The sequence below is a fragment of the Musa acuminata genome, chromosome BXJ2-3 (genome assembly GCF_036884655.1).
Source record: "Musa acuminata AAA Group cultivar baxijiao chromosome BXJ2-3, Cavendish_Baxijiao_AAA, whole genome shotgun sequence".
In the NCBI taxonomy this organism is placed as follows: Eukaryota; Viridiplantae; Streptophyta; class Magnoliopsida; order Zingiberales; family Musaceae; genus Musa; species Musa acuminata.
Window position 1 is genome coordinate 37,824,691 of NC_088340.1, and position 139,543 is coordinate 37,964,233.

Here is a 139,543-nt window from a genome sequence, read left to right on the forward strand (position 1 = left end):
GAAGTCATGGTTTTGAAATTCTCCACCGTGATCACTTCTAATTGACGAAATCATAGATTCCTTCTCATTTTGAACAAGTTTACAAAACTTGGTAAAATGTCTAAAGCATTCATTTTTTTGTTTTAAGAAGTAGGTCCATGTATATCTGCTGTAGTCATCAATAATGACAAAGGCGTATTTGCTACCTCCTAGACTCGATGTAGAGATTGGTCCGAACAAGTCCATATGGATCAATTGTAAGGGCCTAGAGGTGCTTATTTGATTCTTAGCTTTGAAGCTACCCCTAATTTGCTTACCTAATTGGCAAGCATCACATACATTATCTTTGATGAACTTGATATGAGGAATTCCTCTTACAAGTTCTCTAGATGATACTTGATTGATTAGTTTCATGCTAGCATGACCTAATCTTCTATGCCATAGCCAAGCATCCTCATTCATAACGGCAAAGCAAATTTCATCACATAAGTCATTGATGTCAATAGTGTATACGTTGTTTTGTTTTAATGCAATCATAGATACATTTTTGTGTGGTTTTTTAATGATGCAGGCATTAGATTCAAATCTTATAATATATCCTTTATCACATAATTGACTAATGCTCAAGAGGTTATGTTTTAAACCATCAACTAGTAAAACATCTTCAATAGAGAGGTTGGATTTGTTACCTATGGTTCCTTTGCCAATGATTTTACCCTTGTTGTTGTCTCCGAAGGTGACATATCCTTCGTCTATGCTAGAGAGCTTAGAGAATTGAGATGGATCTCCGGTCATATGCCTTGAGCATCCACTATCAAGGTACCATTTCTTGCTCCTAGCTTGCGATTGTTTAGTTTTCTCCTCTTCGATGGCCATAAAGGCGTAATGAGCAACTTGCTCGGTGTTGGACTCCTCTTCCTCAGATGCGCTCGAGTCATCCCATGTTGCTTGGAGCGCCTTCTTCTTTGTTCTTTTCTTGACTTGGGGACAATCACTTTTGTAGTGTCCCGGCTTTTTACATTCGTAGCAGATTACTTGGTCCTTCTTGGGTTCAAGTTTATTTTTCACATCGTTTTTAAACTTGTTTCTTTTGAAGAATTTCTTAAACTTTCTTGTCAAAAGTGCCAAGTCATCGTCACAATCCTCATCACTTGAGTTTTCTCTCAAGTGGCATTCAGAAGTTTTAAGTGCCATATCCTTCCTGTTCTTTGGAAGGATGTCTTCTTGCTCTTCATGAGCTTTGCAGGTCATTTCGTAGGTCATTAATGACCCGATTAGTTCTTCAAGAGGGAAATTTCGCAGATCTTTTGCCTCTTGAATGGCGGTGACTTTAGGATCCCAACTCTTAGGAAGGGATCTTAGTATCTTATTAACAAGCTCAAAATCCGAAAAGCTCTTTCCGAGTCCTTTTAGACCGTTGACGACATCCGTGAAACGGGTAAACATGTCGCCAATGGTTTCACTCGGTTTCATTCGGAAAAGTTCAAAAGAATGCAGCAACAGATTGATTTTTGACTCTTTCACTCTACTTGTGCCCTCGTGGGTCACTTCAAGTGTGTGCCAAATATCAAAAGCAGTTTCGCAAGTTGAAACACGATTAAACTCGTTTTTATCAAGTGCGCAAAATAAGGCATTCATAGCCTTTGCATTAAGAGCGAAAGCCTTCTTCTCCAAATCGTTCCAATCGATCATTGGAAGAGAAGATTTTGAAAATCCATTTTCAACAAGGTTCCACAGTTCAAAATCCATAGAAATAAGAAAGATCCTCATTCGGGTCTTCCAGTAAGTGTAGTCCGTTCCACTGAACATGGGTGGACGTGTAATCGAATGCCCCTCTTGGTTTCCGGCGTATGCCATCTCTCTTGGGTTTTAATCCTTTAGAGAGTTAACCTTGCTCTGATACCAATTGTTAGGATCAAGAGCACTAAGAGGGGGGGGGTGAATTAGTGCAGCGGAAATCTTATAATAATTTAAAAACCAAAAGCTGCGTTCGTTCAAAAACTATTATGATGCAAAAGCAAATTCTCAGTTTGTATCTAAGTGCAGTTTGCGTCTAAGCGCAGATTGCGTTTAAGCGCAGTTTTGCGTCTAAGCGCAGTTTTGCATCTAAGCGCAGTTTTGCGTCTAAACTCAGATTTACGTCTAAATGCAGATTTACGTCTAAACGCAGATTTACGTCTAAACGCAGTTTTACGTCTAAACGCAGTTTTACGTCTAAACGCAGATTTACGTCTAAACGCAGTTTTACGTCTAAACGCAGTTTTACGTCTAAACGCAGATTTACGTCTAAACGCAGTTTTACGTCTAGACGCAGATTTACGTCTAAACTTTGAAACTCGTTTGTATACTCGCAGAAGGCAGTATGCAGTTGAAATCAAGACGTAAACGTGAACTGAAATCTGATGATTGAGCGAGGAAAGCCGATTTACGTCTGAATGCAGTTTTACGTCTAAATGTTGAAACTCGTTCGTAAAATCGTAGAGGACAGATTGCAGTTATTAATAGGATTAAAATGTAAGCGTAAACTGCAAGGAAGCTCGTTCGTAAAAGCGCGGAAAACAATTCTGCAGAATCAAACGTAAACGTAAACTGTAATGTATGAAAATACGAGTTTACGTCTGAATACAGATTTGGAAGAACAGCACTTAGAACTTGTTCGTGAAAGCGCAGAGAGCAGTAGTGATGAGGGAGGTTTGCAGTAATGATAAAGTGCTCGAAAATAAACGCAAACCAGAGATTTAGAGTGGTTCGGTCAGCCTTGACCTACTCCACTTTTGGCTTCCTCCACCGATGAGGTTGCCGACGTCAACTAGGTGCCTTCCTTCAATGGGCGAAGGCCAAACTTCCCTCTTACAATTTCTCTCCTTTTGATAGGCTTAGGAGACAACCTTTACAGACCTTTCTCTCCTCACTTTACAATTGAAAACTTGAAGAACAGAAGGAGGAGGCTTAAAGGCTTTACAACACTTTTGAGCTCTTTAGAATCACAGAAAAGATCACGATTTCGGTATAGGTCTGTGTCTTTTCAGTGCTGAATGGGTGGGGTATTTATAGGCCCCAACCCAATTCAAAATTCGAGCTCAAAACGATCAAATCGATCAAATCCCAGAATTCTGGGATCAGGCGGTTGCACCTCTCGACTGGAGAGGTGGCACCGCCTGGCAGAGCTCGAAGACTGAGCTCTGCCGATTGCTTCTCTCTGCCAGAGCTCGAAGACTGAGCTCGATGGTTGCATCACCTGGCAGAGCTCGAAGACTGAGCTTGGTGATTGCATCACCTGGCAGAGCTCGAAACTGAGCTCGGTGGTTGCATCACCTGGCAGAGCTCCAAGCTGAGCTCAGGCTGATCCACCTCTCTGCCAGAGCTCGAAGACTGAGCTTGGTGAATGCATCACCTGGCAGAGCTCGAGACTGAGCTCAGGCTGATGCACCTCTCTGCCAGAGCTCGAAGACTGAGCTCGGTGGTTGCATCGCCTGGCAGAGCTCGGAACTTGAGCTCTGGCGGTGCAACCTCTTGGCTGGGGCGGTTGCACCTCCCAGCCTCGCAGCCCTGGCGGTTGCACCTCCTGGCTGGGGCGGTTGCACCTCCCAACCCCACAGCCCAGGCGGTTGCACCTCCTGGCTGGGGCGGTTGCACCTCCCAACCCCACAGCCCAGGCGGTTGCACCTCCTGGCTGGGGCGGTTGCACCTCCTGGTGCAATCAGGGTCCGAATGGTTCACTCCATTCGGCCCACTTTGAATCTTTTCAGGGGCCCAATTGCCCCAAGATTAAGCTAATGGGATCACCTCCCATTTTCATGCTTAATCATCATGCTAACTACGATTAACTCTAAGACAACTTCTGCAGCTTGCTCCGATGCGTCAATCGCTTCTTCCGGGGAGTTTCCTGCCAACTTCCGTCGATCAACCGATAACCCTCGGTGATCCTTCTGCGGACATCCGGCATACTCCTGGACTTTGCGACGATCCACTTGGCGAGTTCCGACGAGCTTCGCTTGGCAAGCTTCTGGACTTCTCGGATCTGTTCTCTCTGAACCTCCGACGACCGTCCGAACTTCCGTCGAACTCTCGAACTCCCAACGTGATCATGATCTTGACTCCGGCGCAACTCCTGCTGCTTGTCTTACTCTCATCGTAGTTAATCCTGCACACTTATCTCAACACATAGATTAGATAACAAATGACAATTGACTTCATCATCAAAATCCGAGATTCAACACAAGCAAATTGGAATAGTTTTATATGTTCTCCTATTTTTATCAGCATTTTGCCCAAAACCTGCAACATTCACGAGGGAGGGTACAAATAATAGAGCTATGATGCCACTTGGAAACAGCAAGTTGTCTGTCTGCCAGAAAATAAAAAGGATCTTGAGCCATTTTTTGCTCATAAATATGCATTATTAATCCACTGGTTTATTTATTTTTGAGATTTCTCAGCACCATCATAGATGGCTTCAAGGTGTAGACCAGTCCTCAATGATCTGCTATGTATGCTCTCTTCAAATCAGAGATGGGAGGCAGACTGGGCTACTTTTCATGCAGTTGTTCAGTCTATTTTTCTAGCAGAAATGATCTCTTAAAGAATGAAACCATGAATTTAGCAGCCTTTTTTAACCTTCATAGATGACAATGAAATGGTTAAGACATGTAAAACTGACTAGCAAAATAGTTTCTCTTAGAACCTGAGAAGTAGTATCCTAAATCTGTCATTACTTCCAAGTAAATCTGTGATTTAGAATATTCTTTTTATCTCAATCTGTGGTCTGCAAAGCTTTGGACTTGCCTCATGACTCAACTCATAAGATCAAACATTTAATCCAAAACATGAAGAAGGATGATGTAGCTTCCCATTGACATCTTTCTTTACCATTCAGCTTAGGAATGCAAGTGGAAGCCTGTTGGTCTCCATCCAGCTCATGATTTCTGGGCTATGTGGGGATTCACAGCAATAATGGCTGCTGCTCAAGGTCACATTGACACTGAAGAATGACCCTCCTTTCTGTGTCACTCAATTCCTTGCATCCTTGTAACCCAAGTGGCCTACATATCCACTGTCAGGATGTAAAGGTAATGACCTTTCATGTGACTGTAGGACCTTTATATGTTCATCTGTACTTTTTTGTGAAGTCTAGGCTACCAGGGCAGAGGACTCCAGTTTAGATGGCCTCAAGAGTGCTAGAACTCCTGCCATTCCTCTAGCTCTTGTTACATTCTGAACAATGTGAACTCATCATTATAAGATGCAGAATGAAACATTCTCCCTTTGTTTTATGTAACTCACAATTATAGGTGACTATTGATCCAAAATATTTAAGTATAAATTAATATAATATATCTATCATATTTTTATAAATTAATTTAAATTTTTATCCACTTTATTATGAAACTAAACATGGGGATATTATAATTTCCTCTATTAAGAGTTTGAAAATCAAATTATATGGTTTGACATCCTTAGGTTAGAATATGACTCAGAATCAAATAGATATGTTCCACTCAATAATTATGTTTTGGGATCCTTTCATAGTTAATCATTTTCTACTTGAATCTTTACTATGCTTAGTTTTATGTTGACTTTAATGTCATATTTGATTTGATGAAATAAGTAACTATCATGTTCAGTAGGCTCAGATGTGAACTATTGGTTCAAGATATTTAAATCTAATGATAAATCAATTTAAATCTTTATCCACACTAAGCTTCAGGTGTTACACATAATTTAGTTAAACAAGTAAAATGCCACAACAACAAATACCAGTAACTGTGCATAAGATGCAATCAAACATGCTGCTGTGCAGGAACAGGAGGGTTGATATCATGCAAGTTGCATCACAGAGGTTGTTGAAGCATGACAAAAAAGTAAGCAACATCAACATGGATTACTTAAAATCAGATGGTACTCATAGAAGACAGCATTTTGACTATACATAATACATCATAGAAGATGGCACCAAAACATCTATTTCAGGCCAAGAGGCAGTAGGGTTGTCATGGTCCTCTTATCTTGTGGAGGACAGCTTTTTATTGTGTCAAATTGTTTTGAGAGAGACATATGCCCAAACTATCTCACAAAAGAAGTTACATATAAGGATTAAATATTCCCAATCATTAAGATTCTTTGTTTGGCCTATCCTCTCTCTCTCTCTCTCTCTCTCTCTCTCTCTCTCACACACACACACACACACACACACATACTATGAAGCTTGCAGCCACATTATATACATTGATAGCAGCTAATTCAAAATTAATCAAGATTGGTTAGGCAAACTGAGGTGCTAAGATGTTCTAATTTATATAGTTTGATAGGATTAGGTTTTCCCATGATTTAGGAGACAGGTTAATTAGCTGAGATTAGATTAGTAACATCATGATTTTTTAGTCAATTCCTGCATAATTTCTTTCATTAAGCAAACTAAATGACACCTGTTAGGGATCATAACTTTGATTTCTAAGTTTTTTTTTTTTTCTTCTCCTCTCCACGGGTTGAGTTTTATTTTTCTTTAAGTTGTTATAGAGTTGCTATATGTACTTTGTAGAATTGCTACATGCCTTTTATAACTTAATATTCATTAATTTTCGCCTCTTACTTGGTCATAATTTAACTAAATTTATCTAATAATTTAATCATCAAATTTTACAATTGAGATCATATACATAATTCTTGATTTCTAGGGCATTTTATCGTCGATAATTTATTGGGCCTTACTATTTTTTATACAACATATATATCCCTTTTAATATAAAAATTTCTTACATGCATCCCTACCATTAACATTTATCCAAAAATAATTTAGATTAACCATGACTTAATAGCTAGTTTAAGTTTTAAAAATATTTAAGCCGCTAACCTATCCTTAATATTCTTAAAATCATAATGAGTTTCTATAAATACTAGTATCATTTAGGGGTTCAATTAATTTAAATAATAATTATCTGATGAAGATTAATTACAATATATATTATAATATTGTGTTCAAATGTTGGCTGTGGTTTGTCATTGCATTTGTTATGCTTCACAAATCACAGTAAGAGGTTTCTCTCCCACTGTGAGCATTAGCATTATAATATGTTGGCTTATCATGAACAGTTGGATAAAGATGTCAATGTTTTTGCATTATATCTTGAAAGCATAACATGTTCAAATGTCCTAATCATCATATCTTGAGATGTAACTTGTGCAAAGCAACTTTATCTTCAATCTCATTACATAATGATCAGTTGTACTTCATGGTATTTAACAACTATAATGACATGAGTTATAAGTTTTTACTCATTTAAATACAAATATAATTTTGTACTTAGAGGAATGGAAATATTTAACTTGTCTAATTGAATTTAATTGCCCAGTAAACAATACCAGCAATGACAATAACAATAATAATGAGTTATTAGTTCAGAATGTTTCACTGAAAATAATAAATGATCTTTGATTTGGCTAAGGATATTATGGTTCGTTCAACTCATTAGTAAGAATAATTCATATATTTGATCGTAGATAGTTGGGATATTATCTCTTATCATCTTAATTCAGCATCAATCATGCATGAAACTAAAGAACAATGAGGTCAAAATGGAGAATGTTTCTTATGTTTCAATTTGCTCATTGACCCATAAAGATTAAGCATCAGAGGAGTTAGCATTTAGCATTTCTACTTGATGATGTATATTACGCAACCAAAAGTAAATGGCCTTATCGATGATATCATTACAAACTTGCATTCTTTTGTGATGGCATTTCTCCCAAAGAGAACACTTTTCTTGTGTGATGTTTTCATGACTCAAATTTTAGCTTATTAATCATCTCAAAAGTTGAAATCCATGTTATCCAAAGGACACAAGTCTGTAGAGATACATATTTACTCTAATAATAAATATAGTTTGAGGGAAAAAAAGGATTTCAAACACTGGAGTTATATGAAGTTAGGCATATGTCACATTCCAAAGGAAAAGAGAACAAAAAATGAACATGTCATATTCTGTTCATATTCTATTAAGTATGGAAAGGAAGGCTTAAATAAGTGATGCCAAGAAGAATGTTAAACATCATATCATGTCTGCAAGTCAATTCAATTTCACATATAAGTAGGAAACTTTGGGGAATATTTTAACTTTTTTTCTTTTAGCAATATTGATTTATAAAAAAAACACTTCAACTTGATAAGTTTGCAAGTTTAATAATAGAAAGGAATTAAAATAAATAAATATTTTTACACATACATATTTTAAGCTTGTAAAAACCATCAACTTATATACTCAAAAGATAAGATGCACTCCTTTTGATAATATTTCCTCTTTTTGAAATTGAGGGTTTCTAGTTAATTCAAGCTTCAAAGTTTTTTTTTCTTTTTTGTTTTACATGAACATGAGATGTCTCTTTGAATTTGACATAAATTATTCTTTCCAAAAATAAAAGAAAAAACATATCTTAACATTATAAGAATCTAATTCAAATGATTTTTAAGGTCCCACATCCCAATGATTGATTAGAATTCAAATGATTAAAACTCGTGTGTTTAAAGGATAAGATTGTGTATCAATCTTTTTCAGACTTATATTGATTATAAAATCACAATCGATGCTTAAGATTTTTATCAGCTCAATATAGTTTGATAAAAAATATAAATAAATATCAAAATAAGTATATGATAGATATATGATAAAAGAGAGGAATAATTTATCAACATGAGAAAAAGTGTGAACTTTAAGAAGGAACTTATATATATAATAATTACAAAATCATAATATTTTATTTATTTGGTGTCAACTATATAGATTTTTTATTGTTATTAAATTATATAAACAGTCACTTCTTTAGTAAACTTAAGAGTATTTAATTTTTTTATGTCCTCTAATAAAATCTTTTTAGGAGTCCTTCAAATATTAGCTCTTCAAACTATAATATCTATATATTTAATTATTATTATAAATATTAATATAACATATATATCACTTCAAATATTATGATTCTCCAAAAAAAAAAGCCACTAAAATTTATCAAGAATACTTACTTTAGTCATTTATAATGGCAATTAATAATAATTTCATTTTTTAAAAGAAGCATGAAAGTGAAGAATATTTAATATACCCATAGATTTTCTATAATAATGATAAATTTTCAAGAAAAATAAAATAATTTAGAGTGTTTTTATTTTTTTGTAAAAATAATTGGTGAAGATGGAATTGAAGACTTGGTATGAAATGAATAATTAAAATCCTTATTGATTAGACTAGTTGACATCTTCAATAAATTTATCAAATGAAAAATATGCTAGCCAAAATTAAATTTAGAGTAATATACAAAAATTACCAAATTTGGAAGTGTAAATGTTTAATTATGCCTTTCTTTTACAATAAAAATTAATTGAATTGTGGAAAGTTAGTGAGAGATTGCTGTGTTCAATAGTTTCCAATACATTGTGAGGGAGTTATTTAAGTGATGGTTTCTTCATCGGAAGCACAAAGATCAATCTCCCATAATACCTCTGCGCGGGAATTCTGCCGACTCCTGTCCTCGGAGACCAGCAACCAGCGTTCGCCCACTTCCTCCAAGAAGGAAACGCACCCTTTGAATCGCCACCCCAGCGACGTACTTCAATTCGATCTCCGCCTCCCTTCCCCCCACCTTGTCTTCTCTCATCCAGGTAAAAGAAAGCCTTTCTTTTTACTACCTTTATAGTTCGTAATGTGCACGTTAGATCATTGGATCAATCGATTACTATAGGAAAAATGCAATCTTGAGGTCGAAATGCCTTCCACCAGTCTGGCTGCTAGCTGACTACCCGATGAACTCTTACTTTGTCTCTCTGTTTCGATGCTTCCCCTCTTTTTTTGTTATTTTGATCTTTTACCTCATCCGGTCTTCCCAAGGTGAGATTTTGGGCCCTCGATTGCTCCCTTTTTAGTTTTCTGATCATTGTTTCTTTGCTTTTGGCAATTCGGCTTGTTTGAAGGCGTTTAATCGCTTGGGAGCTTGGTGGTGATGATCTGCGAGGTAAACTGGAGGCTTGAGGTTGCCAGATGGACCGCCGGAGTTGGCTCTGGAGGCGGAAGTCTTCAGACAAGAGCCCTGGTGAGACCGAGAGCTCGGGGTCCGTTTCTTCCGAGAAGCACTCTGGTGAACCGGTTTGTTCCTCACCTTGTCCGCTAGTTGAGTACAAATCTTTCATATGCGCGTAAGATATTATTTGTGGCCACGTTGGAAGAGCTTCAGATTAGGAAAACATGAGGGAAGCATGCATCAAAGTACTTTTTTTTTTTTTTTGGAGAAAAGACCAGATGTATCACCCCGTTGGATTCTTGTGTCATCTACTTCCAGTGGTTAGCATCAACCAGACTCTTTACTCCTTTTCTTTGATTACCTTCAGGAAAGAAATTTTGCACATTGGCTGAGATGATCCATAAAAACAGTGTTTGTAAACTTCTTTCTTTTCTCCATCATGATGTCATTCTTAGATGGATTTTTCTGCCTGTTGACAAAGCTGCTTGTCGTTTTGTTTTAATGCTCAGAAAGCATCCTTATATTTTTTGTGTTCTCTATGTTCATGGTCAAATTTTCCAACAAACAAGCAACCTTCTTTAGTATTCCCCTGCCACTATATGCTCTAAAGATTTTTCATTACTTTTCTTCTTTCTGTTTATGAGTTTTCTCTCCTTAACGATGATGATTTGCTGTCTTCATATGGTGATAATTATATGAAAGTTTATTTTTCTAGACTAAATAATAAATTTCCATGACTAAGTTGTATATTCCATGATAATTCATTTACCTGCAAATTTTTGGACTTGGATAACTGTAAAACCTGTATTCTTAGAATGTAATCTAAGTTTTCAAGTATGTTAGGAGTGGAAGATATCTAACTCAGGAATGATGTGGTCAATTAAGTGACTTTGATCAAGCCATAAATGAGATGCATTCCATCGTTTTAATTTATAGTCATCTCCTGTTGCTGCTTAAGAAAGGTTTCCTTCTGGCCCACTATTTCAGGAGGTTGAAATTGCTCTCTGTATGAGCATTTTTCAAGAATTATTAACACCTTGTCTGAATAACTGAATTCATTTATCATTTACTAGGAGGCACTGAGGACTTCTTCAATTAACTCTTCTCCGAACCATGCTCAGTCACCAGAGGTTTCATCAAAGGATGTTAGTCATGAGGTCAATGAAACAATAAAAAATTTGAATGAGAAACTATCAGCTGCTCTTCTGAACATTAGTGCTAAAGAAGATTTGGTGAAGCAGCATGTGAAACTTGCAGAAGAAGCTCTTTTGGGTAACATCCAAACACCTTTTCTTTTCTTTTTTTTGACAGAAGCAAATACATGATATTTTGATGCATCAACGCAAACATGCTCCACATGTTTGAAGGCTAAGCTTCAAGCAGGATTGAGCTCTCAGGAAGTAATTGCCCATCTCAACAGAGATTATTTTTTAGGCTCAATCCAACTAAAATTATGTGTTTTTTACCTTGGTTTTGAACTGTTGAATGCACATCACATACACAGTCTAAATGAATGCCAAAACCATGGTTTCTTATGCTAAAGTGGATGTTGAGTGGTTTAATTGCTTTGGTGATAATAATTACCTTCAAGATTAGTATGGTTCTTGATGAGAACTCTACCCAGGTTTGCTACATGATTGAACACCATTTATGCCGATCTAGTGGATTTTTCAGTACTTAAATATTCCGCATGTGATACAAAAGAGACGACTGCTAAATTGTAGCCTCTGTATAGCACACTTACATCATTACGCTAATCTTTTGCTATTTTATTTTTGCTCTACATAACTATATAGTCACTAAAATCCAATTACCAGTGTCTACTTTGAACAGTAAAATTTTGAATTACTTAAGTGTTTGCTTCGATGCCATTATTGTATCTGGTGGTGAGTAGATTACAATTCAAAATTCTTTTATACATGAATATGGATATGATAACAGAATGTGGCACAACTTGAAGAAAATGATTTGGAAAAGAACACGATATTAACTGTAGAAACTAGACCTAAGTGGATATGTTTCACCAATAGATAGATAAATTATCTACAGAATGCATTTGAATGTGATAAAATGAAATTAACTTCTTTGTTTTCTTCTCTGCACGATCACCTGTAAACTTTACAACTTGCCTTATGTTCATTGTTATGTTTTACATGTTCATTAGCTTAAAGGCACCTCAAAGTTACTTTCAAATTATCAAGAACACATCTCTGGTAATTTTCTAAAAGCTATGCTGCTGTGGGTACACCAAAACAAGGTACACATTTATTGTGGAAAAATAGTTAGATAGGAATACCAGGCATGTAGAGTTGTTTGCTGCATGAGAACTAGATAGAATGTTTATTGGTTTATTTCATGTCATCGGTTTGTTGCTTACATGGTGAAATTCTATGACTTTCTTGCCAGTGTGGGAAAATGCAGAAAAGAAAGTGCTGTTTCTGAAGAAGCAGCTTAAAGATTCATCAGAAAAGAACTCATCCCTTGAAGATAGGGTTGTTCATCTTGACGCTGCCCTGAAGGAATGTATCAGGCAGCTCCGGCTAACAAGAGAAGAGCAAGAGCAGAAAGTCCATGATGCTATCATCAAGAAAACCAATGATTGGGAATCTGAAAAAACTGATCTTGAGATACGGCTTAATGAGCTACAAGCCCAACTGCAAGTTAAAGCAGAGATCACCACCTCCTTTGACCATGAGCTTCACTCAACAATTAAAGCTCTCAAGGAAGAAAATTTTTCTCTTAAAGCTGAAATTGCTACACTTGCTCAGGATCTCCAAATCAGAGCATCAGAATTGGAGTTCAGCACTAGAACAGCAGAAACAGCTAGTAAGCAACATTTGAGCAGCATAAAGAAAGTGACTAAGCTTGAATCTGAGTGTCGTAGGTTGCAAGCTGCAGCACATAAGTCATTGTTAGCTAATGATCACAGTCTCATTTCTTACTCTCATTATGTTGAGTCTGTCACTGATAGCCAGTCAGGTGCAGGGAAACAGTTGTTAAATCTGGATATTGAACAAAGTTGTTCAGATTCATGGGCATCAGCTCTGATCATGGACCTCGATCAATTCAGAAAGGAAAAGGCTAATGTGAGAAATCTCACCAATTCTGTAGAAATTGACCTAATGGATGACTTCCTTGAGATGGAAAGACTTGTTGCCTTGCCTGAGGGTGACCATGTAAGTGATAACATTGAGCGTGATGCTGATTTGGAACATAGTGTGAGCAGAAACAGGTCTTCAAGAAAAGAAGTTCAGACTATCCGTCTGCATATTGCTGAGTTAGAAGAGATGATTGAAAAGATGAATTCTGAGAAAGTTGAAATGGAAAAGTCTTTTACTGTAATGAACAATCAGCTGAAGAATACATGTGATCAGCTGGCAGCAGCTGAAGGTCAGTTGGTTGAGTTGCAAAGGCAGCTCAAATTGGTTAATGAGGAAAAGCATGTTCTTGAGATAGAAGTAGAAGCAGCAGAGGGAAAGAAAACTAGACTGGGATTTCAGCTTGAATCAGCACATGTAGAAAGTGGAAAGTTGCATGAGAGAGTGAACTTATTAGATAGGAAATTTGAGGAAGAGAAGAAGTTGTCTTCTAAATTGAAATTAAGGTGCCAAGATATGGAAGCAACAGAAGCTAAGAGGAACAAGAAGGAACTGGAGCTTGAATCAGCATATGGTCAAATTGCAGAGTTTAAGGGCAAAATTAGTTTGCTAGAAGAAAAACTTGGAGAAGAGAAAACTTTGTCCACAGAACTGGCATCTAGGTGTTGGAAGATGGATGCGCTGAAGCGAAAGAAAGAAGAATTAGAGTGTCAGCTTGAGTCAGCAAATTTGGAACTTCACAAGCTACATGAGAAGGTTAATTCATTTGAAAGGAAGCTGGAGGGGGAAAAGGCATTTTCAACAGAACTTTTATCCAAATGTCAAAATATGGAAGCTATCGATGCACAAAAAATCGAACTGGAGTGTCAACTTACTGCTGAACATTTGGAAGTAGGAAATTTACAGGAGAAGGTTAATATACTGGAAGGGAAACTTGAGGAAGAGAGAGCATTGTCCTCAGCAATTGCGGCAAATATAGAGGCCACAGAGGCAAAGAGAAAGGAATTGTTGGTGCAACTTGAGTTGGCACATGTAGAAAATGGGAGCCTCCAGGAGAAGTTGGCCACATTAGGAAAACAAATTGAAGAGGAGAGGGCAATATCCGCAGACTTTTCTGCAAAGTGTCATAGCTTGGAGCATGAACTTTCTAGCAAGCAGAAAGCAGCTGAATTCCATTTATCTGCAAGCTCAAACAGAGTGTTGCTGATTCGACAGGTACCCATAGTTGCATTTATTTTAATTTTCTCCTTTTTTGCTTGAAATGAATGCCTAGATGCCCAGACTTCACATAATTATTACCTGGAGATTTTTTTCACCGCAAACTGTGCATTGTTAAAGCATAAAAATTGCTCTTACTTCTTGATTGTTTGATGAACATTCTTGATTTGTTCACAGGAGAAAGAGATGGAGCTGGCTGCTGGGAAGCTTGTGGCGTGCCAAAAAACGATACTCTCTCTTAACCAACAGTTAAAAATATTAGCAAATTTTGACAATTTCATGCTTGAAACAGCAAAACCAGAGTTAAATGGAGATCTAATGGCTTTCAGAGGCGAATCTCAGATGCCAAGTCCTCGCTTTTCTCCAGAAAGCTTGGAAATCTCTTCAACTCTGTGCAATTGTAAAAAAAGTGATCCCCCATAGTCATCAAGCTCCTCAGCTGGACATCCAGAATTTTCATGCCCAAGTAGAGACTTAGTCTCATAGAATCGAAGTAAAGTGTACATTATAGAGTAAGTGCAAAAAAAAAAAAAAAAAATTCTTGTGCTGTATGTGTCAATCATGTATGCTATAGAAGTTGCCTAGTGAACTTGAACAACTCGTGTCACTGTTATACAGTATCTTTGTTAAGCAGCAAATAGAGGAAATTGTATGAAGATTATAATGCCACTACTGTTGTTTTGCATGATTCTGAATTGAACTAATGATGTTAATTACCACCGAAGAAACTCATTTGTCCTTTCCGCGATTCAATACTCAGCAACTCCTTAAGTTCAATCAAATTTATAGTAAATTGATGAAATAAAAATACGAGACGTTGTAATGGTTAATGAATTATTCAGCTTTCATGAGTTTCATCGCCCTTTTTTTTTGTGAAGAAAGGTATAAAAACTCATGAGATATATATTTGATACAAATAAAGATAAGAGGAAAAGCAAAATAAATTATATGATATAAATAGGTAGCATGTGTGGTATAAACACTTCCAAGGTGGGAGACCTTAATATCGAACCCACTCAAATCTTTAAGATTGGTGCAAGGTCAAGGGCAGGCCGTCCGTTTACTGGCCAGCTCGGCGGGAATTCAAGTGTACGCCGTGATCTGTTCCATCGAGCTTTGAGAGTCGTGCAGAAATTTGATTGGTGATTTAGTGATCACGGCCGCCCAAGTAATTAGAATGATTTGCTCGCAACGCCATTTCGAATTCGAACCCCTCTCCGTCTTTCTCCGGTCTTGAGACCGCAGCTTGGCGAGAGGCTCTCCTTGGTGTTGTCGATAGCGAGATGGCGTCGAGGCAGATGGAGGAGATCCAGAGGAAACTGGAGCTGATTAGTTGCCCGCGACCCAACGCCCCCGCCCAATCCCTCCTCTTCGCCGGTGTCGAGCGATACGCCCTCCTGGAATGGCTCTTCTTCAGGTGCCCGTCGAACCTTTTCCGCTCGCCTTCCTCTTCGATTCTGCCGCCCCGTTTCCAAGTTCCGGACTTCTTTAGCTTTTATAATTGGATGCGAATCCCGGCATTGGTCCGTATTCTGACTTATTTTTTTATAGGTTTGTGGAATTAAATTTCAAATTTGATGAACCTTGACATAATTCTGTAATTCGTTCTTGATTTCCTTCCTCGTCGTTTGGACATCTGTTCGAGGTTCTCAAATGAAAAATATTTATTAGGCCTAAATTGCTCTTCTTGTTTAAACAAACTACTGTCTTGCGATTGAAACACTTTTTTTCCCAAAATATCACTCTTTTTTCTTCAAATTGATTTTTTTTTTGCCTTTTTGAAATCTACCTACATTGGTGCCATCAAATGAGAGCCTGTTTCTTGGTAGGCTTTTGGGTGACAGGTCGCCGTTTACTCAACAGAACTGGCAAGGAAATAGCATGGACAGGGATGAGGAGAATACTCGAATTCAACGTGAGTATTACTATTTTATTATGTTGATGAATTATTCTTCTTCATAAATTCAAGTTCCTCCCTTTCTTTTGTAGAATGATGGTCATTCGTAACATAGCCATCTATCACCATGGAAGCATGACTTCAAATTTGTTCCAGTTGTGAAAGCAAATTTTCACAAAATAACTAGGTTTCAATATTCTGTCTTTATGCATTTTTCCTTGGCACCTTATCTGATGATTGTGAAGCATTACACTGCAAGTTATATAATGGTGCTGTTAATACAGAAGACTGTCTCATGTTGCAAAGCAAAAAAATGAAAAGTTCTATTTAACACCCAAATACCATTTTCTAGCTACCACTTCTACTCTCTCTTGTTATTCATCTCTTCTGGTTCCTTTATCTTACAATTTGATTGAGTGTACATAACATTATAATGTGAAGTAATCTCTTAAGTGTCTGAATACTATTTTTAAGAAGTTTGACATATTAAATGTCTGGTCTGCCAACTACGTCATCATTCTTGAGTAGACATATCTTTCAAGGTTTAGTATAATGGTTCTAATCCAGTAACGAATTGAAAAAGGAAGAAAGGGATTTAAAACCTTACTTAGATACTATATCAAAGAATGTGAGGGGTGAGAGAATTATAGCTATCACTATTTGCCAGAGATAATCATAATAGGTAAAAGAATTTGATATTCCAAAATTTGGTGACCAACACTTTAGCTGCCAAACAGAATTAACTGGGATTGTAGATGAAAGAAAAGAAGATTGATTTGAGTAGTAGATTAAAAGGGCATTACCATGGTGAAAAGCATGTTTGTCCAAGTAATAACAATCAGTAGACTTATAAATCTGAGAAAACATCACTTGGAAACAGTGCCAAGCACATTGTTACATCCAAACCCACAAGATGCATTGGACACTTCTCGGACCTTTAACTAGACTGTTCCAATATCAACTGACATAACAGTATAAGAAGCGGATTCTTCTATAATTCTCTCTTATGAGTGTAGAGTTCAATAGTTTACATCTTCACATCTATGCAAGGTATCATTTTTTTTCTTTAATTATTATTATTATAGGCACTTTTTGTATCTTCATCAGTTCACCTCACCTAAATTGGAGACTGTCCTTTTTTGGTGTCTTTGTCCATACAACATTTCTTTAAATAGAAAAGAAACCATGTAAATATCTTCTGATGGCTTCAGCACATTGAGGTAGTTGATGACAAAGATAGTCACAGGAAAAATGTTAGGTGAATTACATTACAATATATGGAACATTTAACAGCATTCTTCTCTGTTTGCTTCATACTCTCTGGGCTGCTTTACAGCTGACAGCTCATAATAGGTTTCATTGTTGTGCTTTGTTGCCAGAGATTTTGCTAACAAGAGTATATAATTTTTTTATTATAGAACTGTCTCAAGGAGCACACTGCTTTTTCTTTGCTTGCAATTAATGTGGTTGCTAGTCTTTGCACATGCATGGCCATGCAATTGACTCTGTTAAAGACTCATGTGAATCGGAATTTACTATTTCCAGACTTGGCTGAGATAGCAAGCTTCTTGGGCATTACATCCTCAGTTGACACTGAAGCAATCCAAGTGAGTGAATTTATAAATTAAAATCTTTTTGTATAATGTTAGCTGCTTGAGAATTGACTGGTACAAATAGGTTGCTCTTTTTTTGTGCTCCCACAACGCTGGCCAATCACGTATATAGAAGGTACCATGTAATATTTCAGTCAGGCTCCTGCTGGCACCAAGAATCTTGATGCTTTTAAGTAGATATGAATGAAAATACGTGTGATTGAAGCCTGACAACTTTCTTTAATGCAAAAGGCACAACAGAATAAAGTCAGGAACCTGTACTGGGACAGTTGATGTATGACACATAGCCATGTTAGAATCATAGAGCATCTCTTGTGTTACCAACTTAATGGATCCCTTGCATAATTGTCACATGACAGCTTATTTACTTGTTGCAAATAAATTATTGTCATGTTCATACGATGTTAATCTGAATTGCTATTAGAGGTTTTTGTTTTAATTCTGATTTAAGACATTCTTGAGTTATTAATTTTTGCTGGTTTCAGGGGAAAGGCAGCTATGAGGATCGTGTTGAAATGCTTCATCTAATCATACATCTTGTTGAAGCAAGCCAGTATGCTGATAATCCAGAGTGGAGGTTCGGATAGTATTTTGATTTTCAAATAGATTTATCCTTGTATCCGCACACGTATTATATTTTAGCTTTTCACTTAATAGGAACCTTAGCATGCTATTAGAACTTGATATGCCAATATATTCCACTCCCTAATTTTGGATGCACTTTTTCTTTTTGGAAGTGTTGATGAGCAACTGGCAAAGGATGTGCAGTTGGTAGATTCAATTGCAGAGAAACAAGCTCAAATATTTTCAGAAGAGTTGAAACTTTTTCCAGCTGATGTGCAGATTCAGTCTGTTTATCCCTTGTAAGTATTATACAAGATTTTGATCCATTGAAATCCACAATACCGGAGTTGATATACTGCCATTAACATTAATAAGAAAGCCAAGAAAAAATGAGTATGATGTTCTGTGAGTATATCCTGAATAATTTCATTTCTTTCACGCATATGGTTATTTATATTGTTTGTTCATTGTTAAGCATTGATGGTTCTTCTGTACTGAAGCCTGAAACCATGTGAAATCTGATTGTTAGACAAACTTGCTATAAGTATCTGAATTATAGATGACGATCACATTTGTAATATTGATTTATACATCTGTGCTTATGATAAACTTTGCAAATTCAGTTTGCCTCAGAAAAACAAGCTTTGTCAATTCTGTTGGCAGATTTGCATATCAAAATTAGTTATTAGCAACTTGCAGTAGATGTCACCTTGTTTTTTATCATCCAAAAATTGTTGAATACTTTTTAACTTATAAGTATATGTTTCATTACTTCACTTCAGTGCTGTTTCTTGATATCGAGACTCATTTATCTACTTCATTTTCATTGTTTGTATGTCCTGTCTTACTCAGGTATGTATTGGTTTTTTATCTCAATGATTTATTGTATGATTTGTATCAATGGTTTGCTGCTTGGAGACATACATTGTCTCAAACGTTGTTTTTTATCGAGCTCCTAGAAATGAAAATTTCTTGGTTAATTTGGTCAACATGTGGCTTTGAAATTTGGGGTGGCTGACCCAGTGCATGCTGAACAAACTGCAGATAGAAGTTTGTAGTTCAATTATCTTATCTGGAAAGAGATTATTTTTTGGTATTCGTGTATATGTTACCAATATCACACATTTCTTCTTTCTTTATCTGTCTGTGTTTATAAATTAAATGGCTACTTGAGGTGATAATTTTTTCTATTTTTATTTTTTCCTGCTTCGGCTTATACATGTGAAAAGGAAAGTGTCTCCTGTGTGATGAAACTTTTCGCTACCCTTAATAATTCTCATAGAGAACACACTCATTTTGCAGACCAGACATATCTGAACTGGAGCTAAAACTCTCTGAACATTCAAAGAAACTATCAAATTTGCAACAGATGGTCCAGGATTTAGCATCTAAGGTATGCTAAAAGCATATACCATTACAATTTTACTTATTTTTAACAGAATACATATTATAGAGAAATGTGCAATGTTTCTTTCTCCTTTTCTTATATGTGTTATCTTCTTTTTATGTGTTTATTTTCTTTTTTATTGGTTGGGGAAGATGGGGAACTTTCAAATTTTCTTCTGCTAGAAACAACGTGATACAACAATGTAAACTCTGATATTCAATATTTGAAATTGCTACACTTATTTTGAACTCTGGTACATAAGTATTCCAGATAAATTTGCAATTGATGCCTAAGGATGTGTTTTTGGATGAAACATCAGATTTCTATAAGTAAATTTTTTTGACAAAATAATACAGTACTGTTTGTACTTGTATTTTTCTTGGTGAAACCTAAACTTGTTTGTTTAATTAGTCTCTTCAGCTTGTTCCTGTTTACTAAAATTGGTTCTTATTGCTGTTACACAGTATGATTACAATCCTAATGAAGACTATACAGAGGTAGAACTGAAGCTGAGGTCACATTTGGAGTCTTTTCTTGAAACCGTGAAGTCCTTCAGTTTGATTTATACGAAGGTAATAGCAAGCTCTTCTCTGACATTTTTCTCTTGAAGAGTTTTCATTACTTTCTTTTTTTGGTGAAACTTGTCTTGTTGGTTTCAAGAACAGCTAACTCAAGGGTAAAAACAAAAGAAGGCAATGTTGAGCATATTGGAAATAACCTTTTATCTTAAAACTTTAACTCACCAAGGAAAGCTTGTGTGACATTGAGACCCATTTGTCTTTGGTTTCTTTGACATGTTTGTTGTATGTCTATCAAAGCACTTCATCATATAACTGTTATCTGCTATAAAATGTTATCAATATAAATGCCAGAATATCAATATCTTCATAATTTGTTTACTTATTAGATCAGAATATTACAGGAGATCCATCCTTGGACACACATGATGGAAGTGCCACAGTTACATGGGTTTGGCCCTGCTGCTAACCGCCTTTTGGAGGCCTATAACACACTTCTGAAGGTATATTAAATTTTTTTCTGCCTACCAAAATCCAAATTTTGATAGTTTAACCATCTTATTTGGTTGATTTCATGCAAAAGGCTATCTTTTTTTGAACTATTCCCAGTTAAGTCCCTTTTTATCCCCTCTAAATGCATGCACACATTTTGCCTAGTGTTACAAATTCAGCACAGAGTTTATCTGAGGTGTGTAATACAAGCAAAAGGTGTATTAGGGGAGTTTTAAGTGAAAGAAAATAGAAAAAAATAGTGTTTATTAATATGATAAATATGACGACACTAAATGTATTAATGTGATGACCTGGATACTTGTTTTAATGTACTTTATTCCAATTCAGAGAATTATCACCGGTGAATCAACTTTGATAAGTGCATGTTCTTTTCTTTTTCTTTCTTTTCTTTCTTGGCATTGTACGGATAATGGTTGCATACTTGCACTTAGCCCAGCACTTAATAAAGAATTTTAATTTTCTGGTTGCATCCTTTGATGAATATGTTCACTCTTTCCAATTTTCAGAAAATAATTCTGATTCTAAAATATCTTTAAATTGTCTTTCATTTTACATCTCAAATATGTTCCCTTACCGGTTCGCTTTCACACGTCGCAATGCAGTTTTTGGGAAACTTGAGAAGCGTTCGGGATTCATATGCAGCCATGTCCCTTGGATCTCTACCAACAACCGAGGAGCCTTCATCTATCATGAAATTAATTTTGGACTGCGAATCTGCGCTGACATTTTTAAACCGCAGCCTTTCCGTCCTTTCAACTTCAGTGGCTAGGGAGCAAGAAAAGGCCCTGTGAATTTGGATACAAAGAGGAGGTACAGGAGCATGGAATTGATCCTGTGGCTGGTCCAGTTTCTTGTCTTGCTCCTTTGTTTTCAAGCGGAGAGAAGAAATGCCAGTGAAAACTACTGAATTGAGAGCTTCCAGCGACTGAAAGCTCTTAGTTAATATGTCGGTCTCAAGACTGTTCCTGGAGATCAAACTCTTTAGTTCTGAGGATTTGACGAGTTTATACTCTAATGTTTAGGACAAGAGATTGAACAAAGTTCATGTCCACTTTAATCACTCCAGTCGGTGTAGCTGAATCCAAACATCTCATTAGCATGATTAATACAATGCTCATCTGTTCAATCCCTTGCAGCAACGGGGAACTCATTGAATCAGATGCAACCATACTGGTGTAGCTGAATCTCATAACGATGCAAGCAAATTTATTTCTTTGACAATTTGTCTATGCAATTAACCAATGTTTTGCCCTTCGATCTACGAGTCTTTTTTAGGATAAATAATTCCTTTTATTTTGGAAAGAAAAATAACATGAGTGGGCCACGAGAAAATAAAACGATATTAGAAGATAAATCGATCGATCTCAAGACCGCCTGCCACGATCGACCGTAATCCCCCACGGACGTGTCTGCACATCTAGAAGAGGAACCGGCAAAAGTTTTCTTTCCGAAAATATTCCAATAATGTCAGCAAACCCTCTTCCCTTCAGATGGTAAATCATGTAAATTATACTAAAGCAAAGGCTATTATTATATGATAAGAATCTACCAAAGTTCTTCCGATCCCGAAAAGGGAACAATTTGTTGCCGACTCCCGCATCCTCTCACTCGATCATCTTCTTTCCGAAGGTCTAGGACAATCAAATCGGCGCGACGATGTCGACATTCAGCGGCGATGAGACTGCCCCCTTCTTCGGGTTCCTCGGAGCCGCCGCTGCGCTCGTATTCTCGTGTAATCTCTCAAGATCCATGCTTTTCTAGGGCTTATGTTGTTTTGTTGCCGTTCTTTGATCCGAAAGGTTTGACTCTGATTCGGGGGTTTTGTTGCATGGAGGCATGGGGGCGGCGTACGGGACGGCGAAGAGTGGAGTCGGGGTGGCGTCGATGGGAGTGATGCGGCCGGAGCTTGTGATGAAGTCCATCGTGCCCGTTGTTATGGCGGGAGTGCTCGGGATCTACGGCTTGATCATCGCGGTGATTATTAGCACAGGCATTAATCCCAAGGCCAAGTCGTATTACCTCTTCGATGGGTATGCACACCTCTCCTCGGGGCTTGCTTGTGGCCTCGCTGGCCTTTCTGCCGGGATGGCCATTGGGATCGTTGGGGATGCTGGAGTCAGGTAACGCTTTGCTGATTTGGTTTGGTCTTCTTATATTTGGATTGGTTGTATAGACTGATATCAAGTAGATGGTACTTATTTCCTATTTGGGAACTGAATTGTTTGGGGGTTTGCTTTTAGGGATCAAAGTGCTCCTTTATCCTGCTAGCTTGGCTTCGCATTGATTTGTTTTGCTGTTCCATTAAATGTCTTCCAAATTAGATGAAGATGTTACACTGTCATCATTAGTTGGACTATTAATTTTAACTGCAAATAAATCTATGCTCTCGTTCTTTTACTCTTTTCTGCTCTTCTAAAAGAGCTACATAATATTTTCATGAAATTTTAACCATGATGGTCAACTTGGCTCATAGACATCTCATGACCCACTTGAGGTTGTCATTGCATATGCTGCACCAGATCCCAGTCCTCCTTGTCTCTTATTTATTAGACCATCTGTTGCGCCTTGATCTGACCTAGTTCAGATCTCAAGAATATCATATCATACGTGAACCATAGTTCTTTCTATGTTTTTTATACATTTCTTGAAACATTTCGTGTATATACTACAACAAGGACCAATTTCCAAATATATCATAGCCTTCAATCATCTTAAACCCTCACTCCAAATATCACATTAGCCACCAACAATAATTGTACCTTGTTCTTTTTTTCAGCACAAATGCTCAATAGAGAATAAGGAGAGTTCAAAGGAAAACATATAATAATATGTTGAATCATTAAGTATTGTTTACCAAATAAAATGTCCATATCATGTAAGAATATGATATCAATGAAAAAAGAACAGAGTAATAAGGGTAACTTTTATATTAAAAAAATGTTTAACTATAAATTATTCATTTTTACTACATGGTGATCATAGATGCAATACAAGACTAACATATTAATTCATATCAATCAAGAATAAAACTTGTTTGTAACACCTTGATCAGTCTCACATCAGAAGTTGACAAGATTAAGATTGACTTATAAGAGTCTAATGAGTGTACTACTATCAGCTTCAACTTAATTATTTTGACCAATGGTTTAAGTCAAACGAAATTAACAGACCAATTAATCCATCATACTCCGGTCGTGACATTTCGTATCAGAGCCAACCTAGTATTTGGGCATGGTGAGATTGCTTGAGTAGAAAAAAGCTACCTGTGGGACTTGTCATGGCGTGAAACTTCATATGCACCATGCTAGGGTTTGATTTGAATTATGCTGGGTCTTGACGAGGACGTTAAGCCCTTGAGTAGGGGAGATTGTAACACCCCTGATTAATCCTACGTCGAAGATGGACAAGATTAAGATTGACTTATAAGGGTATGATGAGTGTACCGTTATCAACTTTCGTCTAAGTATTTTGGTTAGTGGTTTAGGCCAAACGAAGTTAATAGACCAGTTAGCTTATCAAGCCCGAGTCATGACACGCATACCATTCAAATTGTTCTGAAATTTGTGTGTAGGTGGTGCATGTATCTTTGTTCAACTTTTTGGCACCCTCTAAGTCAAAAGTTTGGGTATCTACTATTGTTTACCATGCAGATACTCTGTGATGCTCCGATATTTCCTGTTTATTTTGGTTTCTCCTTTTGTGTCATCATGCAAAATACAGAGCTGTGGACCTTCTGAAAACCACTGCCTAAGTTATTGTTCAATTAATACATACCCTTCTATTCACAATTTAACAGTTCTAAGACTTGAATCCCTCTATACACATGCTGCCAAGTAATATCTACCATCTTCATGTGAAATCAGCTCAAACATGACAAAATGAACTGTAAGTAGGCTTGGGCATCCACAAGATTTTGACTTGGTAATATTTTACATCAAAAAGCGTTGCAGGTATTATTTTTTTAGAATGACCAGAAATTTATTTTTTTTGTTTACTTTTATCTCGCTTCAACTGGTGGCATCAGTGCAGTGTCGGTATATTAAGTGGTTATCAACTTTTACCATCTGGTTTCATCGGAAAAAATTAAATAGAAACAATTGGTACCAGCCTCTATGGTTTGGTATTGACCCTTGGTAAAAAACCAGCTGATGCATATCAGGCCAAACGTTATTTTATTGTTTACTTAGAAATAAGATGACACAAATAAATGTTAAATTTGGGTCCATCTATTAACGAATTGATGTAGTAATTAATTTTCAGTTAGCTGCTCCAGTTTTGAATGTCTGTTTTTGATAGTTAAATATCATGACAAGTATAGGAAATAATGTGCATTTATTAATGGGTTTAGAATATATTTTAACGTTCACTTTATATCTTATTTATTAATCAAGAAATCAACAAATAAATGCAAACTATCATGGGAGATAAGAAGTAAGACCTGATCTAGCATGAGTTAATTATATATTTTTGGGAATCTTCATGTCCAAGTTGTGTCAAAGCCAGGATGAGCAGTGAAAGTGGTAGATATGAGGAGTGGGGATAGGATGAGAAGAGGTGAGAAAAACACATGCTCACACTTGTTTGCTCATAGTCACAAAGGTTGGGAAACTCCTGTGTCCAGTACGAGTGGCACTGGCAAATTATGGCTGCATAGATACAACGTCAAGTTTGAAACTAATCATTCCGAATGTTGCACATCAATTTGGTTATATATTATGTAAAACTAGATTTATCTTGTGCCATATGACATTATGAGCATATGTCTACCGCAGGGCAAATGCTCAGCAGCCAAAGCTTTTTGTGGGCATGATTCTTATTCTCATTTTCGCGGAAGCTCTTGCACTGTATGGTCTCATTGTTGGTATCATTCTGTCTTCTCGAGCTGGTCAATCTCGGGCAGACTAAGATCCGGTTGGTGCCATGTTCCATGTGATCCTTCATGTTAGTTTTAAATTTTTGTGATCATACTGTTATTTGTCTGACACGTTTTGATGTCAAGTCCTTATTTTTAATAATGTGTTATGTTCTACTAAGATGACCTAGGGATTTTGCTGGAAATAACTGGGTCGTCCTCCTTCAGGAACAACTGTGAACCACATGAATTTGTATGATTATTCAATAAATCTGGGTCTAATAAAATTGTATCTGTTCTTCCGTTGTGCTTTCATTTAATCTTAGTCTTAGCTAAATTTTGATAATTACTTGACAGAAGGCATGAAAATCTTAATTGCTTTGTCAATGTCAGCCACCAGCATTGGAGAAAGCTGTGAAATGTGTTGATAATGGTGAAGTGGCTGATGTTCTTTATTATTTCTGGCTGTTTGACAAATTCTTTTAATATGACTGCAAAGTTGTGACCTTTATCAAGAATGGCAGTGGGTTCAAGTTTAACACAGATGGATTCAATATTCACTATTAGTTATGGATCCAGCCTTCCTCTTTGTGCAAGAACTGCCAAAAAGCTCATGGGATTCGCCATTGTCAACCATTTTGATTGGCCATGTCATGCTTCTGGCTATCACCCAGGTTAGATAAGCTTTTGCTATTTTCATTTTGCAAGAATGACTTTATGTTGTTAAGAGATCCAACTATACATGTTGCACTCTGTTTTCTCCTCTAACCAGGATCTAGTAGTACTTGGTGAATTCATGACAACATGAAGCTAACATTTAGCTCCTACCGAACTTTCCTAAACTATCTGGGATCATGATCACACATATGAGAAGAATAGGATAATTTCCCTTCCAAATATCAAAGGTTCTAAATGCATTATTCAAGCATTATTACCTCATAAATTAGATCTCATGTGTTATTTTCTACCATACCTATATTTCTCTCGATCATCAAACTTGGTGAAGTACTATTTTCTAGCATTTGTCTTATAACCATGTGGTTGGCGAAAGTTTTAAGTGTCTTGATAAGAGAATGTGCTTTTAAATATCATATTTAATTAGGATGTCATCATTTTTATATTGATTAGATTTCATTTGTCCATTTTCCTTATGAATCGTTATCATTATAAAGACTTGCATGTTTGAGTGGATGCATCAAAATCGATGCATGGGTGGCCACTGGGATTCATCCCAATCGAGCCATTGAGGTATATGAGCTTGAGAACATCCCTCCTCTAAATATCTGAATTCATCAGCCATGAAATTTATGTGACCAGAAATTAATGTCCTTGACAGCTCAACGACAATCGAGTGATCTTGGTTGGCTCATCTGTCTATTGCTAATTAATGTGTCATCCCATAGCATTTAAAGATCATCTATTAGAATCCCGGAAATCCAAACGCCTTGCCAATCTCTTTTCTTCTTATCTAATACGGTCAATGTAGGCAGCATTATATTTAAATATAAATTAGAGAGATTATTTTCATGATTCTAATATGATCTCTCATGTCGCCAGGACCAACGTACCCAAGCTTGCCTTTTCCAAGAAGTATATATTTGCTCTGAAGCAAATCAACTTGAAATAATAGAGATATAATACATCTTTAATTTTTATTAGCATGCTTAAATCTATAGGCTTATTATTAGTTACCAAATATTATTGCAGTAGCTAAATCGTCAGTTTTAAAGCAATCAAATAACCTTATCGTAACACTGAAGAAACAATACCATAACTCTTGACAGCAACAGTGGAGAACCTAATAAACTATGTATTTTGAAACAAATTAGTTTTGATCACATCATCAACAGTGAACTCTGCTATAAAAACTTGCTTAGGATTGAAGTGAAACAACAACAAAAATAATAAAAAATATCAGAGTATTTAAACTATTTATGATCCACGACATGAATATTTCATCATCACAGTTATTTAAAAAATAAATAATTAAATTGAGTATATATATATATATATGAGATCCATGATTGCTTGCATGATGTCCAAGCTTTATCTTCCAAAAGATGGTGCAGAGACTTTGTGCAGTCGGGCCACGTAGTACCTGGACTCACTGTGTCAGAGACCGGACACATGCATGCATGAAGTGATGGAGTGGGACGAGCAGAAACAGAGGAGGACGGCGTCTCCTTGCTCACCGTTATGTGGCCATGGCCTCACGCACTCTCGTTTGGTCGAACGCATTGCGGTCGTTCAAGAAAACACAGCCAACGCAATTACTCACATCCACACACACACACACACACACACACGCTGACACGCTCTCTCGAGCTGGAGAACACAACAAGCCGAGAGGGAAACAGAGAGTCTCTGCTCCCACTCTTCACACGCTGAATCAGTGGGCGTTGGTGGACCTCCTCCTCGTCAGGCTCCTCATCCAAACCCTCCTCCCCTGCGCTCCTCCCTGCAAATCGGCGTCCGGCGTTCTCCACCGCGCCACGCGAAGGAGTTGCCCGATCCGCTTCTTCCACTTGAGAGCGTTGTCGTGCTCGATCTGCTCCTCCATTCCTCTGCTCTCATCGATCTCCTCTGTGTTGTCGGCGCCCTCGCTGTCCCATGACGCATGCCCATCATCATCAAACTTCACTGTTATGAACGAATCTAACAAGGCATGAAACCATGATCAATTTGGGTGATCATAAGTTCTTGCAAGATCGATCATCACCTACTGATGAGCTTCACATGAACTGGAGAACAGTAGAGAGGAGTACCTTCGTGGCTGGCAATGGATCCTTCATCATCAGAATCATCCTTAGTTCCCTGATATCGCAGCTCGAGGAGATTAAGGAATGGGCCGAGAGCAAAGACTTTAGGAAGCCTTATGATGCGTTTCCTCCTCAGGACTCTTAAGGACCTGTTTGTCTTCCTGGGGAGGGGATGGTGGCGTTGCTCCGAGGCCAACACAAGAAGCCTCTCCTTCAAACAAAGAGCACATATCCCTACCACCGACTCCATGGGGTGGAAATCGCAGTATGCCTTCTCTTCTCCATGATCATTCATGGCCATCAAGGTAGGAGGAGCAGCTGCAGGTAGCGGCTAAGAAGTAGAAAGTTGGTGCTTGTGGAGGAAATGAAACCATACACGACAAGGGAAGACAGCAAGGCTTTGTAGGCACACAACCTCTATCAAGTGTTAAAGATAATGCTAATATAAGTTTTATTTGCTTAGGAGATATGTAGATAAGAGTTTAATTGATTTAGGATATCTATTTTATATAAATTTATGATGAGTCCTAATATGTGTAATTATCATGAATCTAGACTATAAACATGGGTGTAGTCTCTCCCTATGAGGCACAAATCAGATTAAGAGGAACAACAGATGTAATGATTGAGGGGTTATGATCAAGTTTTTTTTAGTGAAGCTTTGTATATTTTGATTTTTCTATTGGTGTTTGACTTTTTATCTCTACCCTTTTTGTTTGATATGGAGTACAAAGATAAAAACTTGATTTAGATAGCAAGATTTATAGAAGATTATTGAAGTAGGTTATGATGTAATCAAGATCACAGATGAAGATCAAATAAAGTATCAACATGCTCTTTATTCTCTTCAACAGGTAGTTGATGAGCTTATATTTCCTCAAATTTTTTACTATAATAAATTTTAAGAAAGCTTGAGAGATGTTGGAGCAAGAGTTTTAGGGGAACTTTAAGTTATTGGTAATTAAACTTTAATTTTTTTGAAGATATTTTAAGAATTTATTTATGGATGAAAGTGGAATAATGTAAACTTATTTTTCAAGAGTTATGAGATAATAAATCAGATGAAAACATATGATGAATTAATTTCTCATCAAAAAATTATTAAAAAATTAAAAAAAATATATCAGATTAGATATGATTATATGGTCAAAATATTTATCTAAGTTACATGTTAGTGAATTACTTGGTTATTGACAATCACATGAGTACAGAGTAAATAAATCTTGAAATACTAATATTGAGCATGTCTTGTAAAGTAAATTAAATATTTTCTAGGAGGAAGAAAAGAAATTTAATAGTGTAAGAGACAGATCAAACAATAAACCTTCTTATGATTGGAAACAAAAAAAAGGATAATAATCAAGGTTATTATAAAAGAAATATTCAATATTATTATTAAAAAGTATTATCATATTAGAAGATTTTGTTATTTAAAAAGACAGCATCAACAAGCTAATTTTGTAGAGGGAGATAATATATCTAAAAATTTATTTTTTGCATGTCAATCTATTTATTATGCATCAAACAAATGAGATTTTGTGATCAAAGTGAAGTATGATGATAAACTTAAACGATTCAATACTTATAGAGATATAGATTATGATATGACTAGACTGAGAAATAAGATTTCTGATATTTTTAAATTCAATTCAAAAGTTTATATTAGTCTTACTTATATTGATGAAGATGGCCATATTATTGAACTGGATGATAATAATGTCGTGTATTGTAATTATTAATTAGTGTTTGAATCCTCTTAGAATTAATGCTCAATTGAAATTTAATATTGGTGTTGAGTCAAATTTAATCCTCTTAGATGTGCTCTACAACTTCAGTATCAAATCTTAATGTTTGTGAGGAAAGTTCTATAAGCATTGGGAGTAGCAGTTCTTTGATGTCTTAGGATTCACTCAAAACTATACAAGTTTATTGAAGTTGAAGAACTTATAAATTTAAAATAAAAGTAAGACACAAAATTGATTAAAAAAAAATCAAAGATGATGAATTCATATTTTCAGAAAAGATGTATTGATAGATCCAATCAATACTCAGCAGATTCAGTAAGTTTTCTGATAAGCCTATAAATCCAAAGAACTCGGTCTATGAAAGATGTTCAAAAGCATGACAAATTCTTACATTGCAACATAAGATATTAACCTACAAATACTTTTATGATAGAGAATTTTTTTATTTTGAAAGGATAACCTTATAATTAAATATATTAGTATTATGGGATAGTGTTAAGATGATGCTAATATAAGTTCTATTTATTTAGAAGAAGTCAAGATGAGAGTTTGATTGATTGATAATACTTATTTTAGATAAATTTATGATGAGTCCTAATATGTTTTAAGTGTCATACAGCTATGTGATCTCTCCTATGAGACACCAAATCAAATTAAGAGGAGCAGTAGTGCACTGTAAAGTATTAATTGAGGGGTTGTAATTAAGTTTTCTTAGTAAAGTTTTATATGTTTTGGATTATTCTAATTTTTCTATTGATGTTTGGCCTTTTATCACTACACTTTTTCGATATGGTTCCCAACATAAAGAAGAAAGGACCACTGGATCAACATCTTCTCCTCATTAACATGATCGAATACTAATGAAAGAGTACCTCCTCATTAACAATTAGCAGACAAACTCGAGACAGCAGTCCGACACACTGCATTTAACTCGTAAACTGAAGCTGAATCCATGGCGTCTAAGAATGTTCATCCAAGAAATAGAAGTCCTAACCAAGCATACGTACGTCGCTCGGGGAGACATGTAGGCGACAACTGGCAGCTCAGTGTGAGTCCCATGGCGGTGCTGAGTGGGACTGAGACAGACTGCGATGGCGCAGCTTCCGTGGCTGCAGCGAAGGGGGAAATGTAGTTGGGAGCAGTGCAAACCTCTCTTGGGGACCTTCGGCACATGGCGGCTGTGGAGGCCACTTCCTGGTGAGGAGCTCCAATCATCACCGGAACGTGGCTGCGTGCTGTCTTCCACCTTCCGCTGCATACATGGTTCATCTTGTATCACCACCCCACCTTGGTATCCGTAGACTAAACCAAAGGGAATGCTTGCGAAACAAGGTTCATACATCATCCTTGTTCTAGTTGGTTCATCTCAAACACACTTGATCCACTTGCATTTCAATTACTGTGAAATAGTTTGATAGGAGATCCGTGTGAGATACCCCATACTAACTTGATAAGATAAAACTTGTTCTAAGTATAATGTTAGTGAACCTTTACGTCATGATCGAGATGTTAGCACGACTCAGTCCAATCCCTAATGTACAAGATTTCTCATATGAATGCTCGGGTGGTGAGGGTGAGTGTCGGGTTGAGTCAAGTTCGAGCCTCATCTCCTGAGCGTGGTTTCTCTCTTGACGAGTGGTTTGCTTCTTCATCGCTGGGCTCCTATACACAGGTCGAGGTCGGGAGGGAGACTTCTCGACTCGACCCCTCCAAAGCTTAAGTTAGCTTTTGGTGGAATGAGAGAGAGTTGAGTGTTCAAAGTACCTCCTATTTGATTAAGGAGAGTTAGCTTTTATACCTATGAGGATGAGTTCATTGTTCGAGATCAATTAACTGCAATTGGCTTCTCGGGCCATCGACTTAAGCTTCTGTGCCAGCACGATCGATCTGCACGGATCGACATCGCGCAGTGCCACCCTGAGCTTTTTGGGACGACTGTATCATCATGATGTCGTTTGTACAGAGGGGGTGGCAAGTAGCTACTCGCCACATGTGTGCTGCACATCATATCGTACTTGAAGTTCCACATTTGCATCGTCGTGTCTGTTTATCTGGGTCCACGTAGACGACACCAAAATATGTCCTATCATATAATATATCGATTTGTCTTTATTTCATACATAAGACTAAATTTATGATCATTATTCTTATTTACAGTCAGCATAGCATAAATCTCATTTATATGAACAATTATTTTTTATTCGGATCCCTCTGAGATAACTGATTCAATAGCTCGTTGAGTTTAAAGTAATGATCCAAGATATAGAAAGTTAAATTAAGTTATTATAAGTAATTCAAGACTTTCAAGAATTGCATAAGTTGATTGGCATAGGACATTACTGCTTTCAGAATCTGTATCCTCGACAATCCCTCGTGGGAATCAACTCTCTCTATAAACTGGGCACTGATATCAGCATCAAATCGGTGGCAATGGAAGATAGTACTGTATGATGAGAGTACGCTTTTGGAAGTCGTAGGTATTAGTAACTTCTTAGTTTATTGGCAACACATGAGCTCCCCTCAGGTGTTCACTGCTGTAACTCACTGATTAAAGTGCAGACCAAGAACAGCCAGCCATTCATATACATCCATGCATGACAACCAATTTCTATGTACTAACAACCAATGGAGAGGATTAGATATTCCCACTCAATACATGGAGTGTAGTTAGGTTGAATATGATAAAGCATTGACACACATATCATATCAGTTTATGAACTAAATGCCAATTCAAAAGCAATAGATTTTTTTTTTTTTTTGTGTTAGTTTTAGATCGATTTTGGTTGACATCACACCTATTAAGCAAAAATATGTTTGAGTGATAAGGAATGATTAGAATGACACTTAATTGAAGTCCTAAATAAGTTCCAAAGGATCACCCAACTTAGTCAAACTCGAGTCATAGCTTCAATGCCTAATTCGACTAGATCAAGCTAGTTCATACTCAGTACCATATCAACCCAAATCCCAATCTTAGTAAGACTCAAATTAGGACATTATATGATCAACTTAGGACAACTATAAGAGAAATCGATCCTAATTGTAACATCCTATTAGTCTCACATCGGAAGTGGACAATATGTCTGATTAGCTTATAAGGGCCTGATGAGTGTAACATCTATATTATCTTTCACTTAAGCATTTTGGTCCGTGATTACAACGATCAAAATAGAATTATTGGCCAGTTGACTCATCAGACTCGGGTCGTAACACTAGTCCTAAAGGATCATAGTAAGTTCTAAAGTCATTAGAACTCACCAAATTATAAAAGGAGTGGAACTCTTGAACACCTTCTATCTATAAGAATAAGAGGTGCCTAAGACTTTGGTGACTAACCCAACATTTAGCTCTTGTAGTTTGGACACTCCTCTCCAAATTACTGAAATTTTATTTTATTATTTAGCCTTTATAATTTGATACTTTAATTATAAGCAATAGATGTTATTTTCCTTGCTTGTTCTTAGTAATTTTTTTCTCCTTCATCAAAACTTTCATGTGAGAAATGATATCAAATTGATGGATCATCAAATCTAAATCTCATACAGATCAAATAGTAATAAAACAACGATGTTATAAAGATGATTACAAGACAAAAAAAAACTACATATTAAGTTGAGGTATTCAAAACAATGATTTGTAAATGTGACCACCTCATCTAGCAGTCGGAGGATATTTCTTAAAGTTGAGGCATATGTATTAAGTTGCAAAACTATTCTAGTGTCTAAGGGCCCTCATTGAGAGATATGATTGCGTGGGCCTGACTCGAACAGGACCAGTTCAAGCTTAATGTTGTTAGATCACATCAGCTATCAAGAAGGGACATGTTTTCTTCCTCTGGATTCTAATGATATATTAGATTTACAGGCATTTTCAATAATTTTATATATTTAAAATATATTTATATAAATATGCAACCAATTGATCTATTGACTCGACTACGGCTCCATATTTCATCCCACATTGATGTTCACATGTAATACTGTTTAGATAGTGGTTTGGATTCTCCGTCACTGTTTCAATTTAAGATTCGATCGTGAACTAATGCATGAACGACACACGAAGGGACCAATTAGTAAGCTATTGTAGTGGCCCCTCCCCCGCAAGAAATTAATTTAGTATTAACATTCAATTCATGTATCCCCACATAATTAACTACTTTTTAACATTTTGATCTTTATATTTTTAAAAGTTAGATTATGATTCGTAGTGAAATATTTATACATATCACATACAAAAAATAATGTTAAAATAAAGTTGAAAGAATAATTTCGTAAGCTATTCTCATCGATATTAATTTCTTTAACTTCTATGAAAATATTTTCTTTCGAAACATTTTCTTTCTCAAACTTTGTACACTCCTGGGACTTCGACATCCTTCCAGAAAAAGCTTCTCTTCGACTTGAGTCAAGCTTGCTATCAACATCCTCTAACGATCTCAGCCAGGCTTACGGTCAACATCTTCTAACGATCAACGCTTCTGTTCTTCCCAAAATAAAAAATAAAATTATCTTTTTAATCTTATTTTAATGTCATTTTTCGCACATCATAATAAACATAGTATTCAAATGATGATGTGAAAAAATAAAATAAAATAAAATATTTTTATTTCATAAATATAAAAATGCTAATGTAACTTTTCAAAACATAAAAACAATAACTAACCAAGTCCAAAAAGGTATAATTTGCTAGGTTGGCCTTCACCTTATTTGGTTGCTCTTGACAAACCTAAAGCCCTAAAAATCAATTCTTAGATAATAAATACCTCGTACTTCAAAGAAACAACATATATTATAAAGTCAGCGGGACCAAATGTCTCGGCTACCAACGTAGCTGTTCCTTCAACTCTTCCCTACACATCTGCTGCAAAACGATAATAATAATATAATTCACGTGATAGACAAGTTCTATGAAACCTAAGAATCCTTCCCCAAACAAAAACGCTGAGTTTTGTGTTCATCAAAATAAATTGATGCCACGTTTAAACTTCGAAGCCTTTAATACCTGAAATCCTGCTTCTAATGCTAGAATACATGTTGCACAATCTCGAACCCATGGGCTGTCCCCGCATCCACAGTGCATAGGTATCGAGCATAGCATGCATGCATGCAAACCAATACACTCATAGAGGAAAATGACGTACACATGTCGAATGACACTGGATAATTTTGGCATCTCACGAGGCTTAGTCCACCACAAACTTGGAATGTGACTTGTCCAACAATAAGGCCCCAAAAAATCATAAAATTTTGGGGTGCAAATGTTAATTTAGCCGTAGATAATTTTGGCATCTCAAAATATAAAAAGGCATAGTCCACCGCAAATTAAAAGATGTAACTTGTCCTACGCTTCAAGCAACACAAATCATAAGAGAGAGAACTGGGCGATGCAAATGCTGATTTTGTGGGGATAGACAAAAAGGAGGAGCCACAGAACTACTCGAATGATGCAGATGGTGCACCTGATCCATATCCGCCACCTCCACGGCCAAACCCAGGTCTGCCACCAGTACCCTGCACAATTTTGTTAACAGGAAGTCATGATAGAGAATCAAGGCATTCGTCGTGATCGGCACAAGCTTCTATCTTATTCAGGTAACTTATTAAATCATAAAAACATTCAGCAACTCATGATCCCTACAAGTAGTACATGTGCAGCTTCCCCAGGTAGTATTTCATTTTGCTCAAGCTTGTCGTGATGCAAAAGATAGTTGATAAATACTAAAACTCATCATTTGGAGATGTATAGACTTTAAACAAACAGAAGGCAACTTGACTGTCTCTTATAGAAGTTTGAAAAACAACAAAGGGAGGGCAACTTAACTATCTATTAGTACCATGGAACTATCTAGGTGAAATACTGATACTCATCAAATATAAGCCAAAAAAGAAATCTAGACAATACACCATAAAAAATGAGGTTTTATCAACCCAGACAACACAGCCTCCCAGATGACACTGCCGTGAGCGAAAAATATTCGACATTGTCATTTGCACACGAAGTAAGCATGAAAAAAATTATCAGCTTTACAAAGTGCCAATAGAATGATGTCTAAGCAATATCTGACCAATGAGACGATGTCAAAACAACACAATAAATGGAAATAAATATTACAATCTAGCTAAAATGAAAGATAAAGCGAAAAAAGACATGATTGACAGAAAATGTCAAGAAGAAAATATTGAGACACACTAAACAGGATGAAATCTGGCTATCAGAAATATAGACATAGGAGTATTCAAGAATTTCATAGTTATTTTATCACTGTCAGGTAAGCACTTTTGTTATTTCCCTTGAACTCTATGGCACATTTGTTTCGACTATAAAAAGGTTCTTCCTCCCTACAATTATTCTGCCCATAAAATCATCCAGTGCAGAAGAACAGTGAAAACTTCATATTTAGATTAATTATTCATCGATGATAAAGTCTGAACAATCCCATGAATAGAGCATAGCTACAGACTAAGGTAATTAATAAAAACATTGATTCTAGTAATGACTGCAAAGCAATAATCAAGTATAGACAATCTAGATGAAAATTGAAAATTAAATATTGTGCCTCTCCTGTCTACAACAAAAAAAACAAGCCGTAGGTCCCAACTTCTAATTTAGATTTGATGGAGATAATTTTATAGAACTTTCAATCTCTCCTCTATCTACAAGAACAACAAGCCATAAGGGCCCAACACTGGATGCATGGAACTTCTCCGGTCACTCAGAGATATCGATGGCAACAACACTAGACAAGACAAAAGCTATCAAATCATTTGTAACATTTTTTCATATTCTTTGATACCTCTTCTAGACCTATTAGTCCTATCTGACACCTTTTTCTAAAAAAACATCAAAATTTTCCTATCTAACACTTTAAATGCAATACTCTGTACCGCCAATCCTAATTCCTATACTCACATTTCAGAGCAGTTAGGTTAGTTCTGATTAAGGATAAACACTCGGCTGAGTCTGAACATTACAAATTGTTCTCTTCTAGATTGCAAAGAAAATTTTGACGCAACATGCAAGGAAATCATGGGCATGTCGATTTTTACACGAAAAGATGGCTGGAATTCAGGAGGTGCTCCACCCTTGTCCCCAAAATCACCCGGAGGGCCAGCACGAGGGCCTCCACGATACCCATCCCTGTCTCCAAACCTTGGTCTATCTCCTTCGAACCGGGGAGGTCCTCTGCAGAATCATAAAATCAACACAAAGTACCAGAGAACAAGAAAACACAAACCTACATTGAATAAGCAATTATAGTACCTGGGACGATCACCAGGAGGACCAGAGCCAAATGGGCGGGTCGGCGGCGGCCTAGCGGACTTCTTCAGTGTCGCAGGAACAATCTCTGAGGGTAGGTTAAGGAAAGTTCTGAGGTACTCGATGCCATCATTGGTGAGGTACCAGTAGTAGTGCTGCCAGGCAAATGTCTCCCTCACATACTCCCTCGACTTGAAGCTCTGCATCAGCTTGATCACCTGTAGGTTCGGCACATCGATATCCGGGTGCTTTGCAAGGTTATAGTCCTTCTTCGCGTACAGCACCCCCTCTATCATCAGAAGACCACGAAATAGCAACAAATCCAAATAGATAAAAAAAAAGGAATTTTTTTAACTGCGAATGCAAATCCTACACCAAAGACGTTACCTTGGAAGAGGTACTTGCAGATCTCATGGCGATTCTTCTTCGGAATGATCTGGGAGAGACAAACAGGTACAAACCAGGTGAAGAAAGAAAGAAAATCGAGACGAGAAACGAAGGGAGATTAGGATTCTCACCATGGTTTCTTGGGGCAAGAACGGAAGCCTACGCAAGCGAGAGGACGAAGAGCCCAGCGCCGAGGAGCCGCAGAGACCAAACGAGCAAAACCCTACGCCAGGTTTCGTTATAGTGGTCACAATGGGCTGGATTAGGCCTAAATGGCCATTACTTAGCTGAGCCACAATGAAAGAGGCCCAATTAAGTAATACTGTGAGGTAATCAATAGTTATTTTAACATTTTATATTGAAATCTGTATAGTTAAATCTTAGCGTTTCGATTTCTATATAAAAATATATAATGATGAATAAAAAGATAATTTCAATAATAATAATGAATGATGATATTGTGGATGACTGTTATGATGATGATCGGTGAGAATGACGCGAAGATCGATTTTGTCGAAATCACGAATGACGTAAAAATAATATATTTCTATCTATTACTCGATATATATCTTTTATTGATAAAATTGATGATATCAAGATAAATAAAATTAAATGTTTCACTTTCATAATTATAAAGATTTTAATATAATTTTTTTAAGTCTATAAACTTCTAAAAAAATTTAACTATAAGAATTTCAATATAATTTTTTTAAGTTTAAAGATAAAAAGATATATCTACATAAATAATTTATAATTAGTCCATTATTATGTGATATACGCCATAAGATGATATTTCATATATGCCATAAGAGGATATTTTAGGTATGATTTTACCAAATTATATTTGAAACTCATATCTTTGTGATAAGAAAGTAAAAAAAAATCACTATATAATAATATATTAGATATAAAATTTATCATATAAAAATTTTAAAATACTCATGTTAAGCTAAGTAAATCCGGTACATAATCATCCGTGTGAAATAGTATTTTATATGTAATTTTATTGAACAAAGTCTCAAAATTTAATTTTTCAACCAATGAATAGTTTTTTTTAAAGACTAATATTTTAAATATTAAATAAAAAATAAAAATAAATAATATATTTTTATTTTAATAATACTTCACTTAAAAGTCCAAAAGATTATTATCTAATCATGTATCGTCTCTTATCTCGAAGACTGCCGGCCTTTAACCGTGCCATGAAGAAATCTTTTCATGCAATTGGACCCCCCAAAAGTCAATGTAAATAGAAGTGCATGTCCTCCTATGTCGAGACATCCACTGCATCAAAGGGGCAGTGCTGTAACACCAAGTGGACTTCATGTCCTCAGCAAAGCACTTGCCGACACCATTGCTCGCTGTGTCTCGGAACAGTAAATTAACAATGGAGTATAGTCGATTAGAAATTAACAAGAATTATTGTGCCAGCATAAGTCCCAATAAAATTAGACTCAAACGGATAGAGGAGGAAGATGATGGGAAAATGGAAGATATCAGCCTAACTCAGCTGGTATTCTATGATTGGATTGAATCTCATCTTTACCAAAATCACAAGCAGGTGAGAGGGTCGATGCTCCCATTTCCAGCTGCAGCTTCTCTGAAGGTGCAGCGAGCCGACGCCATGGGGACTCCCTTTTCATAAATCCCCATGTGATCATCACATTCTCATCTACCTGGATAGGGATGCTTTCACTCAATCAAACGATTCATGGCATCTACCATTCAGATTTTGATGTCCTTCTCCATTGCATCTGGCCATTGTCCTTCACCCCCCAACATGCTCCCACCACCAGCAGTAGCTTCATGATCCTCCCATGGCAGCAAAGCTCGTGCTCTGCAAGCTCTGTCCATGGCATGTTGATCTTTGTCATCACTACAATGTTTGTAGTGAAACTGATGAAGTGATGCTTGCTTTTGGGTCACAATAATGTTAAATTGTGAACTTTATCATAAATATTCACATGTATCCATGATAATTAGCAGAATAATGTTAAATTGGTATTGCTTCTTTGAAAGTAGTGGTAAACATAAGGGGTCCTATAATTGGTGAACAGTAATTAAAAGCATTTTAATGCTTAATATAATGATAATCATGATTAGCCGTAATCGACTCGAGTTTATTAGAACACTATTGATGGGATTGATATTTGGAGTATATTTATATGTTTACATATACAAACTCAGAAGAAAGAAAATTTTCTTCCTAGTTGGCACAGGTCCAGTTGGAGTAGCTGAATTAAATTCAGAAGATCAGTGATGAGAAAAGACGGATTCTCAAACCTTGTAAGTCACAATCCAACCCAAGCCACATCTACACCAAGAAGATGTTCATGAAAAGAGAGACAAAGAAGAACATGGCACACTAGCAAAGTCAGCATGGAGAAACCATATGAAACTTGTTGTCTTATATAAGTAAAGCTTATCTGGATCCATACTTTGGAGTGCTGCTTAAACATCTAAATATAACATGTCCTAAGATTACAAGCTAATTTTCTTGCTTCCTCCACCTAGTGGTCCTGTTGACAGTTGAGTTGCTCTCGTAGCCGCTACTATCACCAGATTCGACCGCAGGCCTCTCTAACAATCTTGCTTTCTCCTGCGGACTATCTCGGTATGTTCTCACAGCTCGTCGGTCCTGAAAGAAAAAAATATTTTCAATTTAGAAATAATACTCATTTTAAAGAATCTCAGTTGTGGTATGGTAATAGATGAACATGATGTGGGATTTGAGAGACAAGAAACATATTAATTGTGCCTTTCTCGCATGTTTGTATCTATCACTTTTATATAGTAGAATACAAAAATACATTGACACAAGTTATGTGATTTGATGTGCTTTTACACGAGGCACAGAGCACATCTATATGGAAGACGAGAACAAAGAGGCATGCAAGAACATACAGAAACCATAGGCCAAAAGTCACATTTCTCAGAGGATCGAGGGTTGGTTAGGAGATTCACTAGTCTGACAATTATGTTACAGTGGACTTCAAATGTTGATCTAGCAGTTTAATCATAGACATAAACAACAAATCAAATGGTATATGCCAATTATACTTTGATATAGATTCATCTCACGAGAGCTAAGACTTGATATATGAGAAAGCAAAGGACTCAATAAGATGTGAAACAAAGATAAGTGAACCATGGAGCACAAGGAAAAAAAAATCTCAGGATTTTGCAGTCAGCAACAGTTCTATGACTATTCAGACAGAAAATACGGGATTCGACTTACATCTCTGTAAGGAAAATCGTCAACTTCGAGCATGTGTATCACATGCCCCATCTTTGGCCTCTTCTGTGCATCAGGATCCACACATCGCAGTGCTACCAACAAAGCTTTCTTCAGGGCCCTTGAAGAAGGTTTCTCAGGCAACTTGGGATCCAACACGCCTTCGGAGTTCCGGTTGGTGACCATTGTTTTGATCCATTCAACTAGGTTTACCTGAATTGCTTGGAGTTTAGTTCACATATACCAGTCATGCTCGATAAATCGATAAACTAACCTCTCCCGGCGGCCTGTTGTAATCTACTGGACTTCGGCCAGAAATAATCTCCATTATAAGAATTCCAAAACTATAAACATCACTCCTCTCATTCAACATGCCAGTACTGGCATATTCAGGAGCTACATATCTGAAGAAAAGAAAATATCGACAACTCAGTCAATAGAAAGGCATCCTTTAGCTAGAACCCTGCACGAATGAATGTAAAACCAACCCAAATGTTCCCATGACACGTGTTGTGACATAGCTCCTCTCTGATCCCAGGAGCTTGGCCAGCCCAAAATCTGAAACTTTAGGATTCCACTGCTTATCAAGCAAAATGTTGCTTGATTTAATGTCCCGGTGAACTACCTTTGGTTCTAGTCCCTCATGCAAGTACATTATCCTGCATGAACATCTGGTCTCAAGATATGCTCCCGGAGGAGTCCAAACAATTTAACTATGATTAAACAACACTTAAATTAGCATCATATTGGCCCTCAAAGTGTACCCTTTTGCCATTCCAAGCACAATGTTCATGCGAATTTCCCATGTGAGAGGGCTGCTTGGTCTGACATCCCCATGAAGCCATTGTTCCAAGTTCCCATTGTCAACGTACTCATAGACAAGCATCCTAAGAGGCAAAACATTTGGCTGAATAACTAAATGAATGTTGTATCTTGCATTGTGATGAACTAAGAAGAATATGGGCAGAAAAATATGTAATACCTATGAGCACCTTCTGCACAATAACCCAGTAGCCTCACTAAATTCTTGTGGCGAACACGGCCGATTGCTTCGACTTCCACCTTGAACTCCCTCTCAGCTTGGCCCCTGTGCACAATGGCACATCATATCAATGAACATATCAAAGCAACCAAGGATTAATTCCCACATACAATCATATGAACATTTCAGAGTAATGGGGAATCCAGGCCAAGCCAAAAATTTGATACTAGCAAAGTGAAAGGAGAAGATATTAGTAGAAAGAAAAGGTGGCGTTTTGCAGATTGCTACCGGTTGTTGAGTAAGTTCTTCACTGCAACCTGAGTGTTGTCCTCCAAAGTACCATGGTAGACGATCCCATACCCGCCTTCTCCGATCACTTTCTCGTCGGCAAACATGTTGGTTGCCACCTCGAGCTCCCGGAGGGTGTACCAGTGCCCCCAACCCAAGTGCGACACCTCAGGGGCCGCGATGGAGACCTGCTCCACAGACCGGCTCTCGCCGCTGGCGTGGGACGATCCGCCGACGCCGACAGCTGGGCGCTCCGGATAGGTGATCCGGTGGTCCTTCCCGATCTCAATGTGGATTCTCTGCTGCGCCGCTGGCCCCTCCTCCTCCGACGGCACAAGCAGGGCCTGCCGCTCCACCGACGCCCGCGGGGGCTCGGTATCGGGGAGCGGCGGTTTCTGGAGCGCCTGGCCCAGCAGCTTCGCGTCCGGCAGCCGGGACGGGTCGACGTGGATCTCCTGGATTTCCTTGGACATATTGGGGATGGCGGCCGGCGCGGTGCTGCGCCTGGAGGCGAGCCACAGGGAGATGAGGAAGAGGAGGAGCACGAAGGCGGCGCCGACGCCGATGCCGATAATGACCCACATGTGGAGGCCGAAGATGACGGTGCGCTTCGACAGCTCGTCGTTGAGGAACGGCGAGCTGTAGCCCGCCATCGCTTCGCTTCTCCTCCGAAGCAGGGGATGGCGATAAAAATGAGGCCTTTGCTGAAAGAAGCAAGTAGCAAATGACAGCAGGATAGGAGGATAAATACAATTAGAGATGCAATAAAAATGTGATCTTTAAGAGAAACAATGTAAGATAAGTTAATCTAGCTAGTGGATTGTTGGAAAAGATGCTCTTTTGACGAGATTAAAGGAGCCTGATGGATTGGAATCAATAAAGAGCAGAAAAGAGAGGCATTTGGACGACACACGGGACGAAGATGATGAGGGAAGACTCCACTGAAGCAAGGCAGGAGAACAGAGAGCAGTGTCTGCTGCTGATAACAGAGACAAAGAAGAAATCACAGTGAGCTATTAAATTAGTGAAGATTTGAGGGGATCTTGAGCTGGAGAGTACTATAAGAGACAGATTTGCACGTTTTGTGCTGATCATAGTGTGCAATGTTGATTTCTTTGTGGGCGTCCAAAGCACCGCTCACTGTAAATACACCAAAGATGGGCACTAACAACCAAAGCGGCTGAACACAGAGTGGAAATACGAGAGAGCGTATGAGCAGCAATGGCAATGGAGGAAGGAAAAAAGATGACCAGGTTGCAGCTGTCATGTGGGACACACTAAATAATTGAAATCCTCCAAGATGACAGTTTTCTCATATGATATACTGCCTACTATTAGCTCATCATCCTCATTCTTAGTCTAGGGTAGCCTCATTGCTATCATACAAAAAACAAGATTTGTCTGATGGATTCTTAATTGCTGTGGAAGGATGTCATCGTCACCAAGTGTTTCTTCAATAAACCTACCTCACTTTGTCAACTTTGCAGACTGGGGTGGTGTTCTAGGTGGTGACATTCGACAATGATGACCATGGAAGTTTTGCTCCCCAAGGTCCTGGCCATGGCTGCTCGATCATAGGTTGATGACAATTGTTTATGAGGAAATGTTATAGCTAGATGTGGGATGGGTCTTGATTTCAGACAATTCTGAATAGCCACTTAGCTTTAGGTATCAATGATATTGGTGTTTTGCCATCATTTGTTCTCCTAAAGGACCAAAAAAAGCTGCCATATTTCTCTTACCTCTGGGGTGGGGATTGTTGGAAAGGAAGATTCCACGGATGATGCAGTAGCCTTGCAGTCAATACAGTATAGATTCGTCTGGCATTCAAGGAAAGCAAAATGAACTAAAAAGATGATATTTTTCTTTGTTTAATTCTACTTCTCGATCTGTGCGTGTCGTTGTTGCGCAGGGCAGGGCATGCTCTATCTATGAAGAAACTTTCTTTGTTTGATTCCACTAAAAATAGTGTGCAAGGAAAGTGTCACATATGGAGACTTTTGAGCAAGGTGTAAATAATAATAATAATAATAATAATTTTATTTTTATTTTTATTGGATAATATCTCATGCTTTTACATTTCATATTGAGAATTCTTACTTTTTTTTTTCCTTCAAATGACTTAAAAATGTTGTTAATACTTTTGGTATTTAGGTTTATTCGATCAGCGCCATAATTTTATTTTAAAAAATAATAAAAATCAATTAATTTAAATATTCATCAATATTGATTATTAATTTTATATTTTTATATTTTATAAAATCAATACATCTAATGATATCAGCTGATTTTAATGTAAGTTAATTTAGAAATTATTTCCATATAGTGAGATCAGGTTAGTTAGCTTCTGCTAATGGTTAAGATTAGAAGCATATAGAATTACAAAGAGCTTTAGATATTATTAATATTTATATTAATTCAATAAAAAATTTAAAGCATGTTAATATTAATTAGAATTTCAACTTCCAGTAATAGGTTTTTAAGTTTGGAAGGGATAATTAGATTGCATATCTGTCCTTCCAAGTTTGAAAATATTATGTTTGCTCCTGTAAATTTTAACAAATCATATACCCATTCAAAAATCAATTATCGATATATAATATAACTTTAAAAATATATCAAAAATCAATTATCTAAAATGACAATTTTAGAAGTGTAAATATTATATATTGATTGTCATTAAAAAAAGAAAGTAAGTGTAGTATTGTATATAAGAAATTTAATCGACTAAAGATTTAGATAATTATATTATATATAGTTCTTTATAAAATATCCACTATAATATTTTTAATACAATTACAGTGTTATTGTTTTATATTAACTTTAGATAGAGTTGCAATGTTTCTTATTTATAATATTTTTGAATAGAGTTACAAGATTTTTTTATTATTAAACAAAAAACACTATAACTCTATTGAAAAATAATATAACTAAATACGTTTTTTATTATCATTCAGTCATAATAAATTACTATAAATATTATAAGCTTTTTAAAAATATTTATACCTAAACTTAAAACAAAATAGAAAACATTTGAATTTTTATCATGATTTATTTTGAAACATATCATGATGTTCGTAATTTTCATCCAAAATCATTTAAATTATGATATTAATAATTTTATAATACTCCCAAATATATATCACTATATATTTGTCAAATTTTCAATTAATTGAAACTGAGTTATAATCTTTTTTATTAGAGTCATAAAATTTGGATTTGATTATAAAAACACGGTAAGTCAATTCAAAAGTATTATAATTGATAATATTTTTTATTATCATTTATAAAAAATATAATATTATAAAAAAAATCAAAAATTATATTAATAAATTTAATGTGACGTAAAAAAAAAAGACTTGTCATCCTTCATTTTGAAATATGTCAAAAAAGATTCTTAATTTTCAATTCAAAATTACATAAAAACCCACAAATAAAATATTTTATAAAACCTTAATGTATATAATAAGGTTAACAATTAATGAATATAATAAGGTTAATCAACTGTGTTATAGTGTTTTTGAATATGATTATATTATTTTTAGTTCAAAATCAAAATACATTATAATCCATTTAAAAACATTCCAATCGAACATTGAATCATTTTGATTGATTCGATTTAGATAGTTTCGACAATAAACTCAAAATAAAATAAAAGTTGTTGATTGCCATTGAGATCATTTTTATTTATTACAAGTAGTAGAGACATTTTGGAAACGGGGGAAAAAATCGTCCAATATAATAATACCATTAACGGAGGATGCAACGGTTAATAGTCTTTGTTCATTGTCTTTATCCACGTGGTAGAGAATTACAGGTGCTTTAAGTTGTTGCTCTATTTGCATCCTAACATTGAATCCGAACCGGCCACGGGGAAACCCTAGTCGTCTTGTATTCTTTTGGCGCCAAACCTCGATCCTCTTCCCGCCAAATTAGTCGATTCTTTTCCTATCGCTTGTCGCTCGATCCGCTGCACCATGGAGCAGAGCGAGCGAGAGAACATGGAGGAGCCCACCGTCTCCGGTCGCCGGGCTCGTAGCCGTGGCTCCGACTCCGCCGTCCGTTCTGCCGCCCTCGAGCGCCTCAAAGCCCTACGCAGCTCCGGTGGCCGACGTACTGATGCCGGTGGTCTCCAGATCAAGATGGAGGCTCCCATCTATGACACGGTCGCCGAGGAGGACTACGCCGCCCTCGTCGCGCGCCGTCGGGAGGAGGCCCGCGGCTTTATCGTCGACGACGACGGCCTCGGCTACACCGACGAGGGACAGGAGGAGGATTGGTCCAACCCCAACCTCCCCTACTTCTCCGGTGACGAGGAGGACCTGTCGGGCGGCGAGGAGGAGCGGCCCAAGAAGCGGAAGGCGCCCAGGAAGGACCCTGCGCCTAAAAAGCCCCCGCCTTCCTCTCTCTCGGCGGCTGCGGCGATGATGGGCAAGCAACGCCTCTCTTCCATGTTCACATCCTCGGTCTTCAAGAAGAACGATCGGACGAAGGGATCCTCCTTGTCTTCTGACAGCATCGTGGATGATGTAATTGCCGAATTTGCACCCGACGAGACCGACCGGGAGGAGAGGAGGCGGCGGAGCTTGGCAAGCGGAATCCTTAACATGCCTCGAACTGCTATCTTGACACCACCGGTGGTCCAAATTAAGGCTGAGCTGCCGCAGCCTGTCGTCAATGATCGTGTAGTCGAATCTGGTAAGGCCAAGGATGAGGAGGTATTGGCTGAATCAGAGTCGGGGCTTCAAGAAGATGATTATATGGGACATGAAAATCATGTGGATATGGAAGCAAGAGAAGAGAAGGATTTGGATCACAGTGTTGAACCTGCTATTGATGGTGGTTTCAATGAGGTAAAATCTGATGCTAAGATGGAGGAGCCACAGAATGAAAAGAGGCTTTCTCTTAATGCAAAAATTAAAGTGGAAAATGATGCTTCTGTGATGAGTGCGACTGCTGGCTGGAGGGCTGTATGTGGGGAAGAGGCACATGCTGGGCCTGAAGCAGGGGTTAATGAGTCAAAGGTCAATGTTGACGCTGATGAGAAGTCTGAGTTTACCCTGGATACTGATGGATCTCTTCCTTTCTACATAATTGATGCGCATGAGGAGATGTTTGGTGGCAATTCTGGTACCCTGTACTTGTTTGGAAAGGTAAGTTACTCCATTCTACTCAGTTATAGTGATCTGTTAATGGTTTGTATTGAATTATCAAAAGATATATATTTTGCGCATCGAAAACATTACTCACACTATTGAAATGAATCAATGTATTCAGTACCCCTTTCACTATGAAAATTCTTTATGTGACAATAACTAGTCTGGGTTTCTAGGGATTGACAGACACAACATGTGTGAAGATATTGCAATATAGTTATACCTATAAATTATGGATGACTAGCCATGCAATTTCTCAGAAAGATAGCATGGCACACACTCAATGTAAGGTCCCACAAGTGCTTTTTGCCCTAAGATGGTTCTCGTTGGTTGTAATCATTCTCATGTTTTAGTGTATGGAATCAATCGTTTGTGTTTGATACATACACATGATCTTGTCTCTTCTTTGCTTGTCTAATGGTTAGTGTTTGTAACCGAGATGCCTTTCTGACTGTGGAGGGTGTCAAGTATGAATTATTGTAGGATTTGATGTCAGGAAATGATAGCAATGCAAGAAGTTAGCAGTATATCAAAGAGGGTTTAAAATATGTCTCTGATTGTTCAAGCCTTCAAGGCATGTTCCCACACAGTCTTTTGGAGATAGATGCTTTCATCATACGCACACACACTTCATGGTTCTCTCCCGACTTGCAACAATCACACACCTTGACCTATGCATACAGGAGGGTCCTGAAGCCTTAATGGAGCATAACAGTCACCTAGGATCCAGGATGAAGAAAGATCACAAAGGAATCCCTTAGGGCTCTTTTGAAGAAAATGTTGGAGGGAATGGACTGTAGCACCAGAATAACAGGTCACCAAATGTCTCTCCAAGTGTATCGACGTGGTAACATCACCAATTAGATAGCAACACCAACTAATTAATTAGCATCAATAGTGGGTATGATATGATTATTTAATGAGGATAGACTTGTGGAAAGTTCAATAATATCAGTAAAAAGTTTCAAATTGTAAAAAACATGTGCAAATTGTAAAAATCAATTAATAGTGGGTATGATATTGCTTGCATGTTGTGGTTGCACAAGCACTAGAAACTTAACCAAGAAAGCAAAAGAGTGGTTCACCTATAAGCACATGCAGGCTTGGGCTTAGCAATATGGGACTGAGCCCTTACACGTCACACGTTCCCTACATCCCCTCTTGTGAGTAAAAAGGTTGTTTTTGTGACTCAGATTGTGGTCATGTAGGTTGCAAAGGAGTAACTTTATATTTGCCAAGAGACACGTTCCATGGAGACAAACTATTAAGTATATAAACGTTTCCGACAGAATATAATAGAAAACAAAATTATTCTATGTACAGATTAGCAAGAAAATCCATTAAGAAATTAACCTTTTCTATTGAAATTAAAGGCTGGAAAGTCATATTTGCTAACCTGTTATGTTGTAAAAGTTTTGTATTGGTTTTAACATTTATTTGTATAGCTATAATTTTTTGCAATCATGTATTTTTGGATATTATTATTTCAACTTTGTCTTCTTCTGCTAGCAGTTTTGTTGTTTTGGATTTTGATTGGGTGCACTCTTTCTATGTGCTCAAGGTCAAAGCAGGCAGCGCATATCATAGTTGTTGTGTCATCGTGAAAAACATGCAAAGATGTGTTTATGCTATCCCAAAAGATTCTGTTTTTGACAGCAAAACCATAGCTGAGTTTGAGACGGATACTCCTGATTCTCGAAACTCAGAAGCAGCTCTCCGAACAACTCTGCAAGTAAGTCTACACATTTGCATGGCATTATAACATGAACATGATAGCACCTTCTTTTCTTTTGCAATTGAGATATATGGAATGATCCAACTTTTGATATTCATACACTTTTCACAGGAGATGGCATCTGGAATAAAGAGTGAAATTGCAAAACGATTGCTGGATCTGAATGTATCAACTTTTAGCATGGCACCGGTTAAGGTTTGTGGAAGTCCATGCTTGTTTTCTTTATAGATGAACACAACGTCTATGGGCTTCCATCTTATAACTCTATAATGACTGATCATAAACTGGAAATTTTCAGCGGAGCTATGCCTTTGAGCGGTCTGATATTCCTACTGGTGAACAGTATGTTGTCAAGATCAACTACCCATTTAAGGTATCTCAGTTGAAATGCTTTTTTTTTTTTCATGAATCTCATTCTCTTGCTTCTAAATGTTATGGTACTGCTCATTGGCTAATGTATCTGTGAGAATAAGAATATCATAAGCTGATCAAATTCCTCAGAATAACGTGATATGGAATTTTCCTTGATTTTGCTGATTTTGGATTTTTGTCCAGCAGTGGTGGAATTTGCTTATCAGGAAATCTGAATTAAGAACTCATGACTTGCCTTTTATGTCCAGAGTTTCCTGATACATGATCATAAATGAATTATGTGCTAGTTCCCGAATCCAATTGCTCTGTTGTGCAACAAACATAACTAGATCCTTCCCAAGTAAGCATCACCTTATGGTTGGGTTCCTACTGATCCAGATACATGCAGAGATCATCACTATATGTTTGGGTTCACATCTGGTCCAGTTTTTAATTCAAACTTCTTCCAGTCATATTTCTTTTCTGGGGCTAGTATATTGAATTTTCACATTTTAAGTAAACACCTATTCTAATTTAGTTGGATGTATATTTTCTCAGTTGAGATGGGTCTTTATGTTATGAATCTTATGTTGCTCTTCACTTTTAAGATTGTTTGATATTAATCTCATACTACAATTGTGCAATTTGGAGCACGTATCTTCTTTCATATTTTGTTTCAAAAACTGATGCTACAAGATTTGGTGCACAATCATTTGACTGCAGAGAGAATGTGCCTCGATTTACTGTTTGGAAGCTGCTGTTTGGATGTGGTCTAATATCTGATCATTTTTATAATAATCAAAAGGCTTCCTTCTATCTTAAAATCAAAAAGCTTCCTTCTGTCAAAAGGCTTCCTTCTGTGCACATCATTGAAGTGCTTATATTAGTATTTCAAATTGTTCACAGGATCCCCCACTTCCAGCTGATCTTAGAGGAGAGTATTTCCTTGCGTTGCTTGGAACATACAGCAGGTAAAGTGCCAAATATAATTCCATGCATGACATTAAAAGAATCATGTATGTGAAGGAATTAACACAATTTGGTGCACATTTCCTATGTTCTTAAAGTTGAAAATTATAGACATCACAAAATCTCTGAAGAAAGAAATGTTTTTAGTGCTATAAACTTCTCAATGTTTTGCATTTTATTTACTGTATGCATGTGAAGTTAGGTGTTGAAGGTCAACACAAATTAGTTTTAGTAATGTTCATAGTAACAGACAAGCGCCACTTGAAATGAAAAAGAATTACATGGTCAATGATTTACATGGTGGTCTTTAGTGTAATAAAATCCATGGGGAACATGATGGATCTCATTTAACTGACAGCTAACTGTTGACTTGTTGGAACTTAAACTTGGCGTCCATTGTTGAAAATGTTTATAAATTACTGATCATAATATTTTCCTTTGTTAGTGTCAGATATGGTTTGTACCAAGGTTGCAAATACTGTCCAGTATGACACCGGACCAGTGTAAACTGGGTGGTACACTTGGTATCGGATTTATGTCAGGTGGTACACCCTATGTACAGGTCTGACAGGTTAGTGGTATAGGGACCAATGTAAACTGGGTGGTACACCCTATACTGGGTTGGTATTGCCCGCTATAGGGTGGGACAGGCTTTTTATTGAACAATTTTTATCTTTTGTTTTTTATTTGGTTTTAGGCTTCTTTTAGACTTGGTGTGCACTGCCATACTGACAACACTGGGTACATTGGTATGGACCAGTACTGTACTGGTCCATGCTCTTACTGATACAATACCTACATGAAACTGTGAACCCTGGTTTGGGCTTTATGAATATCTGTATGTTCTTGCGAAGAAGTAATAAAGATGTTGTTTTCCAGTTCTTTGGAGTTGTTTCTGATCAAAAGGAAGATCAAGGGACCATCATGGTTATCAATTTCAAAATTTATGAGCTGCCCAACTGCTCAGAGGGTATGTTCTTCATCTATCTTTTCGGTACTATCAAGTTTTAGTGCAATTTTTCTAGATAAATCTTAAACTCTTGCTTTTTATTTACTATTGAGAAATGCCTGTTTAATATCACCTAGTAATAGTTAGTTTTTGTCATAAAACAGGTCAGCTGGTGCAAGTTTGAAATACTAGTTGACTGCCCCAAAGATATATGTGTCACTTCTTCAAAGACCTTGCTTGAGATTCCTCCAGTGATTGTTACGGCTATAAATTTGAAAACTGTTATAAATGAGAAGAGTAATGCTAATGAGATAGTGACAGCTTCTGTCATCTGCTGTCATAAGGCAAAGGTATGCACAAGTTTTGATAGAAGAGAGATCTGTAAAGACTAAAGTTTTTTCTTTTATCAGGCACTTGAATTTCTAGAAACTTAGTCATGTTGTTTACTTGAAACTTGGTCATGTCTTACACTTTGCAGCTTTTGTTTGTGTTCTACATATTTGATTTCTGCACTCATGGACATTTTCTTGAAAACTTGTTTTCAGATTGACGGGCCTATGGTTCCATCTGAGTGGAAAAAACGGGGAACACTTACTCATTTTTCTGTTGTCCGTAAGCTTGAAGGAGGCATATTTCCAATGGGTCTTACAAAGGAAGTTTCTGATCGAAATTTAAGGGCTGGGGTGAACACTGTGTCATTGGAGAGCAGGTAAGCAGTTCTTGCTTTTTCACTTAAAGTGCACCTTCTTTAGTCATTTTTATTGCATCATTCACTGATAATTTCTTTTTTGCACCACCTGTAGTGAACGGGCATTGCTGAATCGCTTGATGATTGAACTGAACAAATTGGATAGTGATATACTTGTTGGACATAATATATCAGGATTTGACCTTGATGTTCTTCTTCATCGGGCTCAGGTTTGGTTCAGTTTCCATATTTTGCATAAAATTGTTTGCATCCAGAAACAAGCACAACTTAGATCTATCAGAAACTTGTTTCAATTACATTGGTCTTCAACTCACATTTTCTATGTTTATTTTTTGTTCCTATCTACAACTCGTATTCTAATCTTTACAACAAAAACAAAGTTGTATGTCCCAACTATTTAGAGTCAATCACATGTATTTTTTGTCGCTATTGAGATCAGTAAAAAATCATATGTCTAGTTAAGTTTAGAATACCTAAATCTTTATTTATAGTTTCTATAAAGTGTTTTTAGATCTTCCTCTACTTCTAATATTTAGGTCTTTCTCTACCTCTCCTCATATCACTAATATTAATTATTTGACCTCTTCTAGTTACTGCATCTATAGGTCTTCTAAGCACATGTCCATATCATCTTAAGCAATTCTCTCTCATTTTATTTTCTACCGAAGCGATACATAATTGTTCATGAATAAAAAATATTTTTTCCTATCTTTTCTCATAACTCTATACATCCATCTTAGCAGTACAATTTTTTTTTGTATATGTTGCTTCTTTACTGTCCAATACTCAAATTCATAAAACATTATTGGTTTCACAACTATCTTATAAAATTGTTCTTTTAATCTCAAAGGTTTTCAATGATCACACTAAGACTTCTGATGCCCCTTGTCATTTTAACCATCCTATTTTTATTTTATAAATAATATTTTCAATGACCTCTCCATATTGTTGAGTTAATTCAAGATACCTAAAGTTTTTACTTAAGGGAATTTCTTGTCCATCCAACTTTATTATATTATGCTATTTATTCTTAGTATTACTAAAATTGCATCTCATATATTTAGTATCAATCATACTAAATCTAAAACTTTTACTTTATAAGGATTGTCTTCATAATTCAAGTTTATAATTAATTTCACTTTAGTTCTCATTATCTAAGATAATATCATTAGCAAATAACATACATCAGGGGATCTATTATGTAAATGACTAGTTAATTCATCCATTATCAATGTGAAAAGGTAGGGACTTAATATGGATCTTTAATACAATCTTATGCTAATAAGAAACTCATTATACACATTGCTTATAATTCTAACACTAATAACTACATTATCGTACATATCCTTACTAATGCCAATATAATTAGTGGATATATATATTTTTTCTAAAATCAATCATAATAACTCTCCTGGAACTCTATCATTTGCTTTCTCTAAATTAATAAAAATTATATGCAAATCTTTATTTTTCTACCTATATTTTTTCATTAACTGTCTTAATAAATAAATGACATTCTAATCTTTACAGGAGAATGTAAGTTTTAGATATTTTTTCCTAAAAACTAGGAGTTCCATTCTTGTGTGGTTATGCTTGTACAGATTCAACCTTTTTTTCCACATTCAGTTATATTTCTGATATATATACTAATCTAAGAATAAACATAGTGTGTTTATGACCTCTTATTGTTGCAGGCTTGCAAGGTGCCAAGTAGCATGTGGTCCAAAATTGGTCGCCTAAAGCGCTCTGTGATGCCTAAACTCACCAAGGGAGGTGGTCTTTATGGGTCTGGAGCTAGTCCAGGAATTATGTCTTGCATTGCAGGTCGTCTCCTATGTGATACTTATTTGTGTTCAAGAGACCTCTTGAAAGAGGTATGCTGAATTTCCTATGAGGTTCTACTCATTTGAGACTGAGACATGCTGTATGTCTGATATAAATGGAATTTTAGGTAAGCTACTCCTTGACTCAACTTGCAAAGACACAACTAAATAGAGACGCAAAGGAGATTTCTCCACATGATATTCCTTCTATGTTCCAATCATCAAAGACGCTTCTTGAACTGGCAAGTACTCTAGAACTGGAATATTTCGTATTGGACCTTAGCTTCACTTGTTTCTTTTTTTGAACATTAAGTATGGAAATAGGTTGAGTATGGTGAGATCAATGCCTGGCTATCTCTGGAACTCATGTTTCATTTAAGTGTTCTCCCCCTCACTCGACAACTAACTAATATCAGCGGCAATCTTTGGGGAAAAACACTGCAGGTATGCCCTCTTTATAATTTTTTGTTCTTCGTAACTCTTTGGGAGGCTTAATTAAAAATATTTAATTAATAAGATTATATATCTTTCTAGGGTGCTAGAGCACAAAGAGTGGAATACCTGTTATTGCATGCATTTCATGCAAAAAAATACATTGTGCCAGATAAAATTCCTGCACGTGCTAAAGAACATAGTACAATGAAGAGAAAATTAACTAATGGTGAAGAGGGGGGTGATGATGATGTTGATCATGTCTCTCCAGACAATGATGCTTATCATGTTGATCAAGGAAAAGGTAGAAAAGGTCCTGCCTATGCTGGTGGCTTAGTTTTAGAGCCCAAAAAGGGCCTATATGACAAGTATATACTACTACTTGACTTCAACAGCCTTTATCCTTCAATAATACAGGTATTCTTTTCGTTATGGGTCTGTTTTCTAAAAATATCTTTTGATGTTATTCTATGTTTTCAGCTTTCTCAAATATGACGTTCAATTTGCAAACAGGAGTATAATATATGCTTCACTACAGTTGAGCGATCTCCTGAAGGTCTGGTTCCTAGTCTGCCATCTTTGAGAACTACTGGGGTGTTGCCTGAGGTGAATGACAAGTTATTTAGTGCTTCTGGTTACTTTGTTTTACATGTAGTGATCATGACATTGATATTTAATTATCTGAGCCTGCATTGAGAGAAAATTTGTATCATTTAATTCTGACCTTTTTTTCTTAAAACGTCATTTTTGTTCTTTCCATTTAAAATTGACTAACAGGTCTCCAGATTCTTTCTTATTGGGTCTATCCCATGTGCACTATCCTGTATTATATGGTTTGAATAGGAGATTTTTCTTCGCCTAAAATCAATTTGTAAGTTGAGTTTATCAGTTCTGTTGCAGTCTTAGTGTGTGGAAGTCTGGACGAGTCATGCCATCCGAAACGGGTCATAGAGCAACATGCTTGTTATACATTAATCTTTGTTTCTGATGAACAATTGTGATAACAAGACCTGATGCCTAGATTTTAATCACTGATTTTGGTAGACACTCCTTTTAGATTGTTTTGGATACTAATGAGTTTAGTCTTGCATTTCCATAGCCAACTAAGCCCTATGCAAAACTTTTATGGTGCCCTAGGCATGCCAGAGAATAAACTCATCTGGACTGAGCTTCTTGAGCTTGGTTAAAGTTTCTCACACCCTGGGTGATGCTTCACAATTTTAACTACTTCAGTCTTTTTTCTTGAGTGGCTGTTAGAGTCAGTCTATAGGCAGATCTTGATTTTCAAATTGGCTGGTGTTGGACCTATTTTCCTGCTTTAGACAGCAGTAGCTTTATTATCTGATCTGCTGACCATAATTGTAGTTAATTTGTTTCTATATAATCTTGTACAAATTATTTGTATATTCAAATTTCTTCAATTTATTGTTTTCCTCAGCTTTAATTGTTTGATTTACATGCTGCACAAAATTCTGACTTCTCAGTTGTTGAGAAATTTGGTCGAGAGAAGAAGAATGGTTAAATCATGGCTTAAGACTGCTTCTGGTCTGAAAGTGCAGCAGCTTGATATTCAGCAGCAAGCATTGAAGCTTACTGCAAACAGGTAAATGGTTTTTGGGTTTCCAAGTTCTACAGACCTTGGGTGCTCATGCTTGCACTTTTTTAATTTCTGACGCTATTTTTTCTCAATGGTTTACTTCAGCATGTATGGTTGCTTGGGGTTTTCCAATTCCAGATTTTATGCAAAACCACTCGCCGAACTGATAACATTGCAAGTAAGAAATTTTGCATTGTTTGAAGTTTGAACAGTTTCACTTTCTTGGAGGTTCTAGACACATATGAACCTGGAAAGTGTGATCTCCCTTTTATACTCGCTCATTCTTACACATGCAGGGGAGGGAAATCTTGCAAAGTACTGTTGATCTAGTTCAGAACAACTTGAACTTGGAGGTACTGTTGTTTTTTTAATCTCAAACATTATGCTACTTGTGAATTTTTGATGCGAATTTGGTAAGCTTCATTACATAAAGATGGCTACAATTTTGCTTCAAATCATTTAAAAGCAACTGGTGGTCTTCAGGGTCTTTCCTTCTTAATACTACCAATCAAGCCTTCTCTTGACGAGGCTCCAATTCTCTGGTCGTCTTGATCTTAAGCAAATAGTTTTCCTTTGCATTGAAAACGACCATCCACATCCACCCTCTTTGCAACAGATCAATTCTTGCTTGTTGCTTTTCATTGTGGTCTTCACTCCTTTTCTTTTTCTAAAGAATAATATGCAACATCAGTTTCTTGTGTGGTCTAAAGGATTTGTGTTTGATTTCAGTAAAGAAACTTATTTCAATTAGTAGCCTATTTCTTGGGTATTGGCAGGTAATTTATGGGGATACAGATTCAATCATGATTTACAGTGGGCTAGATGACATTGCTAAGGCAAAAGCAATTGCGGGGAAAGTCATCCAAGAGGTGAAACTTGCCAAGTGCACAATGTTTAATCCTTAATATTGTTTTGTTACTGGAAGGAGTCTATATAAGGTAGTTAATTCATCATGACTACTAACTGAAATGTTGGAACATATCAATGGTTTTTGTCCTCTTTCAGGTCAACAAAAAATATCGTTGTCTGGAGATTGATCTTGATGGCTTGTACAAGAGAATGCTTCTTTTGAAAAAGAAGAAATATGCGGCTGTGAAAGTGCTCTTTAAAGATGGAATGCCATATGAGGTTCTACGTTTTTCTTATTTCTTATGCCATTAACAAGCCCATTGCATTGGAATTCTATTCTAAAAGGCATACATAAGGCAGGTAATTGAACGCAAAGGTCTTGATATGGTTCGGCGTGATTGGAGTTTGCTAGCAAAAGAAATAGGAGATTTTTGCCTCAGCCAGATATTATCTGGAAGGTAAGGGTTACTTGTTTGTTTAATCTTAAAAAAACAACTTTGATGTCAATAAACATTCACTGATGTCTCTTTTTATTCCCTATGGCTTCTTATCACTACAGCACCTGTGAAGAAGTTGTGGAGTCCATTCACAGTTGTCTTATGAAGGTAATGATGCATGAGAAGGAACATTGTTGAGCATGTTTTTTCTGTGACTTCATTTTACTGAAAATGAACTTTATTTAGTCTTTGATCTGACCTTCAGCATTCTTGCCTATATAAACAGGTGCAAGAGGACATGAGGAATGGTGAAATAGCACTTGAAAAGTATGTCATTACAAAGACACTGACAAAAGCACCAAAAGACTATCCAGATGCCAAAAACCAACCTCATGTGCAGGTCAGACTTCACTTAATTATTTGATATGTATTTATGTACAATAGTTTATTTGTTATTATTTGTTTCGTGTCAAAATTCTTTTAGGTTGCTCTAAGATTGAAGAAAAATGGCTACTCAGGCTGCTCTGCTGGTGATACGGTTCCTTATATCATTTGCTGCCAGCAGGTACTGTCAGAATATCACTTTGATATGTGTCTTTATAATATATTGATGCCATAATCTACATGGGAGAGAGAGGCAATACTTAGTAATCATTCTAATGGTAGGGAATCGGAAGATTCAATATTATTGCTTTAAAACCCTGGTTTTGTCCCATATTTGAAGTGGGAGATGACTTGAATGAACTTATATAAGGTCTATATCAGTCTACTACTATACTTTACCTGAGCTTAGGCATTATTCTATTGGGCAGGACAATTGCTGATGCTAAACTCTAGCTTGAAGTGATAAAATGTGTTGTATTTCAGTATTTTATCTAAATCCATCTGATCTTATTGCTGTTGCTCTGTTTTAATTCTGCAGGATAGCTTGTCTGGTTCTTCTACTGGAATAGCTCAAAGAGCTAGACATCCTGAGGAGATAAAAAAAGACTACAGCAATTGGATGATTGACATTGACTACTACTTGTCACAACAGGTTTGTTACTTTTGATAACCAAGATTGAGAGACCTTTTATTCTCAGGAACTCCATCTTTTGGGATTAACTATTTGTTTCTTTGGCAGATTCATCCTGTAGTATCACGTCTGTGTGCTTCGATTCAGGGCACTAGTCCAGCACGTTTAGCTGAGTGTTTAGGGCTTGATTCATCTAAGGTGCACCTCTTAAACCAACTGGTTCATCGAGAGCATTCTTATGCTCTAATCTAAAGCATGGGGTTCATTCAGATCATTCTGTTGATGCAATTGTGATTTCTTTTTGGACAGTTCCAATTTAAATCATCTGAATCTGTTGGCCAAGATCCTTCCAGTGTGCTTTCAGCCATAATAGATGATGAAGAAAGGTACAAATTTTTAGCTATAAGTTGTTCGGTCTGAGGTAAGCATTAGAAAACTTTTAAATAAATCTGCAAGAACAATTACTTTTCAGGTATCGTGGCTGTGAGCCTCTGAGGTTGTCGTGTCCCAGCTGCTCCAGTACCTTTGACTGCCCTCCTGTTTCGAGTTTACTTTCGACCATGCACAAAGAAAGCCAATCTGATTCACAAGCAGAAGACCTAACAGGTGCTAACTTCTGGAAAAGAATGCGTTGCCCAAGGTGCCCAGATAGTATTGATGGATGCGAGATTTCTTCAGCTATGTTAGCTAACCAGGTTCAGAAATTTTGCATATACATCGACTTATCTTTTTATATTGAAGTATTTTGTAGTTAGACTTGTTTTCTTTGGTCGGTGAAATTACAGTGAAAATATAAGTCTCTTTTGCTAAAAATGCTTGGCAATGATAATAATTGGTTTCCGATGATCATTTCTGCAGGTGAAAAGGCAAGCTGAGAGTTTCATCTGTACGTACTACAAAGGATTGATGATGGTAAGCTACAAACTTTATTAGTCTTGTGCTTAAATTTTTTTGTTAATGCCTTAATGCCTATAGCCAAATTTGTCATTCTATGTCCTTGACCAGTCTCCTTCAGCACATCATATATATATCTGACAATGTATTTTTCAGTGCGATGATGAAATATGCAAATACACCACTCGGAGTCTGAATCTTCGGGTAATCGGTGATTCCGAAAGAGGAACAGTCTGCCCAAACTATCCACGCTGCAATGGTCACCTCATAAGACAGGTATAGTATTGCAATATCATGTTTCAGAAGTTGGAACTCCACTCAAATGGCTGCCTAAATACTACTAGAACATTAAAAGCCGGTGTGTTGTCTTGCAGTACACGGAGGCGGATCTATACAAGCAGCTTTCTTACTTTTGTCATGTATTAGATGCTACACGGTTTCTTGAAAAGGTTAAAATTTGTCTCATGTTCGTTTGTATAGCCTTGTCAACCTATTGTGCGACTATTTACTGGAACTATATGGCTGCAGTTGGAACAAAAAGTTACGGCGCCTGTTGAGAAAGAGCTCTCCATGATCCGGCCAGTGGTCAGCCCGGCAGCTTCTGTGATTCAAAAGATCCGTGACCGGTGTTCTTACGGATGGGTGCAGCTCGATGACCTTTGTATCTCCGTTTAATTGTTTGGATAAATGGATACTTTGATCTATTCAGTTGCAAGCAACAACTTGGCTGCCTCATCACCGAGCTCGACAATTTAGAAGACATCCTGCAATGGTCACCATTGACAACCATTGCCTCGTCGTCTCTGATCAGAGAATGGATGGTGATCTAAGAATGCAGCCAGGAAGACATTTGCTGCAAATAAATGGTTGAAAGTTTTACTCAGCCAGAAAGAATTTAGCAGGGGATCCTTCTAAGTTTTACTCAGCCTAATCCGTGCCATTGTTCAGAATCCAGCTACCGGTGTTTGTAATATTTTTGTAGCTATATCATAATTTGCTGCCAGATTCAATTTTATAACCCTACTTGAATTTTTTTTTTGTACCTGCCTGTACTATTTTACATTTTCCTTGACAAGCCCTCAGTGCTCGTAACTTTGGCATTGGGTAATCTTCCCTCATGGAGTGCCAAAAAAACAATATAAAACAAGACCCTGAGCTGGCTTGCCCCTTGTTCCACCATGTTGCTACTTTCTTGTGGCTTCTTGTTTTGTCTTCTTTTTAGTCCCCCACCATCGATCATGGCGATGTGGAACTTGACAATCGCCACAAACCCCCAACGAGCCATCGCTCGCTTGTAAGCTTGTGATCTTTTGCGTTAGCATATGCCTGAGGTTTTAAATGAGTCGTTTGTCTTTGCCCTCTGCACTAATATATTATTATGTTGTATTGTATGTACCTAAAAGAAGTACTTGGCTTTGAGATTATTTCTATATAGGTTTATATTATTAGTGTGTTTATGGATTGATTCTTTCTTTGGCTAATTCCTAAAATATTTTTTTATTTTTTTTGAGAAATATTCTCATTTTCAAAATTTTCTAAGAGTATTTTTTTTTCTACGTAATAATTAAAATGCACTAATAATCTATCCCTTTTTCCTCCCATTTGTAATGGATTGGTCCATATGGCCAATCGATTCAGTTATAATTTTTTTTATAAAATTTATATAAACATATTATGTTATAATATTTTTATACTACTTTATAGTATTTTTTGGTATGATTGAAAACACTGTGATTTATATTTTAATGGGACTAATTCATCTTATGAATTAATTCATAGGAAAAGAAAGAAAAAAAAAAGGCTAATAGATGGCTTGCAGTCAAATCAAAATATTTTAATGATTAAAATAATATTGTTAGAGAATTTTGAAAATCAAGACACTTCCAAGAAAAAAATCCCAAAGAGTGAAGCTTTTTTGCAGCAATTTGCCTTTCTTTCTTGATGTTTATCTATATTTTCGCACCATTATTTTTTTGACATATTCTAATGGTACTTATTGTCGGCCTTTATTAGTTATATTGACATTTTAAATATTATATATATATATATATATATATATATTATACTTACAAATGATAAATGATGATATATATATATATATATATATATATATATATATATGCATGCCATATAAAAGTCATATATATGTATATATGACTTTATAAAATAAAAACTTTTATATATGTTAACTTAGTTAATGCCCATTAACTATTACAAATTAAATTTTTAGTTGATACTTTAGTCCACATAATATCTTATTTAGGCATTTGGTATTTCTATACTTTTAAAACTTAAATAATTAATATCAATCATAATTCTAAATTATTAACATGAGTTTTTTTTGGACAAATACTGATGGCAACAACATATGTGATGGCTTTTCTATATGGGCCATATAAAATTTTACAAAGACAAATATGTTATTTTTAAAATATATAAATTTTAAAAACATTTTTTTACTATGAATCCTTGAAAAAGTGATGGCAGCAAGAAAAAAGGAAAAAAGAAGAGGTTATTAATATCCTAGCTAACCTGGTCCCACTTCTAATTAAATTCACAGTGGAATTAATTACCACAACATGGTAAAAGTAAGTGACTTCAATTCTTTTATATCCCCACTTGTCCCCACTTCAATTAAATCCACAAGAAGCATCCTTTTAGAATGTTGTTGAAGGAGTTGTCATTAATTCTAAACATTTTAGAGCTCAAATTTTGTATTCATCCTTCAAGATTTTGTATCCACCCTTAGCACATTTGCAATTCCAAAGATGCCCCTCCCCACCCCCTCCTCCCTCTTACATCACACAGACAGGCTGAAGGGCAATTTTGTATTCATCCTTAAACATGTAGAATTCCAAAGGTGCCCCTTATGACTGAGACAATTTTATATTCACTCTTGTATAGGTATAATTCCAAAGATGCTCCATCTAACATCACATGAGGCAAAGGATTAAGTCAATTAACATCACTTTCCAAAGATGTTTAAGAGACAGAGGATTAACACAATTTTGTATTCACCCCTTAACACATTTAAAATTCCAAAGAACTTGCAGCAATACCATTCATTCATAGGACAATGACAATGAAAATAAAGTCATAGTATCTTAATTACTTATATATGACTTTTTATCATCATAAAAGTCTTGAAAACGATTAATGTCTATGTTCATAAGACGTGACATGTTTTCCACTGATCATAAGATCATAAATATCTGATCTTATGTTTTCATGAAAGTTATCAATGAAATTGTTCATTTAAAATATACATTCCTGAGTATGAGATAGAGAGAATATAAATGGTATAGAGGGAAAAGAGATTGTAGAATGTAGAACTTACCGATGGTTAATATGAAAAAGTTACCTTCGTATTATTATTATTAGTAGTCTTTATCTCCGAGCTATTTAAAGGCTTGCGTTGGACGTCACTCTCTGTGTCTCGAGCTGTCAACGAGCAGCCTTTTGATGGAAATCTCAAAACCCCCAAAAAAGAGAACGGAGAAGAAAAAGAGAGAAAGAGAGGAAGAGAGGGTGCCGAAGAAGCCGAAGAAAACCCTAATTTTGTTCGCTTAATCGTGAGACTTACAGATTGGGAGGAGGCGGAGGAGGAGGAGGGGTAGGGGAAAGAACCCTACTTTTTTGACCTTTTCTTCGTTGTCCGGTGATTGGAAGAGAGGAGTGGGATAAGTGATCTTGGAGTTTCTGGTTCGTTCGTGGCGTGTTGACAAGCTACGGCGCACCAATCGCCCGCCTCCATGGCCAAGCGGGTATATCAAGCTTGGAAAGGAAAGAATGTGAGATTTTGGGATTTCTTTCTTTTCCTGTCACTTCCTTTTGTTCTAAACAGTTATTGTTTGATTATTTTAGTGATGTGATGCTTTTTCTGTGGACTTGGAAGCTTGGGTTCGTGGGGGTTTTGTTTTGTTTTGGTGGATTGAAGGTATTGGTGTTGGGTTTTAGTCGATTTGGAGGTTTTCGTGGGTTGCGATTCTCAAAAGGGAGTCTTTGTGGTGCTGGGCACCTACATTTAGGTATTTGTGCACTATGCCGTGGACTTGCCTATGGATGTTTACTTTGAAATAAGAAAACTCCGTTTTCTTGGTGCATTAATTTGTACCGATGTTTGGCATTAGCGCGGTTGATTGATGAGCTCTATGAGTGACTGGTAGTTTCATTGATGAGCTCTATGGGTTTTCTATGAGTGACAAAGTAACTACATTTATAAATTGATGGCTTCTTATTTCATTCAGACACCATTGTCAACTTTCATATCTGTATTATTATGTATTCATCATCTGTCTGTCTAAACTTTGATATGGCGTTTTCTGCTGTCGTGTTTTCATGCCATAAGAAGTTATAGAAAAACATAATGGCTTCTTCTTAGATTTAATTGTTTTATAAACCTGGGTTACTTTGTTATATTCTTAACAGGTAGTCCTTTTAATGATTTAAGATAAGATGTAACCTGTGAAGTAACTATAATATGAAAATGTAGTTTGGTTGCATACTTGCATATTCTAAGAGTTCATGCTATTACCCGACGTATATTAACTTTTGCATTAATCTTCTGCAGAAGTTTTTGTTAGGAGGGAGGTTAATATTTGGACCTGATGCCAGGTCACTGTTTATAACAGTCTCACTCATCGTTGTTCCTGTAGTGATCTTTTGTGTATTTGTTGCAAGAAATCTTCTCCACAAGTTTCCTGCCTACAATTCAGGATGTGCTGTTCTGATAGTTGCTATTGCCTTTACAATCCATGTAAGTGCACTGCCCGTAGATACTTCTTTGAAGGTTCTTTCAAACTTATGAAGCATGACTTTTTATGGAAAATTGCCTAACTGAATTTGAGCTATCTTTGATACTTGAAATTTCATTTTTTTTATATCCATATCAAAGAATTAAGTTGTGCTTTCTTATGAAAAAGAAGGTCAATCATCATCCTCCTTTTTTTCTATTGGAAGTGATTTCTCATGCAGCATCTCCACAGGATGAGGCTTGTTATATGTTGATCTTACTTTTCATGATTTAAGAATTTTTGTGAAGGGCATGACAACGACAAATAGATATTAGCATTGGTTGTATTCTATATTTAGACTTTAGACATCTAAGTCCAAACCTTTCTGACAGAGAAAATATAATTGTTGTATGCAATTTCTAGTTTATATATTTTTGTCATCCATCTTCATTGGCTGGAGTATTCTGAGTTCAAAAGGTGCTTTTTTCAATTACTTTTGAGCAGTTCTTTGTTGTTCAGTTGCTTTTCTGTTTTATTTATGAGTTGTACTGTCAAGAAAAAGTACAGTATCCTTTCAGGAGCACATAAAACACATATATGGACTGTTCTCGCATTCATGTATGGTTTTGTTTGTTAGTTGTCAGATATACAAGGGCACATATATGATATTTTCTTGTTTTTATTCAATAACTTCTGGTGACAGTATTTATATACTAGAACTAGAAAGACCCACTTTTTGAGATTCATCTTCATGATCCTTCCTGATGTATAGCTCTGTCAAATGTGATGATGGTTTTCAATTTGATAAAAATAATTACTAAATAACATGGAGTTCTAATGCAGCTTGCTTATATGGTTTCTTTCGCCACATTACTATTCGGACAAAAATTTTGTAGCTTTGAGTTACATGAACTCACTGGTTTCTTTTTAGGTACTGGTACTGTTACTGATGACGTCAACTCGAGATCCAGGGATTGTACCCCGTGCTTCACATCCACCAGAGGAAGAATTTTCTTATGATACTCGTACCGAAATTGGTGGGAGGCATACACCCAGTCTAACATTTCCACGCATCAAAGAAGTGATGGTAAATGGAATGCTTGTGAAAGTGAAATATTGTGATACTTGCATGATCTATCGGCCTCCTCGCTGCTCTCATTGTTCCATATGCAATAATTGTGTGGAACGATTTGATCATCATTGCCCTTGGGTTGGGCAATGCATCGGACAGGTTTGTTTCTCGATTTTTTTTCCTACAACTTAATTCTTAGTTACTAAACACTGTTGATTCTTATGCATTGTTCTTCTTCTTTGTCTAAGCAAATACGTTATGAGCTCATCCAACTAGTTCAAGGAATTATTATTAGTGATAAGAGATTAAGATTATACTCCTGATATTTATATTTATTGTTAAGGGGAAAAAAAGGGGGGGGAAGGGTGAACCTTTGTACATTGGTGAGGTTGCTCTTTTGCGACCTGAGTGATGATGGTTCGAGTCAACGAAATCAGCTCTCTATATGTAGAGCAAGGATGTGTATATTGACCCTTCCCAGACCCTGCGTTGGCGGGAGTTTTGTGCATCGGGTATTTCCTTGAAAAAGAGAAAAAGGCTAATGAGTGTATATTTGATTTCATGAATTGCAAAAACTCTCTTCGTTCTGGCTTTACTGTTAGTTTGTGCCTTGTCTTCCGTCATATATGGCTTTATCAAAAAAGAAAAAAAATTGTAAATTTTAGAGAAGTAAATTCTAAAAATGCATTTATGTTTTTGAAATATGCTAATATTTTGAAATATGCTTATAGTTGTAACAGCACATGATAATTTAATCATAAAATGACAAAAATAGCCGTCATTGGAGTTGAGTTATTTTTCCAACACTAAATTTTTTTCTCACTGTTTCCATCTGCTTGATTTTCTGATATGCTTTTTGCATTTCCTCAAATCCTCATTGTACATGCTCCCCTATATAAATGACATTGTGAAAGTTTATAAGCTTCTAGTCTTAAATGGTAGTTCACTATTTTGTGACAATTAAATCCTAAATTTTTGCTAGAGGATGGATGAAAGTGCTAATTTCAGGCCATGATTGAAGTTTCCAGTTAGGTTCAATGTTATTTCCTGTCCAGTTCTTTAGCAAGCAGAGTGTAGCAATTATTTTTCTGCAACTACACAAGCTTAGGGTCCTACAAGCACGCAAGCGGACTTAATCTTTTCCATCACTACACCCCTATCTAACCCATACATTGATTTGCTGGAGGCCTAATATATGATAATCTTTCTTCTCTATGAACGATCTTGTTGAACAAGAAAAACCCTTAATATCTGAAGCACGAGAAGAAATAAATTAGTTTAGGATATCAAGAGATGCAATACCTAAAATTCGCATGTCATAAACTAAATGTCATGTATCTTTGTTAATAAATAAAAGGTTTTCTGTGTGTTTCTATAAGTTAATATCGGTTCACTTTAATGAAATTTCCTACCAACTTGAAAGGGACTTGGCATCATAATAATATGTTGAACAAATCTCATTTTCACTTAAATTGAGTTCATAATGAAAAATGCTCATTTTTCATTCTTGCTTCCATTTTCACAACTTTCTTTGAATATGTGCCTACTAGTTGTATTAGTAAGATGATCCATCTTCAATTTGGAATTTGTTGGTGTGTTGGAAATTTGTTGATATTTATCATTAACAAAAAACAAAGGGGATTATCTTGGGTAGTATCTGTGACACCCCGATTTAATCCACATCAAAGGTGAACAAAGATTTTGACCGACTTATAAAGACTTGATAGGTGTATTACCTTTTTACTAGGGCTTAAGCATTTTGGGCTAAAGGTCTAATAACTTGTGAGTAAGGTATTCCATCAGGCATGATTGTGGCAATTGGAATGAGAGCCGATCTATTCGAATATGGTGAGAGGCTCGAGCTATTCATTGGCCAAGCTCTTAAACATGTTCAGATGTGGAGTCATCATTGGGTTAAGATCTTGCGTGCACCATGCTAGGGTTTGATTTTAGATTATGTTGGGCATTAACGATCATAACAATATCAATTGGACAATGGAAATTGGATGGTTAGGTTAACTTATCGTTAGAAATAAAAAAGGGCGTACCCAGTGCATGAGGTTCCCGCTAATGCAGCCTTAACTTTAAATATTTTAAAGAGATTGTTTCCATGACTCGAATCCTAATCTCCCATGTCACAAAGAAGCAACCTTGCCATTGTATTGTCGAATCCTGATCTCCCAAGTCAACTTATCTTTAGAAATAAAATTGTAATTCATACTTTACTAATATATTCGTATGCTGCCACTTTGGAGTAGATATTGAGAGAAAGATCGTGTTTTAGTAGGATTCCATATCCCATGCATCATTTTCCTCCCTCCAAGTTTCCTATGGTTCCTTTTGACTTGTTTCCTGGTTTTGCATCAACTAGGTGCAAAGAGTGAGACAAATGACACTGAGGCCATTGTGCAACAGGGGTTCGACATTGTTATCATGAGTTAAAAACCTTATGAACAACTTAACATCGTTGAGGAAAACGTAAAATTACAATTGAAAAGCAGAGTTGTGTTTTGAAAGGCAATGAAAGAGGTAGTGAAATGGCTGAACTAGTGGATACAAAAGGAAAAGTAGAATGAGCCAATTGTTGATCTGCAGATCTTCGATACCTCCGAACCACTTGACACTTTGACAGATTAAAACAAACCATCCTGTCACCCTAGTTTGCCGAGAACCCTTATATATATACATATATGTACATATAAGTATATATACATATATGTACATATAAGTATATATACATATATGTATATGTATATATACATATATTTATGTATATATATACTGTTTTGAAGCTATGCAATTTCCATTGACACCTTCATCTGGCCTTCCTCTTGATACTTTCTCTTCTCTTGGTATCTTTCTTTCATTGTTAAGGTAGTCTTGCTTTATCTTGTGAGGTAACTCCTACATTACATTTTCCGAGAACTTCTGATTTTGGTTGTGGATGCTGTACTTTGACATTTTTCTCTAATGTTTGTTATAATATTCATGTTAAAGTTTGTGTGCTATTGTAGATGTTATCTTTGAATTTGTTTATGCTATTGATGCTTTTTATTTACCTCTGTTATATCCAAGTAGTTTAACATGTGTGCTTATCTTATTGATTCATCTCTGTGCAGCGCAACTACCGCTACTTTTTCTTATTTGTTTCTTCCTCAACTCTTCTATGCATATATGTATTTGCAATGTGTGCATTGTACATCAAGTTTCTCATGGATGGGGATTATCCTACTGTATGGAAGGCAATGAAGAAATCTCCTGCATCTGTGGTACTAATGATATATTGCTTTGTTGCCCTCTGGTTTGTTGGTGGTCTTACTGGATTCCATTTATACCTGATTGGCACTAACCAGGTAAGGTGTTTTGTTCATGTCATCTTATACATTACTTTTAACTGTCAACTTTAGTTACTTGCTTATATTTGTTCACAATTGCAGAAACGATGTGCTTAATATTATTTAAGATGTTTCCAGTATGTTTCCTTTAATCGTGTTATTTTTTAAAATTTTGCTAATTAAGACAAAATAAATGGTTGAATGATGTCTCCCTTCTTGTTGACATTTGGAATATGTTTTTGAGGTTTGCATGCATGCTTAGTCATCCTTTCTTCTGAATTGACCCATTTGCTTGGCCAACGTCAGCTGTTTTATTTGACAGAGCTAGTTCTATTTTTCTTTCCATTACTGATTGTATTATTGAATAAACATGATGTATGCTTTTGTTGGAGAAATGGTCATAATTAAAATCTAAAAGGTAGAAGGTTATTTTCTTTTTTAGTCAAATGAGATGCATAACATGGTAGACTTACAAAAGGAAGTTTCTTTGAATTGATTGCATTCTGATAATTTTTCCTCAGTTGGCTTTCCTTTTGAACTCTATCATTATTAGGAGAACTCTATGCTCTTCTGCAGACAACCTATGAAAACTTCCGGTACAGAGGTGACAACAGGGTTAGTGCTTATAACAGAGGTTTTTTGAACAACTTCATAGATGTACTCTGCACAGAGATTAAACCTTCTAGAATAAATTTGAGAGCCTATGTACAAGATGAAACTGCAAGGCCACCCCCGGCTAGCCGCACGAGGGATGTGGAAGAAGAACCAGCCAGTAGTCCCCGTGTAAAAGTTGAAGATGACCTTGAAATCGGTGGGGATCTCTTGAAAATCTCCCGGCGTCGCAACTATGAAGAGGTCGATGAGGAGATGGGTGGTAGAAACAGCAACGAGTTGCACGGGGCCCTCTCGGAGTCTGAGCTAATGGTGGGTTCCGATACACAGGTTCCTGTCATCAGGAGCGATGTGAAGAACTCAAGCTGGGGTAGGAGAAGCGGGAGCTGGGATCTCTCTCCAGGAGTTCTCGCTGCAAGCTCCTCAGCGACCGAGGGTGATATGCCGTCGCAGAAGTCCACTCGGTAGTAAAGCAACTCATCAGTCTGCATCCTTTCAGGGTAAAATGAGCAAAATATGAGCCGGTAAACATAGACACAAGGCATCTGCAATCTGCATTTATCGTCTTGCAGGTTAATGAAGCTTCATTCCTTGTTGCCTGATGTGTCTCTATTTGGAATTCGCAAGTCATTTGCCGTCTTTCTGTTCATTTCATTGTGTTATATTCTGATTATTTTGAGTTTGTCAGAATTCTTTCTGTAACCAACTGCTTCAGGATGTGCAGAATGTTAGATATTGATTTCTCCTCTTCCCCACTTCTATTGTATCATTCCTGGCAACTTGAAGACCTCTGTTTTCGCAGTGGGAAAGTTACAGCTCCATGGGATCATCAAACAGAGATGATAACATACCAAGCTTTCTTTTTGTTTCATGGTAACATATTGGACTATGTAGCCTGTGACATGAACAGGGAACAGCTGGAGCATCATTCAAATGGATAGAAGAGTGTTCCGGGGCCAATGTCGAGAAGTTGTTGAGATTAGTGCTGATGTCAGATTGACGGTCGTGATTTTTCCTTCAGCAGAAATGGGCTATGTAGCAACCATCAAAAAAGATTACTAAGGCAAAAGGGGGCAGCCCGACGAGGAATATTCTCGACGGAATCCCCGTATCTCATTGATTCATTATATAAATGTATATATATATATTTTATATAAAAGATAAATCATAAAACTAGAAATTTGAGTCCAAGATCTTTATGGAAATCACATAGGACATGATCCATTGGCATATAATACAATACTATGTTTATCTGTATAATTTTTAGTATAATATATATTTATCTATTATTAAGATACAGCGTATTCCTATTGTCCTTAACATATGAAGTGTCTGATAATGAATCTTAAAAGGTTATTAATGTAAATTATAGTTTTAATTATCATTTAATTTGCTAATGAAGATTAACTCTGGTGACAAATAGATAAGCTTTGGGTTATTAAGGATACATAAAAGACAAAATTACATGTGTATATATATACATATTTATATAATTATGAAGTTAAGTGTGTTTTTATGTTTGTAGCTCTAAGTTTAACTTCAATATGTATTATATATAATTAATAATATAATGTATTTATGTCTTAATTATTAATATTTTTTCTTTCAGCAAAAAAAGCTTCAATATGTATTATAGATCTAATTTAGTTTATTATATTATAAGATATTATTTAATTACTATGATAAAAATGATTTATATATCTCCACACATGTATTTTATGTTTCTCCACAATCAAAGGGTGGCGACCTGTATGCATTTGATGCAGGTTCGTGATAGTTACTCAAAAGACCAATCCACGTTCTGCCATATTGCCTTCCACCCGTTCGACGAAATACCGCCATCTCCGAGGGCGTCGCCACCGGCCTGCCCGACCAACTCACCGTCGCCATGACCGCCAGTTGAGCCGACTACGCCTAGGTACCTTTGTGCTGTCATGAAAGCTTGAATCTTTGGCCTCTTCCCTTGTTGCTTGCCGCCATACTTGTGCTGTCTTATTATAAGTTTAAGCTTCTTCGTATAATGGTATCATGAAAACTAGGAGAAGCCATGAATTGGATCTTGGTTGGCCGCATTTTCTAGATGAAGTTACTGGTCATAGCCAAATACTTATCACTATATGTACGATGAACTTCGTTACACAGTTTCTAGCTACAGAGAAAACGGCGCATTTGGGGCTGATGGCAAATTGAAGCAAACTGTTTGTCTTAAACCAGAATTGGATACTTCTATTTTTGCATCGGCATATATTACTTAAGTGATTCTGCAAGATGCTCATTATACTCTTGGTTGTTCCGCCTCAATGAGGCTCCTAGGTTAGCCGATTGTGAGCCTGATGAGTTCGAGAAGCTCTGCACAAAGTGTGAGGGAGAGGTAAGTTTGTGTTTTGGGATCTAATATTTTTAGGTTGTTTGTTTCAGTTTTATTTAGGGTCATTGTCCCTTTATTATCTCCTGGACGAACTCAAGAATGTTTTTGCAGCACAGGACTCTTAAATTTGTGCTTGTGATCTGAAATTGTGAGATGTTGATTTCGGTTTTATTAGTGATTTTATTCCCTATAATTTTCTTTGAGGCAAGGCTGAGAAGGTTGTTGCATCATAAAACCTCCTGTTTGAAGTCTTGAATTCTCAATGTAAATGGGATAACATGTATGCCATTCAAGATACCAATTGGGCATTATCATACTCTATGAGTTCTGGTAAGGAGAGTTCACAATGGATAATGTATTTGGCGTTGGTATGCATCTATCGGATACTTGCAACGGAAAAAAGCAATTAATAGAAGCTCAGAATTAGCAAGTGTACAAGTTCTGCACTGAAATTATTCGAATAGTCCAGTAAGGAAGGTTTGTGCCCTTTTGGTTTTTAACCCTCTGGAGAATGATGTATTAGACATTAGGTTCTAATATCTAGTTTAACTCATAGCATACAGGTGTGTGCATGTTCATGTATTTTCTTGCCTCCATGCAGATATTTTATGCATTTGTTTATTTCATTTTGGAATAATTAAGCACATAATAAAGGGTTGCCTTACTAGTCTAAGTTGATGTGTCGGCCGACAATCGGCATGACACGTGCCACCCATACCAGTGTACTGTGTCAGCACAAAGGTGCATGTCGACAACACAAAAAATTAGCCAAAAAACCATCCGAAATTACATGAAAAATGAAAAAAACTTAGATTAGGGTTTTTAATTTAGAATTAAATGTAAATTTAGTATAATTTCATCAAAAATATTTTTTATTAGGAAAGAATACTGAAACATATCTTTTTCAAGCTTTGAGGAGTAGCTTTGTAGTATGTTCTAAACTATCCTTCCATTGATATTGAATTATCTGTAAAGAAATAATTTGAATGGTTAGATAACAAGTTAAACTTTAAGATTCAAATGAATCAAGTAATAAATGGATTGAATGATGGATATACTTGGTTCTACCATAAAAAATAATAACGAGACTTCACGATCGATGGATTGAGGTCCTCAATTTTATGTATGCGTACATCAATATGCTATGTTTCTCAAACTCAATCCTGAAATTGATCTCATGATATAGCATACCGACACACCATATGCCATTGGTGCATCAATATGGTGATGGTTGTAGTTTGATCGTCGAGAACTATACATGCTCATGACGACTCCTAAGGCAAGTATGATTGTGGCATGTATTGATGCGGAAGTTAGCGAATGCCAAAACTTTTAGTTTTGCCACTAATCTACTACTCCGTATCATAAGACCGATCACCATACTACTATTTGGAGAGGAATGACCAATTATCATCGTACTGCTGTTGGCTATAAGATTCTCCATAATACGATGGCTAGGAATACGATAAATTCTGCTTTGTGTCTATATCGTGTAATATTTATCGTATCTGCTTCAAATCATCCACTGCCTTTTCCTTCCCTTTTCGTGTATAAACCTGACCAGTACTTTATCGAGCTTCATGATCTGAAATTTAGTGACATATGTAAAATACAACTCCTCAGTCCATGCGCCACCCACAAACTATGTAGACGGGGCCATTGATCCCCTGGCGTCATCGCCATCATCGATCGAGGCATTGTTGTCCACGTTGTTACCATGTCTACAGACTGAGCAGGTTGTTAATTGCGATTGAGATTATGTCTCATCGCTCGACTTGATTCTTTCTAACGGTGCGGTTGATATTACTACCTTCCCTTTTGCCTTTGCACGTTGAGCGGACGACTACGATTGTTGGTATCTTTGATTTCTCAAGTAGTCTAACCTCGATGTTGTCCAACTCCTTTCTTCACATTCTGATCGAGGAGGATCTTCCTCTTGCTAGGGATGTGCTTCCCTTCTTCTATTTCCTCAGTGATGAAATACAAAGGATGTTGAGGATCTCCCGCCTCATCAAGTAAAGGATCCTCTTGGTTCTCTGCTACTTCAACCCATTCTAACATCAACTGTGAATCTTAATTGTAATATTCAAGGTTGATGGGATCAATCTCTGGTTCTTTGTCTAGCTCGGTGATATATACCAGTTTCTCTAGTCATCTATACGATAGTCTATTTGCGAACTTTTGTGTGAATCAGTATAACTTTTGTGTGAATCAGTATAAATCTTGACCAGTTATGTTCGCAGCCACTCGATGTCGTCATCTACGAAAGTATATAGATAACAATCTTTCTTAAATTTAGTGTGGACCCTCCAAATTATAGCCACCACTTGACTATATATATATATATATATATATATATAAAAGACTTTTATTAGCATAACAAATAATTAATATCAAATTTAGTTTATAATCAATATGTGTGTAACTTTCCCTTACTAGGATCCATATTGTAATGACACGATACAACTACACTATCAAAGAATAAATCAATTATTTCCCAAAATAGTCAACGGTCGATAATAACATCGGCTGTATTGACACTATTTAGCATGAGTCGATTTATAACATTTTTTAGTACTGACGATAAATATGATCGCATTATAAGATTATGCCAAAATTAAATTATCATATTTAGATAATACGTTGCAAGACAAATGATTTCGTTAGTAAGATTTTTTTCAAATATTAAAAGACTATATTATAAATTACTCTGAATATGAATTTATCAACATTATGGATATCTTTGTCCATATAAGCTTTGGTCCTGCGGTCAATAATATGTAAATGTTGATCAGCCTTAAATCATCTATAAATATTTTCTTGGTCTCCTCTCTTACTATAAGTAGCATATGTTTAAAACCATTAGTCACAGTATTTAAAAACTTAATTAAAATACAATTAAATCTCTTCTACCATCACAAACATGAAATCACCCTAATATGCATTAAAAACAAAAATTTCACCTAATATGTGTCTAGTTTCAATTAAATCAACATTAACACGCAAATCATAGCATTAAATGTCTTAGTTACTCCCTAACTAACTCTATTCTACGGTCATAAATGTGCCAAACAACAACATTTAGAACCATAGCATTAAAAGTCTTAATTACTCCATAACTAACTCTATTCTACTATCATAAATATGCCAAACAACATTTAGAACATATAATAGATTTCAACATCTTATAAATCAACAAAATTCTAAAAATTAATTACATTCTTGTCATTAGAGTGTTCTTCCTCTAACTTAGGTGTTAATCGTCCCAAATTAGCCTCCCAAACTTGATATAATCCATAAATTACAGTTTTATTGAGTTTAAGAGAGTGCAAATAGGAGAATGAGAGAAATATGCGAGTGAGAAAGAAATTGAGAGAGTAAGAGAATTTGATAGAGTAAAAGGCAATGAAAGAGGGGAAGAAAAGGGCTTAAAAACCTTAGGTGTTAATCGTCCCAAATTAGCCTCCCAAACTTGATATAATCCATAAATTACAACTTTATTGAGTTTAAGAGAGTGCAAATAGGAGAATGAGAGAAATATGTGAGTGAGAAAGAAATTGAGAGAGTAAGAGAATTTGATAGAGTAAAAGGCAATGAAAGAGGGGAAGAAAAGGGCTTAAAAACCTTATCTTCTTATTCAAATGGTCAAATGGACCATTTGAAATCCACAATTCATAGCCCATCATTGGTAACAGTCGAATTTCGATCGTTCCGCCTGATACAGACCTCGTATAATCCGATAAAGGGTCCCCTATTATGAACCGCCTGATTCAGGGCAATCCATGTGCTAGTTCCTTGTCGGACCGATATGTGTCGCCTGTATCGTACCATTTTGAGTGGCACGGTGAACCTTGTATAATATTACCAATGTTGGTCCTTAAGTCTAGATAAACAAAATGGAGGTTGTGTTTGGTTATTGACAACATAAAATTTTGTCAAATCTCGTGAGCAATTATAAGGTACATGGAATTGCTATCCAAGTTACTTCATTTTAAGAATTTTGTCGAGGTCAATTGTTGGGAAGAAACCTGATAATGCGGAATAATTCTTTTCCCTCTTTGTGTATCAAAATAGGTTCCTCATCAAAATACCAACTTGATATCAAAATGCTAATATCAATCAGCACAGCATAAACAATAGAGCAATAAATCAATCACACAGTGAGACCAAATCTTTTTAACGTGGAAAACCCAATGTGGGAAAAACCACGGGACCGTAGTCCACCTCAAACTTCCACTATCAATAATAATAATAACAGGTTTACAGTAGGTCTTCTCTAGAATAACTAGAGGATCAGAATAACATCAAGATCATAGATCTTGGCTCAAGGATAGCATATCTTCATCACGTAGGATGGATCTCCTCAAAAGAGAATTCTGGGTCTCACAGAGTGGATATCGCAGGAAAGTACCTTAGAGAGGGTAAACTGCAGATCAACACCGTTAAGATTGTAGAGTTTGCTGCAAGGATTCTTCACATAAAATTTGGGCTGAAACTGACAATGTTTGGCCACAGATCGTCAAGCAAAAAAACTCAAAAACCTAATCTTTCTCTCTCCTCTTTCCTCTGCACGTCGCAGGCTGCATGCTGCAATCTCACTACTGTGCGCACACACACACACCCTACACGTTGCCCAATTTTGCCCTTTCTCTCTTAATTACTGATTTGGGCTCAATAGGCCCAATTGTCCAAGCCCACATATGGGCTGGACCCAACAATTCTCCCCCTCCAGCTCATATGATAGGCTGTACCAAGCCCGCTCTTCGCCTATATGCTTCAAGCTTCTCCTTAGGCAAAGACTTTGTCAACATATCTGAACCATTATCACTGGTATGCACCATTTCCAACTGTAATTCTTTCATCTCAAGCACATCACGAATCCAGTGATATCTCACATCAATATGCTTGGATCTAGAATGGTATGTTGAATTCTTGGAGAGGTGAATAGCGCTCTGCCTGTCACAGTAAACAGTATATCCTTCCTGTTTCAAGCCCAATTCCTGTAGAAAATTTTTCATCCATAAAGCTTCCTTGCAGGCTTCAGTAACTGCTATGTATTCTGTTTCTGTGGTTGATAGAGCAACACACTTCTGTAACTTAGACTACCAAGAGACTGCTCCTCCTGCAAATGTCATAAAGAATCCCGAAGTGGACTTCCTGGAATTAGTATCACCTGCCATGTCTGCATCTGTGTACCCTTCTAACACAGGTTCATCATCACCAAAACATAAACACAACCTGAAAGTACCTCTTAGATATCTTAATATCCATTTCACTGCTGCCCAATGTTCCTTTCCAGGATTTGAGAGAAATCGGCTAACAACTCCAACTGCATGAGCTATATCTGGCCTAGTACAAACCATAGCATACATCAAACTACCTACTGCAGATGAGTAAGGCACTCTGGATATTTCTTCTTTTTCTTTCTCACTTGTAGGACATTGTTTTGAACTCAGCTTGAAATGACCTGCAAGTGGAGAACAAACTGCTTTGGCTTTACTCATGTTGAATCTTTCAAGAACCTTTTCAATGTAAGTCTCCTGAGATAGTCAAATCTTCCTTTTCTTCCTATCACGAAGAATCTTCATGCCAAGTATTTGTCTCACCGATCCTAAGTCTTTCGTGGCAAAAGACTTATTTAGCTCTCTTTTAAGCTTTTTAATTTTTTCAACATCATGGCCAACAATCAACATATCATCAACATATAGCAGTAAAATAATAAAATCATCATCTGAAAATTTCTTCATAAACACACAATGATCAGATGTGGTTCTATCATACCCTTGGCTCATCATAAAGGAATCAAACTTTTTGTACCACTGTCTAGGTGTCTGTTTGAGTCCATATAAGTTTTTCCTAAGCTTACATACCAGATTTTCTTTTCTCTTGACTTTGAAACCTTCTGGTTGCTCCATGTAAATTTCTTCTTCTAAGTCACCATGAAGAAATGCTGTTTTTACATCAAGTTGCTCAACTTCTAAATTCAAGCGGGCAGCCAAACCAAGAACAACTCGGATAGAGGACATTTTCACAACCGGAGAAAATATTTCTTCAAAGTCAATACCTTTCTTCTGACTGAATCCTTTCACAACTAGTCGTGCCTTGTATCTTTGTTGTGAGCTTTTGTTTTCAGTCTTCAATTTATAAACCCACTTATTCTTGAGAGCTTTCTTCTCTTTCGGCAACTTTACCAAGTCATAGGTGTGGTTCTCAAGCAAGGATCTCATCTCTTCTTGCATGGCTTTAGCCCACTCACTCTTATTCTCATGTAGAATAGCTTCTGGGTAAGTTTCTGGCTCTCCCCCGTCAGTAAGCATAACATACTCATGTGGAGGATATCTGGTAGAGGGTTGTCGCTCTCTAGTGGATCTTCTCAATGGAATCTCAACTGGTGGTGGAGGTGCTTGTTCAGTTGGTTCAGCATCATCAACTGTAGGTGTATCATCACTAGTATTCTCACCATAATTTTCTTGTTCATCTCCCCCATGATCATCATGAACTACAGGTGAAGGAACTGAACCCAAACTTCAAGGAATATAAACAGAGGTTTCTGGCTTCTCAACATTACCACCATTATCAAACAATTGGTCTTCAAGAAACACAACATCTCTGCTTCTAATAATCTTCTTCTTCACTGGATCCCATAATCTGTGCCCAAACTCTTCATGACCATATCCCAAGAAGATACATGCTTTTGCCTTATTATCAAGTTTGGACCTCTCATCTTTGGGAATATGAACAAATGCTTTACACCCAAAGACTCTCAAATGATTATAAGATATATCTTTTCCTCTCCATACTCTCTCTGGAACATCACCTTGCAGAGGAACTGATGGAGAAAGATTTATCAGGTCAACTGTAGTTCTCAGAGCCTCCCCCCAAAATGACTTTGGTAACTTGGCGTGGGAAAGCATACACCTAATCCTTTCTTCAATGGTTCTGTTCATCCTTTCTGCCACACCGTTCTGCTGAGGAGTTTTAGGAACTGTTTTCTCAAGCCTGATACCATGGAACCTGTAATAATTCTCAAAAGGACCCCTGTACTCGCCACCATTATCTGATCGAACACACTTTAGCTTTCTGCCAGTTTCTCTTTCAACATTGACATGAAACTCCTTGAAAGCATCGAGTACCTGGTCTTTAGATTTCAAAGCAAAAGCCCAAACTTTTCTAGAATAGTCATCAATAAAAGTAACAAAATAAAGAGCACCTCCAAGAGTTCTAGTTTGCATAGTACAAACATTAGTATGAACTAAATCAATAACATCAGATCTTCTAGATGATGGATATGTCTGAAATGCAACTCTATGTGTTTTTCCAATTAAGCAATGATCACAAGATTTAAGAGATGTACCTTGCAACTCTCGTAAGAACTGCTTTCTAGCAAGAGTTTGAAGTCCCTTCTCGCTGATATGTCCAAGCCTCTTATGCCAAAGATCTATACTTTCACCTTTTCGAATTGCATTAATCTCTCCTTTGTGTAGCTTAGCTTCCATGACATAAAAAGAGTTAATCTTCTTTCCTTTTATCACAATTAGAGAACCTTTAGTGAGTTTCCATTTACTTTCACCAAAATAATGTGCAAAGCCCTCATCATCAAGTCTACCTGTAGATATCAAGTTAAGACGAATATCTGGAACATGCCTTACATCTTTGAGTATCAATTTGCTCCCAATACTGGTCTCCAAGCAAATATCTCCAATACCCATAATCTTAGATGTACCATTGTTTCCCATTCTGACATTACCAAAATCACCAGCATTGTAAGATCTAAAGAAATCACCATGAGAAGTAACATGAAATGAAGCACCAGAGTCAATTACCCAATTACTGTCCTGAGCTACAAGGCTAACACAACCTTCATCACAGACAATAGTGATATTACCTTCAGCAGCAACTGTATTGATCTCTTTCTCATTTTTCTTCATTTCATTCTGTTCTCGCTTTCAAAACCTACACTCTTTCTTCATGTGACCTGGCCTATTACAGTAAAAACATTTGATATCTCTTCTAGACTTGGATCTTCCTCTATAACCATATGGATTTCTGTTATGACTTCTTCCACGTCTTTCTTGTTTTTCAGTAACAAATGCACCAGAAGAAGATTCACCCTGTTCTTTCCTTCTTGCATCTTCATTTAGCAAACTGTCTTTAATCATATCTATAGTTAGAGTCCCCTCTGGCGTGGAGTTACAAATAGTCACCACATACGTTTCCCAACTTTCTAGTAAAGAGCTGAGAAGTAATAATCCTTGCATCTCATCATCTATATTCATTTTCATAGCAACCAACTTGTTTGCAAGACTCTGAAATAGGCTTATGTGCTCAACAATGTTACCACCATCTTTATACTTCAAATTTACAAGCCTTCTGAGGAGAGAAATTCTATTTCCCACTGTCTTTTTCGCAAAGAGGTTTTCTAACCTTTGCCAAACAACATCAGCTCTGGTTTCATCTGAAATATGCTCATGCAAATTTATATTCATCCATCTTCTAATATAGGCAATAGCTTTTCTATGTTGAACTTCTCATTCTTCATCGTCCATAATAGATGGTTTATCTTTAACCTTGATAGGCTTATACAAATATTTGCAATAGAGCAAATCTTCCATCAGACTCCTCCAAGTGGAATAATTTGATGAGTTCAATTTAATCATACTATCTGACTGCTCCATTTCAATCACACAAGAAAACTAGCACCAAACAACCTGATGCTCTGATACCAGTTCAATTTAATAATTCTTTTCCCTCTTTGTGTATCAAAATAGGTTCCTCATCAAAATACCAACTTGATATCAAAATGCTAATATCAATCAGCACAGCATAAACAATAGAGCAATAAATCAATCACACAGTAAGACCAAATCTTTTTAACGTGGAAAACCCAATGTGGGAAAAACCACGGGACCGTAGTCCACCTTAAACTTCCACTATCAATAATAATAATAACAGATTTACAATAGGTCTTCTCTAGAATAACTAGAGGATCAGAATAACATTAAGATCATAGATCTTGGCTCAAGGATAGCATATCTTCATCACGTAGGATGGATCTCCTCGAAAGAGAATTCTCGATCTCACAAAGTGGATATCGCAGGAAAGTACCTTAGAGAGGGTAAACTGCAGATCAACACCGTTAGGATTGTAGAGTTTGCTGCAAGGATTCTTCACATAAAATTTGGGTCGAAACTGACAACGTTTGGCCACAGATCGTCAAGCAGAAAAACTCAGAAACTCAGAAACTTAATCTTTCTCTCTCTCTTTCTCTCTCCTCTTTCCTCTGCACGCCGCAGGCTGCACGCTGCAATCTCACTGTGCGCACACACACACCCTGCACGCTGCCCAATTTTACCCTTTCTCTCTTAATTACTGATTTGGGCTCAATAGGCCCAATTGTCCAAGCCGGGCTGGACCCAACATCAATTGCATACTTCTTTTTGTTTTTACTTGTTTTGTACCTTCTCATGTTCCATTATGCGTACCACAAATAATTTAATTTTGATCAGGAATTTCTCAATCTAACATGGAATGTAACTCCCTCTGATTGATGGCATTGGCCTTTTTAAGGAAGATGACATCAATGAATGGATTGAAATAATTCTCTTCTTGATGCTTCCATTCATAATGCATCAACTTAGATTCTCAGCAACAATGGGTCTTCTAAGCCATACACATGATATTTACAGTTGCAGAATTTTAGGCCATGCTTTGAATTAATCAGAATGATCCGAATTGCCATTTGGAAAAGCATTGGTTTTCCTATATTGTGATTTGTGACACTTGGTTTTCAGGTGGAGGACTCGTTGTGAACAAAATTCTCTTGCATGGCTTGACTGAGATGGGTCTTCGATCGTCTGCCCAGAATAATGTGATACGTTATGAAGATGGTTCTCCATATCAATGAAAAGCAATTTACAATTTAGGTTCCAGAAAGAAACTTGCATTCTTAATATGTAGGATCTTTTTCTTGGATTCATATATTACATTTCAAAATTCTAATGTTAGAACCATCAGAAGATTCAAAGGACCCTCGTTGACATGGCAGTTGCAGATGCTATATGGATATTAGAGACAGTCTTAATATTCATGTGGACCAATCCAATTCTGGGAAACTGATATCATTACATTTATATTTTCGGTCTCAGGTGTATCAGCTTTATGCTTCATCTTATTAGCATTAGCTTGTCTCTGACTGAAGTTTACAGTTTTTCCTGCTCTAACTATTAGAACATTTGGTGCATAATATTTCAACTTTTGGTTGTGAAGGATCTCAAAACTGGGATGTCTTATTTCCTTGCTGCTGTTGATGTAATCTTCACTATCACACCTTTTTCTCACTTTAGTTTACTGATAAAGCAAACAACAATTTGCCTTGGATTCCCAAATCTTCGCTGACATTGTTTTTGCTGGTTATGAAATGCAGAAAACTAAGCAAGTGGAGAATGATGATGATTTGAAGGCCAGAGTTGATCTGATTGTTTGTTCTTTGGAAACCTGCAACGACTGGCATACATAAGACTGTTGGTTTATGGTGGAAGTCAAATTAAATGGCTCCCGATGAAGTATCATGAAGCTTTTGTGGCCTTTTATAAGGCTATATCTGATGGAAGGCACAAGCCTTCGTATATGATAGTATCTGTCCATCTACTGCATCTACCTTATCGTTGTATCAGCCTTGTCATTGCCCGAGACGCCAAGGCATAGATGATGTTGAATTTTTTTGCATTATTGACCTCATCATGCTTTGCCATCTTACCAGTGGAAATATTTACATCAAAAGTGGTCCAATCTATTCTAATTGGAACGTTGACCCTTTATGTTGCTCTCAAGACCATGTCGTCTCCACTCTCAAGTGTTTTACCTGTCGCAAGATTGAATAAACCTTTGATATTTCCTGCAAAATTGACTTTATGTATGTCTGAATGTGACTTTCTGGTGCTGTAAAACGATCAAGCGCATTCCTCGTTGACGATTTCGTGTTCCTGTATTTTCTTTCCCTTTTGTTTTAAATGCTATGGTATTTTTTGTTTCACAAAACATGTGCATATAATGATCTAATTAGGCTTCTTAGATTCTTCAGCTCCAAAATCAACTTGTGGTGGCCTCTTCAGTTACCTAATTCACCAAGTTGTTTCCATATCAGTGTCACCGGAAACTGTGGTATTACTGATTAAGATCAACATGCTTGCAAAATCACTAGCGTTTTCATCTCTGATTTAATTTCCCTGAATCTGTGATGTAATATCGATGCAATATTTCGTCATAAAACTGTGTCTCGTATCAGCTTCCAGTGGCAGATCACTGACTCGTTTGGGTAAAGCTAAAGCCTATTTCATCAACTCAGCACTGCATTTTTTATGGTCCGAACTTTTGGAACATAGAGCGGAAAGAACAGTTGACTTCAAAAGATTAGGTTATCAGCAGTTCCTAATTAGTCTCATTCTCATCATGTTTTACTACGATAAAGATCAACACATCATGTCACCGACAAGCACAATATACTTCAAAAAATTACTCGAATCAGGCGTGGTTTGGTATCGGTCGTCGTCGTTGGACTTCAAAAAACGGCTCCAGTTGCAATATTACTTTATCTCGCATTAGTTGACTCCCGTGACGACGTTGACTGCTTTGGATTCTGGAAGCTCAGCGCCGCCACCTCGAAGTCTTCGAAGCGGACAAGCGTTGACTTCGGCGGTGCAGTTTTTCACCGTGTCGTGCAGGGTGATGGTGGAGGAATCCATCCCCACCCAGTTGCAGTTCTTGAAGCTGACTTTAGGTCTCCACCTTGCCAAAAGCATTATGAGATCCTTCAAATGGCGATGCAGGATTCATTGTATTTGACTTTAGATACTTCAAGTTTGACCTGGACGAGATCAATCGAAGTTCGACTACCAGCATTTTAGAGTTGCGGACTTCACCTACTCCATGAAATGCTGTGAGATTCAAGAGACTTTGTTCTCATTTTATGAGGATGAAAGAACAGGAGGAGCTGCGGCTGCTGCTGCTTCCCGTTCACAGCTTTAGAATTTGACCGGGCGACTTTCGGAAGGATGATGTTGACTTTGACCTTTTCAGCTCATCAAGTCACGGCATCTGCCCCAGCAACACACGGTAGTCTGATCTCTTGCCTCGTCATTGAAGCCGCTAAAAACAAGGGAATCAAAGTCATCCTGATCCGTGAGTCAAACAAGCTCATCGATTTTACTGGTTTCAGCTTGAAGGCCGCCGCCATGATTCCAAGTTCTCGAGCTTAGCCTAAACCTACATTAGAATTATTCTTTACACGAGTAGACCCTCCTACTTCATGACATTTCCTTTCACTGTTAGCTATGAATCATATATGTATTTTGTTGATGCATATTTACCTCATGACTTTGCAAATTAGGCCATCACTATGTTATTCTTAGTTAGGTAAGCGACGAAGAAAGGATTCGAGATCAGCACATTATAATATATGTTAAAGACTTTGTTGCATATTTTGTGATTTAAATTATATGAATATCGGATCGATCCAACCCACGTAAATCTAAAAATATATATATAAATTGTGTTCAGAGAAATATCAAATAGTAAATGTAAACATAACAAGTTGTTCGAGTTTGGGTAAATATTGCAAGAAAGTCACAACTCAAGTCACAACAGGTTGACATGGCCACCGTAATAAATCACGAAGGTTCGTGACTTATGTTGTGACATCGAGAATTTATCTTAAATGAAAAAGTAAAGAAAAATGTTATAAAAATGTTTATGCAAGCAACAAAATTTCTACGAGTAAAATAGAATCCGTAAACCCTTACAATGTGTTCAAAGGTCACCTTCTAAATAAATATTATTATTCCCCAAATATCATTCTACTACGAATGTTTTAGAAGAAGAAGATGGACTCATCAACACCGTCACAAGAGTTCGGTACGGGAAACACTTTTCTTTATGAATAATCCAAAGGGTTGCCCAACCTTCACTAACTCTCTCTCTCTCTCTCACACACACACACACACACACTCTCTCTCTCTCTCTCTCTTTGGTGAAAGTGGAATTGGAGGTGGAAGAGGACAAGTATCAACATGAGAGGAACGTGGACAAAATACTTGGCATCGAACACACGGAAAAGAAACGAAGGCGGCATAATGGCCTCACACGATGTGTCTTTATCAAACCGAGTAGAGTCTTCTTTCTCGCTTGATGTGGTTTAGTACACATCATTCGGGGGAGGTGGTCAAGTCATTATGTATTGGTAGTCAAAAGCAACTCTCTGCGTTTGTTTTCATGTTTATTTCTTTTAGCTTTATCTTCCTCCCAACTTTTCGATGCGTTTAATGGCACCAAAAAAGACATTTCAAGTGGACTGAATGACTCATAGATTAGACGCTACTATTTAGGTGGACTGAGTCACTCATGAAAATGATCGAGATGTGACGCCACCCTAAGTAATCCATTGCATTTTATTAGATTTTTAGGATGATATTTTCTTAATAATAATAAAAAAATATTTAGTAAATTTAATCTATACTTTTTGCCTCTTATTTCCTATCTATCTCTGGTTTATATTACCATCGAATAAAATTATAAAACATCTTTATCGATATCTCATCTTTTATTGTTTTAAGAAGCATACTAATAAGGATCTTTATTATTATTTTTTATTATATATTAAGTAAAATACTAACTTGAGTATGTTCTTGGATTCAACTTGTTAATACTATTAAACTATGCTTCAATATCTTTTTTCGGTATGAGCATAAAAGATTAATTTGATCTAATCATCCACCTCGCACTAAGAATTCGGATTATATAGTTTTCTTTTAATTCTCTATATAAACATGATATGTGATACCTCTATAATAGGTGGCTTAAAAGTGACATTACTACAAAAGTTTCTTTCAACCATAATTAGGTCACTCGCTCCATCAAAAAAAGAGCTCGCTTCGTGATCCGCATTGTTATTCCAATTCCTAATGTGCCAAAATATAATAACATTCATTCGGATGAAATGTGATAGATTAAATTTAAAGTCTTATTCCGACAAAAGAAAAAGAATAAAATGTGATACACGACGAGGGCGGCGTGACAAGCGGACGGACAGCAACGTGACACGTAGCGATCACCAACGCTTCCGATGCCTTCATGGTCATGATTTGACAACACCGATGGGAACTCCGAAGGCTACGTGAACGAGCGAGATGCGTCGAGATTCTCCTCGTGATTCGTGTAACCTCAATCGGAGTTGATCTCCTCCGTAGGTCATGGAGTTACTTACGTTGTGCTTCGAATCGTATCCCACATTTCAATCATGCCAAACATAAACGACACCCACATTTGGCCGAACAGTGCACCAAATTTCTTATAAGATGGTCTCTTTCCGACTTAGGTCGACATGTACATCACCTAACCATGGTTTTGGTGGATTACAACCCTTTCCTTTCATGTGGAATATTTTTAGGACCTATACATATATATAATATACCACTTTAAATAATATCCCTTCATATTTTAGGAGGCTTCACATGTACTATTAATATTTATTTAAAAGATTTGATCGATGATAGCAAGATTTTGAAATCGAATCCCATCTTCATCCCTTGTCTCTTTTTAATAAAAAAAATACTTAAAAAATTATATTATTTTTAGCACATAAGAGTTTTTCAAGATATTAATATAAAAATAAGTTTGAGATAATAACTGATTTGTACTATGGAAAGAACATTATTATGCAAGCTTTTACAATTTATATGAATACATATGCTTAGCTTACATGTAAGTAAATAAATCAAAAATCACTAACATTCAGGTAGATTTATATAAAATAATTTAGAGGAATATGTGTTCATATTTTAAGATCCTTCATCTATATGGTCAATAATTAGTTAGAAAATTTGACTATTGATAGCAAAATCTCGGGGTCAAATCTTATCTTAAATTCTTACTCTTATTTTTTAAAAATACTTATTTAAAAAAATATACAATAACATCCTAGTGATCATTAGCTCATTATACATCATCATCATCATCATCATCATATTTATATATATTCTTTTTGCTTGATGCACATCATGGAGCTCCACTTTCCGACAAGTATCCATGTAGTTAATTGGTGGACATGTGTCAAGTGCTTGTAAGCTAAGAACAAAAAGATGGGCATAAGAAAAAAGTAGATCCATTTTCAATCCTTTTGGAAGGAAAACATGGGAGATTGTAAGGAGAGAAAGAGGATGAGTCTACTGAATGCCAAGAAAGATGCTCAACCAAATCCACCTAATTTTCACAAGTGAATGGGTGGGACCTCTTTGCCCCCTTAATAAAGTATATATAATGTATGATACCTTCATACTTTTTTCTTTTTTTTAGTTCATATTTATATAATATTGATTTTCATACATGACAGTTTATATATTTCTAATGACCTTTATATACGAATGTTTAAAGGGCGATACGAAAAAATTATAATAAATCAAAAATAAATATTTTTTTTCCTTAAACTTAGATAACTTGATAGGATATTAATTAGAAATATATTAAGTTTGATGTCTAATGGATTCCATTCACACTTCTTTCTATTCAAAAAATTAGTTATCGAGACAAAAAAAAAGAAAGGGTTTCCGTATTTAGACGATAATTTTTTTTATGCTCAAGTCAAATGATACCATAATATGACACGCACTTAGCGAACTTAAAATAAAATAAAATAAAAAAGACACTTTAAATGAAGTAAGGAGAAAGAAAACGTAAGTCCCTTCTTAACGAGTTTCTTAGTTCGAAAAGAGAATCCTTAGTGGAAAAAAAGATCTTAATCTTTTATCTAAGAAAAAATGAGTTTTTTTATATGAAAGTGATTATATGTGGTAAACTAAAACGTAAGAATATTGTACTAAAAAAATAATGACTAACATCTGATTAGATTGGCATACACTTATATAGATTCAATGTTTATGAGTTGTCTTAATCTTAATTTGTCACGATTAATTTATTCGGAATACTCACGATATAAAAAATAATGATATTGTCACCGGAGATATCAACACGAGATTAATGACTGACCGGTGCACACATTCTGTGAAGATGAATGTAAAATCTTAGCTACAACGACATTCATCGTAGCCATTGCTGTTGCACTCTCTTCTTCTCAATCACTATTCAATTCAACCTGTTTTAATAAAATTAACATTATAACATTTTTTATCCAATTATAATATTTTTTATATTATATTATAATTTTTTCAATAATACCAAAAAAATATCATAATAAAATGTATAAAGAGAGGGAAAAAGAAAGAAAAACGGATGGGTGGCTATCAAATCATAAATTCTGGCGGGCAGCGAAGATTCGGTTAAGCTTAATGTTAGGTTTAGCACGTGAGGATTAAGGAAAACACTTAAGAGTGAAGATGGATCGGACACGCTTCATTTATTCCTGAGTTAGACCCCATCATCTCTCTCTCTCTCTCTCTCTCTCTCGGCTGCCGTGTTGCTTTCTGCAACGCTCAGAAAGCGTAACAGATACCGGGAGACGAACAAGAGCGCATCCGAAGCAGTAGTAGTCGGCTGGAACCTCGGTCTCATCTCACTGTTGACCAACCATGTCGGCAACACAAGCCTGATCCTAATTCTCCTCTCCCCATCATTCCCGTCGGATCCAACGTAACTGGTCAAAGGCGTGTGTAGGGCATATTCCTTTCTTTCACACTTCCTTTCTTCGATCACATCCCCGAGCAGATCCACTGTCACTATGAAAACTGGGGAGTCTCGGTAAAAAACATGGCCATGCACTGCCGCAGCGCCCTCGGAGACACGTCCGTTCCAAACCAATGCCTGCTTCTCTTTATATAGCTTAAGATCCGCCACCGTACCCTCGAAGAAGAAGAAGAAGAAGAAGAAGAAGCAGGAGGAGGCGCTCGAGGAGTAGCTTCATGCATGTGTCACAACGTGGCGAACCCACACCAGCTGCCCGACGACAGCTTCGCCGCCGAGGGGAGTGATGGCGCACCGCTCTCGAGTTACCATCGGGCGCAGGAGATATCCACCATAGTGTCAGCGCTGGCGCATGTCATGGCTTCCGAGCGGAGGCCGCGGCCGGTTGGGATGGCGGTGGACTCCGTGTCGGTCGTCTCTTCCTCGTCTTCCTCCTCCTCCTCCTCCTCATCTTCGCTGTCCTGCATCTCTTCTTCGTACTCGTCCCCGTCTCTGGGCGGCCAAGGTGGCGGCGCAAGCAGTCAGAACAGGACGAGACGGGTGCCGTCGCCGCCGGACTTGGCGTTGAGGCACCATCAAGGCCTTGGCGAGTTCGCACGCTACCGAGGCGACGCATCACCAGACGTTGCAGGTGATTTGCTTGTTATTTCATGTGATCATCTTGAGTTCATTCGTGCACATTCATTCTACTTTATCCAAACATCCTCTGCATACGATATATATTTGGACTAACATCTGCATGGCGGTGGTGACTCCTTCTGTTCTTTGTGCTGTGGTACTCGTACAGTAACAGAGCAGTATCCACAAGGAGGCCCTCTGCCAATACTAGGATACCCTGTTCCTGCAGCAGCCATGGAAGAGCCCTCCCCTGCTTCCTCCAACCCGGAAGAGGCGGAGAGAAGCGAGCCGAGAAGGAAGTACCGCGGCGTCCGCCAGCGGCCGTGGGGAAAATGGGCGGCGGAGATCCGGGATCCCCACAAGGCGGCGCGGGTGTGGCTGGGCACGTTCGAGACTGCCGAGGAGGCAGCGCGGGCGTACGACGCAGCCGCCCTCCGCTTCCGTGGCAGAAGAGCCAAACTCAACTTCCCCGAGAACGTCCGACTGCAGCCGTCGCTCTCCGTCCCGCTTGCGACGTCCAATTCCCCTGCCACCACGTCGGATACCATAACCGATTACTTGGCGTACACGAGGCTGTTGCAGGGGGGCGAGGAGCACCCGAGGATCCCTCCGACGAGTCTCTTGGATCAGTACATGTACTCCAATTACGCTTCGCCCATGTGTTCGACTGTGAACGACGGCAGTTCTTTACCTGCTCCCTCCATCCCTACCTACTCCTCCGTTGTATCTTCATCATCAACTCCGTACTCTCCATTCTATGCTTCGAGCACGACGGAGCAGCAGACGAACTGGAGTGGAGTGTCGGATATTCCGGAGACATCATGGATGGGTTCCAGCCAGTTTCCTCCATCTTCTTCAGGCAGCTGAAGCAGGTCCATTGGTTCTGCTCCAGTGTTCTTTCTCGCCTTCTTTTCTATCTTTACACACAGTAGACTCTGTTTCCATCTTCTTCTTCTTCTTCTTCTTCTTCTTCTTTTCGGAGGCTGATAGCAAATAATCAATGTATTTTTCTTATTTGAATGGATTTTCTAAACTTCTTCCAATAACACTAAAATTGCATGACAAAATTACCGAAAAAAGAAAGAAAAGATTGCAGATTATTCTTTATGATAAGAAAGAAGAAATCAATTTTCCTCTACAGAAGGAAAGTATGATGCAGAATAATATTTCTATGCTACCATACAATTGTACAAAAGCTATTATTGTTTTATGAGGGATTTATCCTAATTCAATCAAAATCTATATTATATGAATTATTTTATTAGAATAATTCATCAAAACATAAAGGTTAAAATGATCGCCTCTCTCAAATTATTTCTTCATCCAAAAAATACTCACAAGACGAACAGTTCCAACGAAATCAAATGACAATTACACATGTTGATTTAGCTTTGTTTAGGTTATCATTATTGGATTCCTTTGGTATCGAATCCATTCGACACGATTGAATCGGATTCCGCAGCCATTCGGGTATAAATATTTGTTGGATTCGGAGCAGTCTTATAGAAACCTACCCGATCTAACCGACCGACCTTTCCAATCACGTGCATCGAGCGAGCATGACGGCGGCGAGGAGGCCGGCCTCCAAGAACTCCGGGGCCCGACAAGGAGAACGGCCGCCCGCGCGACACCGTAGCTGCAGGAGCGTTTCAAGAGTGGGGATCATCGGTCGCCAGAGGAACCACGGAGATTGGGAGATGGGCAGGAGGAAGAGGGAGTGAGGGAGAGGGCCGCGCGAAGCATTAGCGGATCGAGAAGACATGATGGGGACGTTTACTGGGGACTGGAGAGAGCGAGGAGCAGAAAGAGGGCAAGGGAACGAGAGCTCGAGAGGAGGATAAGGTAAAGGGAATTAGGTCTCATCGCCTTCTTTCTTCCCTCTTTTTGGTTCTGTGGGAACCGACTCAAAATTGAGTCAGACTTGGGCTCAATTAACCGGACCGGTTCTTCACTGAACCGGAACGGTTCTTCACGCGCCACGCACCTTCTTATGACCAACTTATACGTACTACTAGTTTCATTATTAATGAGTTATTATGTCTGATCTGATTTGAATCGTATGACTCTGTAAATCAATCAAATTCTTTTTTTACCTTCAATCGATAATGAAGTAAGAACATATATTGAGTCAGATATCAATTCAAATTTTAAACTTAAGTTACTAGATTGTCGATTAGATTCAAATATATGTCATTCGATACTCTTGATATTTATCAATATAAGAATGTTTTATCTTGAATGATATTTGCTCGATTCAATCCATATTCATCGTAACGGAGGAAGTTATTCATTATTGTCTCTAAATCATAATCTTATTTGTACTTGTCCTTTTGCTAGATTTTGGATGTTCAAACTTCAAACGTCAAAGATGTCTCTAAATCAAACTCTTGTTTGTGCTTGTCCTTTTTTTGCTAGATTTTGGAAGTTCAAACGTCAAAGATGTCTCTAAATCGAACTCTTATTTGTGCTTGTTCTTTTGCTGGATTTTGGAAGTTCAAACTTCAAACGTCAAAGATGTAGTATGGCTAGAAAAAAAAGGTGCACAAGTTAAAGAAAGGACTTGATCGATGGAAAACAAGCTGCATGATTGCTACACTTATGCCAAATATAACGCTTTTGGAATATTTATAAGCTTGTGCGGTTTGTGGTTTTGCTGCAGCGATCTCATGAGTATTGAAAGCTAAATCCGAACGTAGGGTCTGAGTTGCCGGAGGAGGAGTGTCATGTTCCGACATGTCGACGTGAAGAGTGGATATTTAATATTTGGATGGTATCGTATTGCTTGTCAACAACTTAGTCAGTGTGGTCAATCGATTGATTTAGCTAGTAAATCTGAGTGTTAATTATTAATTATCTGCTGTAATTAATTATGTTTAGCATCTTGATTTTTATATTTTAAAAAATTATATTATGATTCCTAAACTTATAAAAGTATAATATTTAATCTCGTTTCTGTTGGACCGTTAACTCTACTAACAGAATATAACACATTTGTTGTTGTGTAAAAATTGATGCTAAACAAAAGATAAAAAGGTAATTTACCCTTTTATAAAAGCTTTTGTTGTTCTTCTTTTGACTTTGTCCTCCCCTTCAACCTTGTGCTTTATTTATCTTTTCTCTCATACTTTTTCTCGATCCTCTCCGATGCCAAGGCTACCTAGCACCATCAACTCTTGACCCTCTTAGAGAACTCTAAGGGATACCTCTCCAACGACTTCGAGTTTGATATTGAGATCAGTGTCGCCATCACCAATCCTCACCTCCATCATGCCTATTACAGTGCCTTCACTTATGTTGACCTTAACGTGTGTGGCTATCACAGTGCCTTCACATACCATCATTTAAGTACCCCGACCTTTAATTTAATGACTTTGAGAGCGCGCTACCGCTGATGCTCTTCGACAAGGAGCTTAACACCATATTCTTGAATGATAACTATTTCAGCTCTCAAATGCCCAACAACTTTGGCAACCCCAAAGCCTTCGTTATTATCATCGCCAATACTAAAATCCATAGTTGTTGTCTTCCAAGTAGCATCAGCAAGATGGCATTTACTCTCAACGAGCTCGTTTTGACGAACAAGCTTTCAAGATTTAATTGAAGTTTTCTCCTCTAAGTAGGCTGTCTGGAAAGATAGTGAAAGTGGAGGGAAGGATGAATCCATGATTTTAATGTCATTTTCTACCCATGACAACACATACTACATCTTCCTCCGTCAATAAAATTATTGGCATGAGAAGATATATAATTAAATATTTCACTTTCATAATAATATAAATCTCAACATAATCTTTTTAGAGTATTGAAACCAAGATACTAAGCATAATTAAGTACAAGATAATATGTAATTAACCTTAAATCTAATCTTGGAGTTTTAACATCGGGCCTGTGGGGTTTGTATTGGTTATGATTTATTTGAGGAAGAAAATGTATTTTACCGCCCTTAATATTTACAAAGGCCCATTTTATTGATGATAAAATAGCAGTGACTGTGTCATTGAGAAGATCATTCAAATGTTGATTATCACAGAAAAAATACTCCTCAAGAATCTTGTCGTCTCGAGACTGCGGTGATGCGTCCATGAGCAATTTCATCTTAGTGATCGTCGTAGCATGTAAGTCTCTGGTCCACATGCCGTAGAATATTCGTCATATCAGCAGCTAAATGGGAATGGATAACACGTGCCAATCCTTCGTTTCAAAGATGCAGAAAATGCATTTAAATGAAGCAAAACCCACCGAGCTCTTCAGCACGAGCTTCTTGTCTCCCTGCTGCCAATCCATCAAAGCAAGCCCAATTTATGGCACTCCCCCTATTGCTTGAATCTCGAAACTCGCATCAGAGTATCCTTCATATCACAGAAGCTTGAATTTAACTAAAGATACATGCACAAGTCCATTATCCATCAACATTTGGCAAATATCAAGTACAAGCATAATGACCGAGAAGCTGCACCCTCACATGAAGCATGAACAAGGACTCTGTCTAAATGCTCTGTAATTGGGAGAAGGAAATCCGGATGGTTGACCGGTCAATGGTGCTTGCATGCTTGCAGACCAGAGCCTCGGTAGCCTGTTCCTCGTTTTCAAACATGACCAGAGCTTGCCTTTTTCCATTCACCTCGAAGAGCTTTGTGTTCATGATTGTACCGTGCTCCTCCAGATGGGTTAAAATCTCATCCTCAGTTATGTCTTGCGGAAGGGACGACAAATGGATCATCTTCGTCGGGGAACAACAATACTTATAGTTCTTCGCTGCATTGTTGTTGAAGCGGTTAAGGCTGGACCCAGCATATTCGTGGGTGTCAGGTGCTGGCGTTATGTTTGGATATTTGGAGAAATTTAGCTCCAACCTGTTCTCAAACAACAATGCTCCCTGCAATCAGAAAACAAAGCCAAAATATGTCAGTAGTTTGTCCAACAATGGTATAAAAATGCAGAAATATGCCATCAGTTTGTTTGTCCAGCAATGGTACAACGACCAAGTGAAATTGACAAAGGAGACATATATAGCCTATACTCTCATAAATGATTTTTTTTCCCTTATGTCCAACAGAAACATCAAAAATGCAACTAGATGTTTCCAAGAAACTGTGCAAGCTTCAAACCTCGTCGATAATAGGGCATCAACTGCAAAATCCAGCAGAACATGTCTTGACGATATAACATTTCATGAAATCAGATTGAACCAGTATTTTCAAAAGGTGCTCGGGCAAGACAAGGTGAGGCTTGAATGCCTCACAAAACCTCTTAGCGAGGCGTTTCGATGAAACACCACTCGAGCACTAGCCTAAACCCATGCGTCACTCGAGCGAGTGCCCAATTGAAGGTGGGTTAGGGTTCGAGCTTGGTTCGATTGAACAAGAAAGTCGATTCAATTGAACCAACTAAATGTACCCTAACACAAAACTTGCACCCCCACGACCCAGTGAGACAAACCCAAAGTGAAACCCTACGTCCACAGCAGCCATTGCCTTCGTTCGTGGCTTTGTCTGCCACCTTTGTTAGCAACTTCATCCATCGCCCTCTCCTTCCCAACCTTCCTCCATAACCCACCGATTAATCCTCTTCTCAATTCCTTCTTTAGAACTATTTAGCATTGATTAGAATTGTTTAGCACTATATTGATAAACTCTTTAGAACTAGTTAGCACCAGTTAAAAACCTATTTAGCATAAGTCTCCATTAGTAGAAATCATATTATGTCATTTTTATTTTTATGATCATATTTATTAATCATAATATATATTTTTAAAATTTTAATATTTTGGAGCACCTTGCTTCACTCGGGTAGGTGCCTAGGCAAGCGCCTAGGGATTCGACTGTTTCGGGGCCTCCACCTAGTGCTTTTAAAAACACTAGATTGAACCATAAACATCGTTGGTGCATAAATCATGGCAAAAGCAAAACAGATTCAACATTCTTATGAGAACCTAATGCAGAACATAACATCAATGGAAGTATCCAAGGGGTCTGCTTCAATCGACTTTAGCATGGTTTCAAGCATAACATGATACACTGCATGTACTCAACCAGGATCCAACATGTTGAGAAAGATATCATACAAAAAAATGCTGCATTTACAATTACCATAAAGATGCAGGAAATATTAAATAGATTGCATTCCTAAAGCAAGGAGTCCTGCTAAAAACATAAATCAGTTGCAGGAGAATTTTGATGTGTCACGTAAAAGCACACATGACAAGAATGAGGACAGCATTCAACCAACTATAACTATGGAAATTAATACAACAATTAAGGTCGATAAAGCACAAGCAAACCTTCAAGAAGTGTACAGCTAATTCTGCCTGAAACCCATCTGCCATCTGAACAAGTGCATGATCTGGTTTATTGCGCAGCAGCTTTATTCTTACAATATTGCCATAAACTGAGAACAAATTGAAAAGCTTGTCTTCATCAATTTTCTGCAGCAAAAGTAGAATTGATGGAGTAAATGAATTGCATGATTTATTCTAGGACGGAAGCATCAAGCAAGGATGAAAACTTACATCAGGGTTTAAGTTAGTCACTAAGATTGTGCACCTGTCATTAGTACCAGTTACTCCAGGAGGCAAACCTCCGCCAAAAGCAGCTGCAATTGCAGCAGCATTACCCATCTAATAATATAATCAGGTTAGTGCCAAATACGAATATTAGCATTCAATGCCATGAAGGAGATAATTTGATAAACTGCTAATATCAACAATCAAAAATATCATATCAACCACCCATAAAATATGTTAACAAATTAAAATAGGACAAAGCCATGCACGGGCAAAGGCCATAGCTCTCACCTGAGGAAATGCAACTGAGACAAGAAAAGGAAAAGGGGAAAAAAAAGAGTAATCAGTAAACAAATAGCAGTTTATTTTACGCAATAGAAACTCAGAATCATAAAATATGGACCTCTGGCACCAGATGATTGGAGACCATAGAGACTTCCAGTGTCACCATAGCCATGCTGTTGCACAAAACATACCAAAGAAAAATAACATTATCAGAAAATGATTCTTTAAAGTAGGCATTACATGGTCTATTCCAGTTATAGAAAATTGTTATACAAGATGAGACAAAGAGAAGCAACTTACTTGAGAAGGTCTACCTCTCTGTTCAGTAGGCAAAGATGGATTTGTGAAATCTCTGAACACAAAGGGCATGTTTCAGACAAGTATTTTAAAAAAGAGGTAACATAGCTTTGAGCATCAGCTACCATTCTCAGCTGTATAATGTGTAATTCCAACAGGTTAGAGTCGTGGGATCAAGATGTATGCTACTATCAGAGTGTAGTCATCCATTTTCAGGGTCAATGTGCATATTGAAAAGTACAAGACTGGGAGGGTAGCAAGGTGATAAAAAAAGGATTAAGGAATAAAAACATGGGCCTAAATAAACAGGGCTCTAAGTGAAAAAATGGTAAGACAAGGTTAAACCTCGGGATAAGTAATTATGACAGAAACTGGAAGACTCATGAACAGTGGATATCTTGAAAAAGTTTGTAACAGTGTAACCCAATCAAGAAAACTTGGTCTAAAATGTTTCATAGGGTCAAGATTCTATCAAACTTGTACAAAAAAAATATTCAACGAAATAAAAAATGGAGCACTTCAGACTCAAATTATATGCTCAATGACAGAGAAATAGTAAAAAACTTGTATAATAAGAATGTGTTTGGCAAAGTAAATTCATTTGGGAATGTTGCTAGTGGATACACATTTTTTGTTGGGAGATATCATCTACAGGGTTTGAACATATATCTTACAAGGACATTATAAAGAATTTATTGAAGTCTCTTATACTCAGAAGGAACAATAAATATTAGTTTAGCTAGCCAACTAATCAGCTGAAATCAGTTTTTTTTACGGCTAATTACTAAACTATTTTCTATTGTGGTGCCACTTGAAGTCAAATAAATAAAATATTTTTCAGGAACAGATACAGTGGAAGGTGCAATCACATACCTAGACCTCTCGTTGTTGTAATTGACTTGCAACTCACTGAGACTGGATTTGAACAGGAAAAGCAAACATGTAAGACATTTAAAGAAAAGGTAGTACAACAAAACCAAGACAACATAAAGTTCTGACTGAAACTAACTTTGAAAACTGTATATCTAGCTGACAGCAGCCATCATATATGTTGCGACCCTAGAAAAATGAAAAATCATAGCAAAATCAGCACATACAAAGACGTGTAAACATAACAAAATTTTAGTGAATACAACTACATACTTGCAAAGAACTTCTTGCTTGCATGGCACTCTGCTGTGATTGATACTGGATAAGAGACTGAAAACCTACAAAATGGAAATTGGTAGGTTACTTAAGTTTATGAAAGTTTAGTATAAATAACAAGAAAATATGAACAATTCGATTCAATTAGTTCTACTAATAAACGAATAAAGAAAATTAATTATCCTAAAAAAGAAATAGGTTAATAAAGTGAACAAAGAGAAACTTCTAACAAGTACAGCCAAACGTAGTGTTATAAACTCTATTAAAATCTGAAAGACCAAATTTCAGAGAGGAAAGCTGAAGAAGCTGACCAGCCGACTTCTGGAATGTGACAATTTTCTCCACAAATCCATAAGGAGAAAACACTTGATGGAGCACTTCCACTGTGATAGGATAGAGCATGTGATGAATTGTAACTAAGAGGATTCGATTGGGTTGTGAATCCTGAGTGCCCAACAGCAAGCCATCAAAGATAATGGGAAGAGAGAAAGAAAGAGAGAAAAATAAGTAGAGAAACATATAGTTCTAGAGAGAGAATAAGACAAAAAAATATTCATTTAATTATAGTAGAATGAACAGAAGTGAACAATGTAAAGAAGATGCTATATTCAGGAAAGACAACTTATTCTTAAGCGAGCCATATACCATTCACACATATGTTCATATAAATTTAGTATGCTTTTACTTCATCCAATTGACCTTAGATTGTCATACCCTTGAGTGACTCCTCAAGACAGTTCCTAGAGATGATGAAAACAATACAGCAAAATACAACAAACTGACCAGATATTTTTTCCTATATAATTTTCCTATGGTTAATTAGATCTCCTACAAAGATCCCCTATGACTGCGCTCTAATCCAAACTCCAGAAGGATTAAAAAGTCATAAATAATTGCAAAGTCCTAACAAAGTATCCAAAAATAACAAGAAAAAGTAAACCTAACAGCAGAACCGAATTCTCAACAAGCATATGCCCCAATTAAAACTTAACTCGACTAATGCAACCTGACCCAGCCTGAATTGATCGCTCATGTAATATAGATCTTGACCTCGAGGTATTTTGGGTCAGTCTTTTCAAAAGACGCTCAGGCCCTCGGGCAAGGCAAGGCCCACACACCTTGCAAAACCTCCGAGCGAGGCATTTCGATTTAGTGTTTGCCCAAGAGCTCGCCTGAGCTCAAGCACCTCGGGTGAGCTTCCGAGAGAAGATGGATCTGGATCATGCCTAGATCAATCAAACAAGCAAGTTGGTTCAATCGAACCAAGCAAGTCTTCAAAAGACGCTCAGGCGCTCGGGTGAGGCAAGGCCAATGCACCTCGCAAAACCTCCAAGCGAGGCATTTCGATTTAGTGTTGCCCAAGAGCTCGCTTGAGCTCAAGCACCTTGGGTGAGCATCCGAGTGAAGATGGCTCTGGATTCATGCCTAGATCGATCGAACAAGCAAGTTGGTTCAATCAAACCAACTAATATGCCCTAACACAAAATCCAACCCCGATGCAATTTATCTTCCAAAGTGAAACCCTACGTATGTCACTGCCACCTTAGTATGCAACTTCGCCCGCCACCCTCTCCTTCTCCCACCTTCCACCATTGTTGCTGATTACTCCTCTTAATTCCCTCTATTCTTGGTTGATTACTTCATATGATTTTAATTTGATGTGACATTTTTATTTTTATGATCATATTTATTAATCATAATATATATTTTTTATATCTTAATATTTTGGAGCGCCTCGCTCCGTTCGGGCAAGCACCTAGTGCTTTCAAAAACATTGTTCTAGATATTTTAAACCCTCAAACGACAATGACTGACAATTTGATCAAGAAGGTCGGAGGCATAAGGTTCTTTTGGACTTTGATTGCTTGCTCCGATTTACATTTCAACTTTGACAGTTAATGCTTTGAAACTGTTATCATTAGATTTAATTAGTTTCCACAGAATCTTCAAGCTTCCAGTAACTATCGATCCAACTGATGAAATTTCTATAATATTGACTAAATTTCAATAGACAAATCTTTCAAAAATATAATATTTTCCAAAACCAAGATCATTCGATCTGATCCAAATCATTCCAGTCATAATCAGTATCATTTTATTCTCCAATATACAATGTATTAGAAATAAACTATCTAAGCAACAATTCTTCAATATCACATCTCTTTTGTAATTTTGCTTCAATTTCTCCATTGATTGGAAGTGCCCCTGAAATTAAAGTACAAATAAGATTAGGCACTAATAATATAAACTACAACTAAATTAACATCAGCTTCGATTGAGATGACATAGTAATTATTCAAATGCCAGATTTTGATCCAAATTGATGTCTTTGTTGGACCAAAGACACTTAACTGCATCTTTTGAGCACCAAGCTGATATAGACCACTAGGTATAGCCCAGGAAAGCAATGAATCTAACCATGTAATTGGTTAATTAACTTTAACAAGAAAATACCAGCTGCTTGGTTTAGCAAAAATGAGAAAGACACTGGGTTATAAGACAAATAGCTCAGAGGACAAAGAGAAAAATTAAAAAGAAAAACAGAGGAAAGCAGGCAACAGGCATGAGCCCTGCAAAGAAATTTCATTCTCAATCAAGTGTCATGTCCACATCTTCACAATAACCAGCTTAAGGTTCTTCATCAAACAAAGCTTTCGGATTATTCTGACTTCGACAAATGCTGCCAGACATAAGCAATGAGAGAACCGAAACCGCAGCATACATCATGTTTGTCTTGTTATAATATGATATGAAAGTATAGTCCCAAAATTTAAGAAAAGGAAGCAGGAGAAAGAAAAGATATAACAGACCAAAATTAATTCTGGAGGACTTTATATAATAATTAATTGAAACCTAAAACTTGCTTGATGTACCTTGATCTGACAAACATCAGATAAATTTGATTAAGAAAAAGTGGCATCAAGATAGTCCTAACTCCTAAGCTCAAGTTTAAAAACCTATAAATTATGACAATTACAGCATAATTAATTGATGGTTGCAGTTTCAAGTGGTCAAGCATACCAAACTCACACAAATTTCCAATGACCTGAAAATTATGACAATCACAGCATAGTTGATCTTGACTGCAGTTCGAGTGGATAGATATGCAAGACTTACGTACATGAAATATTCTGACTTCAAAGAACAGTCAAGAAAAATTAACAGTGGTTAAGATGACTGACATTGTAGATAAAAATATTTAATTCAGATGTGAGATATCACATACAGGCAAGTATAATGTAGTCATCAGAGTACACACCTGGTCACCTTTCCGCCCTTGAGAATTCTGGTCTGCTGTTGTCAGTTCTTGATGCGAAGAAAATTGTATATAAACATTTCTCCCCCTGAAATGATATGATTAAAATTCAAGAAACCTCTGTAAAACCATAGAAACACAGAAACTCAAAAAGGAACAGAGAGCAGGGCCCTTCTTAGAGTAAGAACTAAAATAGTCATTCTCTTTTAGATTTTAATGATTCATACATATGAAGAACTAGCTAGTCACTGGATAAAACTTATTATCTAGAAAAAGAAACACATTACAATGATGAACAATAATGTACCATAAACTGGTTCAAAATCCAGTGATGTATACATGCATGACGGCCTCCACAATGAGCTATATAGAAAATATCAAAATGACACAAAAATGATGTAAATTTTTAACCAGATATGGTGCAGTAGAACAAGGGTGAGACGTTGCTGTCATAAGTAATACGTTTTGATGCTCCGGCTAATAGTGATGCAGTGTATAGGTCTCAGGATGCCTAGGCCATCTCACCAGCACCATTTTATCCATCACTGTTTTGACACTGAGCTGGCCAAGTCAGCAATGGTCTACAAACTGTTTTAGTTAACTTCCTAAACATTGGTTTGGATTGTTGGAGATTAGAAAGTAGCTAAATTGACTAGTGGTGACAAATCGACCGCCTTAAAAGGGTGCTTGGAACAATGTAAATTTATCCAGGTGTTGCTTGATAATTTTGTTAATAGGCATGTGGGCTTTTAAAAGGGCACACAACACAGGCATTCATGCTATGAAGCCTTACTTAAGGTGAGAGACAGAGCGCACCTTTCTCATTAGACTTCAAACAAGACGGATCATTGGTTGCCTCCATTGTTTATAGCAAGGATTTTCACAGTGTATACCAGACCCAATCTCTCTCTAGAATGGTATGATACCAGGATCATATTATACTGAGTGTTGATGTGGCCGATACTGTTGTTGATCCATCATCTTTGATACTTTTAAATAATTAAAAACCATCTATGATACTTAACTGAAAAAAGTATTTATCACAAGTATCATAATATTATATACAATTTTGGACAAATAACAAATCATGTGTACGATAACTCAATAACTTAATGGGTCAAGAAAAACAGTCACGACATGCCTTCAAATGTATCACACAAAATAATTCAAGGTCATGCTTTATCAAGGTACGCTTTACAATTTTTCCATCAAATTCTATTTTTATGCTCCTACTAAAAAGAATCTATTTGACTATAATTATGTCAATTCCTATATGGTATTCAATTATTCATTATTCCTTTTATCTTCTAGTACAATATCACAACATAAAACAATCTAAAAACATATCTCCTACTTTTGTTTTTTTTATAATATTTATCAACCTGTATTTCCTTTGAATTCTACATGCTTCACTGACACCACTGCTTAAATCGCCCTCTTTGAACAATTTCTCAAAGTTCTGATTTGGCAACATCATTTAGTCTTACATAAGAAGCATGAACATTAAGAGCAATAGATTTCTCCTCCCATTCAAGTTTTGACACTACCATTCTATCATCAACTTTTTAAACGACCTACCGTCATCTCTTTCAAATCTTTATCAATAACAATAGTTTCCCAACCATTTTGTTTTTTCTGTCTACCAAAGTTTGTATCTAATAATTTCAATTTCCCTATATCCCAGATTCGATTTGTATAAACAAGTTGTACTGAATCTCCTTCTGACAACATATCCACCGACAGTAATTGCTTACCTAAAGGGTTCCAAATTTCATGTCGACAAAACAAGTATGCACACTTCGAAATAAGCAAAAAGATGGTAGATCTTTATTCCCGATCCAGAATCAAGCACTGACATGATTTTTCACTTCTTGGCAAGTATCTATGTAGTCGAGACCCACTTGCAATGGCATCCTTCATATAAAAAGTTTTTAATTTACCATTAAAATTCTGAGCGGCCAATATGTCAATCCCTTTACTTTGAGGGAGGTCACATTATGAAACTTGTCAGATTGTCCAATTATTGCATACATTGATTAGCCTTAGATAAGAGTCAACGGAGAGAGAGGTTGCAACATTATCATAGAAAAAACAGAATCCGACACAGATTCTGATTATGCATCAACTTCTGAAGGTGTTAATAACAATAAGAAGTACCCAATAACACGAAAAAGAAAAAAGCTCTTCAAGTGCACACCTCACACTTGGTTGGACATTTGTGTAGTACTGTAGAACGTTAATGGAGGAAGACAAATCATGCATCTGAAGAAGAGCCTGTCATAAAGAAACAAGATAAACAGTGGCAAAGCTGCATATGGGGCACACAAGGAGGCCACTAACGAAAATAGGGAAAAAGAACCTGGTTTTTGGCTCGCAACATCACAAGCTTAGTGACAACTCCAAACGGCTGCACTAACTGAAGAAGGTCATTCTGTAGAATGCACGAAGCTCAGGTTCAACAATATCAAGAGATGACAATCGAATGCCTTGGTTAAACACCTAGAAGACCATTATCATGAAACAGAAAGCTACCTCGGATATCTCATGACCAACGTTGCGGATGTGAATGACTTTGGAGGGCTCCGTCATTGTCACACCTCACCCTCTAGCTCAAGCCAGAAAGCAGAAGGATCTCAAGAACTCTTCCCCACTAGACGCAACAATAATCAATTTTGATCTTCCATTCCACGAGAAAATACACATATTTTATGCAACCGATGGGGATGAAACACGCCGCGCAATCCGACGTCGAAGACACCAAAAACGACACGGCAAAGGAACAAATGGGATCGCCAGCGCTTACCTTGAACTGACCGATAGGCGGATCCCGGCGTAGGGTTCTTGATCACGGGAAGCGAGTTACTGGGACAGAATCGGGAGCACAAGGTTCGAATAGGGTGTCAAGACTGGTCCTCTTCTCTCTTTTATCGAGACCTAGAAATCGGTCGCCCTCGCAAGTTCCTCGAACCCTAACGGATGAGATAGGGGACGCTCTTTATGGTGGTCGGTGTCTCCGATGACAAACAAGTGTTACGCTGCTCCTCTCGCACATTGATGACTCTGTCGTATAATCAATCCACGCCCTTTGATTCTATTCCACGAATGTTTTCGCGTCGTTTCTACCGTCTGACTAAATCCGTACGATAAATAATTTGAACCTACGATGTAACTTATCAAACAGCGACAGCACCACTATTGCAGTTTAATTTTAAGGCGTTTATCATTTAGAGTTTTTTTTACTATTTTATAATTCTTTTAAAAAGTTAATAAAGTAATATTTACTATTTATTACCCCTTTATTTTTATTTTTATTTTTTCCCTTTTTTCTATATCCCCTACCATTAATTAATCATCACCATCTAGCTTATACTCCTGTAGCTCATAATGATCTCATTTATGACTCTTTCGATAATTATCTGTCTTTCTATGAAAATGAAGAAGAAGAAAGAAGAAAACGATGAGAAAAAATTAAAGAAGAAGATGATGAAAAAGAAAGGAGTAAGAAATTAGTATTTATGTTCATTAAAAACTAATTTTAAGATATTAAATATTTTTAAAATAATTGTATGTGACATATATATATATATATATATAGTGGTTTAACAAAGTGTGAAGCATCCTTTTATGAGATTAAATGTGACATTTTTCTTCTGAAGCTAATTCAGTTGAGAGATGGAAATATTCATTTAGGATAATTCTAATAGGCTCAAAAGCATTCAATCAACAGTACCAACTCCAGAAAATATAGCAGCTATGAATTCCTTAAGCCCCTTTCCTCAACTAGAATTGGCACCACTAGATAAATAGTGAATCCATATTGAGGAGTTCATATCCATTGTATGGGTCTGACGAGGGGAAACAAATTGTAGTATGTCAACTCAATATAGCTCAGTTAGCTCAATTCAATTGGAATATAAATGAAAAGATCCATATCAAAATGGAATATTTTTCTAGAATATTATAGACACCAAAGATTTCAATACCATAAATGAAACCTACTCATATGTTAAAAACATATTTTCTATATATAATTTATCCATATCGTCCTATCCTCAATTTGGACAAATTCTATATTAAGTGTTGGAAGAGGATCCTATGCTATTTTCATTGCTTTGTAGATTTTCTAGGCTTCTCATAATGTCAACCTATATCTTAAGACTAGTGGACTCAGATGTGTTTCATTCCAAAAAGGTTCACCTTAATAATCTTAAATATTTATTATATATTTCAGGATGAAATCTCAAAAAAAATTATTTTGAAGATAGAAATACTTATATTTTTAATATTCTCTAATATTTAATACCTAGAATATTCTTAATTTAGCCAGTCAACTATCCATTTTTCCTCACTTTTCCTACCTTTTGTTATGGGCCGGTCTAAATTGTTTTAATTATAGTGTTTTTATACTGTATTATAATATAATAAATTTTATGTTATAATATTTTTTTATTATATTTTATAATATTTATAGCAACAACAAAAAAATGTAATGCAATACAAAAATATTATGATATAGTATTTTGTAATATTATTTTTGGTATTACTGAATATATTTTAATATAGTATAAAATATTATAACTGAAAATCCTGAAAACAAAAACACTTTACAGAAAAACACTTCTTAAAAAAGACCTTCTATATTTTATAAAAAAAATGAATCAGATGAACTTCCACTATCAACCTCTGATTTAGGGATCCATTGACTGATAAGTATCAGATGTTTCTTGAAGATTATAGAATCCTAGACAGACGTCTTGAATGGCCAAAAAAATCAAAGTTTTTGGCAGCAGGTCAGCTTCCATCTCCCTTATCTGCACAGGTCACAGTGACATTGGACATTGCAGCTATCTCACAATGGTGTTTGGAATGAGCTGGAGAATTCCTTGCCCAGGAAAGGATGACCAACAGTGCACGGTGCCAAGGAAGACTAAGTTTTGAGAGATGGTGATGCCTGTTTAGCTTTAACCTCAATCTATCACTGCCTACCACTTTTCTGTCTCATTTCCCGAATAATCCATGTCTGAATTGAAAAGATATTGGCCTAATTTTTGTTTGATGAGATAATTGATCTAATAATTAAATATAAATTAATTAAATATATATAGCTTTGCCTGTGATCTATCAATTTTTGATGTTTTTCCTGTCCAGTTTGTACTTCAGTAGTGTGATTTGTTTCATACAGCGTCACCTTTTCTTCTCTCTCTCTCTCTACATGATACTGCATATTTTCTCAGACAATAACTTTCTGATAAGTGGGATTTTACATTGTTTTAGGTAGATGATTCAGTATGCTTACATTTCTTCTTCCCTTGCTTAATTTTATCCTTTATATTCTTCCTTATAAGTCATCACAGCAGCAGCAGCAGTAGCAGTGATGATAAATAACTTTTAAATTATTTTATACACATATTATTTATTTAACTATTATAAAATTATATATTGGGAGACCAATTTGAAAAAGAAAAGTCTTAAAAGATTTTAACCACATATAATTTAAATTAAATGCACAGTTCGATTGGATGCTAATTTATTATTTATGTAGTCGATGTATCGTTGCATGAAAATACATCATTTATTTATTTTCGGGCATCCTACCCACAGAACAACACCCACTCGTCCAACTAAAAAGACTATTACGTCCCAAACAGAACGTGGTAAGGTCGCGACCTTCTCGTGGGACCCACTTAGTTTTGTCTCTTTCCTGGTGTGGGGCCCACGAAAGTTGCGGGAAAGGCTGTTGTCACCCACTTTTCTATTATCGCTTGCGTTATTAATCAAAGCATGGGAGGAAAGAGAGGTTTTCTTTTTAGGAGTGCGAGAGCCAAAGGATTCGACCCCAACGATCTCCCCCGACGACCTTCTCCTCACTCACCGACGGAAGGTGGGGCCCGCGTGGTGATCCGTTGCGGAGATCGTCTACGGGGGCGTGAAACATCCAAACAGTTTCGGGCCTGCTTAGTTAGCCCTTGCTTACCGTCGATAGTAAACGCCATAAAAGTCGACCGACAACAGCGACAGCCAAAGAAACCCACCCATCGTTAGTGCTCGTTTTCGATTGGAACCTTATCGTCGGGGCCCATCGATTGTTGCGAAAGGGTAGGAGTGTGGTACGTCGGGCGGTCCGTAGTTACGGCGTTGCACTCTTTTGTTGTTATTACTACTTTTTGCAATAAACCCCCTCACATTTATCTAATTCGAGTCCTGTTTATCTCTAAAGGACTCCCATATGTTAATTCAAAAATAACACATTTATTATATAGCATTTATCAAATAAAATTCAACAACCAAGTTTGAGAAGTTATTAAGATTTTAAACATAAATATTATTTTCAATCACTTTCAAATATTCTTCTTTTCCTAAACTTATCTATACATATGAAAATTGTTAGTTTAAGAATGGTATACAATATTTTGAAGAAATTAATATCATTAGGGATATACATGTTAAACTTAAAGAGCAATTGCGTAAATTGTTAGCTTTAAAGGGATATATATGCAATTTTTCCTTTGAGGTTATAATGCTTACATATCATTTTCTTAGAAACCCTCAAAAGGTTAATAAATTCGAGTTCGGTCCGTCTCTTCCGCGAATACCACGCGGAGACGACGACCTCTCTCGCTCGCGCTTTCTCTCTCTCCCCCTCTCCCGACAGACGGAGAAAGAGTGAGAGATCGAGAGAAGGGAGAAATAGATCTCCGAAAACCCTAACACTAACCCCCATCGCCAGCGATTGGAGATCGAAATCCGCGGTTCATGGCGTCCTCGCGGGTGATGGCGTCCTCCTCCTCGGCGAATTCCGATCTGACGCGCCAGTCTTCCATCTGCTCCCTTCCAGTCACCGATCTCCAGAGCTCCATCAGCGGCGGCGGAGAGCTCACCAAGAACCTCGGCTCCATGAGCATGGACGACCTCTTCCGCAACATATGCGGCGACAACCCCGTGGCCTTCGCAGGCGGCGCGGAGGGTGGAGTCTCGGTGTCCCGGCAGGGTAGCTTCGCGTTTCCGAAGAGCGTCGGCGAGAAGTCAGTGGATGAGGTGTGGCGGGAGATCACCGCCGGCCGGAAGGCGGACGGCGGGGATGGACCCGGATCGGAGATGACGCTGGAGGACTTCCTGGCGAGGGCCGGGGCGGTGGGGGAGGACGACGTCGGCGTTCCGTCGGGATCGAGCCAGGTGGCGTTTCAGCCGCATCCGGTAGTGGGGGATCGGTTGGGGCAGCCGCAACAGTTGCCCGTGGAGAATCCTGCTTTGGGGCTTGGGAATGGAGCGGAGGGTGTTGGAAAGGTAGGGAGAGGGAAGAAGCGATCGGTGTTGGATCCGGTGGATAGGGCTGCGCTACAGCGGCAGAAGAGGATGATAAAGAACAGGGAGTCCGCAGCTAGATCGAGGGAGAGGAAGCAGGTCTTTGATCTATTGAACTGATCGCTCAATTAAGTAGTAGCGAGCTAAATATTTGATCTTTCGGAATTTGTTGTTTTCAGGCTTATATTGCTGAGCTTGAATCTTTAGTCGCACAGTTGGAGGAAGAAAACGCACAGCTATTGAGATCTCAGGTAAGGCGATATCTACTACCTGATCATGTTGTATGGTTACCAACATATACCATGCAATACTTGCTGATACTGTTTTACTACTGAAAAAGATTTGATGTGTCTTTTTCTGGGAGTGTTAATAAGACCAAGCTTCTGGTTATAGTAACCAAAGATTTGGGCAACAAAATCTAAGTGAATGGGTGATCAGCTTCTATAAGTTAAGTGTTCTTGATGCTATGACATGATCTTGAGCTATGCAACAATCTAAAGGCTTTAAACCTAAATACAGCTTTCATATAAATGTTCAGGTTGTTCTGTTTTACAATGGGTTCTGATTAAACTATTACTTGCAGGAACAGCAGCAAAAGATGAGAGTTAAGCAGGTATGAGCATCCAACAGAAATCAAAGTGCTCCCTGTTGTTTCTCCCATCACAAATGAGTTTATCAGTTTAAAGTCGCATGTTGAAGATACTCATTCTATTTGAATTATTTTTACACACATTTATAACCATTATGTTATGTCTATGGCCCTGCTCATAAAAAAAGAATAATTTTATTCTACTGATTCTGATGCATGGGAATTTTAGTATCTGTAAGCTAACCAATTTAGTACCTTACTATGTTTTCATAGAAAACAACTTTTGATTTTTTTTGTTTTTACTTGAACTAGTTTTAATGGTGACAATAGGAGCATGTATATCTCATATGCCGCTTAGGAGATGATTCAGGCTTTGTATTAGTCTTCGGGCCTTAATGGTGGAGTTGTATACTAAGTGGGTGAAGCTATATAATGATTCACTGTGTCGAATATGCCTACTATTGAAATCCTGGGTTTAAGCACAAATGCCATGTAGTTTAAGGCATCTGAGTTATTGGGTCAGTGGTTCTTTTAGACTGGGTCATGCACCTGTATGCTACATATTAGTTAACATGTGTATCTTATTTGTCTCAGTTTGATGCATGACATTGTTTATTAGCTTTATTCAAGACAACATATTCAACATGCGAAATAACATGGTAGTTGTACAATGTATTGGTTGGTGAATTAACTTCATTTACGTCGATAGCTCTATCCAAAACCATCAAAAAATTGAAAAGGTAAGAATACATGTCTTGTAAACTAACTTTACTCATATTGTGAAGAAAACCAAAACTATGTTTCTCTAAATAAGCAAAAAAAAAAAAGACTGGAAAAACCTGATGTAATTTTTCTTTTCTTGGTTGATTTATTATTTTCTTATTTCACTCTATTATTTATCTAGCCTGTAACTTTGGAATTGCTTAAATTATGAAAGTTAGTTCACCGACCAAACCAAACATAATGAAAACACCATGGGTTGTCTTTCCTGTGTATGTGTGTGCAAGGATACACTTGCAATGATGTTTCTGTTACTTGCCTATTTCATAATTTAGTGAAAGATGATATGCCAACACGATATTAAAACTTGGCTGAAGCTTAAGACATGTAAGCTATTGCATGATTTACCATGATCATCCATGTTTATTTATGTGACATGATATACAATTTTAATATACACCACATGCATGCTAATAAGATATTTGCAACTATTTTGATTTCTTTAACATTTCATCAATGTAAAGGTTCTTTCTATGGAAAGCATATGTACTTCTTGGTATGAATGCCCAAAATAATCTCATAGAATTCCATTTTAAGATATTTAATATGAGCATTTTGGGATTTTTTTAATGTGTCGTGGATTTATTTCTGATCTTATAAAAATTTTGATTTATTACATTATATTTGTATTTGATATTCTGACATGTTAGTTCCAAGACTCTTGCCTTCTCAGTAACGTCAACCGTGGTGTGGGCTCACCTTAAGTCCTTATTGGTCTCCTCTGTATGATATCTTTATATTTCTGGTTTCTATCTGACTGCTATTGATAAAAGTGACAGTGTCAGTAATATATGTAGAAGTAGGATGAGGTTAGGCATCTAATATGTCTCGGTAATTTAGAATTTTGTTCATTTTGCTTCATATTTACCTATGCACTTATATCCAAGATCATGAAATTTACTAATTTATGAAGCTTGCACTTATCATGTCTCTTAATCTGTCTTGAGCTGTCTGGTTGGGCTAGTTGAATCCGAACTCAAAAGCTATTTACCCAAGAACATACTAAAGGCCAGTAGTGTCAAAAATATTCTTTTTAAGCATTTGCCTATTACGTTTGCAATCGTAACAATGAAGTTAATAGCTTACAATTGTTTTGCAGCTTTTGGAAAACATAGTACCAGTTACTGAGATGAAAAAACCACGCCGAATTCTGCGAAGAACTTGCTCTATGGAGTGGTAGAGAGAGAGAGAGAAAGAGAGAGAGGGGGTATCAAAGTTAGACTCAGGAGATCTGTTTCCAGTGATCCTTTTGAGTGGATTTTTTTGCAGTGTATAAAGAGAACCCATCGATCCAGGACAGGTAGTAGAACAACATTTGGGCGTCATGAAGGATGATGGCTGTGTTATCATCTCATTGTTTAGCTATATTATCTTCATTAAAAGGAGTGGTATCGTACAGAAAGAAACATAAATAAGCAACAGACGCTAACCACTCACAAACCCTGACTATCTGATTTCTCAAACTTGTTTCCATGGTTTTAATTCATACCCTTTTTAGGTGTTGTTCCTGTTCAGTTTTGGGAGGATTCCCAGGTAGCTTTCTTGCCCTGTTATGCCTGTTTGTTCTTCATTTATTTTCACCTTAATATTTTTAATAATATAGCATTTTATGCAATCTGCTAATTTCTTGTCACATTGAAGGTTTTCATTTTCTATCCACCTAGTTGGGGCAATATTCACCCAATCAGGACTTTGACATGTAGACAGCAATTTGGCAGAAAAAACAAAAAAAAGGCTATAAAAAGGCACCTATCAACAGGTTCTTCTCTCTCCTCTCTCCTCTCGATACTTGTTATTCTATATATCGGGTACTAGACTTAGGAGGGCATAGGTTGTTTTCTTCTTGAGATTTGCTCCGAACAAAGATTCAGAGTTCAAATAATTTGGATTGACAGTCGACTTACATACTAACACCACCAATTTGTGAGTAACGACGCATTTCCTATCAACAATGTGCCATCAAGTCCATATGCAGTTCAAAAATACTTCCACCTTTTCCCCAACAAAGAATTGCATCCCATCCTCTTCGAGCTCTTCTGATACATACAGCAGCTATGGGTCGTAGTAGGTAAGCCAATTAGCATACCAGCTGCTCGTTATTGGTTTTTGTGCTCTGCCCTTGCCATAAATCTGCCCTCCATCGAATTAATCACAAGCTATGTCTCTTTTTCAGAAGGGCCACCATCCACAGGGCCCAAAGAAATCATGTCATCCATATCAAAGGTGCGATCAACAATGCCTATTCCAACAACATTACCCAAAAGAGACACGATCTTGCAGAGCAAGGGCTGATCCCCTTCTATATCCGACTAGCCATTTACAGATAAGTCATGAAAGAATGGGGGCGAAGCAAGTTCATTTTGCCACACAAATGAACTGAAAACTAAACTCAAGTTGCCAGATTTCACATTATAAAGAGCAACCGATGCAATATATCAAACACATTTGCACGCACAACCGAATGGATCAACACAAAACAAAAGAAGTTAAGAGAATCCGAATGGGTTTTACCAGTTTCTTAATTCAGCAGAGCTTGCAGGAGCAATTAGGGCAGTTTGTTGTAATAGACGAAGGATATATATACCTTGAAACAAAACACAGTTGCAGGTTACAGCTTGCACACTAGCAACCAGGAAGAATCGACGTGAAACAGCAAACACATCTTGAAAATTTCATCCTATCTATTCAGTCATTTTTCATCAATCAATCCTGTTCTACTATTCACAAGCCAACTTGGTGTCGAAGCTGCTCAAACAGATGGCAAAAGCCTGGAATGCGGACAGTGGATACCTGTAATCCATGGTGAACATATCCTTTGCCACCTTGCCAAACTGAAGTATAATTTTATCATGCTCGGATGGTGCTGGTGGCTCCGATGGTGTCGGAGCTCCTGCAGCAGGCTGCACCGCTGATATCAGCTGGAAGTTCTTCACCGAAGCTACAGTCACTCGACCGCGGAAGTTGAGGCACCAACATTGCAGCTGCTCATGCCACCTTGGAGGCTTGTTTCGTAGCACCAGCGGCCTCTCTTTGATCTCATTCTCCTCTTCCCCCTCTTGAGTTCCTCCAGTAATATCGGAGAAGCGTGAGCTGTTAAAGTCCATGGAACGGTCCATCATGGAGGACTTCGAGAAGGACATGCTGCGGAACGAGTCCTCCAGGGAACGGGGAATGAGGTTCTCAGGTTGGCCAGGGACTGTGCGACCAGGTTCAAGTGATGATGCAGGTATGGAGTACATGACGCAATGCATTCGTCGTGGCCCTCGTGTGCCAAGGACATTCAGCTCATAGGTAACCTGAGCTATGCTGTAGCTGCCAGAAGGGACTTTAGGAGAGACTTTCTTGGAGAACCTGTGGCTTGTTCGACCAGGTGGACAAAAGGCTGCCCCGTTGTATGGGGGTTGAGTGTCATATATTACAAATTTTGTGCCAAGAAAATTTGACCTACAGTTTCAGCAGGAAGAATATAGATCTCAGAACAAAGCATTAAGACTGAGGTTTATGGCAATTACGTATTAACAAGGAAAAGAAATTTGGCTTCAAATCCAGCAGTACCTCAGCTTTCCAATATAGCTGTAACTTGACCTTGATATATTGGCGGCATCCATTGAGATAATGTACTCAGTACAGGTTGTCCGACGATTCCTTTTGGCTGATAGGAGGAACTTCCCAGTCTCAACAAGAACAGCTACAGCGAGAATAAATCGCAAATGAGTGTGTAACACAAAAATTAAACGTGTTCTACATGCCCATGCACATGACAAATGCCAAGAACTTTCAGACACAGGGGATCTCAAGAAAGTAAGCAATGAGAGAGATCATACGTGCATAGAACAAATGCAACAATAAACTACAATGCCAAACTTGCCCAGCACTATTTTTGGTCTTTGTGCAGTACATTGAAAAGGATAAGAGGAACCGTAAATGCTGCTGTTACATCTAATGGAGAATAGTTGATGGAGGACAAGTGGAACTGATTAGTAATCTGAACAGGCAGGAAAAACATGGCTAATGCAAGAAGATTCCTCCGACAGAAAAACTGATGAGAAGCCAACTTTACATAATTCAAAAGAACGGTAAACACCTTTGGAAATTAAGATAGACGAAATGGAACCAAACTTACAAGGGCTAAGACATAAGTAGAGACGATAAGTTAACTTTGATTTATCCCTCTTAATGTAACATTGAATGGTTCCATCCCGAGATCCAGGCTGCAAAAGATAGCAGGCATTAAGAAGGTAATAAATCATCACTGTGTAAGTACTTCCTATGTCACCATATCCTATGAGATCATTTTTGGTAGCAAGGTTTACCTGTCAGATAAGAAGGCATTTGTTGTTGCCAAATAAATTACATTGAAATAAAGGATCTCAGTTAACACATCATAAATGACACAAACGGCTGAATTTTGTGAAAACCTGGTGAGAGCAAAACGACTACCTGTTTCAAAGCAATTGGAAAAGTGAGTTTCCCGCTGAACTCTGGACTCCTAACAATCTCTTTGCACATCTCCCTCCAAGTTCTGCAGACAGCTGCACAGGCAACAACATGCTTGCGCGATGGCCATGTGCTTTCACTTGCCTCCAGTCTCTTAATCACATCACGAAGAAGCTCAGGAGGGAGGCTAGCCCAGCGACTCTGCTGGACCACGGGACATGGATCATGTAGTTCCTGCACAGAGCATTGGGATTTCCCCCTCCGATGGCCAATTAGCCCTGAAAGCCTCACATCAAAACTCCGCCTTGATAAACTCCCAAAGCCATCTCTGAAACTCCCGAAGCCATCTCTGACATCACGAACTATACTACGGAATGACATCTAGTCTAATTCAAGCAGTAAAACAGAGCCAGAAGTAGATATCTAGTGGTGTGATATCAAAAAGCCTCCGATGAAGTGCGTTCAACTGCCTGCAGAAACAAAAAAAAAAAACTCTCTCTAGATATCTTTGAGAGGATAGGATCTAAAGCAGAACAAGTATCGGAAGAAGGTGAAATAGTAAAGTTCACACCTTACTGGTTGCTTCTTTTATTATTTAGGAATTTGAAAGCTTTGACATACTAAACCCAATATGCACAATAAAACTTGAGCTGCAAAAATGGAACCATGCATTAAAGTCTTGAATGTCTAAAGATCAACTTGTAACAAGACATCAAAAGATGAGATTGACACAATTGTAAGTGTTCAAAGAAGACAAACAACTGAATTGAAAAACCACATAAATCGCCTAAAGCAGGGAATAGAATGAAAGTCAACCACAAAGATATGGCATTGACAGCATGCCCATATGTCAAAGATTGCGGAGTTCAAAAATAGCTGTCATGATGATAAGTTACTGGACTACATATGCTTGAAAATTATCCTTGATCCTTCATTGTTGCCTATTAGTCAACATAGCTGCTCTGTTTATACCTTTATTCTAGTAACAAATCAATTATCCTTGTTTGACTTCAAAAATGACAAATTTATCTAAAACATGTTCCCTGTGTGCATTACAATGCACTTAAATATGTGTTAAGCATGGAATCTTGATAATTAGACCCAAAAAACAAGGGAATTGATCATGAAATTTTCTTTTTTGTTTGTTTTTTGGAAGAAACCAGTTCAACCTAAAAAAATAATTGGATGAACTCAGAGAAGCATATAAAATGAAGTAATAAAAGTGCTACCATCTAAATGTTCAATGTTCATGGACGACTTATCTCAACCAACCAAAAATAATCCTCAAAAATGAGAATTGACGCCTTTACAAGTGGGCAGAAGAAACGAAAGGAACAATAAAAACGAATCATGCTCTTCTTCATATAAAATCTCCCGCTTCATAGCGCCTCCGAGCACTAGGTGCAGACGTAGACTAACCTCATCCAACGCCACAAGGTGCGAACTGGAGTGCAACAAGCACGGGTATGAGAAAGGAGACATGTCCCAAGGAAGAGGAACGGATTCAAAGTTAACGGCTAGTCTAGTTTTTGCTCTTGCGGGTTTAGGGTCGCAGTGGAGGCCTTGAAACCAAAAAGGACGGAATTTTCCCCCTTCGCAGAGACTAAACCTAGCTAAAGAAATCATAACCCCTAATCACAAAAAGAAAGCCCTTTTCCGAAGAGATATCTGAAGAAAAATCAGAAAAGAACATCAATTAAACAAAACCACAAAGAAAAGGACTCCAAAATCAAAGCTTTAACGCCCAAAAAGAGGTCCCAAATTGGCGCTGTTTCATGAATCTCTACGATTATTACCACAGCATCCACAGAAATCACCACCGACGAGCTACAGCCAACACCGACAAATGCACAAACGCCCACATCCATACGAACCCAAGGCTACGCAGGCCCGAGTACTTCGTATTCCTTTGACCGGAAGGCAAAACCTCCAAAGGGAAACCCGGGAGCACGGCGCCTTAAAACCCCCTCGCCCTCGATCCGACGACACGAAACGAATCGCCTCCTGCCCGATCGATCCCTTGCTTCTCTCCCTCCGAGAAGACGGAACCCAAAGCTTCGTTCAATCCAGTCGAAGAGGAGGCAATGGGGCGTGGGGCGGGGGGCGGGGGAGTGGAGAAAAGGGCGAGGAGGCGAGGGCAACGGCATTATGTTACTCTCTTAATCCCCCTCCGTCGTCGGGCGGGGTTGACTTACCGTTCGGTTCCCATCACGTAACGAGCCACCGCCCCTTAACGGCGTCAATCATTAACGTCTCCGGTTGTTTCCCTCCCGTGGGCGCGAAGCTTCCAGATTATTATTAGCCCATAAATCGGCGATTTTATGCCATCTAATTATTATTTCTCTCACTTACTATCACAAAAAATAATTAATTAGTGGAAAGAAAAATAATGATTTCAAAAAAAGTAGAGAAAAAGCAAGAATTTATAGTGATTTGCGCTTGTGGGGATCCCACTATGTCATGCCCATGCCATCGATGTGATGGGATGGCAGAACATACCATAGTGGTCAGTGGTCCATGATGCGGCTCCCATGGCTGACGTGGAACGCATGGCGTGGGGTAGCAGTGGGCCAGCCCGCCACAAGTGCGCGCGCCGACCTGCCCCGCCCCATTGGTCGGAGGAGGCGCCGCCACCTCAGCGCCGCACGTCGAGCTGTGAAAGGAATCTGCCGGTGGGCCCGTGGGCCGGGTCGGTGGGCCCATTAGTTCTAGCGAAACCCGCGGTAGCAAATGGTAATGCGTGCATGGAACGAATACTCCTCACGGCGGTATACGTTTCCATACGTAAAAGAAATATGCTGAGCTATCACTTCCAATTCACTGTAATCGTGACAGGACAACTCGATTAGAGTAAGATTGGGGCAAATCTAATCGATAACTCTCGATTGCAGGAGTAGAGTGGTTCAAACTTGGCTTCCTTTTGTTTGATTTATGTTGACATGGTTAGGTAGGAAAATTATGGTACAATTGGCATTCGTATCGGCACATTAATTTTAAGGTTCTAATCAAAAAATTGTCACATTAATTTTAAGGAATATTATGCTCTCAAGAAAATGTATATTTTTTGTAACAATAGGTTAAGTGGCGTAGATAGGATTATATTCCGTAATCTTACATTTAGTTTTAATCAATTAAACTAAATGATATCTATAAAAAAAAATTAATTCTTAATAAATAGAATTGATAAACTAATAGTATAATATATCAGTTTCACTTACCAAATAATAAATATTTAAACCATAAATTTATATTATGAAACATCATACTCATTTATCATAATCAAATTTCAAAATCTTTCACAGTGCTTTGAAGAGATTCCATTCCCTGACCTTATTTTGGTTGCTTGTCTTTGTCTCTTCTCTTAAAGAAGGAAGAGGTTTAGGCTTCTTCTTCTCCCATAGTCTACACCTTTCTTAGAAGACCAGTTAGTTGGCAAGCTATTGTGTCTAATCTATTCTTAGAAGACTACTACAGCCAAGTGGAATAGCAAGATGACACATGGGAGCAGTTCTTTTAGTTTTGCTCTTGGCAGGTGCATGTGAGGTGGATTGCTTACATGTAGGGAGATCACAAAAACTAGTAAGAGCAGAAGGGTTGTTCATATCCATTGAGACAAATTGATGAGTTATCTATCACTCCAATAGTTTTTGTTCTTGGAAGACTCCAACAAGGATGTGTTTAGCATGATAAAGATTGTTAGAGAGAGAGAGAGAGAGCTATCAATTGTGTGCCACAACATGTCATTCCTGCAAGCTATCATCAATTGTTTCTTTGAGCACTTTGTGGAAGGTATGTTTGAGTGCAGACACAGAAGACAACAGCAGTTGGTGAATTGGTTTGAGTGGCTTGGAAGGTTTCACTATGATGTTTGCTGGTCTTTTGTAGTGATATTGATCAGTCCCGATAACCCGAAACCCGTTATACAATTGATCTTATTGATATGTTTCTAAAAATGTTTACTTAAAGGCAGAAAATAAATGTATCTCATATCAAGTATATAATTATAAAAACTGTATCTTTCTAACGATCAAATTAGTTTATATTTATTTTGAATAAAAAATTAAAATATTTAAATTTAGTTTAGAATGAAAAATACTAAATAGATTAATAAAAAAATATTATTTTTATATGTATGTTGATGCAATATATCCGATTAATGCTTTTTCATCTTCGACTATCATATTTTATATGTTAAGACCCGATAGATAGAAAAATAATGATAATATATTAACATAATACTAATCATATTGATCTTTTTTAGGACCTATAAGTATATTGGATTCAAATACAGTTTCTACATGGAATCGATCCGATAACATCCTTAGAGCAAGAAGTACTCACCATAAAATGCTGAGATCTCATCAAAAAGGAAAAGAAGGTGTTTTGAATGCACATTAGAAGTTGTCCTCATGTAGATTATACAATCCTTCTTTTCCATTCAGATTTAAGGTCTCTATATCTTAGCAATAACTCATCACCATTAATTCTTATATTTTTTATTTAAATATTATTTTATTATCTAATAGATTTAAAAAAATAAATTATTTATTCATCTTCAAACTTATTTGAACAAAAATTAGCAAGAAGATCATAACCCCACATCTAAGATATCTTTTTACAATGCATCAAGTTGGCCAATATATAAGTTTTCCTGTTGATGTTTGGAGTAATTTAAGATCGAGAGATTACATTGACACTTTTGGCTAAAACTGTTATATTAATCAAAATATTTCAAACTATCCATCAAGTTGGGTTATTAAACCACAGTATAATAAGCTGATAGTCCTTTTTAATCCAAATGCCTTTCTCAAACATTTTCTTGAGAGATACTAAAAAATAACTAGATATTTAACAATAATAAGAAAGAAAATCTTAACAAAATTACATCTAATAACAACAATAATGGATTCAGTAATGATTCAAATACTATAATTTGTACCAGTCAACTTAGAGGAATGATTAAAGAAGGGCCCATCACAATCAGTATACTAACTATGATGGAAGGACTCAATATAAAGTTTTTAGACAGACCTCAGAAAGAAAAATCATTGGTTAATTTATATTCCAAGAGGCAAACTCATGTGCATGAGACAACTTGAAAGAAAAAGAAGATAAAATCCCACCAAATTGTCTTTGATAATATAACCAACCTCCCTTATTTATGTAATCCTATTCATTGTCATTATTCATGTTGACCAACAACTATTCAATATTATTTAATCATGATGTACCCTTAGTTCATTCATGGTTTTATCATCCATGATGACTTGCACACAGGGTCAAAAAAAATTCTCCTCAACAAATCCCCCTTTAATAGGTATCTCTATGATGCAACTCAACAGATAAGGTGGATATATATTAATTATTATGGGACATCACCTAACCCAATTATGACATGGAAGGGTCCACAAGCTGGTAGCCAAACCTGTGTTGCAAGTTTCATTCAAATAGGATTCCTACAATTGAAGGCTCTTCTGAGGGATGAAGTATTCAGATCACAATCAAACAATTCAAGTCCAGTTTGACTGCTGGACAATTGGACAAGAATTCCACCAATTGCTGTATTTTTCCAATGATCAATTCAAGTGTAACTTCTCTTCAAACATACCCACCCTAAGCACTAAACCCTAAAAATAATAATAAGTCCTTCTTCCTTTTTAAGCTTCTATTGAAATTGAATGATGACATACATAAAGAAGTTAGTTATAAGCAAAATCATAGTTTGACCTAACCCATATCAAATCAAACCATGATAATTCGAGTCATAAAAAAATAATCTTATTATGATAACTAAGACTTATCCTTTACTTATATGATGAAATCATGATCCCAATTGAATCATCGAATATATTATAAACAAAAAAATCCTGAATAAAATCAAAATTTCACGATGTAAGATAAAAGTATAATTTCCAACTTAAGTCATGTGCACTCTCACTTAATCTTTAAATAATTTTTCTTATTTTTTTCTTGATATCGGTAGATTTTCTCTGAATTATTTATCGTTCAAGTAGTCTTATTTCTTAATGTAATTATGATTTAAAAAATACTTACAATTAAAAGTACTAAAGAAGATTTACTATTGGGAAGGTCAGAATTCTCAAACATGATTTTAGAAAATGAAAACCAAAAGGAATTGTCATAAGTAGTTAGAATGAAATATCCACAAATATTGATCCAAGACATTATTAGTTTTAAGATATTAAGATATCAACTGTGGAGCAAATTCAATGAGGTTATGAGAGGATGACACACATCAACATCATAGCTTGGATCATCATGCATTTTCTTTTCCTCAACCTGCTCCTTCCCCACCTTCATCTAAGATATGGAGATGGATGCTGCCAAAAACTCTTTATCTGTTCTCTTTGGATGCCAGTGTGGATTGGATTCTTGCTTAGTTCACCTGGTTGGCTTGTCAAATATGGTGGCTGAAGGTGTTGCCACTGTTTTAGTTGAATAACATGTGCTTAGTTTGCTTGGATGTAAATGAAGAAGATGATGATGATGATGATTCAACATGTCTTTCTTTCTTAGTGGTGGACAGGTGACACATATCAATTTCCTTGCATTGTGATTGTATTCATCAATCAATGTTAAAGATTTCCACAACACTATTTATTGCTCACTTGAACAGTGTTTTGGAGGTTCAAAGGAACAAAAATTGTGGCTTCTCACAGTATTCAATCAAAAGACTGGAATATATAAACCAAGTGGAGCCAAATCAAATAGTTGTGAGATTTCTAATAAAGAAAGCTATGTCTTAGTGTTGATTTAATAACAGGAAGTAGGTTGTTGATGAGATCACAACATCCATCCATCCATCCATCCACTCAGCTTCATCTTAAAGTTTATGAGCAGTCAAGTTGAATGCAGACCACAATGAGATTTGATCTGATCGCATAACCAATGTCAAATAGTTCTTATTTCTATTTAACTCATCTACATGACATGGGTGAAAGCGATATCCCAACTATCACAAATGACTCTTGAAATTGCTTTACCATTTTAAATCCCTAACCCTCGAGAACATCATCATCGTTAACTTAAATATGGGAGAAGAATTATTCACCAACTCTTTGATGTTTCTTTTTGTCTTGCAAGAAATCATAGACATTTTGAATAAGCACTCTTAATCTTAAATTTTTCTATTACTATTTTCACGTCACTAATTTAATTATCAGAAGATGATCAAAATCTATAACACTTCTTTTTACACGAAACCACTTATTTAGATTTTGTGATATTGAGAGTGTTAAAACTATATATTAATTTTTTTCTTAACAACTTAAGTTTTTGTTATTTATATTCGAGAGCTGATCATGAGTTAAAATTTTTTATCTTCCTCTTTTTCGAATGTCAATATGCATATCCATATCCAAATCTTATTTTCAAGAATCGATAGGTTCAAATGACGCTGGTAAAAAATAACAAAATCGATTTTTAAATGATAGAATTTATGTTTTCATAAATATATAAAATTGTTGGATGCATTTGCTGCTTTCAATAAAAAGGAAATTATTTTTATTTTTAAATCATTTTTACGACAAGATATAAAACACTAATTATTTTTCCTATAGGATTACAACTGGGCCGAGGAGCTTAATTGGGCCGGTCATGGCCTCTGGGCTTGGGCGTATATCTCATTTCGTGGGAAGTGCCGCGAAAGGGTTTCGGCCGCCGGACGATAGGAGGGAGCGAGGCGAGTTGGGGTAGCTAAAGACCGATGGCCAGCGAGGAGGAGAGCGCCGTGAAGGAGCCTCTCGATCTCATAAGGCTCAGCCTCGACGAGCGCATCTACGTCAAGTTCCGCTCCGACCGCGAGCTCCGTGGAAAGCTTCCGATCAATTTTCTCGCTTTATGCTTCAGATCGACATCATGTCCCATGGCTGTTGTTTGCCCTTTTAGTTTGCAATCAATGCTGTTCTTCTCCCTATTTCTTTACCATTTTGTTACGGGTGCAGGAATCTAGGGTTTACATATGTGAATTGGACTCTTGCATGTTGCAGGCGAAGCGTCGAAAGGATCTGTCTTTTATAAGTGTCAGGGTTCCTGAATATTTATTCCAGTACCATACTGGAAGTCATGGGATGAGATTACACATCTTGGTTGGTGGTAGCACCAGGCAAGTTTTCTTGATGGCAAACAATTGCTTTGTCTGCTTTTCCACTGGTGCTAGTGAACGTCCTAAAAAAAAGTAGGATACGGACTTGTAGTTTCTAGTTTCTTGAGGTTTGTGGTTTTGAATCTCCATGGTTATGTGAGGGCCCTTTGATATGCTCAAAATATTATGCATGGGAACCAGGACATTTTGTATAAATAAAATCTCGGAATTCACCAAATATAGACTAGGAATATCATGGTGACGATACAACGGATGTCTATATGTGTACATCAAGGATCTGCTTTGAGTTCTTATTATTTCACTTAGGTACAAAATGAACTTATAAATGCATAAGCAAGATTAATTTGTGTAGTACATGCTATTTTCTAATAAAATTGTTTCCATGATAGTTCAATCGAGACTAATTTTTAAAACTTGCAAACTAGTGACTAATATAAGGGTATTAGACTATATAGGACTATGATTGAATATATGCAGTATAAGTTTTTGGCAACATCAAGAGAAGAGTTGAGCACATAATTAAGATAGATGAACAAGAAGATTCTAGAAGTAATAATTTTGGTATCATGTATCATTCAGAAAAAAACTTATTATTTGACACAACTCATTTGTGTTTGAGTTCTCCACCCTATTGATTACATCAATTTGACCTCTCTCTTTTTCTCTTCAAATTCCTTACTTATAATGACTCCATCGGTTTTGCCTTTTTGATAGACCATACCCTACATTCCATGGTTTTACCTATATAAATAATTGATGTCGTACGTCTTTTTAATCCACCTGTTTTAAAGTCTATTGATGTCATGGACCAATTGATATTGTCGTCTCTTTAAAGGTGCAAAATCTTCTCTTTGTTTTATCCTCGCCGTTAATCTTTAATGTAAATATTTGGATTTTCAAGACAAATATCGCTTCTTAAGGATGGCTTAAATTTGGGTTGTACATGGTTATTAATTCAACAGAAATTCTTACAGTCTGACGTAACTTTTCCACCTTTCCATGAATCTATAGTCGGATTATGGTCTTGAATATGCTATCCAAAATATCTTCTTAATGTAGTAAATAGTAATGCAAGTGCTCATTTGTTTTCTTTTCATTTCAGGCTTATGATCAACATTTAAATATGATACTTGGGGATGTTGAAGAGATAATAACTAACGTAGAAATTGATGACGAGACTTATGAAGAGATTGTTCGGGTAAGTCACTCCTGCTTGTACCTGTTTCTCTGTCTTGAACACTGATATATCAATGGGCAAGGTTGCCCAAGCACATTGCTTTGATTCTGATATGGCATGTTATGTTGAAAAGTTAACAATTTTTACTTATTTGATTCTGATCAAGCTTAATCGATTTTGGAAAAAGAAGACGAAACCATTATGCCATATAATTTGTAATTTTATTGTTTAAACAAAGGTTAAAAAGAAGTAAAATTTATAAAGTACCCAAGTAGTTGCAAGACTTTTAAATCAAAGCCAAATGCAAAAAACCCATAAAAAGGAAAAGAAACCTTAAAAAAGCATCAGATGTGAGGTAATTTGGAATTGAAGAGGACTATCTTGAGGCCTTGACAGCAGAAGCAGGGTCAAGGGGGGAGATGGTTAACTTTCATTCAAACTTCTAATGCTCTTATGGTTTCAGACCCTTTTGTTCCTTGGATGATATCAGGGGTAGGCAATCACTAGTTTTTGTACTGGACCAGTATGGCCAGAAGATTCAGATAGGGACAGAGGAACAATGAAGAGGTTCTCACATGGTCGGAATACTTGCATTGAGCAAGCGTGCTTAGACACCGATGATGGACTGTGGTTTGCCCAGGTGTTCATGAGGCTGCTTACCTTGAGCAAGTATGCCTAGACACTGAATCTGAATTGTGGTTTGCCTTGGTCCAATTTGTTGGTTATCTGCTTAAAGAAGGAATTCTGTGTCTCAGCAACTCCATCATTTGCCTTCAAAGGTTGAAATTAATGTTGCTTGTGGTATAGTGTCCATTATTGATCTCTTTAGAACAAACAGCATAAGCAAGACCATCAGAAGCAGGCCTTCAGAGCTGGAGGTGCACTAGATGTGGATGAGATGCTTCCTCAACCAAGAACAGACACTAGATCAACTTTTTGGGAAGCCCCTGATGAAAGCCTGAGGGTGGCCATTGCTACCTCTCTCTCTCTCTCTCTGTGATATATATGGTGGCAACACTGCAGGCTGCATGTTGAAGGGAGCGTCAAAACGGGAAAGAGAGCGGGTGGCTGGAATGGACTTGTATTAAGAGAGGGCAAGCCCAAGCCCAAGCCAGTAAACAAAGCCTCGAGAGACTTTTGATCAGTGTATCCTGATTTCCTTTTACCAGGAGAGGCTTTTGATCAGTGCCCCTCATTTCCTTTTAGTTGTTTCTGTCAAAAAGTCAAAAAAAAAAAAAAAGAGTGCATCTTTGTTAGGATCTCTCATCTCTCTCTCTCTCTCTCTCTCTCTCACACACACACACTCACACACACACACAAACACATCCATTCACATGTGTGAATCGCATGCTTGGAACACAAGCACATGATACATGAGAAACACTTTAGCCCTTGAAACGAATGAGGTGGAAATTATGGATGGGAGAAAGGAAAAATGAGGTTACACTCATTAAAACCATGTAAACTTTTGTGGAGTAGATAGGAAGCAGCAGGCAGATTGTTTGATGGTTTGGCAGTCAGGTACATGCTCACTGCCTTGAAACAATTTTAAAAAATGGAAAAATATTGATTCGGTTACATCACATGGTGGACCACTCTAACTATTTGTTCCTTTGAGCTACATTGATCAAGCAGAATTTCCAATCTCTTCAAGGTGGTTACACCTTTACAATTTGGCTATCTATTTCCTATAGGATTGTTCTTCAACAATATCATGTTGTTGTACCATCACTAACAGTGGTAACATTTTTCGTCTGCCCCATTATATGTAATGTTCTGTATGATTAGATCAAGATACTGATAGATATTATTTTGTATGGAAATTAATGATTGAAAAAGGTCTGTGTAGTTGACACCAAATAGTTTTGACATTACAAGTTATTGTTGTTTTTCTCAAAACATACATTTTCAAGTTTGACAAATTAAAAGATTCGTCTTCTGATATAACTGCTTAGTTAAATCTCAAAGTTGTTAGTTACAGATCTGTTCAATTCCCTCTGATAATTAATTAGTTTTTTCTTTTACAGACCACCAGGCGGACCGTTCCATTTCTTTTTGTCCGAGGCGATGGAGTCATACTAGTTTCTCCGCCTCTGAGGACGGCATGACAGCCTGATGAAGGATGTATTGATGATGCACCATCTCTTTTTCGGTGACCATAACTGAAAATTATCCACAGTAGTCACCTGTCCATGGCACGTATGAATATGTTTAGCAGGTTAAAGGATTCTTATTCATATTTCAACAGCACTCCAGTTTTAGTGGGATCACCTGTATTCAGTTGTGCATCTGACAGCTCTATTGTGGTTGTACCAATACTAGAGTTCCGAACCATGTTCTTGTCGGCCAGATTTCATATGTTGATTGGTCCCTGATGTTTTTACAGCAACCAGCACATCTTAGCTGCAGATTCATAATTAGTCTATACAATTGCACTTGATCTCTGAGCTATTGTAGGTGTTGTCATCTGGGGAAAGACTTCTGCACTTCATTGGTTTATCTTTTGCCTGTGTTCCAGTTGGCTTTGCCAGGCTTATGTGATCTTGACTTGGGTTTAGTTGGCCCTGCTGTTAAGCCTAACATGTAAGCCGTACTGCACTTGTATCATTTGGCATGGAAAAAGCCATGTTGTGGATGAGATATGCCGGGAATATTAGGCAAGTCATAAGGAGGAGTTGGATGGCAACTCATGTAGTTGGTGCTATCAACGAGAAACAGACGTGTGCCCACAAAGAACCACGTCCATCTAAATCCATCTTTTAAGCTCCACCGTCATCGTGCATTGGTTTGTTTGCATTCATTGCCTCCAAAATCTCTCTCTCTCTCTCTCTCTCTTCTAGTGTATGGGACCGCATACACGAGAATGGATGCCGGAGAAGATTGCATGCCCAACGTACAGAAACAGCGATGTGATAAGTAATACTAGTAAAGGTTTGATTTTTGAAATTTTAAAGTGATAAAATAAAATAAAAAATATATATAAAAAGATATTTAATCATAAATTTTATAATATATATATATATATATATATTTATTTATTTATTTATATGTTATTGACTTAATGGTAAGGCGATGTATCGACCAGACATCAAGGATAAAGCTTAGTTCAGCCTTTCGTTTACCGGCGGTGACGATACCTCTTCCTTCACCGCGAAGACGTGAACACGCGGCTTCCCGCCCTCTTCCATCGTCGTAGCGGTGAGGAAGTCAATAGCCCCGCGCCGAACCCGGTCCGGGAGCTTATAAATACCTCCTACTCGGATCAATCTCTCTCGAAGAGCAACCCATTCCACCGGCGTCGATCTCTCCCCCGTCCTCCGTCTCCCTCCCCAAAACCTTGGCGTCCGAGTGAGTCATTGGTCGAGGTAAGAGCGACGCCCTCGCGATGATACCTTTCTCGGGATTCTTTCTCCTCTACTCGCTCTTGATCCTCCTGCAATTTTCTTTCTGGGGAGAAAGGTCGCTCTCTCTCACGTGATCTGATGCGGATTTCGTTGCCCGATTTATTCTGTCATTTGTATTCTGTTTAGATCCTCGTTTATCTGGCTTTTTACTTGCTCGATTTGACGTGAGACGGTTCTTGATCTTGACGTTTGCGCGCATGATTTCGTGTTTTGTGGTAGAAAACTGGTACGTTTTGCATGATCGCCATGCGATCGTTGTAGATCCAACTCGAAATCTTGTTTAGAATGATCGGATGAACGGACAATCCACTATGTTGGTTTGGGGTTTATTTTCTGTAATTAACTCTGCAATTGTTGGCAAGCTTGATTCGCGTTTGTCGATCGAGCATCACGAAGTAAAGGATTCGTTCCACGAGTACTTTTTACACGGTGATACCATCTACATAGCCTTAAGAGGATTAATCATAGAATAGACGTGTTGCTTATGCAATTTGTACCAATTACTATTGTATCTATGCCTATATGTATGGTGATAACAAGCGTATATGCACGTTAATATACTAGCAAGGTGGTAACATGCTTTATGTAAAATGTCTAAAGTTTCACTTGACACCTTTGAAAGAAACTATAGATAATCCTTAGCACCTTGGATCTAATATCATGACCATTTCCAACTTGTTTCTTAACCAATATTGTCATTGAAGAAATGCCAAAAGAAAATATGTTGATGTGTACCTTAGTTAATGACCCCCCCCAAAAAATGAAACAAAATGCAAGAAAGGAGCAGAAAAGAAAATGGATAAATAAATAATTTCCTCAAGTGACCAAATTTCAATTCATATGTCCACTATATATTGAATTGACAATGCAAAGTAGAAGTCTTACGGCAAGAAAAATGCATATCTAGCAAGATGGAATTATAAAGTGTCAAAATTGCAAAAGTGAATCTGCATACTAAGATCACTTTCCAGTTGTAATTTGGCTACTCATATCTAACAAGTTTGCATATCTATGGTGGCTCAGTTGTCAGTGATTTTTTATGGTAATTTGTATTGAGTTTTGTAGCTTTGTTTGGTCCATCTTCTGTTTCCAACTTAATAAGTTTTATTAAAGACTTGTAAGCACAAAAGCTTTTCAAAGTCTACAATGCCTTACATATATTTGTTTTTTAGTTGTTTAGCCTCGGTGACAGGGTAGGGCTGTGTAAAGTGACCATGCCCCGACCCACATTGATGAGATCAGAACATCGTGCACTGAGTTTCTGTCTTTTAGTTGCTCAGAAATGATATTTAAAAGGCAATAACATGTCACCAGCTTTTCTCTATAGAAATATGAGTGAAGAAAATGAGGCTGCATCTGCAGACAATCACCCAGCTCCACAGCTGAATGAAAGGATCCTATCATCATTGTCAAGGAGATCGGTAGCTGCACATCCCTGGCATGATCTTGAAATAGGTTAGTACCTTATGCAAAAAAAGAAGTAACATTTGCATCTTCAAATTTAAACAAAATAAATTTTTTTGACTAAATACTTGTATTTCGTGCAGGTCCTGGTGCTCCTGCTGTCTTCAATGTTGTAAGTGTTCTCTAAGTTCATACCACATAGGAAGTTGATATGAAACAAAATCAAATGCCAGGGATGTAAAGATAATGGTTTTACTTGATGCCCAGTATTGAGCGCTTGAATCCTTATCATTAATCAAATGAGGCTTCATGATGGAGTATACAGTAAATAGAAACGAATTCCAGTACAATTTTCTGTACCTTTGGAGAACAAACATACTTAAGTTTCAGTAGGAAAGGGGCTAGAAAAGCACAAAGACCACCAGATGAGAAGTAATGACAATTTTGCCAGACTAAGGCTCTAAAAGAATCAGGAGATTAAAAGGGAGAAATACTGCCATTGATTTCTCCATCTAGTAATAAATTTTGCATATCTATCTGGCTTGAGAGATTTATGCAAATAAATCCTTTGTTTCTTTCTTTTTCTCGTCCTTTTTATCCTTTGAATTGTTACACTGCATCACAATATTCTCTACATGTTTCTAAAGTCAGTATTTTAGCATTTGACTTGTTTGATGTGAAGATGTGAAATCTAGTCATTGGTTCTCTTATAAAGTTCACAATAAGTATAGTAATTTGTTTCTTTTTCCTTTGATTGGCAAGATGGGAAGGGGAATTGCATGGCAAGGTGTAGTTCTATGCAGTGCCATTGGAGAATGATGTATTGGAAGAATTGGCTAACTTTTCAGACATATGGGCAATGGATCAATTTTCGCAGGCCTCAATATGGAATTGTAAACTTTGCTAGGGGCCTCATCCCACTATGCAAAATTCGTTCTGCAGGCCAAGCTCTCATGTATCAGCATTAGCAGATCCATAGTTAGTCAGTTGTGGTCAATTTTGTGTTTAAGCACAGCCTGCTAGATGTTGCCTGCCACTGTGATTCAGTTGCCCAAAGCTTTGGGTTCTGGTAGACTGGTTAACCAATCTTCACTTTCCTTGAGCCCTGAACATTCTCTCTGTTCTTAACTTGGTTTCAATTTGCATAACTTTGGAAAAAGTTGTCACTACAAGTTCAAACGGATGTTTAAGTAAATTGCATTATATGCACTGGAAGTACCAATTAGTACAAGCAAAATTTGATGTGGAGTGTCAGCACCAATAGGCAGGGAGATGTCATACTAAAAATGATAAATGTCAAGCATAATTTTCTCTGAGGCTGCAGTAATATGTATGGCTTGTTCAATGATTGGTTAAAGATGATTGACATGATTTTCAGCTTTTAACTGACTACAGTTTTTTACTTCATATTGTTTTTATTCATCTATTGTTGTCTGTTTGTTCTTACGTTCTTCTATATATAACATAGGTTGTGGAGATAACGAAAGGAAGTAAAGTCAAATATGAACTTGACAAGAAGACAGGGCTGATTAAGGTGTGTTTATCTTCTGTGAACAATCCTCAATACATATGAAACCTACCGGAATATCTACTAAGATTTATTCTAATGTGGTCTCTTTTATATATTCTTCTATTGTAAGATAATATTCTTCTTATAGTATTCAAACGCCCGAAATTTCACAGGTTGATCGTGTCTTGTACTCATCGGTAGTCTACCCTCATAACTATGGTTTCATTCCTCGCACACTTTGTGAAGACAATGACCCAATAGATGTTTTGGTCCTCATGCAGGTTGAACTCTTACTGCTTATAGCCAACTTTGTATCACGCCTGCTGAATCTGATGCTTAATATATTACTGTGAACGTTTATTTGATTAGGAACCAGTTCTTCCTGGATGCTTTTTACGAGCCAGGGCCATTGGACTAATGCCAATGATTGATCAGGTGATGATTTGGATAGAATTTAAAATGTGAATATTTTTTACTCCAAACTAAAGTGCTACAACTGGTTTGCCTGGATTTCAGGGGGAGAAAGATGATAAGATCATTGCAGTTTGTGCTGATGATCCCGAGTATCGTCACTTCAATGACCTTAATGAGCTGTCTCCCCATCGACTTGCTGAGATTCGGCGATTCTTTGAAGACTGTATCCTGTCAAATCCATATTTTTCATATTTTTATTAAGCTTCTTGTAAGTTTGCTTTCTCTTTTCCAAGTAGGAATACATGCCATAATCCTTGATAAACACACTTCAGACAAGAAGAATGAGAACAAAGAGGTTGCAGTCAATGAATTCTTGCCTGCAAGTACTGCTCGTGAAGCCATACAACACTCAATGTAAGCTGGATCAAAATAACATACCAATGAAAATATAGCAAACATGTTTCTCATAGTCAAAACACATTTCCCTTAATATTTCTCAGGAATACTACTATATTTGGTAAAACTCATTGAGAAGAGACCCACTAAAATTTTGACCTTGATAAATTATGTAATAGATCAACCAAGACATTGGTAGGTTAATCTAATTACAGTTGGTGAATACTCGCAGGGATCTCTATGCTCAATATATCCTGCAGAGCTTGCGGCGGTAGAATGGCTGCACCGGGTTTCATAACTTCTTCCAAATATGGTTAAAATGGAAGCATCTGTTTGACTAAGCTTGTGATTTTGTTGCCTAAATCAAACTTAGGTCAAAGCAACAGATGATCACCTTTGTTGAATTCATTATCTCATTTTTCGTTCAAAGTCAGTGTCTTTTGGTTAAGTTTTTCCCACCCCATTGAGCTGTTGGGATGGATTGAAGCTTTGCAATAAGATATTTAAGCTTTTCCTTTGTTTTATGACTTGACATCAACTATTATAATATAAGTAGTATCTTTTTCGGAAATATTTCTAGGATAAGCTGAGGAAATTGAAGCTGGCGATTGCTATTGCATGATTACCTGTAGGGACATGCAATAGATATTTCATGACATTGTATACAGAGTGAGCTTGACTTCTTTTACATGTGTTGGTGCCATCTGATCTTCTCAACAAAATTGTTATACTTCCACACTAACCTATCTAAAGGTGCAGGGAAATCAGCAACAATAAGCCGAAACATTTCCATCGTGTTGTTTACTAAAGCAAAGTCCAAATCCATACCGCCCGACACTCACAAGGCTATATATGTATATGATGTTTGCATAACAAAACGCCCATGCCAAAGACACATTCCCATTGTTCTTTACCAACTCGGCCGGCCATCAAGCCCTCTCCCCGCGGATCCGGCGAGCCAACTGGATGTCCTTGGGCATTATGGTAACCCGCTTGGCGTGGATGGCGCAGAGGTTGGTGTCCTCGAAGAGCCCCACCAGGTACGCCTCCGCCGCCTCCTGAAGTGCCGCCACGGCGGAGCTCTGGAACCGGAGATCCGTCTTGAAGTCCTGCGCGATCTCCCGCACCAGCCGCTGGAACGGCAGCTTGCGGATGAGCAGCTCCGTGCTTTTCTGGTACTTGCGGATCTCCCGCAGCGCCACCGTTCCCGGCCGGAACCGATGCGGCTTCTTCACCCCGCCAGTTGCCGGCGCCGACTTCCGCGCCGCTTTCGTCGCCAGCTGCTTTCTCGGGGCTTTCCCCCCGGTCGACTTCCGAGCGGTCTGCTTCGTCCTCGCCATCGTTTGCGACGCAACAACTTTGGAATAATTAGGGTTTCGCGATCGAGAAGGGGCCGTCGAAGTGCGGGAACACGGTGTCATGACGGGGTCTTAAATACAAAGGAAAAGGCGGGATTCCGAAATCGAGGGGTTCGAACTCTTAGGTGCCGCCGTTGGATCGGTTAGGATTCAACGGTTAGGATTCCGTTTAGCGGAAGCACACGGATCGCGATCCGTGGGTCTCACTAACAGGTGCTTGCTGATAAGCAGAGATGATTAGACATTTAGACCAGAGAAGAAGTTACTTTTATTTAGTGCACGGATGCAAATAAGAGCGCGAATATTGTGCTTGGGCAATTAATTATAAATATATCTAGAATTTAGAGGGCCAATATAATATATATATATATATATATACTTTTTGAAAATATATTTTTTGTTTTTTTTTTTCGAAAAACGAAATATTTACCAACATTCTTTTAATAAACAAGAGAATTCAACACGTTACATATAGTAGCCAACCATAGACACATGTTATCTAATAGGTCCTCAAACTCCCAAACTAGCATGATGGTATTGTTGTGCCACTTAGGCATGTCCATTCAGCTTGATGATAATATGGCATCACGTAAGCATGTCTAGTCATCATGACATGACATCCCCCAAAAAAGAAAAAAGAAATCTTGATCAATACCCCAATTTAATCCCTATATAAAAGAACAATATCTGAAAGCATGAACTAATCACGTGATGATCATGGATTCTGAGCTTTCGGTTGATTTAAATATCCAAGGAGTCTTTTCGGATTCCTTAAGGAATGGAGACGTGAGGGAGTAGGCAGCTCAGATATAATAAACCTTGGTATATGATAGCATTCTGAAAATGGATCAACTTTGTCGCTTGAATTATTTGCGATCATTCTGACACCATTGAGATGATCGAGGCAAAGTAAACAATGACAACCTTACTATTCAGTACACGCGAATAATATAATCTTGTGCATGATGTGACATAGTACACAGCGGACAATACGGCCTTCGCAGTAACTTCTGCTAAGGGGACGACGAGGCTCGCAAGTGGACCTTTATTCTTTGACCATAGAAACTTAGACGAGAATAATACCCATGCATCACGTACATATCTTATGTGTAGTCGTACCACAGAGCCCAGGTAGGAAGGAGATGTCACAGAGGCACGCTGCGGAGCACCACAGTCTCCACGGTGATCCCCGGTCCGAGTCCGCAGAGCACTCCCCACTCCAGCCCCTGGCCGGTCGTCGCCCACCCCTCCGTGGCTGACTGCTTCCTCATCTCGTCCAGCACGAAGAACACGGTGGCGCTCGACATGTTCCCGAACTCTCGCAGCACGCGCCTCGTCACCTGCAGCTTCTTCGGCTCCAGCTTCAGCTTCGTCTCCACGTGGTTGAGGATGGCCGGACCGCCGGGGTGCGCCACCCAGAACAAGGAGTTCCAGTCCGAGATGCCCAACTGTTTGAACGCGTCCATTAGGGCGTCCTCGATGTTCTTGGAGATGATCTTGGGGACGTCCCGGTGCAGGTGGATGGCGAGGCCCGATTCCTTGAGCTGCCCTCCTATCTTGCCTTCGCTCTCCGGCAGCAGCGTCTGTGCCGCTATTGCCATCTCGAAGATCGGTTTCTCGACGCCCTGGATCGGGTCGGCCCCCACGACCAACGCTGCCGCGCCATCGCCGAAGAGAGCTTGGCCGACGAGGCTATCGAGGTGGGCCTCGTCCGGGGCTCGGAAAGCGCTCACGGTAGTGATCTCGACGTTGACCACCAACACACGGGCGCCTCTGTTGTTCTCCGCGAGGTCCTTGGCGACGCGGAGCACGGTGCCGCCGCCGTAGCAGCCGAGGTGGTACAGCATGACCCGCTTGACGGAGGGCGAGAGGCCGAGGAGCTTGACTAGCTGGTAGTCCGCGCCGGGCATGTCGACGCCAGCGCCGGAACAGAAGACGAGGTGGGTGATCATGGACTTGGGCTGGCCCCATTCCTTGAGCGCTTTGGCGGCTGCTTCCTTCCCCAAATTGGGTACCGCCTCGATCATGATGCGCAGGCGAGTCTCGAGGGATGGCGCCGTGGGGTTGCGCAGGTTGGGGTTCTGTTCCACGATTTCCTCGGTCAGGTGGGCGTACCGATTCTTCACCGTCGTGCGATCGCCTTCAAACCAGTTCCAAAGATGTCATACATGATGTTAGCTTAAAGAAGAACAATGGCGAAGAAGAGAAGAGAAGACGAGAGATGAAACGAGAAGAGGAGGGAGGTCACACAGATGAGCTTAAACTTCTCTTTGAGCTCCTGTTTGTCTTCGCTGCTCGTCATCCTGAAGTAGAAGTCGGCGAAGTTGACCTGGTCGATGACGTTGGGAGGATTAGCGGTTCCGATGGCCATGATGGCAGCCGGGCCATCAGCTCTCTGCTCTCTGCGGATCTCACGGATCTTGCTCGCCGATTGAGCTGCGCAGCTCTGGTCCATTGTTGCCGGCTGATGGCCTCGACAGCTGCGCCGCTGCTGTGTATGTATGTATGTACGTAAGGGAGTTGCCGTGTTGTACGAGTCAGCGACTGCCACACGCTCCTATATATATACACACGCACAAGAGCAAGATGGCGTGCGAACGACTCTTGCATTCACCGACTCACCTCTCATCCGTCAGGCTGCTACGGCAGGGACGGTTAGAAGGCATCGGGCGGAGGATTGCTGCGTACCCAACCTGCAGCTCTCGATAGTGACTGTGTAAAGGCGGCCATCATCGAGTCGCAACTAATGGGGATATGCGGGTGGGCCCCCAGCTCAGAATCCAACCATTTTGCCCACCCACGAGGCGCGGCAAACGGCCACCAAATACTATCCAACCAACCGTCCGTCTCTCCCATGGCAGCCTCCCGTATACCAATTGAGGCGATGTAAGGCAGTAGATGTGGGCTCCCGTTAGCCGCTCGTCTACGGTAGAGAAGTGTCTGCATGTACCTCTGCTTCAGCAGTTTTTGAGATTTGGTTCCAACATTTGAGGGTCCAAGGTCACTTCCGAGTCGAACCGCACTGAAACAAAATTTTTTTTTGAAGACTGGTTTTGAATCATAGAAATTAATTTGCAGTGGGAGAAGGCTTGAAGAGTTACAAGCAGACTGCTTTGAGGCCTGGAAACCATAAGGTTTGTGAGACTATTTTTATTCATACGAACTTAAAACATGCAGCACATAGATGATTAATCCCTGATGGCACACAGATTGGTTATCAGAAACAAATGAACACCTTCGAAATGACAAACGGTAGGTAGGTAGGTAGCATCACGGAAGTGCCTCGAAAAGAACCATTGAGATTAAAAAGATATAACTACATACGAAATTCAATTGCCAGTGGCAGCAATTTAGAAGCATATCAGGTGTAGCAGACAACACAAATAACGAACCACATAAGCGTGTGATACATACACAGACAGACGCATATAAGGTGGAGACAACAAAATAATGAACCACATAGGCACGATACAGTCTTGGAAAACAAAAATGTGCGAGTGTATGGAGCATCCAATGTGCACGTCGCTTGGAACACATCAGTTCCAGAAATGCATCTTCTCCAACAGTTTGGGTATAAATTTCTGATAAATAAAATAGAATCTTTCCAATCTTGGGTGAAGAAAGAACTTAAACCCGCACATGAGATATATATATGAGACCTGCAGATATCTTTTGAAAGAGTACTAAGTTGGTAACACCTCCAATACATGCATCCCACAGGGTCCAAGAGGCAATTTTTTTTTCTTCTCTTTTTACATCCAAACGGCCTAAAAGGGAGAGATCAGACCCCAAAAAGGATCATAATTTAGGAGAGCAACTCAGGCACTTAAACCTCTGACAGGCAATCCAGGAATCAGGAGACACTACTGGATAAGATAATCAGAACAATGCAAGATACTAGGTATCTCAAAACTCATTGAGAATGATCACAAGGCCAAATTGAACCTGCCAAAAGTTCAACAAAGTATGAGAACTTAGGATGCCAGAATAACTCAAAATTTCGGCAGAAACAATGAAATTTACCAGGTTTCCTTTCCAGAGAAAAGAATATTGGTCAAACTAGTTGCGGTCGTCAGAGACAAAACAACCACTTACTTTATATTTATTTCAGGCATTTCTTAAGTGAGAACAATCATTTTCCAAGAGACACCCTTCGATCCCGCTGAAGATCAGAGATCTTACTGACGAGGGTGTATCATTTCATCAGAGGTTCTCCGACAGCATCATCAGATCAACAACATTCCAAATCCAAGACCACGATAAAAGATCTTACCAAACCATATAATCCAACACGGTCAAATGCATAAATCTTAAAGTACCAAAAAGCAGTAGTTTTTCCATCAAGAACAGGCACTGTATCAAAGCAACATAACATCTGAATGAGTGGTTCCCAAGCCCTGAAGCAGCGATGGAAATAGCATGCCTGACAGATCCAAAGCAGAGAACAGTGAGACGATAATGAAAGCCAGTAATACATTGCCCACTGCCTCCTAAATCAGTTGTAATGATATACTAGCTCCACGGCTGCATAATGACATCAAAGCCAATAATTATTTTGCAAAACCACCAAAGACCAAAGTAATGGTGCAGTATATTCATACCTGTAACAGCAGCAGCAACAGGATCAAGATCTATAGCCACTGCCACCTCCACTAGGGCGTTCATATGGACCAGAGCGTTCACGATTATAACGATCACCTCCAGGACCCCCACGGCTTCCCCCATCTCTGTTCCGATTAGTGAAACGATCCCCATTCCTGTCAGGTCCATATCGGCTATTGCCGCCACGACTACCCCCATATCTGTCCTCCCTACCGCCATACCTATCCCCTCGTGCACCGTCACCAGAAGGGCATTCCCTAGCAAAGTGACCAGGATTGCCACATTTAAAGCAGTCACCACTGTTTGAACCTCGTCCACCACCACCAAATCCCCGACCACGACCACGGCCACGGCCGCGATCTCGATCAAAGTCACGGCCCACATCACGATCCCTGCTACCAGGACCTTGTGGTTGTGCTCTTTCCACAGTAATAGATCGTCCATCTAGATCCATTCCATTCATGGCTTCAATGGCATCTTCCATGGCATTCTTGTCATCAAAAGTGACGAAGCCAAATCCACGAGAACGACCAGAAAACTTGTCAACGACAACCTGCAGGTTGCAAGATGCCACAATAACCAAAGAGCATTTCCAAATGAAATATTCTAGTGAACATTGCAGATATAAAGACTAAGCACTAGTTCGTAAGCACCAGCAAAAGGACAAACCATAGCTATCAAACTTTTAGCCCATCGGAAATCAATGTAATGTGTAACTTCAGGATTTTCAAAATCCATAAAAAAGTACACCTACTTCTTAAGTATTAAAACAAAAGTCTAAGTGCCATTATCCAAGGTAATATAATGTGGTGATGATTATAAAAATAACATCTTGCTAACACGGCATACTTCCTTTGGTACTGATCACATTACTCCTGTATGTTAGTAACATAATTTGTTAAACTTGCACCATAAACTATCAGGCGTTCACGTAAGGCAAACCGCATCCTGGCAAAGAAACAACATAACAGAGTAAAAACAAGTAACATGAATTACCATCTTGCTAACACAGCATGCTTCCTTTTGTACTGATCATCACTTATTAACAGTATAAGATTACTCTTGCACCTATCTACACATTAGTAACATAATTTGTTGAACTTGCACCACAAACTATCATGCATTAAAATAAGGCAACCCGGATTCTCGCAAAGAAAGAACACAACAGAGGTAAAAAAGTAGAAAAGACACCTAAATAAATTTTTATTCCTACATCTTAGAGATTAGAACACAAATCTAGTACTATTAACTAAAGAAAACACCATATCATAGTAACAATGAAAATAATATGCTACAGTCACCAGCGACTGTCTTCATTGCTCATCGCTGATTAACAGTACGGATCATTGCTGTATTTAGTGAAACACAAACAACATAATTAGGCGAGCCTTCACCTGACTATAGAGCATTCACCGAAGAGACTATGTTATACTTAAAAAACAAAAAAATAAGACTTGTATCACAGAGGACCAAACAGTACCCATTTTCCTTCAAAATAATTACTATTCATTAATGGAAGAAAAAAGAAGTTTGTACAACATTACAATAGCTAATGAAATTTTTAAGTGAGCAACCAATTAGCAAAGAAAATGTGATGTGGAGAGTAAGAGAGAAAACAAACAGATTTCACATGACCCAGAAAGAGAAAGTGCAAAATTATACAGAATGTTACCTTTGCCTCCACTAGATGACCAAATTTATGAAATGCATCCTTCAAACCTCCATCAGTTGTCGACCATGAAAGGCTGCCGATAAAGCAGCAGTACTCCTCTGGTTCTGACATTTTCAACAAATAACTGCAATCAAGGACAAACATTGAGGATAAATATAGGATCAGCTACAGGCAGGAAAAAATATCACCATTTGATTCAATAAACTGGTAAGACGATAATAAAAAAATCCAAATAACAAACCTGTAAAATCAATTGAAATGAATCATTAATAAAGAAACAATATGGCTCATTTCTATTGCATTTGCAGACAATTGAAATTTCAATCAGATCAGGTTGGCCAAACCAGCCAACATAATGTGACAGCAGCAGTCATAGAGAAAATCCCTCAATAGCATATAAGGTCAAACGATATATTGCACACCATGTTAGAAATTATATTTATTTGATTTCTACAAGTTCATAATTATACATGAAAAGCGGCAAAAATATATCTCCTTTCTAAAAAGAGGGCCCATAAAAAAAGATTTTTTTTTTGTTTTAAGAATAAAGTATAGTCTAGCAACAAAAATACATTGGAAAATGGTCAACCCTTACCCTCACGCTACTGTCTCAACAATTAATCAGCCAATTTTATAATCAATACAGCATAAAAGTCTAGCATACAGAAGTTTTTATTACTAATTGAGATAGTACATTCCAGTCCTCTTGCAATTTCGCCAAGCAAAAGGTAAAAAGTCAGAAACTTTTCTTACAAGAAATCATATGGTAAATGAGAATATAGAATATCCAGATATTTTCAGTGATGCGAAAATGGAACATGTTCAAAGAAATTGTTCATATTAAAGAGAAAGGTACAAACACATAATGTGTATCAAAGTCTACAGATTTGGTCAATCCAACCTGTTGAATGGGACAAACGAACAAAGACATTATCTAATTTGGCCAAATTCTCATGACATCCATGATTTGTCAAACCAATCATAAGTATGTTAGTAGCTTGTCACCTGACAAATCTAGAAGGTTGATCACCTAAATCCATATGATTACTCTACATATCCTACTTCTATGATATTGACCACTTTAATCCATAACGAACAACTTAAAAGGGCAATCAGATCAACCATTTGGCCTACTAGAAACTACTGTCATTAAATCATACGTGATGAAAGAAATATTTCCCACAGATAGTGCACAACAACGATGGCAACGGGAAAAGGTAATCGTCTATCTTAATATCTAAATCTACAAGGTTGATCACCTAAATCCATATGATTACTCTACATATCCTACTTCTATGATATTGACCACTTTAATCCATAACGAACAACTTAAAAGGGCAATCAGATCAACCATTTGGCCTACTAGAAACTACTGTCATTAAATCATACGTGATGAATGAAATATTTCCCACAGATAGTGCACAACAACGATGGCAACGGGAAAAGGTAATCGTCTATCTTAATATCTGCTGGCTTCAAGATAATGAATAAAGGCCAACTAGGAAAACAATAAGTAAAATGACAGAATCTTAACTTCAGAAAATGCCTACGCCTACAACAAAAGTAAAGTTCTTTAAGACTTACTATCGACCTGATAACCAATTAACAGCCAAAGAAGCAAGAAATACATGTATCAACCAAGCTTTCTAACTTCGCAAGGAATCTTAGGTGCAGAAAAAGAATATATTCATGTTTCATCGAGACCAAGGATAAGGCTAGCGCTTTACTCGGATTCCAGACAGCAAAACCACTAAAACCCTAACCGTACCCGTGAGAAATTGCTGACGCCACTAGCTAATCTTCAGATCTTAACCCCTAAACCAACTTGGATGGTTTAAATGATTTATCATCTAAGAATACCATCAATAGAAACATTCGAAGAGAGAAAAAAAGAAGAGGAACCTCCAACTTGAAGAACGACAAGATCTTGAAGCTGAAATTGCCGATAAACGAGAGGAAACAGAGGAGAAAAAGAAATCGAGAATGAAATCAAACTCCTATCTCAGATCTTACCTGAGAGGTCACCGGGCGCCGCAGAGAAGAGGGTCTCAGAGGCAAAGAAGATCGAAACCCTAGAAGACGAGCGCAACAGACCGACCGCTCAAAGCCTTAATTGGGGGTCAAGTCCGACGACTTGATCTATAAATAGACCGGCCGTGGCCCCTCGCAATCCGCCGGTTTATATAACGAGTTCAAATCCGATCAAATCGGCCCGAGTTAGAAAGGCATGACGCTGAACCCGTACAGTCCATATGT

General features: G+C 37.5%; 16 protein-coding genes and 3 long non-coding RNA genes across 27 annotated transcripts; 10 read left to right on the plus strand and 9 right to left on the minus strand.

Moving 5' to 3' along the window:
- The first annotated feature begins 9,437 nt into the window (after nt 1-9,437).
- On the plus strand, nt 9,438-14,963 carry LOC135585926 (filament-like plant protein). Its single transcript, XM_065100480.1, has 5 exons — nt 9,438-9,622; nt 9,932-10,103; nt 11,052-11,250; nt 12,385-14,291; nt 14,472-14,963. Exons 2-5 carry the CDS (start codon nt 9,999-10,001, stop codon nt 14,715-14,717), a joined length of 2,457 nt encoding a protein of 818 aa, XP_064956552.1. The 5' UTR covers nt 9,438-9,622; nt 9,932-9,998; the 3' UTR covers nt 14,718-14,963.
- A 530-nt stretch (nt 14,964-15,493) lies between these two features.
- Nucleotides 15,494-21,770, plus strand: LOC135608055 (AUGMIN subunit 7-like). The gene is made up of 9 exons (XM_065100481.1): nt 15,494-15,711; nt 16,124-16,209; nt 17,737-17,798; nt 18,290-18,381; nt 18,542-18,667; nt 19,671-19,761; nt 20,220-20,327; nt 20,678-20,776; nt 21,389-21,770. The coding sequence occupies exons 1-9, from the start codon at nt 15,578-15,580 to the stop codon at nt 21,575-21,577; spliced, it is 987 nt and encodes a 328-aa protein (XP_064956553.1). The 5' UTR covers nt 15,494-15,577; the 3' UTR covers nt 21,578-21,770.
- Nucleotides 21,771-22,334: 564 nt separating this feature from the next.
- LOC135608056 (V-type proton ATPase subunit c1-like) lies at nt 22,335-25,940 on the plus strand. The gene is made up of 3 exons (XM_065100482.1): nt 22,335-22,518; nt 22,621-22,906; nt 25,559-25,940. Exons 1-3 carry the CDS (start codon nt 22,443-22,445, stop codon nt 25,689-25,691), a joined length of 495 nt encoding a protein of 164 aa, XP_064956554.1. The 5' UTR covers nt 22,335-22,442; the 3' UTR covers nt 25,692-25,940.
- Nucleotides 25,941-27,661: 1,721 nt separating this feature from the next.
- On the minus strand, nt 27,662-28,795 carry LOC103979110 (uncharacterized). Of its 2 annotated transcripts, none has more exons than XM_009395146.3 (2): nt 28,404-28,795; nt 27,662-28,293 (listed from the first exon to the last, which is right to left on the minus strand). In XM_009395146.3, the coding sequence occupies exons 1-2, from the start codon at nt 28,696-28,698 to the stop codon at nt 28,028-28,030; spliced, it is 561 nt and encodes a 186-aa protein (XP_009393421.2). In that variant the 5' UTR covers nt 28,699-28,795; the 3' UTR covers nt 27,662-28,027. The 2 variants fall into 2 exon arrangements, with proteins under 2 accessions (XP_009393421.2, XP_064953674.1); XM_065097602.1 differs by having other exon boundaries at nt 27,662-28,278; nt 28,404-28,775.
- A 6,484-nt stretch (nt 28,796-35,279) lies between these two features.
- LOC135608057 (small ribosomal subunit protein eS10z-like) lies at nt 35,280-38,004 on the minus strand. The gene is made up of 5 exons (XM_065100483.1): nt 37,918-38,004; nt 37,787-37,835; nt 37,403-37,688; nt 37,189-37,324; nt 35,280-35,652 (listed from the first exon to the last, which is right to left on the minus strand). The coding sequence occupies exons 1-5, from the start codon at nt 37,918-37,920 to the stop codon at nt 35,575-35,577; spliced, it is 552 nt and encodes a 183-aa protein (XP_064956555.1). The 5' UTR covers nt 37,921-38,004; the 3' UTR covers nt 35,280-35,574.
- A 2,162-nt stretch (nt 38,005-40,166) lies between these two features.
- On the minus strand, nt 40,167-43,065 carry LOC135608058 (probable serine/threonine-protein kinase At1g01540). The gene is made up of 7 exons (XM_065100484.1): nt 42,292-43,065; nt 42,004-42,108; nt 41,786-41,908; nt 41,510-41,680; nt 41,296-41,425; nt 41,025-41,234; nt 40,167-40,424 (listed from the first exon to the last, which is right to left on the minus strand). Exons 1-7 carry the CDS (start codon nt 42,942-42,944, stop codon nt 40,275-40,277), a joined length of 1,542 nt encoding a protein of 513 aa, XP_064956556.1. The 5' UTR covers nt 42,945-43,065; the 3' UTR covers nt 40,167-40,274.
- A 3,162-nt stretch (nt 43,066-46,227) lies between these two features.
- Nucleotides 46,228-60,386, plus strand: LOC103979106 (DNA polymerase alpha catalytic subunit). The gene is made up of 31 exons (XM_009395143.3): nt 46,228-47,444; nt 49,009-49,179; nt 49,294-49,377; nt 49,481-49,555; nt 50,440-50,504; nt 51,382-51,472; nt 51,616-51,801; nt 51,997-52,160; nt 52,255-52,369; nt 53,855-54,034; nt 54,112-54,225; nt 54,308-54,427; nt 54,518-54,832; nt 54,929-55,021; nt 55,900-56,018; nt 56,118-56,190; nt 56,309-56,365; nt 56,789-56,881; nt 57,018-57,140; nt 57,222-57,319; nt 57,421-57,466; nt 57,585-57,698; nt 57,783-57,863; nt 58,221-58,334; nt 58,422-58,511; nt 58,623-58,699; nt 58,786-59,008; nt 59,172-59,225; nt 59,364-59,483; nt 59,582-59,656; nt 59,736-60,386. Exons 1-31 carry the CDS (start codon nt 46,269-46,271, stop codon nt 59,880-59,882), a joined length of 4,653 nt encoding a protein of 1,550 aa, XP_009393418.3. The 5' UTR covers nt 46,228-46,268; the 3' UTR covers nt 59,883-60,386.
- Nucleotides 60,387-62,651: 2,265 nt separating this feature from the next.
- LOC135608059 (protein S-acyltransferase 8-like) lies at nt 62,652-69,714 on the plus strand. The gene is made up of 5 exons (XM_065100485.1): nt 62,652-62,998; nt 63,778-63,963; nt 64,872-65,171; nt 68,132-68,365; nt 68,924-69,714. The coding sequence occupies exons 1-5, from the start codon at nt 62,960-62,962 to the stop codon at nt 69,425-69,427; spliced, it is 1,263 nt and encodes a 420-aa protein (XP_064956557.1). The 5' UTR covers nt 62,652-62,959; the 3' UTR covers nt 69,428-69,714.
- Nucleotides 69,715-70,701: 987 nt separating this feature from the next.
- LOC108952411 (uncharacterized) lies at nt 70,702-82,082 on the plus strand. 2 transcript variants are annotated; one of them, XR_010485395.1, is made up of 4 exons: nt 70,702-70,877; nt 70,999-71,330; nt 81,119-81,635; nt 81,751-82,082. It is a non-coding gene; the product is annotated as an uncharacterized LOC108952411 (long non-coding RNA). The 2 variants fall into 2 exon arrangements; XR_010485396.1 differs by having other exon boundaries at nt 71,102-71,330.
- Nucleotides 82,083-87,704: 5,622 nt separating this feature from the next.
- On the minus strand, nt 87,705-90,553 carry LOC135608062 (uncharacterized). Its single transcript, XR_010485397.1, has 2 exons — nt 90,146-90,553; nt 87,705-89,614 (listed from the first exon to the last, which is right to left on the minus strand). It is a non-coding gene; the product is annotated as an uncharacterized LOC135608062 (long non-coding RNA).
- On the plus strand, nt 87,784-89,677 carry LOC135608061 (ethylene-responsive transcription factor ABR1-like). The gene is made up of 2 exons (XM_065100486.1): nt 87,784-88,644; nt 88,801-89,677. The coding sequence occupies exons 1-2, from the start codon at nt 88,236-88,238 to the stop codon at nt 89,496-89,498; spliced, it is 1,107 nt and encodes a 368-aa protein (XP_064956558.1). The 5' UTR covers nt 87,784-88,235; the 3' UTR covers nt 89,499-89,677.
- Nucleotides 90,554-92,951: 2,398 nt separating the features above from the next.
- On the minus strand, nt 92,952-103,092 carry LOC103979103 (polypyrimidine tract-binding protein homolog 3). Of its 2 annotated transcripts, none has more exons than XM_009395138.3 (15): nt 102,921-103,092; nt 102,650-102,767; nt 102,477-102,548; nt 102,315-102,391; nt 100,121-100,205; nt 97,173-97,305; nt 96,859-96,923; nt 96,725-96,774; nt 96,589-96,630; nt 95,719-95,770; nt 95,537-95,591; nt 95,425-95,438; nt 95,140-95,247; nt 94,912-95,055; nt 92,952-93,507 (listed from the first exon to the last, which is right to left on the minus strand). In XM_009395138.3, exons 2-15 carry the CDS (start codon nt 102,704-102,706, stop codon nt 93,118-93,120), a joined length of 1,344 nt encoding a protein of 447 aa, XP_009393413.2. In that variant the 5' UTR covers nt 102,707-102,767; nt 102,921-103,092; the 3' UTR covers nt 92,952-93,117. The 2 variants fall into 2 exon arrangements, with proteins under 2 accessions (XP_009393413.2, XP_009393414.2); XM_009395139.3 differs by having other exon boundaries at nt 102,650-102,794.
- A 3,563-nt stretch (nt 103,093-106,655) lies between these two features.
- LOC135608064 (bZIP transcription factor 12-like) lies at nt 106,656-110,302 on the plus strand. Of its 2 annotated transcripts, none has more exons than XR_010485398.1 (4): nt 106,656-107,518; nt 107,599-107,670; nt 108,003-109,796; nt 109,888-110,302. XR_010485398.1 is itself a non-coding variant. In XM_065100493.1 (4 exons), exons 1-4 carry the CDS (start codon nt 106,871-106,873, stop codon nt 109,966-109,968), a joined length of 831 nt encoding a protein of 276 aa, XP_064956565.1. In that variant the 5' UTR covers nt 106,656-106,870; the 3' UTR covers nt 109,969-110,302. The 2 variants fall into 2 exon arrangements, 1 of the variants encoding a protein (XP_064956565.1); XM_065100493.1 differs by having other exon boundaries at nt 108,003-108,032.
- A 1,040-nt stretch (nt 110,303-111,342) lies between these two features.
- On the minus strand, nt 111,343-115,355 carry LOC135608063 (tubby-like F-box protein 8). Of its 5 annotated transcripts, none has more exons than XM_065100489.1 (6): nt 115,100-115,355; nt 113,797-113,875; nt 113,229-113,695; nt 112,912-112,999; nt 112,344-112,476; nt 111,343-112,232 (listed from the first exon to the last, which is right to left on the minus strand). In XM_065100489.1, exons 3-6 carry the CDS (start codon nt 113,604-113,606, stop codon nt 111,506-111,508), a joined length of 1,326 nt encoding a protein of 441 aa, XP_064956561.1. In that variant the 5' UTR covers nt 113,607-113,695; nt 113,797-113,875; nt 115,100-115,355; the 3' UTR covers nt 111,343-111,505. The 5 variants fall into 5 exon arrangements, with proteins under 5 accessions (XP_064956561.1, XP_064956560.1, XP_064956563.1 ...); XM_065100488.1 differs by having other exon boundaries at nt 115,022-115,355; XM_065100491.1 differs by lacking the exon at nt 115,100-115,355 and adding an exon at nt 114,645-115,011.
- A 5,529-nt stretch (nt 115,356-120,884) lies between these two features.
- LOC135608065 (uncharacterized) lies at nt 120,885-124,971 on the plus strand. The gene is made up of 3 exons (XR_010485399.1): nt 120,885-121,350; nt 122,453-122,548; nt 124,555-124,971. It is a non-coding gene; the product is annotated as an uncharacterized LOC135608065 (long non-coding RNA).
- Nucleotides 124,972-125,738: 767 nt separating this feature from the next.
- Nucleotides 125,739-130,179, plus strand: LOC135608066 (soluble inorganic pyrophosphatase-like). Its single transcript, XM_065100495.1, has 9 exons — nt 125,739-125,892; nt 127,259-127,386; nt 127,479-127,507; nt 128,804-128,869; nt 129,019-129,126; nt 129,215-129,280; nt 129,362-129,482; nt 129,592-129,673; nt 129,888-130,179. The coding sequence occupies exons 2-9, from the start codon at nt 127,263-127,265 to the stop codon at nt 129,928-129,930; spliced, it is 639 nt and encodes a 212-aa protein (XP_064956567.1). The 5' UTR covers nt 125,739-125,892; nt 127,259-127,262; the 3' UTR covers nt 129,931-130,179.
- A 250-nt stretch (nt 130,180-130,429) lies between these two features.
- LOC103979097 (histone H3.2) lies at nt 130,430-131,067 on the minus strand. The gene has a single exon (XM_009395130.3). It carries the CDS (start codon nt 130,993-130,995, stop codon nt 130,585-130,587), a length of 411 nt encoding a protein of 136 aa, XP_009393405.3. The 5' UTR covers nt 130,996-131,067; the 3' UTR covers nt 130,430-130,584.
- An 856-nt stretch (nt 131,068-131,923) lies between these two features.
- LOC135608067 (chalcone synthase 6-4-like) lies at nt 131,924-133,614 on the minus strand. Its single transcript, XM_065100496.1, has 2 exons — nt 133,264-133,614; nt 131,924-133,153 (listed from the first exon to the last, which is right to left on the minus strand). Exons 1-2 carry the CDS (start codon nt 133,466-133,468, stop codon nt 132,159-132,161), a joined length of 1,200 nt encoding a protein of 399 aa, XP_064956568.1. The 5' UTR covers nt 133,469-133,614; the 3' UTR covers nt 131,924-132,158.
- Nucleotides 133,615-135,295: 1,681 nt separating this feature from the next.
- Nucleotides 135,296-139,456, minus strand: LOC135608068 (glycine-rich RNA-binding protein RZ1A-like). Its single transcript, XM_065100497.1, has 4 exons — nt 139,301-139,456; nt 137,288-137,411; nt 135,615-136,168; nt 135,296-135,537 (listed from the first exon to the last, which is right to left on the minus strand). Exons 2-3 carry the CDS (start codon nt 137,396-137,398, stop codon nt 135,638-135,640), a joined length of 642 nt encoding a protein of 213 aa, XP_064956569.1. The 5' UTR covers nt 137,399-137,411; nt 139,301-139,456; the 3' UTR covers nt 135,296-135,537; nt 135,615-135,637.
- Nucleotides 139,457-139,543: the final 87 nt, after the last annotated feature.

Excerpts from the sequence above, each read along its gene's own strand:
- LOC135585926 (XM_065100480.1), top strand. The coding sequence starts at position 9,999 with ATGGACCGCCGGAGTTGGCTCTGGAGGCGGAAGTCTTCAGACAAGAGC. Across the intron at positions 11,251-12,384 it reads TGCAGAAGAAGCTCTTTTGG|TGTGGGAAAATGCAGAAAAG; the intron begins GTAACATCCAAA and ends CTTTCTTGCCAG. Across the intron at positions 14,292-14,471 it reads GAGTGTTGCTGATTCGACAG|GAGAAAGAGATGGAGCTGGC; the intron begins GTACCCATAGTT and ends ATTTGTTCACAG.
- LOC135608055 (XM_065100481.1), top strand. The coding sequence starts at position 15,578 with ATGGCGTCGAGGCAGATGGAGGAGATCCAGAGGAAACTGGAGCTGATT. Across the intron at positions 17,799-18,289 it reads TTGACACTGAAGCAATCCAA|GGGAAAGGCAGCTATGAGGA; the intron begins GTGAGTGAATTT and ends TGCTGGTTTCAG. Across the intron at positions 20,777-21,388 it reads CCTATAACACACTTCTGAAG|TTTTTGGGAAACTTGAGAAG; the intron begins GTATATTAAATT and ends GTCGCAATGCAG.
- LOC135608056 (XM_065100482.1), top strand. The coding sequence starts at position 22,443 with ATGTCGACATTCAGCGGCGATGAGACTGCCCCCTTCTTCGGGTTCCTC. Across the intron at positions 22,519-22,620 it reads CGCTGCGCTCGTATTCTCGT|GCATGGGGGCGGCGTACGGG; the intron begins GTAATCTCTCAA and ends TGTTGCATGGAG. Across the intron at positions 22,907-25,558 it reads GTTGGGGATGCTGGAGTCAG|GGCAAATGCTCAGCAGCCAA; the intron begins GTAACGCTTTGC and ends TGTCTACCGCAG.
- LOC103979110 (XM_009395146.3), bottom strand. The coding sequence starts at position 28,698 with ATGGCCATGAATGATCATGGAGAAGAGAAGGCATACTGCGATTTCCAC. Across the intron at positions 28,294-28,403 it reads ATCCATTGCCAGCCACGAAG|ATTCGTTCATAACAGTGAAG; the intron begins GTACTCCTCTCT and ends ATGCCTTGTTAG.
- LOC135608057 (XM_065100483.1), bottom strand. Across the intron at positions 37,325-37,402 it reads CCTCCTGGTGATCGTCCCAG|AGGACCTCCCCGGTTCGAAG; the intron begins GTACTATAATTG and ends ATGATTCTGCAG. Across the intron at positions 35,653-37,188 it reads AATTCCAGCCATCTTTTCGT|GGTACTGGTGGCAGACCTGG; the intron begins GTAAAAATCGAC and ends AAAATTGTGCAG.
- LOC135608058 (XM_065100484.1), bottom strand. The coding sequence starts at position 42,944 with ATGGCGGGCTACAGCTCGCCGTTCCTCAACGACGAGCTGTCGAAGCGC. Across the intron at positions 41,681-41,785 it reads GTGCTTGGAATGGCAAAAGG|GATAATGTACTTGCATGAGG; the intron begins GTACACTTTGAG and ends ATGTTCATGCAG. Across the intron at positions 41,235-41,295 it reads ACAACAGGCCGCCGGGAGAG|GTAAACCTAGTTGAATGGAT; the intron begins GTTAGTTTATCG and ends CAAGCAATTCAG.
- LOC103979106 (XM_009395143.3), top strand. The coding sequence starts at position 46,269 with ATGGAGCAGAGCGAGCGAGAGAACATGGAGGAGCCCACCGTCTCCGGT. Across the intron at positions 54,428-54,517 it reads TTTGGGGAAAAACACTGCAG|GGTGCTAGAGCACAAAGAGT; the intron begins GTATGCCCTCTT and ends ATATCTTTCTAG. Across the intron at positions 58,335-58,421 it reads ACTACTACTTGTCACAACAG|ATTCATCCTGTAGTATCACG; the intron begins GTTTGTTACTTT and ends TTTCTTTGGCAG.
- LOC135608059 (XM_065100485.1), top strand. The coding sequence starts at position 62,960 with ATGGCCAAGCGGGTATATCAAGCTTGGAAAGGAAAGAAT. Across the intron at positions 65,172-68,131 it reads TTGGGCAATGCATCGGACAG|CGCAACTACCGCTACTTTTT; the intron begins GTTTGTTTCTCG and ends ATCTCTGTGCAG. Across the intron at positions 68,366-68,923 it reads ACCTGATTGGCACTAACCAG|ACAACCTATGAAAACTTCCG; the intron begins GTAAGGTGTTTT and ends GCTCTTCTGCAG.
- LOC135608061 (XM_065100486.1), top strand. The coding sequence starts at position 88,236 with ATGTGTCACAACGTGGCGAACCCACACCAGCTGCCCGACGACAGCTTC. Across the intron at positions 88,645-88,800 it reads CGCATCACCAGACGTTGCAG|TAACAGAGCAGTATCCACAA; the intron begins GTGATTTGCTTG and ends GTACTCGTACAG.
- LOC103979103 (XM_009395138.3), bottom strand. The coding sequence starts at position 102,706 with ATGACGGAGCCCTCCAAAGTCATTCACATCCGCAACGTTGGTCATGAG. Across the intron at positions 100,206-102,314 it reads AATGTCCAACCAAGTGTGAG|GGGGAGAAATGTTTATATAC; the intron begins GTGTGCACTTGA and ends ATATCATTTCAG. Across the intron at positions 95,771-96,588 it reads TACAACAACGAGAGGTCTAG|AGATTTCACAAATCCATCTT; the intron begins GTATGTGATTGC and ends CTTTGTGTTCAG.
- LOC135608064 (XM_065100493.1), top strand. The coding sequence starts at position 106,871 with ATGGCGTCCTCGCGGGTGATGGCGTCCTCCTCCTCGGCGAATTCCGAT. Across the intron at positions 107,671-108,002 it reads CACAGCTATTGAGATCTCAG|GAACAGCAGCAAAAGATGAG; the intron begins GTAAGGCGATAT and ends TATTACTTGCAG. Across the intron at positions 108,033-109,887 it reads AAAAGATGAGAGTTAAGCAG|CTTTTGGAAAACATAGTACC; the intron begins GTATGAGCATCC and ends ATTGTTTTGCAG.
- LOC135608063 (XM_065100492.1), bottom strand. The coding sequence starts at position 113,606 with ATGTCATTCCGTAGTATAGTTCGTGATGTCAGAGATGGCTTCGGGAGT. Across the intron at positions 113,000-113,228 it reads TTCCAATTGCTTTGAAACAG|CCTGGATCTCGGGATGGAAC; the intron begins GTAGTCGTTTTG and ends TATCTTTTGCAG. Across the intron at positions 112,233-112,343 it reads AGCTATATTGGAAAGCTGAG|GTCAAATTTTCTTGGCACAA; the intron begins GTACTGCTGGAT and ends CTGAAACTGTAG.
- LOC135608066 (XM_065100495.1), top strand. The coding sequence starts at position 127,263 with ATGAGTGAAGAAAATGAGGCTGCATCTGCAGACAATCACCCAGCTCCA. Across the intron at positions 128,870-129,018 it reads AGAAGACAGGGCTGATTAAG|GTTGATCGTGTCTTGTACTC; the intron begins GTGTGTTTATCT and ends GAAATTTCACAG. Across the intron at positions 129,281-129,361 it reads TAATGCCAATGATTGATCAG|GGGGAGAAAGATGATAAGAT; the intron begins GTGATGATTTGG and ends CCTGGATTTCAG.
- LOC103979097 (XM_009395130.3), bottom strand. The coding sequence starts at position 130,995 with ATGGCGAGGACGAAGCAGACCGCTCGGAAGTCGACCGGGGGGAAAGCC.
- LOC135608067 (XM_065100496.1), bottom strand. The coding sequence starts at position 133,468 with ATGGACCAGAGCTGCGCAGCTCAATCGGCGAGCAAGATCCGTGAGATC. Across the intron at positions 133,154-133,263 it reads AGAGAAGTTTAAGCTCATCT|GCGATCGCACGACGGTGAAG; the intron begins GTGTGACCTCCC and ends ACTGGTTTGAAG.
- LOC135608068 (XM_065100497.1), bottom strand. The coding sequence starts at position 137,398 with ATGTCAGAACCAGAGGAGTACTGCTGCTTTATCGGCAGCCTTTCATGG. Across the intron at positions 136,169-137,287 it reads GTCATCTAGTGGAGGCAAAG|GTTGTCGTTGACAAGTTTTC; the intron begins GTAACATTCTGT and ends TGCAACCTGCAG.